At 43.7% G+C, this 119,990-nt stretch overlaps 3 protein-coding genes across 3 annotated transcripts; 2 read left to right on the top strand and 1 right to left on the bottom strand.

The window, feature by feature from the left end:
- Positions 1-4,416: 4,416 nt before the first annotated feature.
- USP39 (ubiquitin specific peptidase 39) lies at positions 4,417-51,773 on the bottom strand. The gene is made up of 13 exons (XM_077469572.1): positions 51,622-51,773; positions 45,754-45,829; positions 45,570-45,664; positions 45,345-45,481; positions 44,607-44,759; positions 41,439-41,664; positions 40,287-40,364; positions 30,969-31,036; positions 24,565-24,753; positions 8,346-8,488; positions 7,144-7,279; positions 5,993-6,079; positions 4,417-4,755 (listed from the first exon to the last, which is right to left on the bottom strand). The coding sequence occupies exons 1-13, from the start codon at positions 51,686-51,688 to the stop codon at positions 4,708-4,710; spliced, it is 1,503 nt and encodes a 500-aa protein (XP_077325698.1). The 5' UTR covers positions 51,689-51,773; the 3' UTR covers positions 4,417-4,707.
- A 159-nt stretch (positions 51,774-51,932) lies between these two features.
- Positions 51,933-83,144, top strand: CUNH2orf68 (chromosome unknown C2orf68 homolog). Its single transcript, XM_077469573.1, has 4 exons — positions 51,933-52,112; positions 68,942-69,057; positions 80,821-80,966; positions 82,352-83,144. Exons 1-4 carry the CDS (start codon positions 52,006-52,008, stop codon positions 82,472-82,474), a joined length of 492 nt encoding a protein of 163 aa, XP_077325699.1. The 5' UTR covers positions 51,933-52,005; the 3' UTR covers positions 82,475-83,144.
- An 8,137-nt stretch (positions 83,145-91,281) lies between these two features.
- Positions 91,282-119,733, top strand: TMEM150A (transmembrane protein 150A). The gene is made up of 8 exons (XM_077469571.1): positions 91,282-91,458; positions 94,515-94,696; positions 103,948-103,995; positions 108,679-108,765; positions 115,678-115,745; positions 115,971-116,098; positions 116,665-116,842; positions 118,567-119,733. The coding sequence occupies exons 2-8, from the start codon at positions 94,632-94,634 to the stop codon at positions 118,806-118,808; spliced, it is 816 nt and encodes a 271-aa protein (XP_077325697.1). The 5' UTR covers positions 91,282-91,458; positions 94,515-94,631; the 3' UTR covers positions 118,809-119,733.
- Positions 119,734-119,990: the final 257 nt, after the last annotated feature.

Below are 119,990 nucleotides of genomic sequence, written 5' to 3'. Positions count from 1 at the left end.
ACTGCCATTTTTTGAACAGATGTAAACTTAGGTAAGGTAACATAGTATATTTAACAGACCAAATTAAGAAAATAAGAGAACTGAATGGTTAGGGCTTACATTAGTGGCAAAGCTAGACAATCTTTCACCTGGGCAAAAGACTTCAGAGTTCATATTTTACAATATTATTTTTTATAATTTTTAGGAGCCCTGTTGGGGGGCTTTGGTAAAATGTTAGGGGTCTAAAAAATCCTGCGATGCCTCACTTTTGAGAGACAGATTCCCCGGCTCTCTGCAGCCTCACAGGCATCAGTCAGGAAACAATGTAACTATGTATAATATAGCCTATGCCCGGACGATCCGTTCAGGTCTGCCTGCCAGTTTTTTAGGCGGACCTGAAAGGACACTCCATAGAGGTCTATGGAGGGACGAATTTCAGCGGTGACATGTCTGCTGACATCGGACCCAAGCTGAAAAAGTGTGACGGAGGAAAAACCTACTTTTCCATCCGTCTGTGGATCGGTGACGACAGACTCTACGGTCCGTCATCATCCGATTCCCCCATAGAGGAGAGCGGCGCTCTGACAGGTCCATCCCTGCACAGTGTGCAGAGACAGACCTGTCATCTTCCTGCTCAGCGGGGATCGATGGAGAAAACCTCTGCTGAGCAGAGCGGGTGCCGTACATGGACACGTCTGTGTGAAGGAGCCCTTAAATTTCCCAGGCATGTACAGTACTGCAGCTATTCCCACGGCTTGGATTCTGTAATATAGAATAGGGCAGGATAAAGCCGCTAGACAGCCATCTAGAAAACGGTACTGTCCAAGTAGTTCAGGGACACTTGCCAACTATGGGGGTAGCATTCCTAGGCTTTGAAATTTACTAAGCCCCTTTCACACAAAGGGTGCAATCAGTTCCGTCTATCAGTTTTTCAGGCAGACCTGATCGGACCCTTCATTCACCCCATGGACTGGCAGGTGTAAACGAACTTGTGTCCTTTTACACACACCTATCTCCAAACCAGTGTGCTAAAAAAGTGGAGGTAGACATGTGCCCCTTCTGTTTAGGTGGATGGGATTGGAGGGCAGTTGAGTGAAAAACTGACAGCCGGTGTTCTGCCGTATAGTGTCCGGCCATCAAATAGTGTCCGGACCGTACTGCGCATGCGCAGTACGGAGCAGACGAAGCTTCGGAAAATCTCCGAAGCTGAATGGCGCCTGCGCCGTGAGTGGAGGTGGTGGCCGCACCATCCAAGCGGACATAGGGTTGTGAATATTAGAGGGCCCAGCGGAGTACACAGCGGACACTATCCGATGGAGGACGTTATTTGACAAGACACCGGCCCATTTACTCCCAGCTGCCCATAGAGCAGAGTAGGCTGTCTCTGTGTCCACTCTGCATAAACGGAGCAGATACAGACCTGCAATATTCCTGCTCTGGCTCGATGAGCAAGGGGATCAGCGAATCGATCCCCTACTGTGCAAAGTGGATTCCACCCCATGTGGAAGGGGCCTGTCGAGGTGGCAAGCGGCCAGGTGAGAGTCTGCTGTGGTGTTGATTGTAGCACCAGGGACCTTGGGCAACCACCAGGGTTTTAGGGCTTGCTACTGCACATATCTATTATTGTCAGTAGGTTGCTATTGTCGATATCATATTGTGTATGGAGATGTGGAAAGCTGCTATAGTGACCATATGTACGGTGAATGTGCTTTTATAGTTATTTAATGGTAAAGATGTATATGTTTGGATTGTTATAGCTATTATAAACTATATTAAACCCAATTAAATATCCACATTTACGGAGCATATAGTCACTTTAGCAACTTTCCACATCTTCATACACATCATAATGACAGTATGACATCTCTAGTAACAATCCTAATGTCCAACTGACAATGATAATCATGAATATCAGCAACTTTTATCACTGCAATACCATTTACAAAACAGATGTTGACAAGAAATCAAACTTGTAGAGATGTCTGTGACCACACTGGATTCTTCAGCACTACATTGTTCTCCAGACAGCAGCTACTCACTCAGCTGTCCTTCCATGCAGGCTCCTGCCTCTCTCTGGCAGGGAAAGATGCCCTGACCCTCTCCCCAGCCATGTCCTCCATGCAGAGCTCTCACTGCAAGCACGAGGTGAAGCGGTAAGAAGGGGAAACGAAGCCGACGGCTGTATCAGCCTGTATATTTCAGTAAGAGAGACTCACAAGAGGGGCTGTTGACAGCTATGCACAGTTCACACTTCCTCTCGGCTCTCTCCTCCTCACTCCCAGTAGTGATGCCGCTGTCACTACTCCTGACAGCAGCAGTGCCCCTCACAGCTGCTGTCAGCCGGGGCAGATGTCCCCCCCCCCCCCCCCCTTCCCTGGTTTACATAAACTTTAGTTTATGTAAAACTTCTAGAAACTAGAACAAACTAGAGTAAGGGCTGCCAAACACATTAAAGGGTTTGTCATTCATGGCCATTTTTACCTGGGTTTACAAAGCTTTCTACACCTGTGCATCACAGGACTCACATTTGTTTGCGAGTAGGTGCTGGGCAGCCTGCAGCCCTCTTATCCTTTTTCGGCTTTACAAAGCTAAATTAGAGTAAACCTGTCGAGACAAACCCATAGGCTGCCATTGCTGAATATCCAGTGAACATTCTAGCAACCTACAAACCCACTGGCTTCAATACGTTGATATCACTGACCTGGAACTAGTATACCACGGGGTAAATTTACTAAAGGCAAATACACTGTGAAGTTACACTCTACAAGAGCAGTTGCTCCAGAGCTTAGGAAGGCCACTTTCATACTAAAGCGGCGGGTGCGTTAGTGGTAAAGCACCACTTGTTTTAGCGGCGCTTTACTGCTTTTAAAGGGGTGCTTTTCGGCCGCTAGCAGGGTGCTTTTAATCCCTGCTAGCGGAGGAGAAAAGGGTTAATAGTGCCCATTTTGCGACGCTGCAGCACGCCCATTCATTTCACCGGGCAGGGGCGGTGGAGGAGCAGTGTATACACCACCCCCGCAAAGATGCTGCTTGCAGAACTTTTTTTTCCCGTCCCACAAGCGCACTGCCCCAGTGTGAAAGCACTCTGCTTTCACACTTGGGCTGCAGAAGAGGAAGTTTACAGGCGCTTTTTTTAGCGCTAAAACGCCTCAGTGTGAAAAGGGGCTAAATGAGCAGAATCTCTGTTGACGTCCATCATCCAATCACGCGCAAGCAAAACTGTTTTTTTTTTTTTTTGGGTATTCTTGTTGTCAGGCTCCTATTCCATATGTTCATGAGTTATGCAGGTATGCACGATGCATTATCGGACACATGATCATCCGTTTTTTGCATGCTAATCTCAGATCAAATCTGATGAGTTTACTAAAATCACAAAAATTTGCATATGACAGAATAAAAATTCTGAAGAGATGTCATGTGTTGTAATGCATGTGTTTTGCATTTTCGAATGACCGCTGTACTGATTAAAACAAAAATTGTCCGATCTGCCATCGCATGGAAAAACATTTTGTGCATGTCCGATCAAATAATAATCAGATGAACTGTCTTGATCTGCTCTCAAAAGCTCTGTACTAACGATCAGATTATCGTACGATCGCTCCGAAATTGGTATTTTTCGTACGATTTTCTGATCGTGTGTACCAGGCTATGAAAGGCCAGAGTGGCTGCTTTGGCAACCCTTTAGATCAGCAGTGATTGAATCACATAAAAAGGCATGGTTAACAGGCTACTTTGCTTATGGTCTATTTCTACACACATACAGTATATGATGGAATCCAACCTACTTTAACCCCTTCCCTCACAGCAGGGTTTGAACTAGGTCTTAATGCTGGGAGGCACGGCAGACGACTTCATCACTGATTGGCTGTCACTTGATAGGGAGACTGTCCTGCCAGCTCCTGATCATAAACAGAAACCTGCTTATTATGCCAGGGAGATTATCCAGTCCAAGTGGAAGCATCTGGACCTACCTTTGATTTCAGCATGGAAGTCTAATAAATGCTACTCTGCCCTTATACAAACTTACCTACATGGGTTGCAACTGCCCAGAGAAATTTGACAAAATCTGGGTTCAGGCTAGACATCGTACAGTATGAACAGCTGACAGACCTTTCTAGTGCTATGTTGTGAACCTTGTGATTTCTGACATCAATCATCCATCATCCCCCTATTAGAGGTGCATAGGTGCTTCCAGAGACTTTCTTTGACCCTCCTCGGCCCTGGTCTCCCCTTCCTCCTGCTTCTGTACTTACCAGCTGGGTTGTTATTCTGTCTCTCCCCGTTAAAATAAATCTACCATTAAAATTATAGACTGATCATTTGTCAGTGGGCAAACGTACAAAATCAGCAGAGGATGAAATACTTTTCCCCCTCATTGTATATGAGCTTTCAGTGATTGGAGTTACATGTACTTTAACAAAAATCAAAGGTAGAATGTTTAGGGAAAATTGAATTTAATGTATATTAAACAAACAGAAGCATTTAACCTTCCTTCATAGATTTAATATAAAAATATACAAATTCACAAAACTCCTGGAAATAGATGACTCGACTGTAATTTTGCAGAGAGGTTGCATCACGGCAAGAGAAGGCTGTTCATGCTCTTCAACGTGTAATGCATCTTCTACGGGCTGACCAGTCTAACTTTCCAGTAAATATTTACACTTCAACCACAACGTCTACACCTCCAGTACTCGCAAGTTCTCTTTCCAGAAGACCAAATTTTCTTCATGCGCCCTCCTGATTCTGCTCACCGTCATCACGTCTCTTCCAAATCTGTGAACAAAATAAAACAAAAATATAAAAAAATATATTAAATATACATACATACACACACAGTTGTGTTCAAAATAATAGCATTTTTTTTTTTTTTAAAGTGAGTAAAGCTCAAAATCCTTTAATAGCTTTTATTTCCACACACACAAATACATTTGCAAATATTGCAGTCTATTCGTTTTTTTTATTATTTGGAAAAACCCAAGTAAAAAATTTTGGGTATGCATTTTTCTTTACAATCTCAAACATTTAGGCCACTTTCACACTGAGGCGCATTTCAGGCATTTTAGCGCTAAAATTAGTGCCTGAATAGCACCCCTCAAGCCAACCCGGTGTGAAAGTCCAACTGCTTTCACACTAGGGCGGTACGCTTGCAGGACAGGAAAAATCTTTGGGGCGGAGCGGGAGTGGTGTATACGCTGCTCATAAACCGCCCCTGAATGGCAGCAGCGCTTTGTGGGCCCTTTTAACCCTTTTTCAGCTGCTAGTGGGGGTTAAAAGCGCCCCGCTAGTGGCTGAAAAATGCTGCTAAAACGACGGTAAAGCGCTGCTAAAACTAGTGACGCTTTACCGTCAACGCGGCCAGCGCCTCAGTGTGAAAGTAGCCTTACTGTATAAACTGAAAAATGCATGGAGATTTAGCTTTCCTGTGAATATTGAGTTGCATAACTGCTATTTCTGAGAACTGCTTCACATCTGTGGTGCAATTTGTATTTGCATAGCATATGGCCGGCCTTACTTGCATCAGTGTGGAGCAACATCTGATGGGTTGGTATTTATAACAAGACAATAACATGCTCCAAGATGAGAATGGCACAGGCCAAGAGATGAGAGAAGATGCAAGCTCACCTACCTATTGCAGATAAACACAAGTTTTACCTTCTTTCACAGAGGGCAACAACATGAACTACTTCAATGAAAAAAAAAGGGGAACATTCTCAGAAAACAGCAGATCATTCCTAGACTGAGTCAGTGAGAGGTATTACACAGTTATTTACTTTTTGTAAAGTGCATTGCCTAAAACCTTCAGAAATACATTTACAGAGTGAAGTACTGAGACTTCAGAAGCCATCCTCATTCCAAAGACATTGCTCATTCTTGGAATGGGCTCTTCAGACTTATTTCACAATTTTATCTGTGTAAATATCAGCAGATGCTTGGAATGGTCAGTATGCAGAGTGTGCTAGACAACAAGGAAATACACTGGACAGACAGAAGACAATACTGCAGAATATACCTGAATATAGGCTTCTGAGAGGGTGATCATCTGGGGTAAAATGTCTGTGACTTGCAGATCTTGCAGCTCATACCATTTTCCAGTGCCCTGTACATAAAACAAAATGAATGGAAACTGTTAAAGCACATCTTTTTCAGCATTCTATTACATACAGTATCTTACAAAAGTGAGTACACCCCTCACATTTTTGTAAACATTTTATTAGATCTTTTCTTGTGACAATACTGAAGAAATTACACTTTGCTACAATGTAGTAGTGAGTGTACAGCCTGTAAAAAAGTGTAAATTTCCTGGACTAGAAGCAATATTACTATTTGGAATAGATCACACATTGTCTAGATTGAGGGGTGGAATGCACGTCAGTCGGCCATTTTTCTAAACCGGAAATCATATTAAAAACATTGGAAACACAACAGGGATTTGGCTCTCATGTATGGGGTCACAGTCTCTATAAATATCTGGACGGCTGCAGTGGAGGGACACTCCAGACGATGTCCTTGGAGACGAAACGCATCGGGGGGGGACTCCACTGTCGCCATTTGTTTTTAAAAAGCGCCGATTTTAACCTTCTAAATGTACGTTTTCCTACTTTATTAAATGTATTGTGTACTTATAATGGAATTACGCTATGTGGCCCTTTTTTGTTCTGCCCCTCATATTCACTGCAGCTATGGACATTTGATTGTTGTCCTCTATGAGATACACTTATACAGTCATCTACCAGTTTGAAGATAGCTGGACGTTCCTGTTCTAGCCACCTGGGGATTCCAGCGTTCATATAACATAAGCCTGTTTGACTCACAGAACACATGTTCTTGTGGTTTCAAACGTTCTGGTAAGCCTCCTAGTTTTCAGTGGTGGTACCTCTCTCACTTCAACTATACATCCTGCTCACCGTTGGGATATTTACATGAAGTGTTTGAACAATATTTTATTTCACAAGGAACTTTGATTTTTTTTTTCTCTTGTGGTATTTGCTACTGGTCACAGTGTTTACCATTTTTGCACATGTTCTTTTCATTTTCAGTTCATTTAAGTATAGCACCTGTTTACTATACATCTAAAACTATAAAGTACTTATGTGCACTTATTTCCCTACTTTTTTTTATAAATTGATAGACAAACAGACGTAAAACAAGATGGACACTCACATGGTGAAGGACATGGATCCGATATGAGCCTTCATTGGGTTTCCCATCATGCACTATATTTGCAATAAGGTCATAAGTTGTGTTCTTGTGCAAAGCCTGGCTTTCCTCTGCCAAGTACTCCCGCAGATCTACATTCCTGTGTGGGTATTAAGAAAAAAAAAAAAGGGGGGGAGCATGGTTTAAGAAAAAAAAATACCACTGGCACACTCTCTTCCCTGTCTGAAGAGCATTACAATTATATTGCTGTGGACAATGCGATTGCTGTGGACAATTCAAGATGGGCATTTCTAGTATACAAGTACAGCTTACTTAAGGGGGTAACAGGTAAATCTTTCAGTTGCATCTCCTTAAAGTGGTTGTAAAGGCTCAAGGATTTCTACTGTCATACATTCTATGCATGAAGGTAAAAAACCTCTGTGCAGCAGCCCACCAATAATTACCTGAGCCTGATCTTCCTCCAACGATGTGCACAAGAACCTTGACTCTCCCTCCTCATTGGCTGAGTCAGCAGCAGGAGAATCACAGCCACTGAGCCGATGAGGAGAGAGAGGGGGTGGGGCTCAGCCACGGCTGTGTTTGCTAATGAACACGCAGAGCCATGGCTCATGAATGAGCAGAGCCTGCTTGGGTGCCCCTATTGCAAGCGGCTTGCTCTGGGAGCACCAAGAAGGAAGGAGGGGCCAAGATTGCCAAAGAGACACCAGAGAAGAGGATCAGGGTTGCTCTGTGCAAAACCACTTTTTTGTATTTTGTTTCTTTATTTGTATTAGTTATGTATATATGAACGGATACTCTGATTCTAGCCAGCTGCTACACAGCAACTCTCAGAAGCAGTTTTTTCTCCTCTGGTTATTTTATTTTAATTTGTCTACGGGTTTTTATTTTTTATTTCCCTTGTGTGATAAGCACCATACACTGTGATGGCACAGGCTGATTGTACAACTGCAAGATGTTATTACATGTCCTAATGCTCATGCCTGTAAAGATAACCACAGGTCTGCACCCATGGTTAGATTTGCCAGACTGAAACAGGAAGGGGGGCAGAGAAAAGACTGGCAGGTTCACCAGGTATTTATAACTCATACTGCAGCAAAAAAGTATACAAAAAAAAAAACACACACACACAACACGCATTTGAGAATTGTCTGGAGGAAGCTCAGACAAGTGAATTCTCTTCAGTCTGTCAGCACTGCAGTACATACGTGATAGGGAAATTCACAATAGTCGGATTCTTCTCCACGAAAAAGTTGTTCTTTGTGAAGCGTTTAATACAAAATATCAAATATGGCGGAAGCTTGGTCAGTTGGAATCGCTTCAAGAAGTTCTCTTTATAGGTCTTGTACTCCTGTAGAAAAAGGTCATTCGCGGTTAGTTTCCACAACAGTGAACAGAAAAGAAAATGCACCTTCTAGAAATACCAATAATATGAACTGAAACAGAAGCAGGAATGTAAAGTAAGCACAGTCAAAGAGCTTGTATTTAGAATGTGTGAAAATATGCAATTACCAGACTTGCTACATGACTGCCATAGTTATTTTCCACTTGGCAGCATTCTGCACTTCACATACTACAATATGAATGAGTGATCTCCCAGAATATTTTTCCTAAGGCGGATAAGTCTTTGAACATTTGTGTCAAATATACAAATTCACATCTGCAGTACAGCAAAGCAAGGAAGGTTTCCCCCTTGTGGTAACCCTGCAGTTACTTATATTTTACAGTGTGTGAAGCCGACATGAAAATAGCATACCGTAATAGGTATTGCAGTGCAGCGCATAAAATAGGATTTCTGGTTTACTGGTAAAATCTTTTTCTTGGAGTATATTACAAGATACAGAGGAGTTCATAATCATGACTACTTGGGTTATGCCGCCACCTTCAGGTGAATGGACACTGGCCACAAAAAAGTCAGGAACACCTACCAAGGCATAACCCCTTGTAGCAAGCAATGAAGAGCACAAATAAAAGAGTCTGTGTCCTGTAATATATTGTGAAAAAACGAATATTAACGCCTGCATTGCAAAATATAAGAATCAGTCGTAATATATTATTGCATACATTAAAAAAAGAAGCAGAAACAGTGGATTTCATCATATTAAATGGTCGATAATATACCATCATACCAAACATATACTTTGCGTTAACATATTTGGTACGCATAGTTACGGATATTGTTATTTTTATGGGTCAAATATAATATAAAAATTTGTAAAACTAACCATGTTAATTATTTTAGATGTATATTTTTCTGTAATAAGTTTGGAGATTTATTATGTTCTGCCTCTACTCTCTCATTATTAGTTCCCCCATTAATGGTTAAATGTGTAAACAACGCTATTATTGATACAATGTGCTTCAAATTAGTTTTAGAAATGAAGGGGTTAAGTATTTGAGAGGCGGGGATAAACACTGTGTTGCCATGCTCTCCAGCCTTCTTCCCCTCGCCAGAAGGTCAAGGGCAAGTCAGAAGGACAAACCACATGAGTGTGTGGCGGTTTGGCAAAAAGATGTGATGTTAGTGGCTTACCGGAAGAGATGTTCCGGTACTGTGGGCGAGACACCAATATTCCAGGCAGAAGCTCCAGGTCTACAAGCGCTTATGATTGCCACAGCTACTTGGCATAGATTTAATGGGCTGAACGGATGATGCATTGCGAAAAGTTTTTAACTATTTTAAGAAAAAGATTTAATTGTCGATACCACTTTACAAATACTCGCCGATAGATACTTTTTTAAAATGTCATGCAACAGTGGCGCTAATATGCAGCACTGATGGGCACTGATGTTGAGTGGACTGTCAGTTATTTTAATTTTTTACAAATGTATTTTTTTTTTTTACAATACTTTCTTTTTTTGGGGGGAGTGGACGGTGTCAGTGTTTTTTTTTTTTTACAATTTTATCTTTTAAATATTAAAATATATATTTTTTTATTATAAAAAAAATTATCAGCCCTGTTGGGGGCTTTGATGAGATATCAGGGGTCTAAACAAACCCCTGACATCCCCCCTTTGAGACAGAGAAAGGGCCTAAAGGACACAGATTCTCCAGTACCTTTCTCTGGGGCCTCAGCTGCGCTAAAGATGAGTGGACAGGAGACAGGGGCTCCTCTCTATTCATAACATGAGACATCGTAAACACAGTTTACAATGCTCAGTTATGAATGCACAGAGTCAATGATCACTGACTATGCATTCAAAAAAGAAAGGGGCCGGTAAATGACATATTTACCAGTTCAAAACAGGTATGGGAAGGAGGTCAGCAGCAATTATAAAAAGTAACGTACCAACAGCCCTAATAATAAGACACAAAGAGTTGAGGAACTGGGATTTTAAAAAGGTACACCATATACACAGACAATGATGTAAAAAAGCAATATATAAATCATTTATTAAAAACAAACAATATAAAAGTAAGGACCACAGTTACAGTCAACATCCTGGGTATAACACATCTCAACCCTAACTGCCGAGAGAACTGGGGTCACATACAGGTTTATTCTCTTGTCCTACTATTTCAACATGTTTTGTCATGTCAGCTTCATATGGAAAATGACGAGAATATCCAATAGACATAAAATGACAAGATATGCAAAGCCGCAAAAACTGATCCAACTGTGTCAGAATACCCGTAGGGAGGTATGAAACTTCTATGATCTCACTGACAAATGTAAACGCAGCAATGCCAAAGGCCCATATCTTGATTGGCAACCACACATAATCTAAATGTTGGGAGCTCCGACGGACAGGCGAACTACAAAGAGTCTTAACTAAATCTCCCTATATGGCCCAAACACCACTGTCTAAGGATCTCTATATATCCTATAGTAGTGTGGCTCCAACCTCACAAAGAATCTCTATACTGCGGGAGCGCACCTAAAAAAGGGGATCAAAAAGTCTCAATGCGGGGTAAAAAAAAAAAAAATCTAAGAAAAATCTAGGCAGCGACTCTTTGTGCCTTACATATTTACCAGCTCCAACGGAGCATGGAGGTGAAAGGACAGTCAGGGAGAGTTACAAGAACCGATCTCCCTGTACAGATTTCAATAAAGCAGCTGAAAGCCGTAGGGGGGCTTTAGGAAAATCTATACAAGGCAATCTGCGCTTGTAAATTCCCCCCACGATCATCCCAGACTGCCCAGGTATCAGGTCAAGCATCAGAGCTTTTACACTTGTAAATCGGCACAGATACTAGTATCAGTGCAACCCTAGTTATTACGAAATCACACTGTTGGAGTCTTATCTTTTTCCATATCCTATTTGGAAGAGGCATTCACATGGAGGATATTTGGAGTATGATGATTGAAATGCTCTGAGCGGTCTGCAATTTAATTTAACGTAGAGTGCAGTGTGCTGATCTGTAATAGAAGAGGCATAACCTTCTAATGGGTTTCAGCCTGTGGGGAGGAGGAGCACTGAAGCACTTGATGTAACACATGGGAAGGTTTGTCTGATTTCAAATTTTTGGGTATGAGAGGACTTTCACACTGAGCTTTGACTGTTTCCAATCACAGAAGCACTGAGGCATAACTAGAATCTTCAGGGCCCTCCCTGACCCACCCCCCCCCCCCTTTCCATCAGTCTCGGGGGCCCTTCCCTCTGGGCCTAGGGCACTTTCCACTGATCCCAGTGGCATGAAGTATGAATTATACCCCCTGCTGAACTTGACTCATTCAAGTGAATGGTGCTGCTCTGCAAGCGCCCCACAAATGCGTGCAATGCACATGGTTATGGCATGCTAGTGCAGAAATGAAAGGGTTAAAGCAGGCAGTGCAGAGGCAATACAGCACCTTCTTACTGCCTGTCAAATGATGTATGAAGAGCATTCTGGATGTGGATTGCTCTTCAGAGACCAATGCAAGCCCTTATTTTTTTACATTTTTTAAACAGAATTTTTTTATTGACTTTTTTGTACATGTTTTACAGCCATTTGATGAAATATCAGGGCTCTAAACAGACCCCGATAGCTCACTTTTGAGATAGACACACCATGTGGCTCCATATGGTTTGGTGCGTGTGAAAATGCATTGGTTAGCAGATGTGTTGGGTGTCATTAAGAATTAATGGCAGTGCTGTGTGTCTACTAAAGGCCAGTGGGTTTCTGTGTGTGTTAGGAAAGCCATAATTTTCTGCACATTCCTGACATGCAAAGGCTCACATTGGTGTGCTGCAGTTTGGCCGCAGCGGGATTGTATGTGTGCTGTACATGTAGTTATAGCTGCATTCCTACTGAATTGTAATAGGCAGCGAGTTTTCTGAAAGCACAGCAAATATGCAGCATGTAGGAATTTGATGTACCTTCCTGAAAATGCAAGTAAAATTTTCATACAATCACACTGCGCCCCAATCTGCAGCACACCGATGTGAATCCACTATTAGACCCCTTTCACATGAGTGGACTGATTGGGTCAGACTGTCAGTTTTCAGGCAAACCTGATTGGACCGTCCAGTCTCCTCTTATGGAGTGGCAGGTGTAAACAGACACGTGCCTGTTTACATCTGCCTAGATCCAATCCGATCTGCTAAAAACAGACGGATGGGGATCAGTTCCCCATGTGTCTGGTGGATAGGATTACATGACAGTCTAGTGGAAACGGACACGCGGTTCGTTTACATCCAACTACCTATCAAGAAGTGAAGGCTGTATCTGTCGTCACTCTGAATACGTTTCTGGCAGAGCCTTCCCCGTGGAAAAGGAGCCATAGTGATAAGAAAATAGTGAATAGGTGGGGGTCTAAGCAGTGGGGGCTGGTGCTCAACAAACTGAAAAAAAAAACCTCATCAATTGCAGCCTCACTGTGCTGAGGGTGAAGCAGATAGGCGAAGAGAAGGGATAAAAGGTAACAAGAAAAATAGTTCAGGAGGATCGCTGTCAACTTACTGCATGATTGTGCAGAGATGGTAGAGCAAAGAAGAAGAGCAAAGCAAATGACCAAAGAAGAAGGTGAATTGACATGGGAAGAGAACATGCTGCGGGCTGGAGGGGTCTGATTACTAGTTGCTTGAAGAAAGAGATAAGGGAAAGTTCGAGTGACTGGAACTGCAGTGCTGGGGAATCGGCACATAGTCCAAACGAATGAGAATAGCAATCTCTGCTGTCAGAAAGGAGAAGATGCAGAAGCTATGTGTGCGTCCATTGCTCCCCCCTCCTCACCTCACATGTTAAGAGCGCCGGGGGCAGGCTCTTCACTCAGCATCCATGCTGTCCCAGTGTGGCAGAATGCTGGGCCCAGTGGCAAGTGCGACTCCTACAACCTGGGTAGTTCCTCTACTGGCTGTGGCATTATTCAACTTTACCTCGACAGGGAGACCCCCGAAGGTAGCTTGATCACCCAAAGATGGTCTTTTCCCTCAACACAGTTCTTCAGAACACCTCCCCAACCCGACAGACTCACATCTGTCGTCAAGACCTTCCAATTCACCTTAACAAGGGATTTCCTGGTATCTAGCATCTGTGTGGAAATCCATCATTCTAGAGACAACCTTGTCTTGGGGGTCAAACACATTGGCATGATTGAAGGACTCCTGACATTTGCCCTATACTTAAAAGGAGATTGAGCTGCAGAGCTCTGGTGTTAAAAAGGGACACAGAGGACTGCAACAAAAGATGACTAGCATTTTCCCCAACACTTTCATACATGCCTGTATTGAGGGACCCTCCAACATCCTGAGAGATTTCACCTAGACTCAATGAAACAGGCATTTTTCCTGAAGAAGCAGCACTTCTGGCTGAGAGGCGATGTGGGCAAAGCCCAAATACTCTAGGCTTTGAGTCTAAACCAAGGCCAACTGCTAAATATTCAGTACCCAGTTGAACCATTTTCTGGATGTCAGTTTTTGAGCTTGACTGCTCCCATAGAAGCAAGACATTCAGGTATCCCACAGTGGGGATTCCTTGGGCTCTCGACAAATCTAGAGCCAGAGCCAACACCGTGGTAAACACCCAGGGCACTGTAGACAGGACAAACAAATGGCACAAAAATTGACAGTGGCAATCCTCCACTGTGTAAAACAGAATAAGGTAGGCATCCTTTATAGCCACCAACACTAAGAAGTCCCCTTAATGAAGCATAGAAGGCACCAACCAGGTAGACTCCATCCTGAATTTTAAGAAACTTGAGACCTTTGAGGTCTGGAATGGTTAAAACATCTCCATTTTGCTTGGGAATCATGAACAGGTTGGAAAAGAAGTCAAGATACCACTCCTTTGCTCATACAAGTGCAATGACCCTTTGGGACAGCAGTCTTTCCAGGCAGCAAATAAAATGTTCTTTTTTGAGGCTCCAAAGATAGCCTTAAAAGTATAAAGTGTGGCGGGGGAGCAACAAAACTCCAGCTTGAAGCCTATGGACATCACACTGCTGACCCAGTCCTCAGAGACCAAGCAGCTGCAAAGGCCCATAGATGTCCCTCACCCACGTGAATGGAGACACCCCCTTCCCTGAGATTTACCTATGGAACTGGAGAACTTGGGTGGCCAGTTCTTAAACAATTGGGATGTGGGCTTTTGCTTGGAGCCAGAGACTAGTTGTTTTCTAAAGGGACCATTTTTGGAGTCTGAAGGACCCTGACCGGCCACCTTCACCCCCCCCTCCCCTTTTTTTTATGCATCATAACCGTTTTATAATCAGCCATAGCACTGTGTGATGTGCATAAAGATAGTACCAGTAAAAAGCAATATCACTGCTCTTCACCTTCTTAAGGGGTAAGAGCGTACTTTTCCCAAGTCCCCTTATCAATATAGGCATCCAAAGATGGTCCCAAACAAGGATTTGCCCTCATTAGACAACCTCTCAATTCGCTTCTTGCAGAGAAGTTCTGCCAACCAATACGTGGCCATAAAATTCTTCTCATGTGGACAAACATTTAATGACAGGGACTACTTACACTAGGACAGGTAGGGTTTTGTTTAACCACTTGCTGACCAGCCACTGCAGTTTTACTGTGCAGAATGGCACGGCTGGGTGAAACGTCATTATGTTACGTCGCTTCGCCCTGTGGCCACCAGGGGGTGCACGCGCACCCATGCGAGTGCCTGGCAGGCGCGATGACCACCGGGCACCCAATCGCTAATGACACAGGGAGAACCGGGATGTGTGTGTGTTTCAGAGGTGAGAAGAGACTGATCGTGTATTCATACAAATTATGAACACCGATCTCTCCTCCCCTAGCAATTCCCATTCCCCTACAGTTAGAACACAGAGAGGGAACACAGTTAACCCCTTGATTGCCCCCTAGTGTGCCTGCCAGTGAAATTTTTACAGTAAATCAGTACATTTTTATAGCACTGATCGCTGTTTAATTGTCAATGGTCCAAAAAATTTGTCAAAAGTGTCCAATTTGTCCGTCGCAATATCGCAGTCCTGATAAAAATAAAAAAAACAAACAAAAAAAAAAATGCAGATAGCCGCCATTACTAGTAAAACTAAAATAATAAACATGCCATAAATCTAGCCCCTATTTTGTAGACGCTGTAACTTTTTGCGCAAACCAATCATACGCTTATTGCGATTTTTTTTTAACAAAAATATGTAGAATACATATCAGCCTAAATTGAGGAAAAAATTAGTTTTTTGAAAAAAAATGTGGGATATTTATTATAACAAAAAGTAAAAGATAGTGTTTTTTTCAAAATTGTGCCTGTTCTTTTGTCTATAGCACAAAAAATAACCACAGAAGTGATCAAATACCACCAAGAGGAAAGCTCTATTTGTGGGGAAAAAAAAGTTTGGGTACAGCGTCGCACAACCGTGCAATTGTCAGTTAAAGCGACGCAGTGTCAAATTGTAAAAAGTGCTCTGGTCAGGAAGGGGGTAAAATATTACGAGGCTGAAGTAGTTAAATAAAAAAAATGGCTGGGTCAACAGCCGGAGAGCCCCATTTGTTGTAGAAATTCTCTGTGGGGTACTGGTAAGCAAAATACTTTCCAAAAGGTGAGCTTAATTGGCACACATAACTTATTGTAAGTGGGGAGTGAACTGGGATAAACTTAATTCTAGGCAACTGCCAGAGGTAAAAACTGACTTTTGGGGGAAGATGATAATGGTAGTGGTAAGGTAACCCAAGGTTAGTTATGTACCACATCTGCCAGGAAGCCAATCCCAGTTTTCTGTGTCTGAGACACCCCTGGACCCTGATATTCCTTCTGTGAGGATCCATCTGCAGAGTAATACTGATCATTACCAGCTTCCACATCAAGAGGAACTTCCTCCGACACCTCATCTTCCCTACAAACAGGGAGAGCCCACGTTTGCCTCCCAGGCATTCCAAGATAGTGAGAACCCCTGAGAGCTGATCCAGATATGGCTGCAGAGAACCCCTCCATTGATACAAATGAAGTGGAGGACTGTGCCTGCAAATATATCAGTTAAGAATGTTGAGACAAACCATTTCCCACTGACAGGGATGCTTACAGAGATCAGGTTTTATTTATGTAAAACCTTTATTCCAAAAGAAAAAGAAAATTATGCTGTAACTGCTTGTGTTACTTCAGCGCGAGATGGGATTTGACTTCAATTTGTAAGTGTATGTAAATCTGCTAGAGCATTCCTCTACCCCAGATTATCAATGCTGCTATCCAAACATGCATCTTTGCTACTTCCAGAGTGTAGGAATTCTAATACAGAAGAGGTGTTACTGGCCAGGTTACTGGGTGAAAATGGGTGGGGGGGATTTTCAGAAGCCTAAAAAATAAAACAAATGCAGTCACCACCACATTTAAGGATTAGTAAACTGCAACACATTAAATTTTTGGTTTTGGGTTTAATATCACTTTAATCTGGAAGGGGAATCTCCCTACCTAATAAAAAGGACCCAATCCCATTGTCCCTCTCCCTACCTCTTTGCCTGCACAAGGCCATGGCTAGCTGAGTGTCAGTCAGACACACACACACACACACACACACACACACACACACACACAGAGTGTGACAGCTAATGCTTCTATTTGTATGGGAGCACATACCTTTAATAAATATTGGTGCACAATAATATTCTGTTTTATGGCACTTTGATATAGATAGAGATAAAAATGTATAATATATATATATATATATATATATATATATATATATATATATATATATATATATATATATACACATACACACACACACACACACACACACACACACACACACACGTGAAGACTTGAATAAGGAGGCTTCTGTGGTGGGGCTTCGCTTTTATTACCAACAAGTGCATGTTGACCCGTGTACAGCATATGGGTCAATAAAATCTGGGGAGTTCTTATTTCACAAGAATGGGCACGGTGGCACTTTTTGGATTGGCAGAGTTAAGTGGATCAAGCATGCGCAGATAAATTAAGCACTTGGTGTGATTATAGAGCATGGACTTTTAGTGATAGAAGTTGAAACACTTTATTATTATAGCCATCACTGTAGTCGGAGAGGGTTGGAGGCAGGATGGTGCCAATTCAGGCCTGTGCCACTGCTGTATGGCACTCTATAGTGGAAACACTGCCTACAAGCTTCGAAAAAGTGAGGGGAAACTGCCAGCTACCCACACACAGAGGCACTCACCAGTCCATGCTGCGGGGCCATTTAATACCTAAAGCACAGCAGGGCCTTCAGGGGACTTCCCTCCAGGAGACCACAGTCAGACTTATACAGCACTGTACTAGTGAGGTCACTGCCCACAAGATGCAACACTGAATGGCAGATATTACAAGCCGTCCCTGCTCTGGCACATGGGGTCTGGGTACAGTCCTCGAATTCTGTCTGTTTTAAATCATCCTGCAACTGCCAACCTCTGCCCCAGTAGGGGTGTAAAGAAAAGGCAGGAAAAAAGGGAAACCTTCAGATAGAGAACCATCCATAACCTTCAAACACTAGCACAACACTGAGGGTTATGCTTCATGCACATGAGACGCAGATGCAAACTCTGCTGGACACATGTTTTTAAAAGCTGAAACCGGCGTTTAGAAACGCGCATTTTGCCACGATTTTTTACCGCGATTTAGCGGCGTTTTACCGCGTTTGCGTCTAGAAGCGTTTAGTTAAGCTAACATCATAGACCCTCCCCAGCTCAAAAAACAGTATTATTAACTATTTCAGCAATTTTGTGAGACCAGAGTGAGTAGCAGCAGCTGTGAGAGCTGCAGTGTACATGTATTTAGCGTGTCACTTGCCACGACACCTGCCACAAGTTGTGGATTGTCCACTTGCCACATCACCTGCCACGTCACCCGCCACAAGTTTTGGATTGTCCACTTGCCACGTCACTTGCCACAAGTTGTGGATTGTTCACTTGCCACATCACCTGCCACAAGTTGTGGATTGTCCACTTGCCACATCACCTGCCACGTCACTTGCCACGAGATGTGGATTCTCCACTTGCCACGTCACTTGCCACATCACCTGCCACGTCACTTGCCACATCACCTGCCACAAGTTGTGGATTGTCTACTTGCCACGTCACATCACCTGCCACGTCACCTGCCACATCACTTGCCACAAGTTGTGGATTGTCCACTTGCCACATCACCTGCCACAAGTTGTGGATTGTCCACTTGCCACGTCACTTGCCACATCACCTGCCACGTCACTTGCCACAAGATGTGGATTGTCCACTTTCCATGTCACCTGCCACAAGTTGTGGATTGTCCACTTGCCACGTCACCAGCCACATCACCTGCAACAAGTTGTGGATTTCCACTTGCCACGTCACCTGTCACAAGTTGTGGATTGTCCACTTGCCACATCACTTGCCACCTGCCATGTCACTTGCCACAAGTTGTGGATTGTCCACTTGCCACATCACCTGCCACGTCACTTGCCACAAGTTGTGGATTGTCCACTTGCCACGTTACCTGCCACATCACTTGCCACATCACCTGCCACAAGTTTTGGATTGTCCACTTGCCACGTCACTTGCCACAAGATGTGGATTGTCCACTTTCCACGTCACCTTCAATGCCACCTGCCACAAGTTGTGGATTGTCCACTTGCCACATCACATGCCAGTCACCTGCCACAAGTTGTGGATTTTCCACTTGCCACGTCACCTGCCAGGTCACTTGTCACGTCACCTGCAACAAGTTGTGGATTGTCCACTTTCCACGTCACTTGCCACTTCACCTGCCACGTCACTTGCCACAAGTTGTGGATTGTCCACTTGCCACCTGCCATGTCACTTGCCACAAGTTGTGGATTGTCCACTTGCCACGTCACTTGCCACCTGCCATGTCACTTGCCACAAGTTGTGGATTGTCCACTTGCAATTGTTTAAAATATTTTTCTAATGGTTTTTCATCATTTGCAATCATTTTTGAGATTTTTAATGTAAAAAAAAAGGTCACCTTTAAAAACGCTTATAAACTAAAACGCGGTAGCTGCGTTTTACCGCTGAAACGTGGAAACTTTTGCGTCTGAACCCATTTTTTGCTTCTGGAAAAACTAGGTTAAACGCAACTGCATAAAAACGGCAAAAAACGAGACTGTGTGCATGGACACATAGGATAACATTGAATGAGTTCAGGAGCAGTTGAAAAAAGTGTCCAACTGCCTCTGAAAACGCGTTTAACTGCGTCTCGTGTGCATGAGGCCTTAGCTGAGCTGAAGGGATGTGCCTGGGCAGGGAGTCCAGTTTATTGTCCAGTGCCCACTCACCTAAAAGGAGCTAGCATAACCCAAGTAGTCATTAACTCCTCTGTGTCCTGTGATGTACGATTAACAAGACATTGTACTTCTGGCCAGTCAATTTATATTAGGATAGTCTTAATTTGGTAAACACAGACAGTGGTGGGCCAGGTGAGCAGGGGGGGTTACAGGCGTGGGGCAGGAGAGCAGAAGGGTACAGGCGTGGGGCAGGAGAGCAGAAGGGTACAGGCGTGGGGCAGGAGAGCAGAAGGGTACAGGCGTGGGGCAGGAGAGCAGAAGGGTACAGGCGTGGGGCAGGAGAGCAGAAGGGTACAGACGTGGGGCAGGAGAGCAGAAGGGTACAGACGTGGGGCAGGAGAGCAGAAGGGTACAGACGTGGGGCAGGAGAGCAGAAGGGTACAGACGTGGGGCAGGAGAGCAGAAGGGTACAGACGTGGGGCAGGAGAGCAGAAGGGTACAGACGTGAGACAGTTGTGCAGGAGGTACATTGATGGGGCAGATGAGAAAGCAGGTTACAGTGGTGTGGCAGATGGGTTCAGTGTTAGGACAGAAGAGAAGGCAATTCAGTAGTGAGACAGAAGAGCATGAGGATACAGAGGTGGCGCAGATGTGCAGGGAGTGGGGATACAGTAGTGGGGCAGATGTGCAGGAGGTACAGTGGTGGGAGGGATGAGAAGGGGGTTCAGCAGTGGGACAGAAATGTAGGGGGATACAATGATGGGGCAGATGAGCGGGGGGGGGGGGGGTTCAATGTTGGGCCAGATGAGAAGGGGGGTACAGTGGCGGGGCAGAGGAGCAGTGGGGTACAAAGGTGGGGCAGATGTGCGCAGAGGAGAAATGAGGTACATCAGTGGAACACATGAGCAGAGGGTTACAGTGGTGGGGCTGAAGAGCAGGGGAAAGAGGTGGGAGAGATGTGCAGGAGGTACAGTGGTGAGGCAGATGAGAAAGGGGGAACATTGGTGGGGCAGATGTACAGGGGGTTACAGTGGTGGGACAGATGAGTGAGGGGGTGGGGCAGATGTGCAGTGTAGTACAGTGGTGGGGCAGATGAGAAAGGGGGTACAGTGGGGAAAAAGATTTGCAGAGGGAACTGTGATCTGAGGTGTGGAGTTGCAGGAATTGGGGCTGATCTGGGGCGAGTGCAGGATGTTAATTTCTCACTACTAAAAGTAGTTTACAGCATTTACTTTATAAAAAATCCTTTTTGTGATTGAGAGTGTGAAGTTGACTTTTTTTGTTATAAAATCTGCACGCTCAATTTCTTTGAAAACATTTTTCGGCACACTGTGTTCAAAAGGTTGCCTACTCCTGCTCTAGAAAGTATGCACTGTTCCAAAAAGTTTATTGTGCCAAACTGGAAACTTTACGTTGTCATGTAAAAAGGTAATTATGGGAATACAGAAAAATGAGTCAGAAAACATAATACATATATTTTTTAAAGTTTTTGTAATCCCTAATGAAGGTTTCTGATTTGCTTCCCTTTTGGAATGTTAGATAAACCATTGGGAGCATTTTGTTCTGTTTGATAAGTGGGAAAATAAAACAAAAAGAAAAAAAAAATGGCGAACAGATCGGAAATTCAGAACTGTCCTCTGCACAGTGTTTTCTCTAAGAGGATATTTAGCCTACCTAGTTCTTATCTTTGACTAAAAGATTAGCCTTTACGTTGTAGAGATCAGAAAGTGGAATTTGTTTAGCAAAAGAAAATAGGCAGAGCTGACACCATTCAAGTCCATGCTATGTTTTGTGAGTCCACAACAGGACTTGGGAGTAGAGTGCAATTCTGACAGAACAACAGGTATTTTTCTGTACTAGCATTATTTAACCACTTGCACTTTCACCCCTTTCCTGCCCAGACCAATTTTCAGCTTTCAGCACCGTTGCACTTTCAATGTCATTGCAACACTGTACCAAAAAACCCATTTTTATCATTTTGTTAAAGTGGATTTTTTTTTTTTGTCTGGCATAGTATGAGATTTCAGATCAGCTGTGCCCAGTCTTTCCACAAAGTTAATCCAGCTCTGAGCAATCCTCATATCTTTTTTCAGTGAAATAAAACAGACAGTCTGTGAAATCTTTGTTCGTTCTTCCCCCTTGCTGTGATTGACAGGTGATTTACAGATCTCATGCACTAGCCTAAGACATGAATTATTTTTTAATTCCCACCCCCACTCCTTTCTTCAGCAGCTCTGCAAGGATTGGCTGTTCCACACCTCAGCATGATTTGGCATGCTGAAGTCATGTGGGGACTTTTCTGGGCTTTGACTGGATGTTAGGGATCATAGCAGAAGTTCAGTGTAAGAAATACACAGGAGAAAATGCATGTCGATAAGGGGAGTGCAGAGGTAGGCGGGAAGTCTACTAACATCACGACTCCACCCACTGAGCCCTGGAAAACTGATCCACCCACAAAATCTGCAGTTTTTCAGGTCTCATAGCAGACAGAGGGGAGACATATGACAGATAAGTATACATGCAGGAGGCATATATATCATTCTAGATATCCTTTATAAACTACTGCAATATTGGTTAAGAGTGGGTTTACATCCACTTCAAGACAGATAGTGCTCTTTTTTGGTGGTATTTAAAAACACCTTTTTTTCTTTAGCTAAACAAATTTTAAAAAAGACGGGGAAAAAAAAAAAAGAAGTAGTCTTAGTTTCTGTTATTAACCACTTCGCGCCCGCGCTATAGCCGAAAGACGGCTACAGCGTGGACGCTACCTGCCGGGAGGGCGTCCCTGGACGTCCTCCTATTTACTTCCGCAATGTGCGCTCCTGAGAGCGTGCATTGGGGAAGTTCTGTGCTGGCCGTGTCCCTTGGACACAGCCAATCACAGATCGCTGTAAATGGCCAATCACAGCGCGATCGGTGTGTCCAATGAGAGATGATCTCGTATGTAAACATACGAGATAATCTCTCAGCGCCGCTCTCCCTCCTCACACAGAGACAGCGTGTGAGGAGGGAGAGATGAACGGCTGCAGCGGCCGTAAGTTACAAAAAAAAAAAAAAGAAAGAAAAAGAAAATAAACTGCCACCTGCCCCCAGTGCCACATATAAGTGCCATCTGTCATCAGTGCCATGTGTCATTGTCCTGGTGCTCCAGGGCCTTCAAAAGTGTAATAGGTAGTCAACAATTTAGGTGTGTAATTTATGCTCCTAGAACACGTGATGGCACTCCCTGCATGTTGGGCCTCTCTAAGTGGCCAGGCTGTGAAAAAGTCCCACACATGTGGTATCGTAATACTCAGGAGGAGTAGCAGAATTTATTTTGGGGTGTTATTTGTGGTATACACATGCCATGTGAGAGAAATAACCTATTACAATGACAATTTTGTGGGAAAAAAAAAAAATCTTCATTTTGCAAAGAATTGTGGGGAAAATTTTTTTTTTTTTAAAAAAGCTCATCATGCCTCTTACTAAAATACCTTGGAATGTCTACTTTCAAAAAAGGGGTCATTTGTACATTCCTGGCTTGTTCGGGTCACAAGAAATGAGATAGGCCACCAGTACATTAGAAGTGATCAATTTTGTATGATTTGCACCACAGCTTGTAGACTCTCCAACTTTCACAAAGACCAAATAATATCCACTAATTTGGGTTATTTTTACCAAATATATGTAGCAGTATGAATTGTGGCCAAAATTTATAAAGAAAAATTTATAATTTGCATAATTTTATCACGGAAACAAAGAAAAATGCATTTTTTTTTTCAAAATTTTCATTTCTAGCTCAAAAAATAAAAAACCCAGAGGTGATCAAATACCACCAAAAGAAAGCTCTATTTGTGGGGGGGGGGAAAAAAGGACAAAAAATGTATTTGGGTACAGTGCTGCATGACATTCAAAATATGAGCACCGAAAGCTGAAAATTGGTCTGGGCAGGAGGGGGGTTTAAGTGCCCAGTAGGTAAGTGGTTAAATGTTGTAAATAAGCAAGTTTTACCTTCACTGATGGCCACTGATAGGCATCACTGGTGGGCACTGTTAGAGCTGCACTGATCATCACGGCACTGAGTGCCTCGGTTAGCGGCATAGATGCCACCTCTATGGATTGAAAGCACAAGGAGAGGAATACAGACAACTGGCAAACCCTGAATACATTGTGATCAGCTGTTATTGGACACAGCTGATCACATGGTAAAGAGCTGCTGTGATTGGCTTTTTATCCCAATCTCTAATCAGCTATGCCCAAAGGACCCAGCAAACACAGACGCTGACCTATAAACGTTCTCCCGGCAATGTGTGACCGTGCCGTAGCTGTCATTTGGCTATAGCACGGTCGTGAAGAGATTAAAGGAATAATGCATAAATGTGCATGTATTGCTGAAATGTACTGTAAGCATTGCTTTGACATATGCTTTAAGCCTAACAAACATGTTTTGCCATTTAGACTTCATCAAAAACAGGAGGAAACGTTTAGCTAAAATACACAGCTTAAAATTGATTATTTTTTACATGTAGAGTATTACTCTGATCACAATGATATAGCTTTGCACAAAAGCATTCCTCTAAACAGAGATAGGCTACTACTAACTGGCCTTGGTGTGAACTGTCAGGAACCCACACCCACTAACTAGACTTTAAATGGTGGGGAATGAAGCACTGGGCCAAAATATCTTCAGGGGACCTCAGAGACTTCCCTCAGGGACAGGAAAGCAAGGACGGCATTTTAAACTCTTCCTGTCTGTCCCTTTACAGGTGCAGCGATCTGCATCTCGTGGGGGGTTTTATGATGTGATGGACACATACTTGTCCAACGCTATGAAAAACTCTATTGTATCACGTTTATGATCTTTTACCTTTTCAGTGACACCATTGAACTTGGCAAGGATACTGAAGAGAGGCACTTGTGGAATGATCAGCTGTTCTTTCTCATCCTTGTACAGAGGAGCAGTGGGGAGATCCAGAGTCAGGTACATGAAAGGAGATTCCAGCTTGGTTTCCTGATACTCCTCATTCTGCAGGAGCTGCTCTTTCTCCTCTGCTGGCTGCAAGCACAATGACGCAATGGTTAGACCAGCTATTAATTTCATCACACACAATCAGAGAACACTTATTATGCGAACAGAGGCTGTTGTGCCTTAACACTTCCTATGCAACGTCCTTACCACAGACACAGCACACAACAGCAGAACAGGAGAGAGGTAGAAAGACAAAACATTTCTGTGATGCAGCAATATCAGTCAATGGTTTTCCAGAAAAAAAAAAAAATGTAAGCAAACATCAGAAGAATTGCTAATTTCATGCAACTTTAGCTTTAACATGGACTTTGTTTTAGTTAGTCATACACTATGGGGGTTATTTACTAAAGGCAAATACACTTTGCACTGCAAGTGCACTAAGGCTGCATTCACACCTCAGGGTAGCGTTTTTGAGCGTTTTTACCGGCGTTTTGTCGCGTGTATTTGCGCGTTTGCATACATCGTTTTTTTAACATCAGCGTTTTTTTTTCAGCCAATAGGAAAAATATTCATCTCTTTTTCATCTGCTTCTGCTTTTCATCTGTCATTTCCTTATGTAAATTATATAAATTATATTTTCTCCTGAGCAGATACAGCGACAAAACGCCCATAGAAACGCTCATTGTCACTTGAATCGAGCATTTCCATTAGTTTCTATGGAAATAAAAAACGCCCAAATCAGCCCGATTCGCGCGACAAAAAAGGGTCCGGAACTTGTTTGCGCTTCAGGCGTAGGGCTTCAGGCGACTTGGAGTGGAGATGTGAACCATCTCCATTGAGAATAATGGATTTTTTCCCCTCCAGCGTTTTGTAGCTTCAAGCGACAAAACGCTCAGGTGTGAATGGGGTAGAAGTAAAGTCACTGTAGATCCGAGGGGGACATGCAAGGAAAATAAACAGCATTTTAGCTTGCACATGATTGGATGATAAAATCAGCAGAGCTTCCATTCATTTAAAATATACTCCTTAGATTTAGAGCGACTGCACTTCTAAGTGCACTTGCATTTACCTTTCGTAAATAACCCCCTATGTGTCTGTGGACGCAGTGCATATGACTGGGAGCGAGCCCCGCAAGCTAATCCCCCTCAGGATAGAGCTTCACAGAGGGGGGTTAGCTATTGTGGGGAGGAGCCGAGACAGCCGCAGATGGACCCCAGAACAGGAGGATCGGGGCCACTCTGCGCAAAACTGCATAGTGGAAGTATAACATGTTTGTATATTAGCATATTATACAGCACAGCACAGTGCTTGTGTTGTGTAATTTGGCCCCCTGTATCACCTGAAATACCTGGCTGATCCTGCCTCGCTATGTACTTCCCCCTGTAAACTGATCACGGGTTATCATGGCTGCTGAGCCCTGACACCATGGTCAGTTTACATGCCTCTCTCACCCGCAACGCTCCTGTATGCTCTCCCTCCGTCCTTTCCCTCTGCCCATCAGCTCTTACAAGTGCCCAACCCTCTCCTCCTGCTGCTAAAGTTTTTTTTTTTTTTTTTTTTTTTTTAAATCAAAAAGGTTTTTATTGCTCACAAAATATTAATTATCCAACCTGCCATCTATGGCCACATTTGTTAACAATTAAAACTGATTTCTGCTCATGGTAACTTTGGATTCGTCACACTCCGTGCCATGCAATCACCCATTACCACCGACCTTGTGCTGCCTGCATCCGTTCTTACTTCTGAAGCTATTTCAATATCCGTCTGGGTGTCCGAGTCTTACTGTGCCTACACCCCTCTGATCAGTCTCATGTGTACCAACTCCATTGGACTTAGTCCTGATGCGTCAAGCCATGCGCCCCACAGTTTGTCATATTTACCAGGGTTCCCTCTATGCTGTACTTCTCCATTATAAGTGTTTTAGCCATGTGTTAAATCCACGTTTTAGTCTTTGGTGGTGCGGCTGATTTCCAACTCAGGATTGTTTTCTTAGCCTGAAACAATGCCCTGGCAAAGGCAGTTCTCTTCTACTCCTCTGCTATTTCCCCCTCCAGGACTCCCAGCATGCAGTTTAGTGGTTCAAGGGGGACATTGGTTTGGAACACCTGATTCAGTGTAGCCAGAACCTGCCACCTACCGCACAGTGGGTTGGGTATTCTACCCCATTTTGTATAGTTTTACAGGTGTATATTGAACTCTTAGTACGATGTATAATTGGGATACCTTTTGTGCCACATTTAGTGAACATGTATTGACTGCCTGCAGGGGCTCCTCCCACAGTTCACCTTCAATGGGCCCTAAGTCCGCCTCCCATTGTGTCCTTGCCTTTATGGGGTGTCCCTCCAAGAACGATGACAATAACAAGTTGTAACATTGGGAGAGTATGCCTTTTGTGTCAGATGCGGCTTGTAACATGTGAAAGACCGCAGTGGGGGGACTGGTTCCACTCCATGGCCTCCCCATGTGCCCTAACGGTATGTTGAATTTGTAGATAGTAAAAAAGCATGCTATGGGGCAATACGTATTTGGATTGTAGGTCCTTAAAGGGGAGCAAAGCCCCATTGTGAAAGATGTGCCCATTGGGGTCAACCTGGGTCCCTGTTGGATCTTGGCTAGTTCTGCATAGGTTTTATTTCCCCATATTGGGCTAAATGCTTGGAACCCTGTTACCTTTTGAAGTTGTTTAGTTTTGTTCCACACCTTCTGAAGGAGTGCATACGTGGGCATTGATTTGTTAGGCTTTTGGAATTGTTGGTCCTCTAGTCCCTCAGGTATAGATTCCACCCACAAGCCGAGCAGCATGGGTTTGGCAGATGAGACTCCTGATGAGGGAGTTATGGCCCCTATCAGATGCTGCAGCTGTGCTGCTAGATAGTATATCCAAGGACTGGGCAGAGCAGGGCAAGCCGTATCGAAATCCCCTGATCTGTGGACAGTTCCTCTCCTGAGCCACAAGGGGCTCAACGGCTAGAGCAAAGAGCAGGGGGGACCCCTGCCTGGTCCCCCTGCCCAGTGCAAAACCTTGTGACAATCTATCCGACATGTGTATGGCAGCCTGTGGTGTGTCATACAGTAGTCTCACCCATCTAATAAACCTGGGACCAAACCCAAAACTTGGCCAGCACAGACCACAGATACTGCCAGCCCACACTGTTGAATGCCTTATTGGCCTGCTGCTAAAGTTACTCTAAAGTCCCAGTGTCTATGCCTTATAAATTTTAATGCCTACTATACTTGATTTCAGAGCATCGCCCAGAGCTCACGTGACCGGCCACCTCCCTCCTCCTGACTGACGTCAACGGGGGGGGGATTCTCGGCCCCTCCTACTGTAGCTGTCAGATCGGGAGAGGAGAGAGCTGGCCGATCACGCGAGCGACGAATGGCGCTCTGAAATCAGGTATAGAACGGCTTTTTATTGATAAAGTACAGAAACTGGGACAATTTTCATTAGCAAACAGGGAAGGTTGTGTAAAGATAACAACTTTAGAGCTAAAGGCAAAAAACAATTCCCCCATTTTTGGATATAGAGGAAAGGAGGGTTATAACACCAGTAATGTCTTTTTTTGCAATCCCTTGGGGAGATTTCCCTTCTTGACCCATAGCCATAACAGGACAAAATCCCTATAAAAGTGAGGGGATCCTTTTTGGCGCCAGACTTGAAGATTTCCCCTCTAATACCGTTCTGGGGACAGCCCAAAATTTTGGATTTTCTTCTACTTTCAATGATGGCTGTAAACAAGACAAATGGAAAGGGTGAATCTCCCTAATAGGGGGCACAGATAGCAATAAAAACCCAAGAGGTGTTCTAATCCCTCTTCACTCTATACAGTGAAGGGAAAAATAAATATTTGATCCTGCTGATTTTGTAAGTTTGCCCACTGACAAAGAAATTGTTGGCCTAGAATTTTAATGGTAGGTTTATTTTAAACAGTGAGAGACAGAAGAACAAAAATATCCAGAAAAACACATTTCAAAAAAAGTTATAAATTGACTTGCATTTTAATGAGTGAAATAAGCATTTGATCCCCTATCAAAATCAAGATTTCTGGCTCTCAGGTGTCTTCTATACAGGTAACAAGCTGAGATTAGGAGCACTCTTAAAGGGAGTGTGCCTAATCTCAGCTTGTTACCCGTATAAAAGACACCTGTCCACAGAAGCAATCAGATTTCAATCTCTCCACCATTACCAATATCAAAGAGTGGTCAAAGGATGTCAGGGACAAGATTGTAGACCTACACAAGGCTGGAATGGGCTACAAGACCATCGCCAAGCAGCTTGGTGAGAGGGCGACAACAGTTGCGATTATTCGCAAATGAAAGAAACACAAAATAACTGTCAAACTCACTCACGTCTGGGGCTCCATGCAAGATCTCCCTTCGTGGAGTTTCAATAATCATGAGATCAGTGAGGAATCAGCCCAGAACTACATGGAAGAATCTTGTAAATGATCTCAAGGCAGCTGGGACCATAGTCACCAAGAAAACAATTGGTAACACACTACGCCGTGAAGGACTGAAAACGTCCCCCTGCTCAAGGAAGCACATGTACAGGCCTATCTGAAGATTGGTAATGAACATATAAATGATGCAGAGCAGAACTGGGTGAAAGTATTGTGGTCAGTTGAGACAAAAATCAAGTGCTTTGGCATCAACTCAACTTGCCGTGTTTTAAAGAGGAGGAATGCTGCCTATGACCAAGAAGACCACCCCACCATCAAACATGGAGGTGGAAACATTATGCTTTGGGGGTGGTGTTCTGCTAAGGGGACAGGACAACTTCACTGCGTCAAAAGGGACGATAGACAGGGCTATGTACCGTCAAATCTTGGGCGAGAACCTCCTAGCATCAGCTAGGGCATTGAATGGGTCATGGATGGGTATTCCAGCATGACAAAGACCCTCAAGAAGCACATTAAGGTCCTTGAGTGGCCCAGCCAGCCTCCAGACCTTAATCCCATAGAAAATATGTGGAGAGGGCTGAAGGTTTGCGTTACCAAGTTAAAACCTCTGGTCATCCATTGCAAAGTGCTCCTTCAACATGGCTACCCTAGAAATGGCGTATAAGGTTCTTCTATGATAGTACTGGCTTCCAGCCCAGATAGCGAGTTCAACCCCATCCTGTAGTGACACGTGCCTTCAGGGGTCTGTAGGCAACAAGGGGATGTCATACACGTTTGGTGGTTCTGTCCCGATCTCTTGGGGTTCTGGCTCCTCTATTCCTTGTTCCATATAACCTGTGTTTCGTTTGCCATGGTGAAGAGCATTCTAGCCGATGGTTCTTGAAAAAATGTCTAGCATCTTAATGATCCCCACTCTAAATGTCTTAAAATATGGTCACACTGGTGGGATTATGCTCTCCCCACCTTGCATCCAAACAGCCTGGGTCTTGCCCAATAACCGCCTTGTAACTCTTCCACTCCGCAGGACTTATACTTTTTTCTCCCCCCAACTCTATTCCTTTTTAGTCTCTCTTTCTTTTTCTCTCTGTTATGGACACTGGGCTTACGGAGGCCCTGGATCTTTTTTGTTTGCCGACTTGCAGCTACACTGTAAAATACCCATTTTGCACTCTTTTACCAACTATCCACCCCAACTGGGGGCATCCTGTGGAACTGTACACATTTTATCCTTTGATGCAAACTAGTGCACCTGCAACGCAGACTCTCCTTGTTGGCCCTTGAACCTGGGAGACACACGTGGACCTTCGGTTTGTTTCCCTAGGTCGCATAGTGGACATTCATTACCTATAAAAGTTATCTGTTCATGTTCTCTCAGCCCATGCCTTTTCATTAGGTTTGATATAGTATACACCTGCGTGGGCAAATGGTTGTCATGCTCATTACAATAAATTATTGTACCAGAAACCTTAATGACTTGGAGAGGATCTGCAAAGAGGAGCGTGCAAACCTGGTGGCCAACTACAAGAAACCTCTGACCTCAGATTGCCAACAAGGGTTTTGAGACCAAGTACTAAGTCATGTTTTGCGAAGGGGTCAAATTACTTATTTCACTCATTAAAATGAAAATCAATTCATAACTTTTTGAAATGCATTTTTCAGGATATTTTGGTTGTTCTGTCCCTCGCTGTTAAAATCAACCTACCATTAAAATTATTGGCTTATAATTTGTCAGTGGTCAAATGTATAAAATCAGCAGGGGGGAATCAAATTTTTTATTTTTAGTTTTTTTTTGTACAGTGAGGGGAAAGAGAAAAAAAAAAAAAGTAAGAAGGTTTTTGCCTTTATCTTAACACAGAAATTGTTTGCCTATACATCTAATAAAATTCTGTGGTTTCAGCTTACCAGATCAGGGTGGGGCAACTTCTTGGTGAAAATCCTCATCTGTCCCTGAAACACTTCAGTCACAATTGCTGAAAGACACAGGAACATTCAGCTGAAAACGGTGAAACATATTATAAAAAGAAAGTTGTACAACCAGTGAGCAGATGGAAAAATGACCCCCGTTATAACAAACTCTTATTGAAAGGTTATGAAACAAACAAAAATAAAGTTGTATTTGGAGGGATTGCCAGGTGTTTAAATCTCAATTTGAGAGATGTACAAAATAAAAACACCTTAAAGTGGTAGTAGACTCAACTTTTATTTTAACCTGAATGTGTGAACATCACTCTAGGTCTCCCCATCTCCGCCTTCGCTAACACATTATCCAGGCGCTGGCCAATCCATAGCTATGCATACTAGCACGTTATATGCCTTTGCCTTGCAGGGAGAATTTTTTCTTCTCAAATAATCTTTCAGGACAACCTTGAAGAGCGCAGCTCCGCCCATTTTCAAGGAAACACGTGCCGTCTTTAAATACCTCCTCTTCCACCATGGCCTCAGTTGAGTTTCCGCCGCCATGTAGCTCATGCTGGAACCAGGGAACTGCTCTCTCTCCAAGGTGGAGGGAGAAGGCTTACCTCTTAAGTGTGTCTGCCTGGAGTGCAGTGACCATCCCAGCATCCCCCCAGTATGGGCGGGGGGTGTTCGAGTCCCCAGCCTCTCCAGCTCAGGGGAAGCAATGGCCCACAAGAGGCCTCAGTGTCTGAGTGCCTGGGGTCCGCAGGTATGGTGCTGCTGGCGGCGGCGTGTCCAGGTCCTGGCTGGCGGATGATGTCATGTCCAGTGATACAGCTTCCTGTGGGTTTGTGGCTGCAAGTGGTGCCCTTCGCCTGGAATGCAGAGGCCAAGGGGGCGGGTCTGTTAACCAGCACTTCCGGCCCTCGATGACGCTGGGACCAAGTAATAAAAAAAAATAAAAAAAGATATACTCTCTGCTGGAATGGAATAGAGACCGACAGCTATGGTGGAAGAAGGCGCCCCAGGCACTGGTCAGGCCCAGGTAAGAAGGGTACAGTGGTACCTTAATTCTTTTCCATATGGGCTTATGCATTGGTTATTTGTGTGATCCTCCTTGCAGGGAGCCTGTGGCTGCATGGTCAGAGGCAAATTCGCTCAGACCCTGCAGTCTGGACATGGTGGTTGCTGCTAGCTGGGGGCTTGTACTGCTCAGGGCACTTTTCCATTCTGTCTGGTAGTGGTCTAATTTTGCATTAAGGGTAGGAAAGTATTCAGGGACCTGTAGGTGAATGTTATTTATTCACAATGCAGGAAAAAGCGTTAGGAAAAACCAAGCATTCAAACCCACCAGGTCAGAGGAAATGCCCATCCTGCAAGAATCTCCTCAGATTCATAGCAAAAGGCAATGTGCAGGACCTGTATTAAGGAAATGGTTGAAGAGGAAACGTCCCAACAATATAAGGACCTTTTTCCCTTCAGTATGAGAGCTTACGAAGTCGTTGAGTTTGGTCAAATCTAAGCTGGCCCAGAGCCTGGCAGGTCAGGTTGAGAGCAGAGGTCACTGACTCAGGGGATGAGGGGACAAGTACTCTTCCCTCCCTTATGGATTCAGATGAGGAGGAAGATAAGCTATCACTGGAGGAAGCAGATTATCTCTTAAGAGCAATCTACACTACCCTCTAGATCCAGGAGCAAAAAAGGTACAACTATCAGTTAATGATAAAATGTACCAAGGGCTAGATGACACTAAACAGTGTTTCCTGTCCATAGAATCCTCTTGGTCGCAGTGAAGAAAGAATGGAAGGACCCGAGAGAGGCCCTTTTCCAAAGCCCTTAAGAGAAGGTTCCCCTTCGAAGATAAGGAGACAGAGGTATGTAATAAGAAATCCTGAGTAGATTACATATTCTTGCAGGATTCCCGTTGCACTGACCTAGCATTCGAGGACATGGGGGTGCTGAAGGATGTGATGGATAAAGAGCGGACTCCCTCTTGAAAAAAGCATGGGATTCCACATCAGCCAACCTCACACCCGCTATGGCTTTCACGGTAGTCGCAAGGAACCTAGAATGCTGGTTAGAGAAGCTGAAGAGCCACGTAGAGGCAGGTACGTCACTGAAAGAACTACTGGAGTCCTTTCCATTGATACTGAAGGCAGTAAAATACATGGCTGATGCATCAGCTGAATCAGTAAAGATGTCAGCAAGATGGTCAGTGCTGGTGAACCCAGCCAGATGTGCTGTCTGGCTAAAGACTTAGACTGGTGACACAGCTTCCAAGATAAAATGAAGTGGCCTACCCTTTTCAGGTTATCTTTTTGGTCCAGAACTTGAAACGGTCTTGGACAGGACAGCTGACAAGAAAATGGCGTTTCCTTCCAAAAAAGAAATAACCAATCAAGAAGTTTTTTTGTGCTGTTCAACAGCCCCACAAAAATAGGGATCAGGACCAGAAGCACCACTGGGTCTCCCAAAGGGGTAAGGGAAGAGTAGGAGTTCTTTTCAGATTCCCCCCCCCCCCCCCGACCATCCCCCTAAGAACAAATGACAATCTCACTGCATTGGGGGGGGGGTTGGGATTGTCTGCCTTTCACCTACAGCGGGAAAAAAACACAAGCCTGTATGTGAAAATAAAAGTCATCCCCCCCAGGGATACAGTCTGGAGTTCTCAGAAGCCCTTCAAATCTTCAGGTGTCTCAGGCTCATCTCAAAAACGTAGGGTGGCTCCTGGATCTATAAAAATCCAATTTAGAGCCAGCGCAGGAGACGACATTCCTGGGCTATACGATAAACTCAGTGCTTTAAAACGTTTTGCTGCCAAGATAGAAGATGAAGAAGATCCAATCTGAGGTGAGAGAGATTCAAACTAATCTCTCAGTTTCAGTCCGATCGACCAAGGCAGTTTTGGGACTTCTCACGGCATCAATCCCAGCCATACAGTGGGCCAGACTACACTCTAGGCCTCTCCAGATGAATATTCTACAAAGATGGTCACACCAGGAGATGTTAGAAAAACAGACAAGGGCTCACCTCAAAACATGAAACGGGCGCACTGGTGGTGGAGGGCTTCAACCAACCTGGCCAGAGGTCTATCCTGGGTTTTTCCCCCTAGACAAGTGTCTCACAACAGACACAAGTTCTTGGGGTTGGGGAGCCCACCTGGAAGGCCAAACCTCTCAGGGGGCCTGGTCCAAGGCAGAAGCCCGAAAGTCAAATTGGTGGCAACTGAAGGCCGTTTTTCTCTGACTCCTAGCCTTTCAACAGGCAGTCAAGGGACAACATGTGCAGGTTCTCTTGGACAATACAACTGCAGTAGCTTATGTATTGAAACAAGGAGGAACCAGGAGCAAAGGACCGCCAGGGTCTGAAGCTCGATGACTCTCCTTGCCAACGTGATGGCTACCAGAAAAATTGTTTTAAGAACTACGTTTTTTTTTTTTTTTTAAGGATTCTTCCTGTAAGCTTTTAAACGGAGCTCCCGTGAGACACTGTAAAACAGACAAATCCCAACTGGGGAAAAACGCTAAGGCCTACCGGCCTATTCAGTGCAAGTGCCCTAAAAAAATGGAAACTAAGATCTTTTTGGACAGTCTTCTAAAAAAAAAAAACTGATAGAGCTGCCACCTTGGTTTTCAGGGTGCTGGCTACCAGCCCCTTCTCCATTATGTCATGGAGAAATTCTAAGACTGACACTACACTTTTGACCTTGGAGGCCTTTAGAAGTGCACCAGGAATTTAACTTTTTCAAAACTTTCAGGTATATGGCCTGAGTTACCTCCTACCTACTGGAGAGTAGGGTCTTCACTAATTTATCAGATAGTCCGTTGGCTTTTAGGAGGTCTTTTTCAGAAACCAAGCAGTTGTAACCAGTCTGCTTCCGGATGGTTAAGGAACCCCTGTGTTAGCAGGTCCTTTCTGGGCGGCAGCTTCCATGGAGGTTTTGCGGCCAGGTTTAGTAATGTCGCAAACCAGGGTCTTTTTGGCCATAAGGGAGTGACCAGGATCAGTTTGGTATTTTCTTCCCTGAATTTCCTTAGGACCAGCGGAATCGGTGGGAGGGGGAGGGGGGGGGGAGCGTAGCACAGCTGGTAATGCCATGGATGGGCGAAAGCATCTATGCCTACGGCCCTGTCGTCACGGTGGAGTGAGAGAGTCTGTTCTTTCGAGTTCTGTTGGTTCGCGAACAGATCTATTTGAGGTTGCTCCCAGAGATCATCAAGAAGACTTCTTGGTTTAGACTCCACTCTGCTTCCAACACTCTCCTTCTGCTTAGTAGGTCTGCTAGCAGATTCTGGGATCCCTTTAGGGGGACTGCTGACAATGAGGCCACATTTTGTTCTGCCCAGGTAAGGAGCTGACTGGCCAGCTCCAGGAGTCCTGGCGGTAACAGAACCAGGAGTCCTGGCGGTAACAGAACCCTTTTCAAAGGTTTTTTTCAGACCGGATAATCCTTCAAACAGAACCAGCATTTCTACCTAAGGTTTCTTCAACTTTTCACCGTTCACAGGAAATAGTCTTGCCAACTTTCTCCTCAGCTCCTGCCAATCCAGGAGTAGAAGCTTTCCACACACTGGATGTGAGGAGATCCCTGCTACACTTTCTAACAGTCACCAAAGAATTTAGAAAATCAAATGCTCTCTTTGTGATATTCTCAGGTTCACGTAGGGGAGAAAACTTCCAAAAGCACTCTGGGCAGGTGGCTTAAATGGGCAATCACAGAGGGCTACAAAGCTAAGGGAGAAACACCCCCCTCAGGATTTGCTGCTCATTCTACTAAATCAACGGTGCTGTGCCTGAACAAATATGCAAGGCTGCCACATGGTCTAACTTCGACATTTCAGGTTGGACCTGCTGGCCGCCGCAGATCAAGCCTTTGACATGGAAAGGTACTTACTGCAGGCAGTGGTCCCACCCTAGGTGTAAGTTTCTCGGTTATCCACTCAAAAGGTTGTCCTGAAAGGCGATTTCAGAAAGACTTTGTTAGACTTACCGGTGACTGTATTTCTAAGAGCCTTTCAGGACAAACGTTACAGTTTAAATCTTGTCATGGTTGTTTGGTGGTTTTCTGTACTTTGTTTTACAATACGTCAGAGACCACTAAATAACTGAGGCCAGGGTGGAAGAGGAGGGATTTAAAGATGGCATGTGTTTCCTGGAAAATGGACAGCTGCGCTCTCTCCAAGGTTGTCCTGAAAGTCTCTTAGAAATACCGTCACTGGTAAGTCTAAGTCTTTTTCCCCTTTCAATACTTACTACTGCTTTAAAGCTGACCTTCAGTAATTTTGTCAACTTTCCATCTATTAAATCCTCTGTCCTAGTTGGTTTAACTTTGGATATTAAAACATTTGGCCACAGGGCGAAGTGACATTACATAACGTTGTTTCGCCCAGCTGTGCCATTCTGCCGCAGTACAACTGTGGCGGCTGGTTGGCAAGTGGTTAAAAAGTGCACATCGTGTTAGAATTCTCCCTTCTTGTTCAGCACTGGGAGTGTATTCTTGGCATACAGCCAAGACAGCCGATTAGCCAATTACTCTCTGCTAATCTATTTATAGCAACCTCGACACAAATTGCAGGCTGGTTTTATCTTGGTTGACAGAGAACTTGTCAGAAGTTATGCTGATAACAGAGCAACGAAACAGCAGAAAGACACTGTACTAAGTGCTTTGGAGAGAGATAAGAAAACACTACAAATATATGTGCTTAGCTAAAATTTCATGAATCAGGTTTACATCCACTTTAAGACAAGTGTTTTTAGTTTTTTTCCTGTTTTAGAATAAAGGTTTTACATAAATTAATACAATTGTGATCCTTGTAAGCACAGCTGTCAATGTTAAATGGTTTATCTCCATCCACAGACTGCTTTGTCTGAGCAGGCTGGTCTGTTACAGGAAGTTAAATAAAACAACAGACTAAAGCTGGCCATAGACGGTTTGTATCTCGGCCAGTTCAGCAGAGACCGCCCGACATTTGAACCACGTATGGGCAAGCTGAATGTATCCAAAGTTATTCGATCAACTTGGGTACAACCAACCTTTCAGAATCTACATGCAATTATTGCTAGTGGCTGTTATAGCCGCTAGCAATAATCACTGTGTTCTCGCGGCGGGGGTGGCTTCTCCCGCCAGGAGAACACAATAGCTTCACGGGAGGTATTGCCTCATCAACACTGACTGCTCTGATGGGAGAATCTAGCGATTTTCTTGCATGCAGCAGGAAAGAAAAACGATCCATCTATGACCGGCTTTACAGGATGGATCACCAGGTGAAAATAAATGGAAGAGAGACTATAAAAGAAAAACAATGTGGCCACCACATCATTGGTAAGCTGCAATTTAATACATTTTTGTTTTTATACTGCTTTAACCACTTTAAGACTGGGCCTCTTTTTTAGATGTGGTGCTTACAAGTTAAAAACATTTTTTTTTTTTTTGCTAGAAAATGACTTAGAACCCCCAAACATTATGCATTTATTTTCCTAACATCCTAGAGAATAAAATGGCGGTTATTGTAATACTTTCTGTCACACCATATTTGCGCAGCGATCTTACAAGCGCACTTTAAAAAAAAATAAAAAATACACTTTTTTGTATTAAAAAATAAAACAGTAAAGTTAGCCCATTGTTTTTTATATTGTGAAAGATAATGTTACGCAGAGTAAATTGATACCCAACATGTCATGCTTCAAAATTGTGCCCGCTCGTGGAATGGCGACAAACTTTTACCCTTAAAAATCTCCATAGGCGACATTCAAAAAATTCTAAATGACGTCTTGAATAACGAAATGCGTAGGGAAGAGTTACAGTATGTCTTTGCGTCACTTCCAGTCAAGGCCACGATTGTTTTTTTCTACCCGGCGCCTGCTCCATATTCATTCATGCTTGCTTATTTTAACAAAAAGTATACTATTTTACCTTACCCATAAAGTAAAATTTTAAAGCAATATTACGCTATGGGCACCCCTCTCTTTTGTATGTAAAAACTCAGATGAATGCCAGTAAGTGATATACAGATTGCACAGCTGGTTCCAGAGAGCTACACAGTGGCTTATACTGTGCACCCCTGGGGGGGGTTTAGGTCAGGTGAGTTTGCTGGCCAGTCAAGCACAGTTATACCATGATCTTTAAACCAGGTATTGGTACTTTTGGCAGTGTAAGCAGGTGTCAAGTCCTGCTGGAAAATGAAATCAGCATCTCCATTAAGTTGGTCAGCAGAGGGAAGCATGAAGTGCTCTAGGACTTCCTGGTAGAGGGCTGCGCTGACTTTGGACTTGATGAAACAGAGGACCAACACCAGCAGATGACATGGCTCCCCAAATTATCACAGAAAGTGGAACATTTTGCATTGCATTAAGAAGTCAAGGTCCCAGAGTCTGGAAGAAGAGTGGTGAGGCACAGAATCCAAGTGTCATGAGGTCCAGTGTGAAGTTTCCACAGTTAGTTGGGGGGGGGGGGGGGGGGGGGGGGGTGTAAGGTCATCTGGTGAATGCAAATCTATTACCAGCATGGATAACATCACCGGCACCATTGTCACCTAAAAAGGACTAATAATATTATTTTGATCAAGCACTGGACACTGAATTTGAGCACAAGTCACTTTATTGAATTAATGGACTAATTTCACCATTTGCCTTTTAATATTGTTTTGAATTTGTATTTTAAATCGCAGTTTTACACAGTGGCACATTATGCATTTTATTTATTTTCTGTTTTCTATTTAGTTGGTCATATTTCTGCTAAGGATTGCATGGCCATGCAGTAAGCCTTTGTAGCAGAGGGTCAAACACACGTGAGCACTTACCATTATTGTATTGTGTATCTGCACCCTCATACTTATTAACACTCTATAGACTACACATGATATTTTTGACACCCCATAGCAGAGGGTGTAACACATTGTAGCACGTATTTATTCTGGTTTTGTTTATAATATTTTTTTATCAAGACCTAATTGTATTAGGTGAAACACTTAGTATTTAAACACACCCTTCTTTATTGCAACCCCACAACAGGCAGAGGGTGCAACACAGCAGCATTTGAATCAGCAATTTTCCATTTTAAAAGTTTTTTTTTCCATGAGATCTTTTTTTTTGCAGGCACAGGTTTTTATTTCTGGTCTCCATCACCTGTTTTTCTATTATTAGAAAAGAGGATTAGCACCATATCTACACCTTTCTACTAATTCTCATTGCTCCACCTAGGTGGTAGTAATATGTAGAGGCAGCAATGCCTCCTTGATCACCAAACATTCTCTATACAATTTCCTGTTGTGTACACTCTGTGGTGCAGTATCACAAAACATTTTTAAAAAAGTTCAATTGGTTGCATGTTTTCATTACAGAGGAGGTCTAGGGCTAGAATTATAGCTCTCGCTGTATTGATCACGGTGAGAACTCATATGTGTGGTTTGGACACCGTTTTCACATGCTGTGGCTACTCAAGTTCGCTTCTGCACACGAGCTCGGCGGGACAGTCTCGTTTAAAAAATGTTTTATTTTTTTTATTATTTATTTTACCTTTTATTTTTACACTGTTTTTAATAAAAAATAAAAATAAAATTGTGTCACTTTTATTCCTATTACAAGGAACGTAAACATCCCTTGTAATAGAAAAAAGCATGACAGGACCTCTTATATATGAGATCTGGTGTCAAAAAGACCTCAGATCTCATATTTGGACTTAAAAGAAAAAAAATGTTGTCATTTTGAAAAAAAAAAAAAAAAAAAAAAAAAAGTGCCTTTAAGACGTATGGGCAGAAGTGATGTTTTGACATCACCTCCGCCCTGCTATGGTATGGAGACGGGTGGGGGGCCATCTTCCCCTCACTCATCTCCATACCTAGCAAGGAGACAGATGCGATCGCCTCAGTCGACGACACCGATAAGCGGCGGAAGGCACCACCTCGCGGGGGGGGGAACCACCTCGCAGTGTGGGGAGGCCCCCCTCTCCAGCCACCGATAAAAGTGATCTTGCTGCGAATCCGCCACAGAGACCACATTTACCTTGTAGTCGACCGCCAGCTACAGCACAGGGATACCGGGATTATGGTAGCTCGCTGCTGCTATAACAATGATATCTGTCCCCAAAGTAGGGACGTACATTGGCGTGCGTCGGTCAGCAAGTAGTTAATAATGTTCTTGGGATACCCTTTAGAGCCACCAAACTGAGTAGTCTGCATCCATCAATTCTGATATTAAGGTTTTCTCTGTCATGTAAATGTAATAAATCAAAAAATATTCAGAAATGATGTTAAACGAAAGTGAACCAATAAGAATTGCAAATGTTTACTACAGACGACAATATGTATTGGAAAAGTGGTGACTTACTTATCTTATTCTTCTTAGTACCCCCAAGAGCAGAGGTCAAGGCATTTAAGAACCAGGAAAGAAAGTCCACACCATCACCTGTAACAGATTAGGACGACACTTAAAACACAACATACAAATCTTGGAAAAACAATGCCAGATACAGGTATAAAAGGATAGTTGTTATATACTGTACGTGGTTGGCAAAGTAAAAAATGTTTTGACCAAAAAAAAATAAAAAATTTAAAAATAAACTTATCTGCATTAGTCAACTGCTGTTTTTCCAACAATAAACCCTGTATGCTCACCGATGCGAGTAATGTAGAGGGAGACCTATGGAGAGCATTTTCAGCCTCCCTCACTTGCTGCTTGGCACTGTGCAAGTGACAGACAAGTAGACGAATGTTCTTATAAAGGAATTTCAGCCCAGCTCTTGGCACAGCTAGGTGTCTAATTTGGAAGCAGCAAGCCAATGAGGGTGCAAACACTGTGGTGATTTACTAAGTCCTGGTTCACACTTGTGCTCTCTGCAATATTGCATTGTGATTCAGACCGCACTGCAGAGCAAATCACATGCAATGCTTTTTCAGCCATACAGTTAGTATGGCTGATATCGCATTCGGATAAAACTCACATAAGACCCTTTTTCGTTCCGCACCAGAATCGGAACGCATGGGTGTTCACACCCATGCATTCCGATTCATGTCGGAACTGTCAGTTTGCAGTGCGATATGCAAGCTAAAATGGTGGTGTCATTAACAATGTATTGACACTTCCAGTAGTTCACATATGGCAGTGTAAACTGCCGTTGGGTGCGATGAAGGAACCCATAATGGATTTGCAGGGTTCCCACATCGCACAAGTGTGAACCGAGCCTTAAAACTGGACAGTGGAAAATCTGGTGCAGCTGTGCATGGCAGCCAATCAACTTCTAACCTCAGCTTCTTTAAGTTTTTTTTTTGTCAAAAAACACCCTTGAAGCTGATTGGTTTCTAGGCAGAGCTGCACCAGATTTTGCACTCTCCAGTTTTAGTAAATCGACCCCTATGTGGGTGAGTTTGTTATTGTGAAAAACACCACAGGGACACAAAAAAAATAAAAAAAAATAAAAAGTATTATCCTTGAAAATTGCAGGTATCACAATATAAAAGCCTTGTAACACATTGGTCTCACCTTGTTTTGTGATTTGGAATTTCTTCTTGCTGCACAGAACCACAGCTTGCAGCATTTCATGAGGGGAAACATGGGCTTTAAAATTTCTGGGGTTCCACAGCTTTCTCATCAGCTCTCCAAACCTCTGAACCAGCAAGAACATTATATCTCCTGGGGGGCGCTTGATGTCTTTATAATTCTCTTCTTCCTGGAAGTAGTTCCTTAATGGGGGCACGTTGGATAATGCCTAGAAAATAAACAATATATATCCTAAGCGCTCTGGTTACCACAAAGCCTTCAGTGGTCTGCAGGGAACAGGGAAACAAAATCAAAATTCTCAGCTTATTCCCACTATCTGTAGAGTGAGCAGTAATGCTGACCATAGCTAAGCAATTTTCTTGGGTTTTAATAATGAACATTTTCTGCTACAGAAAAAGGGCAACTGATGGCTCACAGGATGCTGATGCACTGTGTCCATGTGTATTGGAGACATGTTCTAATTTCCCAAACATGCTGCAGATTTAATTTTGTGGCTTTTAAGTTGTCTTTCATCCCCAACATTCCTATTTTCCAGTAGTCAAATAACCAAAATTTGGTGAAATGTTAACTAAAACCACATCGGAGTCCTTCTAATTTGTATTGTCTGGTGACTTGAAAGTTAACGTGAACAAAAAAGATAAAGTACCGCTCTAATGCCATCACTGATATCAGCCAACATGACATGTAATGAACTGGTGAAGATCGTATAAAACTGGTTGTCCAGCTACAATATGCTACAGAAAAATGGCAACTGACGGCGCACAGGACGCATACTCACTGTGACCAAAACTAAAGCAGTAACGCAAGACGGCTTCAACTCTGCTTTGCATGTGCCGGAGAAGTCCCCTGAGACGAATTCCACCCCTTAGTGGGCTTAATCATTGAGGTAGCTCAACAATGCACACCTTCCCTGGCCTTTCAGTTATACGATCAATGTGAGTGCATTTTATGTTGTGTGGTTATGTCAGACAAATAAAAAGTTTTATGGCGGTAGTTTGGGCTTTTGTTTTTTGTTACAAAATTAAACCTGAAATACAACTTTCTTTTTTATGATTTTTTATGATTCTCGTATGTAACGATAGAATCCCTTAAATAAATCAATGCCCCTGGGGGAGAAAACATCAGTGAAGCCAGCATGGGATGATATAGCACCCCTTATTGCAGGATAGGACACTCTACTCCTTATGCACTATTCTATGGGCCCTCTTTGCCCTGTTATACAATTACATATCTGGGTTTGATGACATCAATTTTGGAGCGTTGTATACATCTATCAAAGAGTCTCATCTGACTCGTAGGCGTTTTTGCAATGTATTATTCAAATGATCCATGTAAGGCTGTCTGCTTGGGTTGACAGAAGTATAACTGGAGCCAGAAGGTGGTGATAGAGTGGCTTCCCTGAAGAAGATAATTTTTTGTTTCAATCGAAACGCGTTGGAAAAGCCACTCTTTGTTGTTCTATTTTTGTACATAATGTATGGTGTATTGTGTTAAATATTTATGTATCATTTTTGTATGTATTTTGAAAAAATGGTTTGTTTTGTATCAATAAATATATTGTTTTTATATAACTTCCAATGACATTGCCTTTAAAATCCCACTCTCTTGAGGTATTCCAATATTATGTATATTTTGGGATGATGGCAATAACATGCTGCTCTAAATGAGTCTATATCCAAGTTGTGGCTTTGTATCACGTGACATTCTGTATATCCTGCTGATAGACTCTATTCTTTCCACAGCCACTTCCTGCAGCAGCTAGACCCTAAAACACAACCCTTTCAGACTCTGCAAACAATGTAACTTCCTTCACGGCTCCAATGGTGGGTGGGATTAAATACACCCTAATTAGCATTCAATCCTGCCCAGTCACACCTACAGGAAGACTCCAAACCTCCAAAGTCCTGCTTACAGATCACAGCACTATCCTTTCATACACAGCCTGTTCAAAAAGTTAGCTGTGCTGCTGGGCATAATTGAATGGTTAACAGTTATAATGCAAGCCTGCCCAGTTAAATATGCTGACCAGCGTGAACAGGGAGAGTCTCACCCCTCAGATCCTGTCTTGCTCTCTGTGAACTGATTTATTTACATAAAGGAAATACCTTCATATTAACCTCCCATAGCCCTTCCCTCTGTAGTCTTGCTGTAAGCCATTATTCTTGGTCATGCTGCAAGACAGGAATGACAGAGGAAGTATGAAATTTACACCTTTTACCACTTGCATAAAGGCCCAGAAACACCTACAATAACTCTAGGACCTATCCACATCAACTCCCAGAACTGCTACAAGTGACTCTCCTATCCCACCCAGAAGCTACAGAGGCTCAACAGATTGTGGGACATGTAGTATCAGGACTGGAAAAGGAGTGAAAAACGAAGTCAGAGAACTTTGAAATACAGTCAGATGGAGGAGTGACATCACAGACACAGAAACCTGCTGTATACAGCTAAAAGGAGGCAAGTTACACATACGGACAGTGGGGTTGAGATTACCGTATTTATTGGCGTATAACACGCACCCCAAGTTTAGGAGGGAATTTAAAAGAAAAAACCTTTTAGGAGGGAAGTTTAAGGAAAAAAAAAAAAACTTACATTTAAATGTCCATCAATGCAGCCTTATCAGTGTCATTTGCAGCTTTGCATTGCAGCCTTGTCAGGCATTTGCAGCCTTGCATTGCAGGCTTGTCAGGCATTTGCAGCCTTGCATTGCAGGCTTGTCAGTGTCATTTTAAAAATGGCGCCGCCGAGATACACAGGACATCCGCTCTGTATCTAGGCGGCGCTCGTTCTCGGCGGCTTTCGGGTATTTTCGACCGCACTCGGGTGTTCTAGGCCGCACTCGGCCATTCTCTGCGGCTTTCGGCTTCCGAAAGCTGCCGAGAATGGCCGAAAATACCTGAAAGCTGCTGAGAGCAGCACAGAAAGTTAGGAAAGGAGGTGGATCGGCGTATAACACGCACCCCCGATTTCCCCCTGATTTTAGGGGGAAAAAAGTTTGTGTTATACGCCGATAAATACGGTACTTTACATGCATGATGCATCTGTTCTGTGGAGGAAAAGCTGAAGTTCTTCTTTAATGAGCATATAAATCAACAAAGAATAAGTGCGGTGGAGTCCCATAAAAAACATTTTCTTTAAAATGCTTACCTGCAGAACAGCATTAGCATAGTCATTAGCTTTGATGTTATTGAGCCCCACAATGCCTGGCAAATAGGTAGTTCCATCATATGCTCTTGATAACTTGGCCTGTTTATCCAGATTACTGATCTGGGCTTTGGTAAATGTTGGTTTCAAAACATACTGCAGAAAAACAAGAGAAATGTGAGGAAAAGACAGGGTTAACAAGCAATGAAAGAAATAAAGTGCATTTAAACTAATGGTGTACTTATGTAGGTAGGTACTAGAGAGACACCAAAATTTTGGCTGCCCAGAAAAATGGTGTTAATCAGCATGTGATTTTGCTGTGCTTATGGTGTGTTTTTTATAGGTCATGTAACTCAAAACGCATCAAAAACATAAAACGGGAGCATCATTGATGCTTTCTTGCTGTGTTTTCAATGCATTTCAACAAGAAGGTGTGTTTTTTTTTACATAGACCTAAAATGCAGCAAGTAGGACTTTTAACACCACATCAGAAGCTCGATGGACCAGTGTGAAGAGAAACATAGAATTTAATGGGATACATGTTTCTTGCACTAAAAAGGTGCCAATAATGGCTGACAAATTCATATTCATGATATTAGTTAAAAAATGTTACATATATATATATATATATATATATATATATATATATATATATACACACACACACACATATAATATATATATATATATAGTTACCACATTGAAGGCTACAAAGGCCAATATCACCACTGTTCTACTTACTGTGATATCCTCCAATGATGAGTCTATGATCTTATAATTATCAGGCAAACAATAAAACATCAATGTGTGCAGGTTCAGAAAAACGTGGTGGCTGAACTGTACACTGTGTATGTAGGCATGAGACTTCAACCCCCGACCTAAAAACAAGAAATAATCATAAATGACACACTTGTCTTTACATCTGCCAATGCACATGCTCAGTAACACTCCATCCATGTCACTCACCCTGAAAGTATTTGCCACACACCAGACAAGCGTATACATTGATGTGAGACAGTGAAATAGAACATAACTTTTCAAAGTCAAAATCCAGCAAACTCCTGAAAAAAAAAAGCAGACAAGGATTCATTAGATGAGAGTTGATGAGGCAAACAGCGCTTGAAAGAAGCCACTCTCATAGTATACAAACCTGTTAATAGTGTCTAGGTATGGGCAATGGCGGCTACGTCTGTCTTCGTGTTCACTGCGACTATATTTTCCTGAAACTGAAAAAAAAAAAAAAAAAAATATATATATATATATATATATATATATACACATTTGGGCCAATGGATTATTACTCTATATAGACATCAGTGCAGGCTCCAAGATGTTAAGATTAGAACCTTTAGTAAAACACAACACAGGGGCTTGAGAATCACAGACGCATGTCAAAATCAAAAAAAGATGGTGAAACCCTTAAATTACAAAGTGTATAGCTGCTGACAGTATGAAGAGAAAAAACATTTTTTTCTTTTTATTCAATTTTGTAAACTTTTTTTTTTTAAGATATTTTTTTTTACATACTCTCAACAGGGAAGTTCAGCTTAACCATAGTGGCCCTCTACTACTCTGGGGGGAGGAGGGGCGATCAGGATTTTTCTTTCAAACTGTTACTGCTTACAACAGTGGTAATCACTGTTCTAAGCAATTTATTTATTTTTCTATCTTTTATTTTCAAAGATTATAATACAAAACAGAGTCTATCAGGCATACCCAGACTCACACACACATTATATATATATAACATGAGCAATCCAGGTACCTTGTCTAATGACATTGCGGCAGTGACCTACTCTGCCTGACCAATTTTAATAGTTGGTTTACCTATGTTCTATCTTTACATAAGGATTCCATATGTGTATATGGGCCCGCTGCGGGAGGCGAGCCCCCAGTCTATGGGGTCACACAAGCTAGGCAGCACGTCCGCACCCCCACCCCCCTTTGGGGCCAGGTGTGGAGCATTTTTCTTTACCCGATTTACCTTCCCCCACTCTTCCATATGACAGGGCCGAAGGTATGCATGTTTACTTCTTCCCTTTGCATTCCCCCTCCTCCCCTTCTGCAAAAAGTGTATTTCTTTGCAGTTATTCCTTTGCTATATAGAAGAAAGAGTTAGAAGAGGGGCCACACATGTTTGTGGGTCAGATGTTCCTGATGACAAGGGTAAACCTGCGTACATCGGGAGATCTGGATGGAGGGCAGATCCTGTGTGGAAAAGCTGCTCACTGTGGCTGAACAGCAAGGAAGCACAGGTCACCCGGAAACAGCGTGGCTGGAACCATGCTGTTTCCAGTGACCTATGCTTCCTTGGTGTTGGGCTGTGGTGGGTGGCTTTCCCACATGGGCTCTGCCCTCCATCCAGATCGCCTGGTATAGGCAGGTTTACCCTTATCAGGGCCCTCCGGCAAACCTCTGCTGCTGCAGGACGGAATCGGATCCACCCCTGGTAATGCTGTTACACATTGAGCTCTGACTGCTTGCCGCTTTTATTGCCGCTTCATTTTTGGAATAAACTGTGTTTTATCTGACTCTCTACGTTACTGGGCTCTGGACTTCCAATCATCACTATCATTAGCCCCACACATGGCCCATGGACAGTTTACATTATGGTGCATTATAGCTCGAGCACCTGGCAGTGGTTTGGTGTATAAATGTCATTCCCCATCATCCCTGGGGACACTTTTTGGCTACCCTACTTTTTTTGTGCCCCTTACTAACTCTAGTGCTTCAGCTGTGATCATGACACTAGGATGAGGAGGCGATCTTTTAGCGCTCTGCTTGTGTTGTGTAAAAGAAACATTTGGGGTCACAAAAAAAAAAAAACAGACTCATCTCTATACTACAGCATTGCTGCTGCTGTCCCTCATTGGCTTTAAGCTGAGTGATCACATGATCTTTGACTGCTCAGTTATCGGTCAGCTTGGAGTGGCGGGAGTGACTGTTGGTAACCAGCCTTCTGCTCTCTCTAGCACTCACTGCAGCATCAGGCTGGAGAGGGGATGGGTGGAGCTGGCTTCAGCTCTTAGCTGTATGCTGGGATCTGGAGCCATTCACCAATCAGGCAGCTTGGTGGATCCCAACAACATGGTTGGGATTCTCCCAGAACCTGGATCAGTTCTGACATCAGCCAGCTGATTCTGGATCACTGGAGAGCAATAATTGCAATCCTCTGATCCCCATTAGAAGTATGGAGAAAACAAGTTTTATAGTGTAGGGGTGTGTGTGTGTTGGAGTGCCATTTAGTTAATGTGTAAAGTAAAAAAAAAAGAAAAAATATGTATAATTAATATATATAACACACACACTCTTGAGTATCTATATGTAGTGGTAAATATAAATAACTAGCTATAAGCAAAGAAAGACATTTTTTGTTTAGAAAACACCTAACACGCTGTTTTGCAGATTTTCAGATGGGACTTTAATATGATAATATACTGTATTTTAACTTGGAGTCAGACATGAAGCTAGAAGAAAGGGGGGGGGGGGGGAAGAATACATTTGTTTATTTTAAAGCAATAGCATTTTTAAATATAACGCACAATACTGGTAAACGTTTAAGCCTCATGCACACGAGACGCAGTTAAACGCGCGTTCAGATGCAGTTGGACAGTTTTTTCAACTGCACCTGAACTCATTCAATGTTATCCTATGTGTCCATGCACACAGTCTCGTTTTTTTCCGTTTATATGCAGTTGCGTTTAATCTCGTTTTTCCAGAAGCAAAAAAATGCGTTCAGAAACAAAAATTTCTGCGTTTCAGACGCAAAACGCGGTAAAACGCCGCTACCGCGTTTAGCCGCGTTTGCGTTTATATGCGTTTTTAAAGGTGACCTTTTTTTTTACATTAAAAATCTCAAAAATGATTGCAAATGATGAAAAACCATTAGAAAAATATTTTAAACAATTGCAATTGCAAGTGGACAATCCACAACTTGTGGCAAGTGACGTGGCAAGTGGACAATCCACAACTTGTGGCAAGTGACATGGCAGGTGGCAAGTGATGTGGCAAGTGGACAATCCATAACTTGTGGCAGGTGACGTGGCAAGTGACGTGGCAGGTGGACAATCCACTTGTGGCAGGGGACGTGGCAAGTGACGTGGCAAGTGGACAATCCACTTGTGGAAGGTGATGTGGCAAGTGACGTGGCGAGTGGACAATCCACAACTTGTGTCAGGTGACGTGGCAAGTGGACAATCCACAACTTGTGGCAGGTGATGGGGCAAGTGATGTGGCAAGTGGACAATCCACTTGTGGCAGGGGATGTGGCAAGTGACGTGGCGAGTGGACAATCCACAACTTGTGGCAGGTGATGTGGCAAGTGATGTGGCAAGTGGACAATCCACTTGTGGCAGGTGACGTGGCAGGGGACGTGGCAAGGGACGTGGCAAGTGGACAATCCACAACTTGTGGCAGGTGATGTGGCTGGTGACGTGGCAAGTGGACAATCCACATCTTGTGGCAGGTGACGTGGCAGGTGACGTGGAAAGTGGTGTGGCAAGTGGACAATCCACAACTTGTGGCAGGTGATGTGGCTGGTGACGTGGTAAGTGGACAATCCACAACTTGTGGCAGATGGCATGGCAGGTGACGTGGAAAGTGGACAATCCACATCTTGTGGCAAGTGACGTGGCAGGTGATGTGGCAAGTGACGTGGCAAGTGGACAATCCACAACTTGTGGCAGGTGATGTGGCAAGTGATGTGGCAGGTGATGTGACAAGTGGACAATCCACATCTTGTGGCAAGTGACGTGGCAGCTGACGTGGCAAGTGACGTGGCAGGTGACGTGGCAAGTGACATGGCAAGTGGACAATCCACATCTCGTGGCAAGTGACGTGGCAGGTGATGTGGCAAGTGACGTGGCAAGTGGACAATCCACAACTTGTGGCAGGTGACTTGGCAGGTGATGTGGCAAGTGACGTGGCAGCTGACATGGCAAGTGGACAATCCAAAACTTGTGGCAGGTGACGTGGCAAGTGACGTGGCAGGTGACGTGGCAAGTGATGTGGCAAGTGGACAATCCACAGCTTGTGGCAAGTGACGTGGCAAGTGGACAATCCACAACTTGTGGCAGGTGACGTGGCAAGTGACGTGGCAGGTGAAGTGGCAAGTGACGCGGCAAGTAGACAATCCACAACTTGTGGCAGGTGATGTGGCAAGTGACGTGGCAGGTGATGTGGCAAGTCACGTGGCAAGTGGACAATCCACAACTTGTGGCAGGTGATGTGGCTGGTGACGTGTCAAGTGGACAATCCACATCTCGTGGCAAGTGACGTGGCAGCTGACGTGGCAAGTGACGTGGCAAGTGGACAATCCAAAACTTGTGGCAGGTGACGTGGCAAGTGATGTGGCAGGTGACGTGGCAAGTGATGTGGCAAGTGGACAATCCACAGCTTGTGGCAAGTGACGTGGCGAGTGGACAATCCACAACTTGTGGCAGGTGACGTGGCAGGTGACGTGGCAAGTGAACAATCCACAACTTGTGGCAGGTGACGTGGCAAGTGACGTGGCAGGTGATGTGGCAAGTGATGCGGCAAGTAGACAATCCACAACTTGTGGCAGGTGATGTGGCTGGTGACGTGGCAAGTGGACAATCCACAGCTTGTGGCAGGTGGCATGGCAGATGACGTGGAAAGTGGACAATCCACATCTCGTGGCAAGTGACGTGGCAGGTGATGTGGCAAGTGACGTGGCAAGTGGACAATCCACAATTTGTGGCAGGTGACGTGGCAGGTGATGTGGCAAGTGGACAATCCCCAACTTGTGGCAAGTGACGTGGCAAGTGGACAATCCACAACTTGTGGCAGGTGCCGTGGCAAGTGACACGGCAAATGCAAGTGTACAACTGCTCTCTATGCTGCTGCTGCTCACTCTGATCAAAATAGCAGAAATAGTTAAAAAAAATGCTTTGAGAGCTTGGGGAGGGTCTACATGATGTTATCTTTATAAACGCGTCTAAACGCAAACGCGTCTAAACGCGTCTAAACGCGACATGCAAACGCGGCAAAACGCGCGTTTCTAAACGCGCGTTTCAGCTTTTTTTTAACAGAGGTTTCATCTGCGTCTCGTGTGCATGAGGCCTTACTCTGCAACTTTAAGTGTAATGCATTAAATTTACCACCAGTCTATTAGCCTTTAGCTTCTCTGGGTTCAGATGCTGATCTTTCCTACACAGAACCCTTAAAGTGATTGTAAATAGATCAAACAGCGGCGACCAGGATCTAAAAATAGATCCAGGGTCTAAAAATAGATCAAACAGTTGAGACCAGGGTCTAAAAATAGATCAAACAGTTGAGACCAGGGTCTAAAAATAGATCAAACAGTTGAGACCAGGGTCTAAAAATAGACCAAACAGTTGAGACCAGGATCTAAAAATAGACCAAACAGTTGAGACCAGGATCTAAAAATAGACCAAACAGTTGAGACCAGGATCTAAAAATAGATCCAGGGTTTAAAAATAGACCAAACAGTTGAGACCAGGATCTAAATATAGATCAAGGGTCTAAAAATAGATCAAACTGTTGAGACCAGGATCTAAAAATAGATCAAACTGTTGAGACCAGGATCTAAAAATAAATCAAACTGTGGAGACCAGGATCTAAATAGCTTGGCTATCATTTCTAAGGATAAAATTGTCTAAAAATCTAAAATTGTTAACCCCTCTAGCAATCCCCTCCCCCCAGACTGACAATGCTACTGTCCAGAGGTGCCCCCTGTGGTCATTCATACAGACTGGGGACACTAATATAGGAGATGTGTTACTAGTCATACTAAGGGCCTACAATGCAGGATTCTGGGAGGAATAATCTAGAAGGATCCTGGACAGGAGCACAGTGCGTGTAGGAGCCTCCATACAGCATTGAGGCCCGTACAAACAACATGCTCCAGTCCTTCATGTACACAACATACCCCGTTGTATAGCGTACACTGCAGGCCGCCCCCCATGGTAAGGAGCACACTGCAGGCCAGGCCGCGCCGCCCCATGCTAAGTAGTAGTACACTGCAGGCCGCCCTCACCTCTCCTATCCTCCCGCGGCTCCTCCACCTCCTCTGCCTCCCGCTTTATCCTCTTCGCCGCACTCATCCTTCTCTACACACCGGTACTGCGTACCGAGCCTCGCTATGGCTAGAACCCCTCCCCTTCCGGGACACAGATACTGATTGGAGGCCGCGTCGCAAAAACGAGGCTTCACTTAAAAACATGACTGTGATTGGGGAGCGCTCTGTGAAAGGCTTGGGACACAAGTAACCAATCACCAGGAAGACTAGTGACCGCAACCAATCAATGCTAGGTGTGTGTGCTGCCTCGTAGCCAATTAACAGATGCGGTATGGGACACCGGAGCGAATCACGAAGGCGGACTCTTGGAGCCGCCGCCGGTGGAGGGGTGGGAGTGGTAGAATGGAAGAGGAAGCGGAGCTGCGGGCCAAGTTTGGGCCCGGGCCCGTGGGACGACTGGATATGAGCCATGGCTTCGTCCATCACATCCGCCGGAACCAGATAGCGCGGTGAGAGGGCAGCGGACATCATTCATTGCAGCTCAGAATAGTGGGGCAGTGTGCGATTTTGGTGGGGGGTTGAGAATGGGGTTTCGTTGGAGTGGGGGTGGTGGGGTGTCAGTGGTGTAGAGTGAGGGGGGAATGGGGTGTCGGTGTAGAGTGAGGGGGAGAATGGGGTGTCGCTGGTGCCACTGGGGGACACAATTACAGTAGATGTAGTGATTATACCAGGTGGGGTCAGTAGTACACAGTGCCCGGAGAACGTTCCACCCACTTGGCACCCATGTGAATGTAGATTTTAGTGGAACTAAACCCATTGATTTAGCTGTTTCCCAAAGTCATTACATTCAAACAATGCCATAAATAACTGTGACAGTTGCTTGTGCTTTCAACCTAACAGTCAAGCTGCTGTCATAACTGATATGTGAAGATCAAATTTGCAGATCAAACAGAGGCTAAGGTGGCAGCTTCCCTGGCTGTAAGACCCATTTCACACTGAAGGTGTTTTAGCGATAAAAATGGCACCTCTCAGGTCTCCCCGGTGTGAAAGCCCGAGTGCTTTGACACTGGGGCGGTGTGCTTGTGGGGCCGAAAAAAGTCCTGCTAGCAGCGTCTTTGGGGCGGTGTATACAGCGCTCCTAAACCACCCCTGCTGTTGAAATCGGTGGGCAGTGCTGCCGAAGCGCCTGCAAAGTGCTTCAGTGGTGGGAATTTGCGAGTGCTTTTAACCCTTTCCTCGGCTGCTTGAATGGTTAAAAGCACTGCTAAAACTAGTGGGGCTTTAGCGCTAACGCGACCCGCACACCAGTGGGAAAGGGTACTAAAGGATAGGAGGGGTTGGATCCGCTTTAAGGTTTATCTAAAGCCAAAACATTTTTTTTTTTTTTTTCATTTTGGATAAATAGGGGAAGGATACTGCTGTCACTACTTTGGTAATCTGTGTCCCATTATGGAGATTTCCCTCCACTTCCTGTCCTGTGGACTCAGCAGGAAGTGAGAGAATATCTTTCCAATGTGAGGGGAGATCCCCCACGGGTACAAAAGTCCCAGTGGAAGATTTCCCCTCTATTCCTATGCTGGTTGCCATGCAGACTTTTGCATTTTTCCCCTCCACTCTCACTCTCGGTGTCACCGGTAATTAGTACAAATTAGGGCTGCAACTAATGATTATTTTTATAGTCAATGAGTTGGCCGATTATTGTTTTGATCTGGTAATAACATTAAAAAAAGTGTGGTGTATAATTTAGTTAATATGTAAAGTAAAAAAAAAATGGAAATTTCTTCTTAAATATGTTTACAGTGGTAAATATAAATAACCAAATATCTGGTTGATTATAATAATCTTGAATCCACTCTGAGAATATCAGGCAGAAGAGATATACTTTGTATACTATAAGAGGTTGAATCTGGTAAATATCATCAGACTCCGAGATCAAATTTGTCATTTAAGGGGAAAAAAATGAAAGCCTGTTTTGCCCATTTTCAGACAGAACTGTCATCTATTATATGACAGACTACCTTGTCAGAGGCAGGTGGATGATAAAAGCTCCCTGCACCTGCTGTCACTTATGCTGGCCATGCTAAAACACTAAGAAGTGCAGCACAATAAAAAAAAAAAAAAGTCCAATATGCTGGTGAACAACAAATCCCAGAAAGATGACTCCACCGGTGAAGATCAGCAATATCAAAATGAATGGCTACAGACCCTCCACCTTAAAGTCTACCCTCACTTCATGGACCCCTGAGATAACAGGTAGTCATGCACACAGGTCCCACACAAAAAATAGGCAGCAATGCAGGCCAGTTAAACTTCTCCGTTAAGATCAATAACGTCAGAAGGAGCACCAAACCATGTACAGACTATATATATATATATATATATATATATATATATATATATATATATATATATATATATATATATATATATATATATATATATATATATATATATATATATACACACATGTATTTTTTATTTTATTTTTGTTAAGAGATTTACGTGCTCGCTGTGCAACAGGTTACATTTTTATAAAGGTCCAATACGGACTTCACATATGGAATGAAGAAATGCAAGCGTGTAGCACAAAATTGTGCTGCATGTTCCAAAGATGGCAGCTGGCGATGTCATCCGTGTGTGGCTCCTCCCCGGACGCGTTTAGTTCGACAAAACTTCCTTCGGGGCCACGGCGTCACCCAGCAGCTTATTTAAGACCCTACATTGTCATGCCAACGGATGACGCATACGAGTGGCGATTACCGCGGCTCACAATTATCCCCTTGCTGCCGAGTGTATGCAGATGTGCATACTCGGCTTTCGGGGGCCATACCGAGATGATGCCCGCAGCTGCAGGCATCATCCCGGTACCGTTTTTTAGGGCCGGCGATCGGCTTTCCAGCGATAACAACAGATGCGGCTAAAAGCCGCTCGGCTGTTATGCTAGAGGAGCGGGAGGGGATGCCCCCCCTCCCGCCACTCTTACCTGGGCTCCCGTTCAATTGGGACCCGCGATCAACAAACTGCCGCTTCTGGCGGCTAGGGACAGACTGTATGCGGCTTCATTCCAGTGTCCTGATCGTGAACATGGAAGCGACGTCATGACGTCACTTCCCATTTACTCGGCTGCCAATGGCGCCGGTTTGAAAAAAATATACAGTATTCAGAATCGCCGAAAACGGCGATCTGAATACTTTGAAGTGCAAAGGAGGAATTGGAGGTCATAAAGAGTACCTGTCACCACTTATTACTGTCTCAAGGAATGTGTACATTCCTTGTGACAGCAATAAGTGATCAAACATTTTTTTTTTTTAAACAATTTATTTTAAAATAAGAAAAATTTTTGAAGCGTCGCCGCAAGCTCCCGCAGCAAAGAAAACGCATACTGAAGTCGCGCCCGCATATGTAAACGGTATTCAAACCACACGTGAGGTATCGCCGCGATTGTCAGAGCGAGAGCAATAATTCTAGCACTAGACCTCCTCTGTTGCTCTAACCTGGTAACCATATGTTTTTTTTTTTTTTTTTTTTTTTTAAGTGTTGCCTATGGAGATTTTTAGGTACCGTAGTTTGTCGTCATTCCACGAGTGCGTGCAATTATAAAGCATGACATGTTTGGTATCTGTTTACTCGGCGTAACATCATCCTTCACATTATACAAAAGAATTGGGCTAACTTTACTGTTTAGTTTTTTTAAAATTCATGAAAGTGTCCCTTTCCCCAAAAGGTTGCGTTTAAAACACCGCTGCACAAATACCATGTAACATAAAATATTGCAACAATCACTATTTTATTCTCTAGATACTCTGCTAAAAAAAAAAAATGTGTAATGTTTGGGGGTTCTACATAATTTTCTTGCAAAAAAATACAGATTTTAACTTGTAAACACCAAATGTCAAAAATAGGCTTAGTCATGAAAGGGTTAAACATGGACCAGCAGCCAGTCAGTACTTTAGGTGTATATATATATATATATATATATATATATATATATAGTGTGTGTGTATATATATATATATATATATATATATATATATATATATATATAGTGTGTGTGTGTATATATATATATATATATATATATATATATATATATATTGTGTATATGAAAATTTATAATGAACAAGACCTATTAAAAATTACAGTAGTTTAAAAAGAAAAGGTTATGCTGCTGCCCCCTAATGGGTGATTAGCATATCTAACCTAACTATTTTAAATATTATATATAAAAATAAATGAACAAATCAGTATCGGCATGTTTAGGACAGTATATTGACTATTTTCCCAAACCCATCGTCTCGGGAATCCAAGGCTTACCTCAGAGACACTAAACAGTTTATTCAGATATTGGAGGAAGTTCCTTGTAGGAGTAATAGTATAATGATTACTGACAATATCAGTTCTTTATATACTATTATTAGTCATTCTAATGCTATCCTTTCTGTTAAATGGGCTTTGTTTAAAGTCTGATCTTACCAGTAGACATAGAAATATTTTACTACAACGTTTGGATTTCTGTCTAACCAAACATGTACTTCTGGTACAACAGAAATTTCTACCTCCAAATCATGGTTATTGCCATGGGGGCTAGACGTGCCCCCAGTGTGGCAAATCTGTTCATGGCCTTATGGGAAGAGGAAAGTATCTTTCAGGAACGCCTCAGCCAATTTAAAGTGCTATAAACCAGGGGTTGACAAATTTGCTTTGAATTTAGGAGCCAGTTGAAAAAGTTAGGAGCCAGTTTTTATTTTTTATTTTTTAAAGAGAGGTATGGATTGTCAGCTCCCGGGATAAGGCCAGTCATTTTCACCCCCTATCCCTAACTCACAACAGAGCACCCAGTCAATAACTCCAATGTAACGCTGTTACATCAGGGTTATGGGCTGACCAGAAAGAGTAAGGCTGGCAACAGATGAAACTGATTGGCTTAGGCAGGTGGCACTGGTTTGGGACTGACAGATGGTACTGGTTGCCACTGGCAGGCACGTGGAACTGCCAGATGGCACTAGCAGGTGACACTGGTTGACGTTGGCATTGGCAGGTGGCACTGGTTTGGAACTAGCAGATGGCCCTGGTTGGTGATGGCAGGTGGCCCTGGTTGGCTGTGGCACTAGTTGTCACTGGCAGGTGGCACTGATTGTCATTAACGGGTGGCACTGGTTGGTGTTGGCGGGTGGCACTGGTTTGGTGGTGGCACTAGTTGGCACTGGTAGGTGGTGGCAGGTGGCATTGGTTGGCGGTGGCACTGGTTGTCACTGGCAGGTGGCACTGGTTGGTGGTAGGTGGCACTGATTGGTGGTGGCACTGATTGTCACTGCTAGGTGGTTGTCAGTGGCAGGTGGCACTGATTGGTGGTGGCACTGGTTGGTTGCAGGTGGCACTGGTTGGTGGCAGGTGGCACTGATTAGCGGTGACACTCGGCACTGGCAGGTGGTGCTGATTGGCAGTGGCACTGGTTGGTGGTGGCAGGTGGCATTGATTGACGGTGGCACTGGTTGGCGGTGGCACTGGCAGGTGGCACACTGAGCACTCTGTTACTGAAAAGTAACAGAGGAGCTGTCAGAATTGAGCTTCATGTCGGGGGTGGGCGGGACCCAGCCAGGGTGTGAAACTGACAAGTGACAGAGAGGCAGATCTGTCAGATTTGAGCTTGATGTCGGGGGGGGGGGGCGGACTCAGCAGCTATCAAACATCAGCCAACGATTGGGCTGCTTAAGAAAAGGGGTGGGGCCACATACAAGTAGCGGCCCGCCCAGATCCCATTGGCTGGTGTTTGATAGCTGCTGGGTCCCACCTACCCCCGACATCAAGCAGAAATCCGACAGATCCTCCCCTCTCCTCTCTGTTTCACACACTTGGCGCAGCGCTTGATGCTTGCCAGAGCCGCTGAGTGTGGAGGAGGGAGGAGGATGGCAGTCAGTGTTAATGCGCTGCATGTCTGGGGCATCAATAGTGAGTGGGCTGGTGGCAGCTTAGGCGCCAAGTTGCGATTTCTGGTTGCATTGGTGACCTGGCGCCTGGGGTTTGTCGAGCCCTGCTATAAACGATAGATCGCTGATCTTATCATGATTTGGGAGGGTGACACGGTTAGCCTTGAAGCATTTATGCTGAAATTGAATGACAACACCAAAAATATATCTCTCATGGTACATGGATATCCAGAGGTTGGTGTTTCTTGATTTAGAGCAAGGCTTGACAAATTTGCTTGGAATCTAGGAGCCAGCTAAAAAAGTTAGGAGCCGGGTCGGTAACGGCGATCCGGACCTGTCCCTGGCCTGACATGGAGACGAGTGAGGGGAAGATAGCGCAGCCCCCCCCCCCCCCCACCTGTCTCCAAGTCATTGCCCATAGCTCTTAGAGGGACATTTTATTTATTTTTATTTTATTTTTAAATTGCATTTTTGTGTAAATATGAGATCTGAGGTCTCTCTGACCCCACATCTCATATTTAAGAGGACCTGTCATGCTTTTTTCTATTACAGGGGATTTTTACATTCCTTCTAATAGGAACAAAAGTGACACAAATATTTTTTTTTTAAAAGAACAGCGAAAAAAATAAAATTTTAAATGCGCCCTGTTCCGCACCGGAAACTGACTGCATGGTGTGAACTAAAGCCATTGGAATACATAGAAAACATTGTGCATGTATTTTTATCAGGCAGGCTGCATCTGAGGGGAACTGGTGAGGCTGCTTTGATCTCCTGTACCATGCCTGCAGTCTCTGACCATCTCCTGTACCATGCCTGCAGTCTCTGACCATCTCCTGTACCATGCCTGCAGTCTCTGACCATCTCCTGTACCATGCCTGCAGTCTCTGACCATCTCCTGTACCATGCCTGCAGTCTCTGACCATCTCCTGTACCATGCCTGCAGTCTCTGACCATCTCCTGTACCATGCCTGCAGTCTCTGACCATCTCCTGTACCATGCCTGCAGTCTCTGACCATCTGCTGTATGAAAATATTTTTTAAAAACAGTCATTTTCGGTATCGGTGCTGTTTCGGTATCGGTTTTGGTTTTCGGCCTAGTGTATTTTTCATTTTCGGTATCTGTTTCGGCACCAAAAAACCCATTCGGTGCACCCCTACTTCTGACATTATTGATCTTAACCACTTCCCTCCGTTCAGGAACGTCCTTCAGAAGGAGCGTGCTCGTGTCACCTGGACATGGCACATCTCAGATCGGCAGGAGGGCTCTGTGATTGGCCCTCTTGATCACATGACGGCCGTGTCCAATCACGGCCGTCATGTGATGTAAACAAACAGCCGGTTGCTAGGCAATCGGCTCCTCCTCTCCTCACACAGAAGTCATCGCTGAGGAGAGGAGAGCAGATCGCTGCAGCCGGCTGGTGATCAGTGAGTATGAGCTGTTTTTTACAGCTTTTTACTCACTGATCATCAGTCTAGTGAAAACACACAACGCACCACACAGTATAAACACAGTCCCCACATATGTCCCCATAACACGCATGTCCCCAAATAATAAAAACACGTCCCTAATAATAAAAACATGTCCCCCACATATGTCCCACTAAAATCACATGTCCCAATGATTATTTGCACACATGTACATGATCATTTGCGTACATATATCCGTGATCACACAAACCAATTATTATACACTTAACGGAATTTTTTTACCAAAAACATGTAGCAGAATACATTTTGGCTTAAATTTATGACAAAATTAGATTTTATTGGATTTCTTTTAAAATAGAGAAAAGAAAATATAGTTTTTTTTTCCAAATTTCCGCTTTTTTGCGCTTATATCGCAAAAAATAAAAAACGGAGTCGTGAATAAATACCACCAAAATAAAGCTCTATTTGTGCAAACAAAATTATAAAAATTTAATTTGGGTACAGTGTAGCATGACTGCACAATTGTCACTGAAAGCGCTAGAGCGATGAAAGCTGAAAATTGGGCTGGGAAGGAAGGGGGCGAAAGTGCCCTGTGTTGAAGTGGTTAAAGGAGAGGTTTAACTGGTCTATATTGCTGCCTACTTTTTGTGTGGGACCTGCGCTGATTGCATACTTTATTTTACATATAAAAACAATGTCTTCCTAAAAAAAAAAAAAAAAATTATATATATTTCGTTGTAAGAACATTTGTTCGTTTTGATTTTCTAACCGTTATTGGGGTCAAATCGACGTTCATTTTCAACCACAGTGATGGGAAAATTTTAAGGAGCAGAATAGAAAACTTCTTGGTCATAGAAATTTCTCAGACAGTGTATGTGGTTTTCGTACAGAAATTTACGGTCATTTTAAAACCTGAATGTTAAAAACAAGTGAAATTTCCAAACGACATTCTTTCAATCAACAAAAGTGCAAAGATTTTTCTTATTAATATTCCTGTCTGAAAATCGATGTGTGTGGCCAGCATAAGGCTCGGTTCACTCCTATACAGTTTGCTTTTGCTCAATTTCTGCAGTGTTTTTTGCATATGCAATTTGCATATTTTTGTTTTTTGCCAATTTGTTGGGTAGAGTTAAAAAAAAAAAAATTTGTCAAAAACTACATGTTTTTTCTGCAGCTTTTCCATTAGTCTATTGAACCAAACAAGCAAAAAAGCAGTTTTGTGTTGGGGGGAAAAAATAAAATAAATCCTTTTCCCTTTCCAAATATGCAGTAGCTGGGAAAAAAAGCATACATGTGAACGTTTCCCATAGGAAATCATGTTAAATGAACTGTAGTGCGTGTCTGCAAAAAACGCATAGACGTGAACTAGGCCTAAAATGTTTAGTATGCTTTTTTTTTTTTTTGTATCGCCTGTCATAATGGGGTAAAAAAACGAAAATTGTGTGTGTGTGTGTGTGTGTGTGTGTGTGTGTGTGTGTGTGTGTGTATATATATATATATATATATATATATATATATATATATATATATATATATATATATATATATATATATATATATATATATATATATATATATATATATATATATATATATATATATATATATTAGGGATGCACCGAATGTGTTTTTTGGTGCCGAAACCGATACCGAAAATGAAAAATACACTAGGCCGAAAACCGATACCGAAACAGCACCGATACCGAAAATGACTGTTTTTTAAAAAAAAATTTATACAGGAGGTGGTCAGACTGGGGACATGGTACAGAAGATGGTCAGAGACTGGGGACATGGTGCAGGAGATGGTCAGAGACTGGGGACATGGTGCAGGAGATGGTCAGAGACTGGGGACGTGGTGCAGGAGATGGTCAGAGACTGGGGACGTGGTGCAGGAGATGGTCAGAGACTGGGGACGTGGTGCAGGAGATGGTCAGAGACTGGGGACGTGGTGCAGGAGATGGTCAGAGACTGGGGACGTGGTACAGGAGATGGTCAGAGACTGGGGACGTGGTACAGGAGATGGTCAGAGACTGGGGACGTGGTACAGGAGATGGTCAGAGACTGGGGACGTGGTACAGGAGATGGTCAGAGACTGGGGACGTGGTACAGGAGATGGTCAGAGACTGGGGACGTGGTACAGGAGATGGTCAGAGACTGGGGACGTGGTACAGGAGATGGTCAGAGACTGGGGACGTGGTACAGGAGATGGTCAGAGACTGGGGACGTGGTACAGGAGAGGGTCAGAGACTGGGGACGTGGTACAGGAGAGGGTCAGAGACTGGGGACGTGGTACAGGAGAGGGTCAGAGACTGGGGACGTGGTACAGGAGAGGGTCAGAGACTGGGGACGTGGTACAGGAGAGGGTCAGAGACTGGGGACGTGGTACAGGAGAGGGTCAGAGACTGGGGACGTGGTACAGGAGAGGGTCAGAGACTGGGGACGTGGTACAGGAGAGGGTCAGAGACTGGGGACGTGGTACAGGAGAGGGTCAGAGACTGGGGACGTGGTACAGGAGAGGGTCAGAGACTGGGGACGTGGTACAGGAGAGGGTCAGAGACTGGGGACGTGGTACAGGAGAGGGTCAGAGACTGGGGACGTGGTACAGGAGAGGGTCAGAGACTGGGGACGTGGTACAGGAGAGGGTCAGAGACTGGGGACGTGGTACAGGAGAGGGTCAGAGACTGGGGACGTGGTACAGGAGAGGGTCAGAGACTGGGGACGTGGTACAGGAGAGGGTCAGAGACTGGGGACGTGGTACAGGAGAGGGTCAGAGACTGCGGACGTGGTACAGGAGATGGTCAGAGACTGCGGACGTGGTACAGGAGAGGGTCAGAAATTGCACACATGATACAATTGATACAATGCAGCCAGTGTGTGTCTCCCCTCATAGCAGTCAGTGTGTGTCTCCCCTCATAGCAGTCAGTGTGTGTCTCCCCTCATAGCAGTCAGTGTGTGTCTCCCCTCATAGCAGCCAGTGTGTGTGTCTCCCCTCATAGCAGCCAGTGTGTGTGTCTCCCCTCATAGCAGCCAGTGTGTGTGTGTCTCCCCTCATAGCAGCCAGTGTGTGTGTGTCCCCTCATAGCAGCCAGTGTGTGTGTGTCCCCTCATAGCAGCCAGTGTGTGTGTGTCCCCTCATAGCAGCCAGTGTGTGTGTGTCCCCTCATAGCAGCCAGTGTGTGTGTGTCCCCTCATAGCAGCCAGTGTGTGTGTGTCCCCTCATAGCAGCCAGTGTGTGTGTGTCCCCTCATAGCAGCCAGTGTGTGTGTGTCCCCTCATAGCAGCCAGTGTGTGTGTGTCCCCTCATAGCAGCCAGTGTGTGTGTGTCCCCTCATAGCAGCCAGTGTGTGTGTGTCCCCTCATAGCAGCCAGTGTGTGTGTGTCCCCTCATAGCAGCCAGTGTGTGTGTGTCCCCTCATAGCAGCCAGTGTGTGTGTGTCCCCTCATAGCAGCCAGTGTGTGTGTGTCCCCTCATAGCAGCCAGTGTGTGTGTGTCCCCTCATAGCAGCCAGTGTGTGTGTGTCCCCTCATAGCAGCCAGTGTGTGTGTGTCCCCTCATAGCAGCCAGTGTGTGTGTGTCCCCTCATAGCAGCCAGTGTGTGTGTGTCCCCTCATAGCAGCCAGTGTGTGTGTGTCCCCTCATAGCAGCCAGTGTGTGTGTGTCCCCTCATAGCAGCCAGTGTGTGTGTGTCCCCTCATAGCAGCCAGTGTGTGTGTGTGTCCCCTCATAGCAGCCAGTGTGTGTGTGTGTCCCCTCATAGCAGCCAGCGTGTGTGTGTGTCCCCTCATAGCAGCCAGCGTGTGTGTGTGTCCCCTCATAGCAGCCAGCGTGTGTGTGTGTCCCCTCATAGCAGCCAGCGTGTGTGTGTGTCCCCTCATAGCAGCCAGTGTGTGTGTGTGTCCCCTCATAGCAGCCAGTGTGTGTGTGTCCCCTCATAGCAGCCAGTGTGTGTGTGTCCCCTCATAGCAGCCAGTGTGTGTGTGTGTCCCCTCATAGCAGCCAGTGTGTGTGTGTGTCCCCTCATAGCAGCCAGCGTGTGTGTGTGTCCCCTCATAGCAGCCAGCGTGTGTGTGTGTCCCCTCATAGCAGCCAGCGTGTGTGTGTGTCCCCTCATAGCAGCCAGTGTGTGTGTGTGTCCCCTCATAGCAGCCAGTGTGTGTGTGTGTCCCCTCATCGCAGCCAACCTGTGAAGAGAAAACAGAAGAGAGAAGAGGAGAGTCGCCTCCGTCGCCTGTTTGATCACAGCAGGGGAACATCACAGCTTTCAGTTCAATAGGTGTGTGTTCCCGGCCGCGCGCCGTCACGTACAGCCCCTCCCCCTTGTCAGGGCACTTTGATAGACAGATCATCCGTCCAATCCTACGGGTGATCTGTCTATCAAAGTGCCCTGACAAGGGGGAGGGGCTGTACATGATGGCGCGCGGCCGGGAACACACAGCTATTGAACTGAAAGCTGTGATGTTCCCGCGCTGTGATCAAACAGGCGGCGGAGACGGCTTGCCTGCACTATAGCGTGATATAGCTCTTCATGATGGGCGCACCAGGGGCGGGGGGCGGAGCCCCGCCCCCTACCCTGGCCCCGCCCCATTTTCGGCTCCATTATCGGCCGTTTTTCTCTTTCGGCAAATTGCCGAAAAGGGCATTTTCGGCCGATATGTTTCGGCGGCCGAAATTTCGGTGCATCCCTAATATATATATATATATATATATTATGTGTGTGTGTGGCACTAAAAGTTAAGTGAGGTGCTTTTTTATTTATTCCCCCCCCCCCCTCATTTTATATGACCATTTTAAATGTACAATACTAGTAAGTTTACTTTAACACAAGGCACCCCCCCCCCCCCTCCTTTCTGCCCAGGCACATTTTCAGCGCTGTTGCTTTTAAAATCACAATTGAACGGTTATGAAACTTTGTACCTAAACAAATTTTAAAAAAGACAAACGGTTTGAAACTTTTTTTTTTTTTTTTTTCTTATACAATTTTGTAAATTTTCTCCTGCACTGATGGGCATCGTTTATGGGCACTTATTGGCATCCTTGGTGCTCATTTGTGGGCATCCTCAGGAGGGGGGGGGGCTTCACTCATAATCAGCACAGACACCACCCCACCCTGTCAGGAGAGCAGCCATTACGTGGCTTTTGCTGTTTACACTATGATCAGCTGTGATTGGGACACAGCTGATCATGTGGTAAAGATCCTCTGTGACCGGTTGTTGCGCATCCCTGCAGGCACACGCGCTGGCTTGCTATCCTGCTGGATGTCATGACGCCCGGTCAGGATAGCTGAACCACTTTCCGGCCATCCTTCTGCTATAGGCTGGGCAAGAAGTGGCTAAAGGTAATTTTGTAATGTCTTTTATATTATCTCCAGTCTATCAGTATCCACCTTCTCTAGGTTCAGATGCTAATCTTCCCTGCATAGTCTTTTAAAGTGTTTGTTGTTTTAAAAAAAAATAATAATCATGTTCTACTTACCCGCTCTGTGTAATGGTTTTGCACAGAGCAGCCCCGATTCTCCTCTTCTGGAGTTCCCCACCAACACTTCTGGCTTCTGCCCTTAGTGTGCCCCAATAGCAAGGTAATAAATCTTCTGCCTTTAGAACCACGCAGTTCCTGCTCAGAACTACATGTCCCATGAGGCATTGCTCCTCACACATTCACAAGTTCTCAGGCACTTACTGACATGTATGGACGGTGTACTGAGCTGTATATATATGCTGCGCTGTATTTCCGAATATGTAAACAAATAATGCATTCTGTATAGGGCTGAAACAACTAATCAATTAATCAACAACTAATCGTTTATAAAAATAGTAATTGATTAATTTCATAAATTATCGGCCAGTAACATAATGGGGTTAAAAAAATTCAAATGAGCCCTTTACAGTAGTGATTATATTTTTGTACTGTAAATATTATTTTCACGGTTCTACGGTAAAATGAAGCCCTTACAGTAGTGATTATCTGCTTTTTTTTTTTTTTTTTGTACTATAAAGGGCTCATTTTAGTCTTTTTAACCCCCATTATGTTACTAAACGTCATAGGCCTGGTTCAAATCTATATGTTTTTGGTGCTTTTTGCAGAAACGCATTACAGTTCATTTACATGGTTTCCTATGGGACACATTCACATCTGTGCTTTTTTCAGCCGCTGCATATTTGGAAAGGGTCAGGGACTTTTAATGCAAAACGGTGCTTTATTGGTTCAATATACTTCAATGGAGAAGCTGCAGAAAAGCATGCAATGCGTTTTTGCAGTAATTTTGTGTTTTTTTAATCTGCCCCAAAAAAAATGCAAAAAAAACGCAAGTTGCAGAAAAATCAAAAGCACAGCAAAAAGCACTGTAGGAACAGATCAAAAGCAAAAACTGCATAGGTGTGTACCGAGCCTTATGCTGGTCACACGGATCAATTTTCAGGTGAGAATATTCAGATGAAAAATCTTTGTACGTTCGCTGAATGAAAGAATTTTGTTTGAAACGTTCACTTCATTTCTGAACAAAAACCACATACACTGTCTGAAAATTCCTTTGACCGAGAAGTTTTCTATTATTTCCAAATTTTCCCGTCACTGTGGTTGAAAATGTACGTCAATTTAACCCACTTTTTTTTTTTATTTTTTTTTTTTTTTAAGGTTATTAATCAAAACAATAATCAATAATCGATATGAAAATAATCGTTAGTTGCAGCCCTAATTCTGTATACAGTCCAACTAATCGGCTAACTGATAGATTAAGAAAATACTCGTCAACCATTTTCATAATCGATTACTTGTTTCGGTCCTGGTACAAATAGAGAAGATCCAATCTTCCTAACAGGTGATGGAGACAACAATAAAAACTTGAGGGGGGTGGCTGGCAGCATGTCACTCCCACCAAGCACTGCATTGTGGGACAAAAAGTGGAGTATTTTTGGAAGGAAAGCTGTCACACTGGTGATATTATCTGGAGCTGGCTAGAGCTTGGTGTCTCCATGCAGTGTTTTACTCTAGTTTGCTTTAAAGGTCATATCACTAGCGATCCTGTAGATGGCAGCATCTCACCTGCAACTAATCACCAGAAAGAAAACTGATCTGTTGCTGTCACTCCCTCGCTGGCCGAAACACTGCAGGATCACCAGTGAGGAAAAGACCTAACGGGTCAGATCTCTCTAGTCTCGTGGTAAACTACCTCCAGCAAGGAGAACTCACAGCATTGTCAGGGCACCATTAGATCATTGCTCGCTCACTCCCCCCCCAATCAGCCATAACTATAAAAGAACAGTAGACAGTGGATATAGGGCGTTGGGTGGTAACCTCCAGACAAGTTAAAATAAAGCAATTTAACAAATGTATGATTTTTGTTTATGATCAATTATTTTGGGTGTAGTAACATCTTCAATGATGGCCCTCTCAATCTAAGATTTATTTTTCACTTTGTACGCAAAGTTCACCTTTTACAGTGAAAGACTACAGCAGTTGTATACATCAGGTTTGTCGTTCTTTTGTGTGTGGATTCCACGTTTGGCGCGTTCCTTGGTCTCCCCTCAGTTCAGATACCCCTGATTGCCCTGAGATTTTGATAAAAAAAAAAAAAGCAATTCAACCTTGAAGAAGCGAATAGAACTGCGAAACATGTCAGCTTTGACTGTGTGTGTGTGTGTGTATATGTGTATATATATATATATATATATATATATATATATATATATATATATATATATATATATATATATATATATATATAATATTATTATTTAAAAAAAATTATTTTATTTGTATGGAGGTGACTGTTGCCCTATATCCACTGTTCTTGTAGCTCATTACCAGGGTTGGCACTCCATGACAATTTATTACTTCTAATGATCGGTTCTACCTTTAAATTATAATATTGCGTAGATCCTCATTTCGCCACTAAAACGGCCCTGACCCATCGAGGCATGGATACCATTAGACTTCTGAAAGCATGTTGTGACACCTGGCCTTTCCATAGGGGATCTCCTGACACCCCCAGGCTCTTCCAGTCTCTAGGTTCCCTCAGTCCTCTGGACTTGCTTAGGGCTTTTTCACTGACTCAGTTTGCTCATCGGGGATCACTCTGCTGATCCCCGCTGAGCCGGTGGATGACAGGTTCGTCTCTGCTCACTGTGGAGGGATGGACCTGTCAGATCTCCGCTATGGGGGATTGGATGAAAACTGATCCACCTGTCTGTCTTTCATCCAATCCACCAGATGAATGGAAAATAGGGTTTCCATTCTTCTGACTATCGGATCAGATGTCAGCCGACATGTTACTGCTGACATCCGTTGCTCCATATGACTGTAAGGAGCGTTCCTTCAGGGCCACCTAAAAAACTGACAGGCAGACCTGAACAGCCTGCATGTGTGAAAGGGGACATAGTCATTTCTGGTCTCTATCCTTCAGACTTGCTTAGCCATCTCTACTCAGCCCCCTGGACAAGGAATCTCCAGTATAGGAGTACTGTCTCGAGTACAGCACACCAGTCTCCGAACGGATTCATGTACTACGGCCAGATTCTTCGTTATCAGAACTGCACTCACATCTTGCTAGTCTCCTGCAAGACCTGGACACTGGGTTGGAGACTTCCTCCAACCAAAATCTCTCCAAAGTCTCTACTCTCTGGAACCCAATCTGGCAATACCAAAACTGATGTTTCTATGTCCCACACTTTGCAGGCGTGTGAACCCTGATTCATTCTACTCCGCTCTGTCACAAAATATACACATTGCAATGGCTGTAAGCTGCCATTCTTCTGTAAATGGCAATGCTTTTTTGTATAATTTGCCCAAGCGTATGCATATTTTCACAACATGGTAGTTTCTCATTTAGGATATATGTCATACAGGGATGTGCCAATATAAAGAAGCATAGGTGTTTAGTACAGCCATTCACTTGTGGCAGGGTGTACATGGCACATGCAGCTCCCTGGGCATGGGAAATGTATGCTATGTATAACAAATGCCCATAAGTCTGTACATGAGCTATGCAGCTTCTTTATATTTTAATCCTTGCCTATATTCCAGTTTCAGCTGGTGCTATGATTCCTGCCCCAGGTTTCCTGTTTAGGGCGCCTCCTTTCTCCTATCCTTGCACGCAGGAACTAGAGGTGTCTCCCTACACTGTGAGAATCAATAGAAACACACAGCCATGTAGCCTAGGAGGGCAAGACATTCCCTTGATTCTGACATCCTACACCTTCCTCAGACTGCAGTGTCCACTGGTAACTTCTTCCTGTGAAGGCAGTAAGTTCTGGGAAGCAGTAGGGATCGATCGATATTGTTTTTTTCGGGGCCAATGCAATATCGATTTTGCAATGCCAATAGCCGATATTGTGTGCTGATATTCTGCAAATTTTTTCTTTTTTTTGTTATTTTTACTTTTACACTTTTTTTACTTATCACTTTGTTTATTGCTGTATTATTGCAGTAATAAGCAGTGACAGTACTATTTATGGAGGGATCTGCGTTTTTGAATACTTTATTTTTTTCTCCGGTGCTATTGGGGTGCCAGTAATCCGGCCATGACGTCACTTCCAGATTACAAGATCCAAGACCCCAAACAAAGCAATCGGGGCGGCGCATCAGTAGGTGGCATGAGGGGGGGCTTGTGATAATGGGTGAGCGGCTCCTTAGCCTCATCGGTTGTTGTTATAAGAATGCTGACCATTGGCTCTAAAGAACGATACCAGGGTGTTGTCTGCAGCTGCATGAATCACCCCGGTACAACCACTTGAAGCAATATCTGTAAGTTTGTTACCGATACAGATTCCTTGAAAAAAGTGAATATCAACCGCACCGATAATCGGTCAACGCGCTAGGAAGCAGCACTGAAATTTGAAACCTGCGAGTGCTGGCATAGAAGTTTAACAAATAGTTTATTGGGGAAAGTTTATTTTATTGTGCTTGGTGTGTAAGGCTAAAAAATGCTGAGTTTTATTTTTATGCTACTTTTATTTTTCAGTTAAAAACATTTTTTATTTTGTAACTAGAGATGATTATGACAAGGAAGTGAAACAAGCTAAAGAGAAGCAAAAGAAGAGATATACCCCAAGGCCTTCACGCCCCAAGAAACCGGACTTACAGGTTTACCACCCTCGTCAGAAAGGTAAATCTATAGGCGCAGATTTATATGTATGCCAATTGGGTTCCCTATGTGCTTTTGTTCAAGTGATGTGAACAATTGTTATGTCAGGCTTGTGTGGCTAATGGCACAGCTTACCTTTTGTGTATCTTTTGTTGTGTAGCTGCAAACCTGATATTGCTTCATTAGCCAAAAAAAGTTCTTCTGGGCCCCCCCGAAGGGGGTTTTATTTTTTATTTTTTTTTCCTCCCCATGTTCTTGGGGCCTGACCACCTTTTTGATTTGTAAGTTCCACCAATCGGTGGTGATTTACTGCGCTGCTTTCCAATTGGAATCCACACAAGGGTTAGGGTTTCAAGCTGGCAACAACCAACTTTATTGCATTTGCAGCATTAAAGTACATATTCACCTTTTTTGAAACCGCCCCCCCCCCCCCCCCCACCACAAACTGTGTAGTATGTGCCAAACATGCTAAGATGTATTTTTGTGTTCTTTTTCTGTGGAGAGACTAGACGTTGCCCGATGCTGAAAATCTTGCCTGTCTTTAAAGTGTTTGTTACCCTAGAAAAATGAAAAGCATGAATAAAACAGACCATAGTTTATCATGGCTGCTGAGCCCTAAAACTCCTGTCCCTACTCCCTCCCTGCCTGCTTATACAAGCGCAGCTCTTCTCCCCTTCCCGATGCTATAAAACTATGTTCTGATCATACAATCCTGTGTTAAATAAGGACATGAGTGTGTTTTTTATAAAAAGTATGCCGATCTCTACCTTATTTAAGAGCACATCCAGGCACTCATGTGGCTGCTCGCCTCTCTTCTCATCTCCTTCCCTTCTCCTGGGTGGCGTTGGCAGGAGTTCTCAACCCCTCCCGCTGTAGCTATCGGTGGAGGGGAGAGGTGAGCAGGCACGTGAGCGCCTGGATGCGCTGTGAAATAAGGTAGTTATCTGCATATTTTCTATAAAAACACATGCAGTGCGGCACATGTCCTTATTTAACACGAGATTGTATGATCATACGATAGAGGCTCTACAACCACTTTTAAGTAATGTACAAGTTCACCTCTATGCAAAAAGAGCCCCAGCCCCTCTCAATATGGTCCTCAATGCCAGGCTGCCCCGACCTGTGCCCTAACACTCAACAGATTTTGTGGAACATTGCTCCTGCAGTACAGGTACATTCCATTCAAATCCCCAGGACATTGGTGTGTAAAATACCCAGTGCCAGAATTTTGCAGAGATGCAGACAGTGTGGGGAAGCCTCAGCCATCGGAGAATGAAAGTGCCTGATTAACACCAGCTTCTAAGTAGCATACAGCGGGGTAAATAATTATTTGCTCCCCTGCAGATTTTGTAAGTTTGCCCACTTACAGAGAAACGGGTCTATAAATTTTTTTTTTTTTTTTAACCATAGGTGTATTTTAAATGATAGAGACAGAATATCCAAAAAAAAAACCATATGATACAAATGTTATCCATTAAGTTGCAGTTCAGTGAGAAAGTATTTGATCACCAAGCAAAACATGACTTAGTACTTGGTGGAGAAACCCTTGTTGCCAAGCACAGAGGTAAGAAGTTTCTTGTAGTTGGTTACCAGGTTTACACACATCTCAGGAGGGATTTTGTTCCGCTCTTCTTTACAGATTGTCTCTAAATCCTTAAAGAGGACCTTCAGTAATTTTTTCTTTCATCTTTCTATCAATACAGCCCACTTTTTCTTGTCTGTTAATTCCCCTAGGCCAGTGATGGCGAACCTTGGCACCCCAGATGTTTTGGAACTACATTTCCCATGATGCTCCACTACACTGCAGAGTGCATGAGCATCATGGGAAATGTAGTTCCAAAACATCTGGAGTGCCAAGGTTCGCCATCACTGCCCTAGGCTAATGACATCCTCTCCCCTTTTCCTCCAAGAGTTTGCCTGCACACCAGGCAACAGCTTAACCCCTTGCTGACCAGCGGCCGTCATTTTACTGCGTCAGGTTGGCATGATCCCGCGAACCATCGAAGCTATACGTCAGCTCGCGGGATCAGGTTAGCAGGTGTGTGCAAGTGCCCGCTGCGCTGCGGGGGTGCCGATGCTCGTGGCCGATGGTCATGATGGCCACGAGCGATCGCGAGCATACGAAGCAGAACAAGGTGTGTGTGTGTGTGTGTGTGTAAACACACAAATCTCTGTTCTGAGAGGAGTGACAGATTGTGTGTTCCTATTAGCTAGGAACCACGATCCGTCAGTCCACTCCCCCTTCAGTTAAAAATACACAGAGAGCACAGTTAACCCCTTGATCACCCCCTAGTGTTAACTAGACATGTGCAGACTGAAATATTTCGTTTTCGGAATTTTGTTTTCATCCGAAAAATACATTTATTTACTCCCGAAATTCGTTTTTATTTATTTAGTTTTTCGTTAAATTGCAGTCGTCCGAAAATCCAAATGAATTAAGGTTGAATCTGTCATTGAGGCTTATGGTGTCTGTCGAATGTTTAACCACTTGGTTCCCACACTACATCTATTGACGTCATGGGCTTTCAGTGGTTATATCTAAATGATGCCTGAGGCCACAGACATCATTCAGATATTGCAGTTTTCAGCCGGCGATTCCCTGCACCATAAGAATGATCATAGCGGCTGTTCCGCCGCTTGATCGTTCTTCCCGCCGCCCTCCGGTGCTTCTACCGACTCACTGTTTCCATCGGTGAGTCGGTCACAGGATCCGCCGGCCCTAGCAAGTAATCGTAGAGATTTCCGGCGGATTAGATTGTCTCTATGATCGTTCGGAGGCTGGGCGCGATGTTATGACGTCACGCCCGGCCTCGGTATTCAAATTAACAGCGCCGATCTGGCTAGGAAGCCAGGATCGTTTTTTTTTTATTTTTTTTTATTTTATTTTTTTAATTCTTCCCAGCCTAGAGGTGAGATATGGGGTCTTATTGACCCCATATTTCACTGTAAATAGGTCCGATCGTGCCATATTCCTATTACAAGGGATGTTTACATTCCTTGTAATAGGAATAGAAGTCATAAATTTTTTTTTTTTTAAGTGTAAAACTAAAAAAATAAAATTAACAATAAAAAAAAAAAAATGTAAAGAGCCCCTGTCCCCGTGAGCTTGCACACAGAAGCGAACGCATACGTAAGTCCCGCCCACATATGAAAACGGTGTTCAAACCACACATGTGAGGTATCGCCGTGAACTTTCGAGCAAGAGCAATAATTCTAGCCCTAGACCTCCTCTGTAACCCAAAATATGTAACTAGTAAAAAAATTGAAAGCGTCGCCTATGGGGATTTTTAAATACCAAAGTTGGGCGCCATTCCACGAGCGAGTGCAATTTTGAAGCGTGACATCTTGGACATCTATTTACTCGGCGTATCCCCCTCTTTCAAATTATGCAAAAAAATTGGGTTAACTTTACTGTTTTTTTTTTTAAGCCTGAAACTGTTTTTTTTCTGAAAAAAAACGTGTTCGAAAAATTGCTGCGCAAATACCGTGCGAGATAAAAAGTTGCTACGAGCGCCATTGTATTCTCTAGGGTCTTTGCTAAAAAAACATATATAATGTTTGGTGGTTCTATGTATTTTTCTAGCAAAAAAATTTGGAATTTTACATGTAGGAAAGAAATGTCAGAATTGGCCTGGGTGCGAAGTGGTTAACCACTTAACAACCGCCCTATAGCCAAATGACGGCTACAGGGCGGTTTCTTATCTCTGGGAGGCCGCCATATGACGTCCTCCCAGAATTCCGCTCTCGCGCGCCCCCTGGGGCGCGCACTCGAGAGCATCCGTGACCGCCGAGTCCACAGGACCCGGCGCATCACGGTAAACGGCCGCTCATAGCGGCCGTTTACCACGTGATCGCTCCGTCAAATGACGGAGTGATCACTTGTAAACAAACCGGCGTCATGTTATGACGCCGGTTCCTCCCTCCCCCTCTCTGTACCGATCGGAACAGCGGAGGGGGAAGAGATCGGTGTCAGCAGCAATGTGGGCTGCATCTGCAGTGCCCACATCGCTGCTCACCGAAAAATTAACCCCTCAATTCCCTGCAAATACTCTGCATTACTCTGCAATACCCTGCCATTACTCTGCAACACCCTGCAACACCCTGCAACACTCTGCAATACCCTGCAATACCCTGCAACACTCTGCAACACTCTGCAACACCCTGCAACACTCTGCAATACCCTGCAACACCCGCCAACGCTCTGCAACACCACCCGCCAACGCTCTGCAACACCCGCCAATACCCTGCAACGCTCTGCAACACCCGCCAATACCCTGCAACGCTCTGCAACACCCGCCAATACCCTGCAACGCTCTGCAACACCCGCCAATACCCTGCAACGCTCTGCAACACCCGCCAATACCCTGCAACGCTCTGCAACACCCACCAATACCGTGCAACGCTCTGCAACACCCTCCAATATCCTGCAATGCTCTGCAACGCAATACTCTGCAACGCCATACTCTGAGATACCCAGCCATAGTCGGTGATACCCTGCAATACCCAGCCATAGACACCCCCCCTCCCGCTGCCCTCCGGTGCTTCTACCGACTCGCCAATACGATCAAATCCAGAATCTTTTTTTTTTTTTTTTTCCAGGCTTCCCAGCTTAGAGGTGAGATGCAGGGTCTTATTGACCCCATATCTCACTGTAAAGAGGACCTGCCATGCCATATTCCTATTACAAGGGATGTTTACATTCCTTGTAATAGGAATAAAAGTGATCAAAAAATTAATTTTTGGGGAAAAAAATGTCAAACTAAAATAAAGTAAAATGAACAATAAAATGTTTTTTTTTTTTTTTTAAAGCGCCCCTGTCCCCATGTGCTCGCATGCAGATGCGAACGCATACGTAAGTCCCGCCCACATATGAAAACGGTGCTCAAACCACACATGTGAGGTATCGCTGCGAACGTTAGAGCGAGAGCAATAATTCTAGCCCTAGACCTCCTCTGTAACTCAAAACATATAACCAGTAAAAAAAAATTAAATTGTCGCCTATGGGGATTTTTAAATAGCGACGTTTGGCGCCATTCTACGAGCCTGTGCAATTTTGAAGAGTGACATGTTAGGTATTGATTTACTCGGTGTAACTTCATCTTTCACATTATGCAAAAATTGGGCTAACTTTGTTGTTTTTTTTTTTTTGTTTTTTTTTAGCACAAAACTGTTTTTTTTCCAAAAAAAAGCATTCGAAAAATTGCTGCCCAAATACCGTGCGAGATAAAAAGTTGCAACGACCACCATTGTATTCTCCAGGGTGTTTGCTAAAAAAACATATATAATGTTTTGGGATTCTATGTAATTTTCTAGCAAATAAATGATGATTTTTACATGTAGGAGAGAAATGTCAGAATTGTCCTGGGTGCTCCAGAACGCCTGATGGTGCTCCATGCATGTTGGGCCTCTGTATGTGGCCACACTGTGTAAAAGTCTCACACATGTGGTATCGCCATACTCGGGAGTAATAGCAGTTTTGGGGTGTAATTTGTGGTATGCATATGCTGTGTGAGAAATAAACTGATATGACAATTTTGTGAAAAAGTAAAAAAAATCTTGATTTTGCAAAGAATTGTGGGAAAAAATGACAACTTCAAAAAACTCATCATGCCTCTTACTAAATACATTGGAATATCTTCTTTCCAAAAAGGGGTCATTTGGGGGGTATTTGTACTTTTCTGGCATGTTAGGGTCTCAAGAATTGAAATAGGCCGTCAGTACTTCAGGTGTGATCAATTTTCAGATATTGGCACCATAGCTTGTGGACTCTATAACTTTCACAAAGACCAAATAATATCCACCAATTTGTACTTATTTTTACCAAAGATATGTAGTAGTATAAATTTTGGCCAAAATTTATGAAGAAAAAATTACTAATCTGCTAAATTTTATAACAGAAACATTCATTTTTTTACAGAATTTTCTGTATTTTTTCTTTTATAGCACAAAAAAATAAAAAACCCAGCGGTGATTAAATACCACCAAAAGAAAGCTCCATTTGTGTGGAAAAAAAGGACAACAATTTCATATAGGTCCAGTGTTGCATGACTGAGTAATTGTCATTCAAAATGTGAGGGCACCGAAAGCTGAAAATTGGTCTGGTTATTAAGGGTGTTTAAGTGCCCAGTGGTCAAGTGGTTAAAGAAGGTTCAACGGAGCAGCGACACTCAGGATGCTGTAATCATACATTCCCGGTCGAATATTTCGACTACAAGCTATAGTAGGATTCTAATGTATGTCTTCTATGGGTTTATTTTTATTTTTTTTTTTTTTTTTTTTTTAAGGCTATTTGCATTGCACACAGGTGATTAGCATTAAGGAAAAAAAATGCGTGGAGGTCCCCCTCAAAATCCATACCAGACCCTTATCTGAGCACGCAACCTGGCAGGCCGCAGGAAAAGGGGGGGGGGGGCGCAAGAGAGCACCCCCCCCTCCTGAACCGTACCAGGCCACATGCCCTCAACATTGGGAGGATGCTTTTGGGGGTAGCCCCTCAAAGCACCTTGTCCCCATGTTGATGAGGACAAGGGCCTCAACCCCACACTCCTGGCCGGTGGTTGTGGGGGTCTGCGGGCGGGAGACTTATTGGAATCTGGAATCCCCCAGATCCCAGCCCCCCCCATGTGAAAGGGTAAGGGAGTACCCCTACCATTTCACCAAAAAAGGGACAAAAAAAAGTGTTAAAAATTACAGGAGAAGGTCTTTGACAAGTTCTTTATTAAAGTCGTATTGTAAGTCGCGCTGTGATTCACATTCAAGTCGTGTCCAAGTTGCCTCCCAAAGTCGTGTTGCCCCTGTGTGAATGAATGGACTGTTATGATACATGTTCAATAGACACAGATTGTTATTGTCAGTCACGTCGAATCTCCTATCTGTATCGAACTGTGTCAAAACGAAAATCAAGTATTTATTTATGTCGGATCTTTCGTTCTTCGGATTCTGTGCTTTTGTTATCGTTTGTCAAAACAATAACAAAAAATACCTGAAATTCGGCCGAAAATGGATTTGGACGAAAACTAATGCACGTGTCTAGTGTTAACCCCTTCCCTTTAATTACATTTTTACAGTAATCTGTGCATTTTTATAGCACTGATCGCTGTCTAAATGCCAATAGTCCCAAAAAAGTATCCGATGTGTTCGCAATAATGTCGCAGTCCAGATAAAAATCACAGATCGCCGACATTAATAGTAAAAAAAAAAAAAATTAAAAATGCTATAAATCCTATATTTTGTATAACTTTTGCACAAACCAATCAATTTACACTTATTGCGATTTTTACCAAACATATGTAGAATACATATTGGCCTAAACTGAGTAGTAAAAAATAAAAAAAAAATAAAAATTTTGTGGGGTTTTTTTTTTATTTTTTTATTTTTTTTTTATAGTGCAAAATCGAATACCACCAAAAGAAAGCTCTATTTGTGGGGGTGAAAAAAGGATGTCGATTTAATTTTGGGTGCAGCATTGCATGACCACACAATTGTCAGTTAAAGCGACGCAGTGCCGAATCGCAAAATATGGCCTGGTCATTCAGCAGCCAAATCTTCCAGGGCTGAAGTGGTTAAAGGAGTTTGTAAAGTCTCAAGGTTTTTCACCTTAAAGCATTTCTATGCATTGAGGTGAAAAACCTTCTGTGGTCCAGAACCTGATCGTTCCAGCGACAAGCACAAGCCCAGCAGCTTCAGCCAATGTCTCGGGTCCTCATTGGATAGATGGATAGCAGCAGGAGTCATTGGCTCTCGCTGCTGTTGATCAAATCCAGTGACACGGGAGGTGGGGACGGGGTGGGCTGAGTCCTGCTGTCTGTGTCAATGGACGCAGCAGCAGGACTCGGGAGAGCACCTGCACGAGTACCCCCATGGAAAGAGGCTCTCCGTGGGGGCACTCGAGGAGGGGAAGCAGTCAGGAGTGCCACCGGGGGGACCCCGGAAGAGGATCGGGCCACTCTGTACAAAAACCATGTTTTTTATTTTTTATAAAAATTAAAAAAACAAACAAACCTTTTACAATGACTTTCAGCTGCCCACAGTTGAAATGGATGCAGCCACACTTGGTGGAGAGAGATTTCTGCAGCATATTTGGCAAGTACAGAATCGCAGTATATATAAAATATGTAAAGTGGTTGGAGGGAAGCTTCGGAATGGCAAAAATGTTTTATTACAAATTACGTGAGCAAACAGCAGTGCTTCTTTAAAGCAGAACTCCAGGCAAATTTTTTTTTTTCCATGTTCTTGTTGCTAATCTCCTACCTTCACAAACTATGTCAGCCTTGTTCTTCTAAGCTCTGTAGTTCCTCTGCAATAGCCTGCTGATCTTGCTGAAAAAACGTTTTTCCCTGGTGATTTCCTGTATCAAAGACAGCTGGCTGCTATCCCTTCAGTAACCTCAGCCAGAGCGGTCTGACATGCCCCCTCGTAGTCCTCTGAAAGTGGGCTGGCACTTGTACTTCCGCTTGGCTTGCTGTAGTGGGCGGAGGGGTCTTGCAGCCCCCGGTCTGTGCTGTGGCATCCTCCTCCTTGCCGCGACCACCCGCCACCTCTCTCTCCAGTGTGGTGATGGTTACAGATAATCGGGACAGATCTATATGCAAGGACGCCGCTTGTGGTACAGCCCTGCCTCCCTGCACATTAGAACAGCGGTCTCTGTGCTTTCACCATTTCAGTGCGGGGAGGCGGGGCTGTACCACAAGCGGTGTTCTCGCATACAGATCTGTCAGCCCAAGACACTCTGTCTCTGGAGGATCTGTAACTCCCTGCACCACAATGATGGGCACTAGTGACACAGCAATGATGGACACAGGGCGCTAGTGACACAGCAATGATGGACACAGGGCACTAGTGACACAGCAATGATGGGCACAGTTGTGACACAGCAGTAATGGGCGCTGATAATCTGCGTGGCGTCACGGTCCCTGACATGCGTCACTGGTTTGCATTTATATTAAATTAATATGCATTTTTATATTAAAATGCTTTGCATTTATAAAGCTGTAAGAATGAAGGGTGGGATTTATGTTTAAAGTGGGCGAGTTCACATTTACATGTACAAGCCTAGTGTACATCCCACATTCACTCCCATCCCAAGGATTCATGGGAAATGTAGGCTGATTAGTTAGAGAGAGAAGAGGATATGATGCAATCACTGTTCTAAGAGATCCTCCCTGCTAGAAAAGATGAAGCATTTTTTGAATCGCAAAGCTGACTTCCTGAAAATTCAATCACACATCTCTTAAACAGTAAGAAATTTCACAAATGTAATAACTGTTTTGTGGGGGGGGGGGGGTGTACTAATGGGCGATTTTTGAAAATTCCGGAGTTCTGCTTTAAGGTTTCTTGGCTGTCAACTGGCAACTCAAAGTTTCAGCTCTCTCCATACATTTTCTATAGGATTAAAGTATAACTAAAGACAAAACTTTAATTTTTTTTTTGGATGGAGTGGAGAGGGATTAGAACAGTTTTATTGCTAGTTTTTATTGCTGTCTGGGCCCCCGGTAGAGAGATTTATCCTCTCTATTTGTCCTGTTTACAATTATCTGTAAAAGAAAACCCCAAATATCAGGCTGTCCCCAAAAGAGAAAGAGGGAAATCTTCCTATAGGGACACTAGTTCTGATTACCCGGGGGTCCCTAAGGAATTATATATATTTGCAGGAATTTCCCCTCACTTCCTGTTTGGCTATGGGACAGGATGCAGGGAAATCTCCGCATTGGGACACAGATTGCGAGGGGGGAATCTGACAGTTATGACCCTTCCTTGCTCTATCCAAAATGGGGGAGCTTTGCCTATTCTGCTTTAAGGTCTGGAGACTGGCTAGGCCACTCTTCTTCTTCCTCTTCCTCTTCCTCTTCCTCTTCCTCTTCCTCTTCCTCCTCTTCTTCTTCTTCTTCTTCTTCTTCTTCTTCTTCTTCTTCTTCTTCTTCTTCTTCTTCCTCTTCTTCCTCTTCCATGACCCATTTTCAGTGTTCTGGCATAGTGAAGAAGCTCTCGCCCAAGTTTTTACAATACATGGCCCCTCAATGCGGCAAAGTCGGCCTCTACCTTTAGCATAGAAATGGCCCCAAAGCATGGTTTCCCATTTATTTTTTATTTTTTTCTTCAAACACGGCAAGTCGAGTTAATGCCAAAGAGCTCAATTTTGGTCTCATCTGACCACAGCACTTTATCCCAATCCTTCTAATTTAGATGTTCATTGGGAAACTTCAGACAGGCCTGTATATGTCTCTTAAGGAAGGGGACCTTGCGGTTGCTGCAGGATTTCAATCCATGGTTTGTTTGGTACTGTGGTCCCAACTGCCTCGAGAACATTCACAAGCTCCTCCCATGTAGTTCTGGACTGATCCCTTTACTTTTCTCATGATCATCCTTATCCCATGAGGCGAACTCTTGCGTGGAGCTCCACACTGAGGGCGATTGATGGTTATTTCCCACTTCTTTCATTAGAAAATAATCACTCCAACAGTTGTCTCCTTCTCACCAAGCTTCTTGCTGATGGTCTTGTAGCCTATTACAGACTTGTGCTGGTCTACAATCTTGTCCCTGATGTCCTTTGACAGCGCTTTGGTCTTGCCCATGATGATGAGGTTTGAATGGAAGAAAGTTTCTGTGGACAGGTGTCTTTTTATACACATACGAGTTGACATTAGGAGCACTTTCTTAAATTGGCAGGGCTAATCTGTATACCACATGAGCACATACTGTAGCCAGTCTGTGGGATACAGAATTATTGTTGGTTGGGGATAAAATACTTATTTTACTTACTGAACTGCAACTCAATTTATAACGTGTATCGTGCTTTTTTACAAAGCTACCTAAATGTGATCATTTTTGGATGCTATTCTGTCTCTATCATATACCATCAATACACCTAATGATAATGATAACCATTTTAGACCATTTCTTTGCAAGTGGGCAAACTTACAAAATCTGGAGGGGTTTTAAAAAATTTACTTTGTCACACTTTTTCATAGTCAATTTTCTTTGCTTTGTTTTTTTGTAGTGCTTCTCACTATCTCCACACTGAATCTGTCAATATAGTTAGTAAGGTTGAATAAAGACACCGGTCCATCCAGTTGAACCTGAGTGAGTGTGGGTGCATGTCTACAATAATCTAATTTATTTAAGGTACCCATATAGCTCCATCAATTTACGCAGCGCTCGAAACATACATCGCACACTCACATTGGTCCCTACCCTAAAGGAGCCCACAATCCAAGGTCCCCAACTCACATTCATATACTAGGTCCAATTTTGAACAAAAGCCAACTAACCTACCAGCATGTTTTTGTTGTGTAGGAGTACCTACACTCCTGTTGTGTAGAGTACCTGGAGGAAACCCACGCAGGCACAGGGAGAACATGCAAACTCCAGGCAGGTAGTGTCGTGGTTGGGATTCAAACCAGCAACCGTTTTTTACTGCTAGGCGAGCGTGCTACCCACTGTTGTTCTAAATTAACACTAAGGTATACCCAGAAAAGGACTAAATTCAGTATATTAAGATTGCCCTTGTAGCCTTTCACACCGTTGGGAGGCATTCAAACTGCATATGGACCGAGTCTATTCATGAGTGAAAATATCTCTGAACTAAATTGCTGACGCTATTGTTCACAACAGTGACTTTTTTTTATATATATATATATATATATATATATATATATATATATATATATATATATATATATATATATATATATATATATATATATATATATATATATATATAAAAAAATTTAACTAAAGGTTGTGTGTGCAGATTTTCTGAGGTTTGTATCTTGTGTCTCTCCTTAGAAAGCTTCCACCCCGGTGCAGGTTTGGCTGAAGACGACATTAGTGAGAGCAGTTCCAGTACGGACCCTGAGCAGCTTGGAAATCAGCTCTTCTGTTTGGAGTTTGAGGCAGATGATGGCGAGGTCACATCCATCATTGTATATGAGGTGTGTGCGTCTTGCGACTCGCAGTGGAGAATTTTATGTGATCATGGAATCCAACCTTCTCTACTAATCCCATCTTAAGTGCCCAGTTTTTATACATGTTAGGACATGAAAATTGAAAATCACAAAATGTACTTTTTAGACCAAGCCAGTAAAGTTGACATCCGCTCAGTGAATTATTGTCTCTGAAGGATTTCATTAAATCAGGTCATGGTATATCTTAGTAGTTAGGCACATTTAAGTGGGACTTGTTCTTTTAAAGTTGAAGACATTTTGTAGCTTATTCAAACCACTTTTCTAATGAATGTTGGGAAAATACCCCAACGTTTACATCCACACAGGTAGTACTGTCACCTTGATCTAGTTACCATTGAAACCTGTAGCAGAATCTCCCTCTCCCTCTCCCTCTCCCTCTCCCTCTCCCTCTCCCTCTCCCTCTCCCTCTCCCTCTCCCTCTCCCTCTCCCTCTCCCTCTCCCTCTCCCTCTCCCTCTCCCTCTCCCTCTCCCTCTCCCTCTCCCTCTCCCTCTCCCTCTCCCTCTCCCTCTCCCTCACCACACAAATTTTGTTTGGGTACAGCGTCGCACAACCGTGCAATTGTCAGTTAATATGGTGCAGTGCCGTATTGCAAAAAATGGCCTGGTCATTAAGGGGGCAAATCCTTCTGGGGCTGTGATTCAGCTTTGACAAAAAAAAAAAAATCTGGAAGCTGATTTTGTTTCTCTACAGAACTGCACTAGATTTGGCACTCTCCAGTTTTAGTAACTCAACCCCATAAAGTCGAAGGCCACCACTCCTGTCCAGTGTTGAACAGCCATCGCTGAACGGGATGGGGAACTTCGACACCATCTGCCTTCAACATATAATAATAATTTTGATATCTATACCCCAGTGTTTTATCAACAATTTACACCTTCAGCCATGTAAATCGAATGATTAATACCTTTTTTGAAGCCTTCCTGGCACCAAGGATGGGGTTATGTAACTAGAACAAGGTGGTTCCACAATTTTGACACCTCCCATTCTTAATCCATAACATCTGCCTTTGCATGTTATTTGGATCAAGATGCCAGTGCTACCTGATAAATCTTTAAGTATTTTCCCGACACTCTTTAGAACTGAAGAAGTGGCTTGGATAAGCTACAACACGTCTTCAATATTTCAGAAGTCGAGATGAATGTGACTAACACTAGATTGCTCAGTGAATAATTTTCTCCTGTCAAATGAGGTGGGTATTGGGGTTCATATACAAAGCTACCTTAATATGTCTGTTTCATCAACATTTAGGAAATTATATCTTTTATTGAAAAATCCTAGGGACACAAAACCTTGTCTATGCATGGCATTCTTCACAAACCAATGTACTACTTAGTTTTTCTGTTCTTGCAGGATGATGATGCTGAGCAGATTGCAGCAAAGATATCAGTTCAGAACCAGCTGGAGGCCAGGATGAAAGAAGCCCTTAAAAGAAGAATCCAGGAAGAAATCGCTAAGAGAAGGGTGCACCGCTGAGTTCCGTTTTTAATAGAAGAGTGTGCAAATGAACAAATATTTGCTCTGGTTATACGCTGCTGGACTTTGTCTCTTTCTGAGTTGTGTAGGGTTGATGGTCCCGAGGGTAGACTTCAGAATGTGTGCTGATCAGAATGCAGAAATCGTGTATTATCGGAGAGTTTTGCAGAATTTGGCTTCAGAGAGGGCTATCTACAGCTTTGGAGTTTTTTGCTGTGAGTATATAAGGAACATGAGCTCCTTCCTCTCCTGGTGGTCAGGTGGAGCTTTGGCAAATGAGGAATGTGGAGTGCCAGTGCCTTTAATTGTTACCCAGAATTGTCTCGGTTTGAATTTGGAGTCTTTTTTTGTTTTGTTTTTTGTTTTATTCTTGTGTAGTCTGGCAATAGAGGTTGTGTTGGAGCTAGATCTCATATGTAATTCTGGGAACATGTGATTTCTCAGCTGAGCTGGAACTGCTACTAAAGGGAATTGCATTTTTTCCCTGACTGGAGAGTCACGTGATGCTCTCATAACCAGACCAGAATGCAGCTTGGGTAAAAAAAACAAAAGTATTAATATAATGTACTTTAAAACGCACTGTTTTGTTTTTTAAAGAATGTTTGGATTTGTTAAAAAAAAATAAAATAAAAAAAAAATGCTGGTAAATAAAAACATTGCAATGTAAGTATTTTCTGGTTTCTGCTGTCATTTAAACTCGGTTCACACTGGAGCTGGCTGTGGATCGCAAAGGAACATTGTGCTGCCCCATTCTCCAGTTTAGGAACAAATTTGGCCCTGAAATGGAGCCAAAGACGCACAGCGTTTCTGTGCAGCGCACTCCACAGCTGCCCTGGAGATATGTGAACCGGCTCCATAGACAGCCGGTCATATTCTCATGCTATGCGAATTGGATGTGCATAGGGGTGATCCCAGCCTTAGTTGTTGGTAGGGAAGGGCAGCTTAGAGTGGTGCTGTTGGTAAGGGTAGCAAGGTGGAGTTGTTGTCCTCACCACCTTCCAGTTGCCCTTATCCACCCACAATTCCCTCATCTGGCAATTTTATGCCATAATCGCAGTTATCCTCATCTGCTGTCATGCATCTGTGGTCACACTAAGTTGGACACAGATGAATTGATTGATCTATGGCGTTCTTGCTCATCAGAAGTTGATGTTGATGCTCCTTACTTTGAGGGGAAGAGAATGTCCAACCTTTACACTTGAGGTCAAGGGGAAGAATGCCCACCTTTTGCAGGTGGCTAAAAGTTCAGTGGTGTCAGCAGTAACTTCTCTGAGAGGCAGTAATCCCTAGCAATTTGTGGAGAAACCTGGTGTGACAGATATGGTGTCAGCCCCTCGCCACCTTCACCCACTTACAACATATCAGTGGTCAACTTTCCAAAGTGCTGTTGCTGTTATTTGACAATGTCACTTCCAGTTTAACTCTGCACAAAGATTTTCCAGCTCATTGGACTGTGGGGAAACCCGCATCCGATTCTACCTATGTGTGAACCCGGCCTTACAGAGTTGAAGTGGCCATACATTATACAATTTTTTTTTTTTTTTTTTCAATTTTCTTTAGATTTACCTTCAACCATGTAGTGCAAGGGCCTGCCTGATTGCACACAAATTCAGAGTTTAGGTTTGACCTCGTATGATATGGTTTTGGTAAATCTAAAGGAAAATTGCATGCCCAGCCTAAGGCATCAATTACAGTCAGGTCCATAAATATTGGGACATCGACACAATTCTAATCCTTTTTGGCTCTATAAATCACCACAATGGATTTGAAATTAAATAAACAAGATGTCCTTTAACTGCAGACTTCCAGCTTTAATTTGAGGGTATTTACATCCAAATCAGGTGAATAGTGTAGGAATTACAACAGTTTGTATATGTGCCTCCCACTTTTTAAGAGACCATCAGTAATGGGACAGATTTAGCAATCATCCAGCAAACGTTCACTTTTTAATACTTGGTTGCAAATCCTTTGCAGTCCATTACAGCCTGAAGTCTGGAATGCATAGACATCACCAGACGCTGGGTTTCATCTCTGGATCATCAGCTCTGCCAGGCCTCTACTGCAACTGTCTCTTCTTTTTCCCTTAAGTGTTTTGCATGCTGAATCGGATTCAGGTCGGGTGATTGACTTGGCCATTGCATAACATTCCACTTCTTCTTTCCCTTAAAAAAAACTCTTTGGTTGCTTTCACAGTATGCTTTGGGTCATTGTCCATCTGCACTGTGAAGCACCATCCAATGAGTTCTGAAGCATTTTGCTGAATATGAGCAGATAATAATGCCCAAAACATTTTAGAATTCATCCTGCTGCTTTTGTCAGCAGTCACATCATCCATAAATACAAAAGAACCAGTTCCATTGGCACCCATACATGCCTGCGCCTGACACTACCACCACCATGCTTCACGTATGAGGTGGTATTCTTTGGATCATGAGCAGTTCCTTTGCATTTCCATACTCTTCTTCTCTTCCCATCAATCTGGTACAAGTTGATCTTGGTCTCATCTGTCCATAGGATGTTGTTCCAGAACTGTGAAGGCTTTTTTAGATGTTTGGCAAACTCTAATCTGGCCTTCCTGTTTTTGAGGCTCACCAATGGTTTACATCTTGTGGTGAACCCTCTGTATTCACTCTGGTGAAGTCTTCTCTTGATTGTTGACTTTGACGCACATACACCTACCTCCTTTTAGAGTGTTCTTGATCTGGCCAACTGTTAAGAAGGGTGTTTTCTTCTCCAGTGAAAGAATTCTTCGGTCATCCACCATAGTTGTTTTCTGTGGTCTTCTGGGTCTTTTGGTGTTGCTGAGCTCCCCGGGGCATTCTTTCTTTTTAAGGATGGTCCAAACAGTTGATTTGGCCACACCTAATGTTTTTGCTATCTCTCTGATGGGTTTGTTTTGTTTTTTCCGCCTAATGATGGCTTGCTTTACTGATAGTGACAGCTCTTTGGATCTCATATTGAGAGTTGACAGCAACAGATTCCAATGAAAATGGCACACTTGAAATTAACTCTGGACCTTTTATCTGCTCCTTGTAAATGGGATAACAGGAGAATAACACACACCTGGACAAGGAACAGCTAAGCAGCCAATTGTCCCATTACTTTTGGTCCCTTTTAAAAAAGTGGGAGGCACATATACAAACTGTTGTAATTCCTACACCGTTCACCTGATTTGGATGTAAATACCCTCAAATTAAAGCTGCAAGTCTGCAGTTAAAGGACATCTTGTTTGTTTCATTCCAAAGTCATTGTGGTGGTGTATAGAGCCAAAAAGATTAGAATTGTGTCGCTGTTCCAATATTTATGGACCTGACTGTAGATGGTTACAGATTTAGCAAATCCCTGATTATTAGCTATCTGCTAAGTAATGGTCATCAGAATGGTTTCTGTTATGCCAATGTTCTTTTGAAGTGTCCTGGCCCTAAGCACACTGTTTAATCCCCTGAAAGTAAAGTCCACTTTTTTTTTTACTTGTACCTACAGGTAAGCCTATAAGAAAGTAAAACTTGCCATGCTACATAAGTGATGATCCAAAAATTGCTTAGTGAAACCAATAGTCCATATAGTGTTAAAACAATTAAGTGAATGAAAACGAGCAAACAAAGTGAATCTTTGGATGAATATCCACCAAGTGCACCTCCACCATGATATTTGGTAAGCTGTATGCATTACCTGATCTATACACTCCACGTTATAAGAATCTAGATAGGCATTCGCTTATGATCCCACACTCAGAATGAATACCTCAGTAGTTGGACTGGGGAGGATGGAATCATGGCTGACCATACAGACTGCCTAATGATCCTCAGGTGTGACCAATAACCAAGAGAAAAGGGTTCCACATAGTGTAAAACCATAAAACCCTTTATTTTGAGAGAAGGTTGCTAAACAATTACATCAATCCAGTAAAAATAAAAAATAAAATCAGCATTAAAACAGTAATATCCTGGGATGAAATCCACTTGTATACAAGCTCGGGTAGCGTAGCCAATTCAGACATAAACTCTATGCCTAGACTCTCTAAGCCTATATTAAGGTTTACCTGTAGGTACAGTGAATATCTCCTAAACTTGCCCTATTTAGGAGATCTTCACACAGCATGCAGCTGATGGTTTCACGGGCTAGTTCGCTCTGAAGGGAGGGCATACCCACGTTGTCCCTTCAGAGCTGTGCCGTGACATTGCGGCCCTGGCCGTTCATACAGCCGGAGTCTGCGAACCAGGAAGGAAGACCGGCTGAAGATGGAAGCAGTGGGGAGCTGTGACAGTGATGTGCCTGGAGGGCTCAGTGTGCAGGTAAGTCTGTCATAATATGTGGTCCATGCTAGCACATTATAGCTTAAATCTGCAGGAGGCCTGATTGTGTTTTGTGATGTTTTTCCCTCTTTAGTCTTTCAGGACAGCACACTTGAGACCTCGGCTCCTCCCTTCTCAGGAAACACCGCCTCCACCAAATCTTTAAAACCATTCCTTCCCTCCAGCCCTTCAGTTTTGGTGTTTCCTCCGGCGAGGAGACATCGCTAGGAACCTGGGTTTAATTCAGCTGGGGAGGCTGAGTCCAGTGTTATCCTGAAGGCGAATCGATCGTTCGGGCCGAAGGGATGTCCAGAGAGATTGAGGTCTCTCATACATTTGCAGCTGGGCTGGGGAGTCCGTTACCTGCAGTATCTGGCACGTCCCAACCTTCCTTGGGGAAAGCGGAGGCCTGGGATGTTCGTTTTGGCGCTGCCTGAGGAAGGTGTTTACTGGAGTGTCCGTGTCTCCCTCTTGTTAGTGTGGCCAGCATGGAGCGCAAGGCTGGGTCGGATGACGGGGACATCTTTTCCGACGGGAGAGGTCACGTCCGGTTCACCCACGACTTCTGGTTCCGGTTGTGGGATGCCAAAACGAAGGGCGCGGAGGCTGGTGTTTGCCCCATTCACGCTGTAGTGACAGCTAAGAGGAGCAGTTTGTGGCGAATCGACCGGGCCAAAGGGATGTCTGAAACTGATGGTTCCCGTTCGGTTCCGGTGATGCCAGCACCAGCCATTCTAAGGTAAGTGGAACCCTGGGGTGGTTTTCCCTTACTATTTCCCACTTGGCTCCACGGGTGAACTCCCCTCCTTGGTGGGAGGGGAGGAGTTGCACGTCTGGGACCCTGGTGGTGGTTGGTCCTGGGAGGGTGCACTCCTGGTGTCGTTCTGGTGTTGATTTTTTGCTGGCAGGGGCTGACGCTGGTGGGGTTTTTTTGTCGTTGCATTGAGGGCTTAGTTAGGGATCATGCTGAGGAACAAAGTTCTGGTCTGGTCGGCTTCGGTTAAAGAGCTTTTCAGTCTTTTTTTTATTTTTATTTTTTTTTATTTAAGGCTTTGAGAATTTTCAGCCTATACAAACCCCAGCTAGTCCTCTGCCAGTACAGCAAGATGTCACACCTGGCCCCTTGGCAGGTCCCTACTAATGAAGGGTTACCTGGGGGTAGTAGAACAACACTAGAGGATGATCCTGGCAGTGAATCCTCAGACTCTTCAGAGTCCGAGGGAGAGAAGGTGGATGGTGAGTCCTCCAGATCTCCCGTTGCAAGCTCTCCTTGGAGGAAGTGGAAGTGCTCCTGGGAGCTATTCACACTACACTAGGTATCCAAGAGGAGAAAAAAATCCCGGTCTCTCTATGACCAGATGTATGAAGGTCTCGGAGAAACAAAGAAAAGGGTCTTCCTGGTCCATGAGGTTCTGGTAGACACCATTAGGAAGGAATGGCGAGACCCAGAGAGGAAGCCTCCTTCTTCCTTTTTTTTTTTTTTTTTTTTTTTTTCCCTAAAGCATTGAAACGCAATGCCCTTTTTCAGAGGATGAATCTGCTGTGTGGAACAAATCTCCTGGACTGGATGCAGCCTTCCCTCAGGTATCCAGAAAGACAGATTTGGCCTTTGAAGATATGGGTATACTAGCAGACCCTATTGACAAGAGGATGGATTCTCTCCTCAAGAAATCTTGGGATTCTTCTTTAAGCAATCTTAAGCTTGCCATGGCTGTCACATTGGTGGCACGTAACATGGAGCATTGGTTGACTCGTATAAAAGCTCATATTGAGGCGGGGACCGCAGAGAAACTATTCTTTCCTCCTTCCCAATGCTTTTAAAAGGAGTCGCATACATAGCGGATGCTTCAGCAGCGTTGGTCCGCATGTCTGCTAGATCCTCTGCCTTGGCTAATTCAGCCAGAAGGGCGCTTTGGTTAAAAACATGGCAAGGGGACAATGCTTCAAAGATCAAGCTTTGTGGTATTCCCTTTACGGGGGATTTGCTGTTCGGGCCAGACCTGGTCCTTGACCGAACAGCGTATAAAAAGAAGGCTTTTCCCTTAAAGAAAGTGGGAGAAAAGTCTAAAAAGAAGACTCGCCCACAAAGGAAGTTTAACTTTCCGAGGATAGAGTCCCAGAAATTTTTCGCCCTCCTGAGCAGACCCAACGACAGACAGGCTAACCCCGGTTGGGAGGAAGACTGGGTGCTTTTCTCTCACAGTGGGAGTCGGTTACCTCCAATCCATTTATACTAGGGATTATAAGGAGGGGTACAGACTGCAGTTCTCAAGTCCCCAATCCCCCCCCACACAGATTGTTAATCACAGATCTAATGAGCTGTGCAGAGAAGGCGGCAGCCCTTCTGACTTCTCTGGAGGATTTGGAACAGCAGGATGTAGTGTCACGGGTTCCTCCTGGGGAGATGGGCAGAGGTTTCTATTCCCACGTTTTTGTGGTCAGAAAGCCTTCAGGGAAGTTCAGGCTTATCCTAAACCTGAAACCTCTGACCCTATTACAAAAGGTTCCGGATGGATTCCATTTTTTCTGTGAAAACACTGCTGCCTCCAAATTGCTTCATGGCGTCCATAGATCTGAGGAACGCCTATCTGCACATTCCAATTGCAGAGGACAGACAGAGATTTCTCAGGTTGGCAGTAAGGCCAGGGTCAGAAGTGGTACATCTTCAGTTTCGAGCCCTCCCCTTTGGGCTATCCTCCTCCCCCCCCGGATATTCACCAAAGTTATGGTGGAGCACACTTGATACATTATAATCATCACGCCCTGAGTAAGGCTGTTGTAGAAATTTCCTCTCGCTTCCTTTTTTCTCTCCAGGACAGGAAGTGACTGGAAATCTCTGCAACAAAACGCAGATAGCAAAAATAAAACTAAATTCTTTGCTGCTCCATATTTAGGCACTGCTGAGTTTGTAGAGGCTGATCTGGCAGAATTAAAACCTACTATCCTTTTACCACCAAGAAAGATGCTTCTGTTTTGATCTGCAACTGCCACGATGCTGCACATGTGATCAGTTATGACACCAGCTATTTCATGGTTTGACCATTTGGTTGAGTGCACAAGCAAATGTATCCATTGGCAATCCTGGCATTCCAAAAATTTACTTTTTTTTTTCCTTCTATTAAATTGATGTGTTAAGTTCTGCTTTATTATTTTTTGTTTTTCAGGGGCTTTGGTCTTCAGCAACATGGCTGCCTCCAGCATGAAGAAACAAGAGCAATGCTGGTGTTTCGTCAGATTTTTGTAACAGAAGTGACGTCATGGCCATCTTCCTACCCCCCACACTCAGCCACAGTAAGGATACAGTGAGACGGTGGCAAGCAGACATCTTGTTACACCCAGCGGTGTGAAATGCAAAACCATAAACTCAGCGTTATCTAGTGGAATTCGTCTGACTGTTTTGATATTGAATTTGCAAAGCAGCTGTGTTCTGTGAGATTAGCAGGCTTGCTGCTACTTTTTAAAATTCAGCATCCCGTTTGTCAGACTAATTTAAAAATACTGTATTTCACTATATAATCTCTGTTTACTGGTAAACATAAGTGTGAAATGGAAGACTCTGGTGGGTGTAACAAGATGTCTGCTTGCCCCCTTCTCACTATATCCTTACTGTGGATGAGTGCAGGGTGTAGCAAGATGGCTATGATGGAATGACACTTCCGTTCAAAAATCTGATGCAATACTGGAGCCAATTTCCAGCACATGCTAAATTTGGTAGTATAATTATGCAGAATGCATTTTCTTTCTAAAATCTTATTATGGGTAAAGTTCACTTTAAGTGTTTAGGAAGTTTCTTCATCCAGTTTTAAAGAGGAATTGCAGTCTGCTCACATAATTTATAATAAAAACAGCTTTGCCCTACTGAAATTTCCCTTCAACCACTTTGCAACCTATACGCTCACACTCTGTACTTGCCAAATAGGCTGCAAAAATCTCCCTGCACTAAGTTTGACTGCAACTATTGTAAATGTGGCCATCTAAAGCTGCTGGCTGTCCACCTCCTGAATTTACACAGAGGCATGCCTCCAGCTCTGCAGCTCTCATTGTCCCTCTTATAACTCCTCCCTCCTGGCAAACTCTCACTAGAGTAAGAGAATGCGGTACATGATGTCATAAGCCTAGGCTTTTTACCAGACAAGAAACCGCAAGTGGGCTGTTTAAGATATTTAGTGGCAGAAAAGTTAAAAATAAAATGTTTTACTATCCAAAGTTCAAACAACAAGGGCAGAAGATTTAATAGATTAAAAAAAATAACTCAAGTTCCGCTTTAACTAATAAAGTGACAGTGTCTTTAGTCACCGCTATCTATCATGTAACCAACCACTTTCTATTGACACGGTATGGGATTACCATGGTAACACGCCCCTCCTCTCCCCCTATAGGGCTTGTTACTAGACGATGTTTACATCTCAGTCTCCACCCCCCCATGACGCCACGGGCTCCTACGGCCCAAAATAATCCACGGAACGTCGCGACGCTCCGGCGTATCTCACTTCCAGTCACGTGACGGCGCTCTCAGAAGGCACGCCGGGTAGTGTAGTCCTGGGAGCCTCTCACCTCCGCTCCGCTGTGGCACCCTAACCCCTTTCCGCACCACAATTCCCGTGAGCCACCGCGGCCACCAGCAGTTTAATGAGTTGAAGGACGGGGTTCGGTGGAGGCTGCGGGGGACTCGGGGGCAGCGGGGAGCGGGTGTGTATAACGGGGTCACCCTGGCCTCTGTCGGAGCTATTGTGTGTGTGGAGGAAGGAAGGAGTGTCATGGTAACAAGTGAAATGCAGCAGCAGGAGGCAGTGTGCCCGCTGTCAAGATGGAAGACAGTCCCCGTCCTAGATTGGAGGCTGCTCTTCTGAGCTCCGTGTGTGTGTGTGTGGGGGGGAGGCCTGTGTGATTGTCGGGGTGTGTTCCCCCCTCAGGCTGTCTATTGGGGATCCCCAGTCACCTCATTGTGTAGGCTTAGGCAGGCCCCATACTAGTAATATCTGTACGTTGATGCTCCATCTTCCACGTTTTGTGTGTTGCATTAAGGCTTAGAATTCATTTGCATTGACTGTCTATCGCACAAAAACCATGCATGTGCTTTTTTTTTTTTATAACACAGATCGCCACGCAATCGTGTCTTACTGTAAGTCATGTGTGTGTGGTGATCAAGGTGCATTGGGCTTCCGGATGATCTCAGGAGTGTTGCGATCCTAGTCTTATCCCGCCAGGATGCCGTCGCTGCACACCACCAATCATAAGTGGCCAATGCATTCCCCACCCCCTGCGCAGCTCCACGTGTACAAGGTGTGTGTATATATGTACAGTTGCAGGGTTGCCCCCGCCATTTATGATTGGCGATGCGCATTCACAGCTTCCTGGTGGGATCGCTCAGGTGGATCTGTACTAGGGTGCACCAGCCCTAGTACGTTATCCAAAGCTCCATTTATTAAAAACAATACGGATAGGTGATCATACAAGTGTGAATGCATAAAAGGCTCATCGCAAAGACGAGGGACATCAATAGGAACTCCCTTACATACCCCAGGTTGGCTTATATTGATATCCAACAGGCTGACGCGTTTCGATGGTGTTCCCCCTAGCTCAGGGCATGTTGCTGAGAGAACACTTGCCTGTTTCTGTGGTGTCGCTCTTTCACTGGTGTGCTGGAATCTGCAACATTTGGGCCAGTCAGGATGTGACACGGTCAATGCTAGCATATCCCTGTGTTTACGATGAAGAAGTAAACTCTCATCTTGAAACATAAAAAGTGCTAGCGTTTTGTGGCTTGCACAACGTTGGGCAGCAAGTTGCTGCCAGTGAAGGGATCTTAAAAATGAACTCCGGGAAATAGATTGTGGTCCCCCTATTGCACTGCAAGGGCTAAATGCTAATTTAGTGTAGGGGTACATAGATAAGGTGCGATACTTTATTTCTGGATCTAGCAGGCTTCTTTCCGTGCAATCAGTCCAGTCCAGTATACTCTCTAAGGCAAGCCATAGATGTCTCAATTTTCTTTCTTGCAGGAAAGAAAATCGATTGATTCCTCCATCAACACTGTGGAATGTCTCCTGCAGCGCTATTGTGTTCTGCTGGCAGGGGGCGCAGGCAGCCTTCCTTGTTGGCAGAACACAATGATTATTGTTGGCAGCTATAGCCCCAGTAGTAGTCACATGCCGACAGGCTAATTGTACTGAAGTCAATCGATGGAGTACAACCAACCTGCCCATAGATGGATTGAATCTAGGCTGGTCCTTACTGAACCAGCTGAGATTCGATCCATCTATGGCCATCTTAAGCTCACCTTCTCTTCATTAACCCTACGTGATGGTGATTCTGAGGGACCACGCGCAGCCTTGCGCTTCAGATGGAAAACCATGCATGGGCCTGCCGGACTGAGGGATAGTGTAAGTCAGGAGTGTCAAACTCAATTTCATCGTGGGCCACATCAGCATTATGATGTGTGGGGGCTGACAGAGACCAGCCTCTTCACACCTGCATGGAGAAGCACAGGACCTGGAGGATGAGTTTTGTCCTCCTTTCTGCTGCCCCCTGCTGAGAGTCGGTGGGGGAAGAAGCAAGAGGATTGCTGCAGCTGTGAGAGAGATGCACGGGCCACATGAAATGGCCTGGAGGGCCGTGTGTTCCTTCTGTATTGTAATCGCACTGTCCCCCTTATATTGTAATGTGCTGCTCAAACTGTTGGTGCAATATAAATCCTGTATAATAATAAAGTCAACTTTTTTTTCCTTTTGGATACAGTAAGGAAGGAATATAACCCCTATCAGATTTTTTTTGTCATCTGTGTCCTATTGGGCAGATTTCTTGTCACTTTCTGTCCCATAGCCAAACAGGATTAAATGATCCTTATTGTTCTGGTTATTATATTTTTTTACCTTTATCTGCTGCAACTGAAATGCTATTGATAATCCTGTTGGCAGATTGTTCTTATTGAAAGCTGATTGAAAAAAGTGTGTTGCTTCTCTGAATGTGCTGTGTGAGAGATGAGTGCAAAGCACCAGATTTGCTCAGCAGAATTACAAATCCTTTGGCAAGTATAAAACATAAGTGTGTACTTAAATCCTTTCCCGCCAGTCCTGTAACTGGGTCTTTAAGTGTGATGAAAATCCTGATGTGAGCAGACAGGCTTTTATTGCAGTAGAGACACACACTGTCTCTTCTGCAATAAAATACCCCTACCTGCCTGCTCGCCGTCTCCTTCAGCATTGTAAACTGAGCTGCACATGCGCAGCTCAGCTTACAGTGCCGAGCTTTTCTTCTAAGGCGCCGGTGCTGTACCATTGGACAGGTAAGTATGGAGACTTTAGTTCTGCTTTAAGGCTGGGAGATGGGACAGACTTCCTAATAACATGATCACTGAGATTGGTGGTCACATGATCAAGAGCCCATCCTGCTGGCTTCTGGTCATATATAGAGAGTGTTAGCACAGACTTTGTGTTTGGAAGCGTGCTCTTACCACAGAAAACTTGTGGACTCATGTGCGGCTGGTTGGCGTTAATACCCATCCTATTTGTTGCCACACATGTTGCGTAGTCGGCGAGAGGGTCAGTTCTGTATTTAGCTGTTTCTGCAGGTAAACGTCCATGTTACCCACTTGCATGGATTTCGATTTTTGTTTTTCTTTGACTGTCATCTGCAACAATATTGCACTAACGTTATGTCAACAATTTCAGTCGGTGAATTGTGGATCCAGTTATGAATTGATCTGTCCATCATTAGTACTGTCATTAATTATGTTTTCCACCTAGGAGGTTGTTGGTGAAATGCCCTTTGCTCTGGCTGGTAGCGTCTGCTGATGGTTTGCCCTGGAGTTTCCTGTACGGCCTGCTCATCCCCCTCCCTTGACCCCTGGACCTTCCTTACTAATGACTGGCTGGATTGTCCTGCCCATCAGCCTGAGTGCATTCTCCATCCCCGGGATATGGATTGTGTGAGTAGCTACCGTACCGAACCTGTTTTATTTAATTGGAGCACGATTGGAAAATCTCACCCACAACCTGCATACGATTATATTTTAAGATGAAAAATACATGCAACAGTTAAAAAATAAATAAATATGTGCTGGTTAATTTTGAGCAGACTTTGTTTTAACAAATGAATATAAAAATGCAGAACAGACTATTCAGTAGAACAACTTTGAACCATTAATAATTTAAAAAAAAACTGTTCCAAAAATTGCTTGCCTGCATTGTAGTAACTGAGCCTATCTCTGTGTAGAAAATTCATAGTCCTAGATGGCAGCTTGAGAAGGGGGAGGGAGAATTGGGGATTTTCCCCTTGGTGCTGATATTGCTATTGTTGGTGGTGAGGCAGGCGCAGAAATGCCAGGATTAGCGTTAGATAAAGCTGGCACTGCATGAGAATGCATTAGCTAATGTGGCTGTATTGACAGCGAGTATTGCATGAGACAGACTGAAATGGGTTTGATTTTCTCACACGCCAGCAGGACTTGGCTCAGTCTGTCTTTTGCTATGCCAACTGCGTTTTTTTTTTTTTCCATCGCCATGACGACTGACCGAAATGGTTCAGCCCTAGCTTGGGGTTGTGTATATAGACCAGTCAGACATAGTTATGTTGTTCGTGTGATTGGAGAAAAACACACAGGTCCATCCAGTTCAACCAACATGTTTAAGAGGAAAGGAGATATTTTAGGAAAATGCTCCTTGTATGTATAGTACCCAAGCCATTGTAAACCAGAATGAAGTTTGGTAGCATGGAAAATGAGTCACATGAGTATAAACTGTTATTTGGTCTTTGCTTTTTTTATAAGTGATTGTCTTATGTGAAGGTGCAGCATTGGTCACATCTATCACTGGGCCATGAAGCACCTGACCTGGCCTAAAATGTTTTTAAAGTAGTAACAGAACAGAAGTGTAGAAACCTTCTGATTGTTACAGTAGACTTCAACATGTTGGTCCCTGTGCAAGTAGCTTTTGACGTAGAGAATCCTGGCACAGAGCAAACAAATTGGGTTAAAGCGGAACTCAAGGCAGATATTTCACAGCTGCGTTTAGTAATTATTTAATACTTCGTTGCACCAAATGGAAACTCAGGAGGATGCACTTGGCCGAAACCGGAAATTACAGCTAAAAAAAAGTAATTTTTTATATATGTTTTATATTCGACTTTTTAATTAATATCATGATGTTAAATCAGGGGTTGACAAATTTGCTTTGAATTTAGGAGCCAGTTAAAAAAGTTAGGAGCCAGTTTTTTTTTTCAGCTCCCGGGGTAAGGCCACTCATTTTCACCCCCTATCCCTAACTCACAATGGAGCACCCAGTCAATAACTCCATTGAAACGCTGTTACATCAGGGGTATGGGCTGACCAGAAAGAGTAAGGCTGGCAACAGATGGAACTGGCTGGCACTGCCAGGTGGCACTGGTTGCCACTGGAAGGCACGTGGAACTGCCAGATGGCACTGACAGGTGACACTAGTTGGCATTGGCAGGTGACACTGGTTTGGAACTGGCAGGTGACACTGGTTTGGAACTGGCAGGTGACACTGGTTTGGAACTGGCAGGTGACACTGGTTTGGAACTGGCAAGTGGCACTATTGGCACTGGCAGGTGGCCCTGGTTGGCGATGGCAGGTGGCCCTGGTTGGCGATGGCACTAGTTGTCACTGGCAGATGTCACTGATTGGCGGTGGCACTGGTTGGTGTTGGCAGGTGGCACTGATTGGCGGTGGCACTGGTTGGTGGTGGTGGCAGGTGGCACTGGTAGGTGGCACTGATTAGCGGTGGCAGGTGGCACTGACTGGCGGTGGCACTGGTAGGTGGCACTGGCACTGGGTGGTGGCAGGTGGCACTGGGTGGTGGTTGCAGGTGGTATTGGCGGTGGCACTGGTTGGCACTAGCAGGTGGCACTGATTTGTGGTGGCAGGTGGCACTGATTGGCGGTGGCAGATAATTGGTTGCCACTGGCAGGTGGCACTGATTGGTGGTGGCACTGGCAGGTGCCACTGGTTGGCACTGGCACTGATTGGCAGTGGCAGGTGGCACTGATTGGCGGTGGCACTGGTTGGTGGCAGGTGGCACTGGTTGGTGGTGGCAAGTGGTATTGATTGGCGGTGGCACTGGTTGGTGGCAGGTGGCACTGGTTGGTGGTGGCAGGTGGTATTGATTGGCGGCACTGGTTGGCGCTGGCACTGGTTGGCGCTGGCAGGTGGCACTGGTTGGTTGCAGGTGGTATTGATTGGAGGTGGCACTGGTTGGCACTGGCAGGTTTCACACGGAGCAGTCTGTTACTGAAATGTAACAGAGGAGCTGGCGGGACCCTGCCGGGGTGTGAAACTGACAAGTAACAGAGAGTTGGATATGTCAGATTTCAGCCTGATGTCGGGGTGGGCGGGACCCAGCCGGGGTGGGCGGGACTCAGCAGCTATCAAACACCAGCCAACGATTGGGCTGCTTAAGAAAAGGGGCGGGCCACATACACGTAGCGGCCCGCCCAGATCCCATTGGCTGGTGTTTGATAGCTTGCTGGATCCCGCCCCCACCCCGGCCGGGTCCCGCCCACCCCGACATCAGGCTGACAGATCCTCCTCTCTCCATTGCGTGTCAGTTTCACACACAGCGCGGTGCTGCAGAGTGTGAAGGAGAGAGGAGGACGGCAGTCAGTGTTAATGCTGCTGCATGTCTGGGGCATCGATAGTGAGTCGGCTGGTGGCAGCTTAGGCGCCAGGTCGCGATTTCTGGTCGCATTGGCGACCCGGCGCCTGGGGTTTGTCGATCCCTGTGTTAAATGAATATGAATTTGTTAGCCATTATCAGCTTTTAGCTTAAGTAAAATGCACCCCCTTAAATTCTATGTATGTCTTCACACTGGTCCCTTACACTTCTGTTGTGGTGTTAAAAATCTGGCTTGCTGCATCTTTGGGCAGTTAAGAAAAAAAAAAACCTCATCAAAAAAGCACCTCCCCATTGAAATGCATTGAAAACGCAGCAAGAACTCAAAACCTGCATCAAAATATAACACAGGTGCGTTATTGATGTGGCTTTTGAGTCACATGACCTATGAAAAACACACCATAAGCACAGTAAAATGGTGGTAAAATCACTTGCGTTTTTTGGCGCCATTATCAGTACTTTTTTCTCTTTCGGCAAAATGGCAAAAAATTTTTTTTTAATGCAACTAGTGTAAAAATATGAATTGACTTGCTATCAGCCTCTTGCAATCCTATATACAGCATTATGTATACTAAGAGGGGAAGGGGCAACATCAGGAGCCAGTTAGATGTATTGCAATGCTCATGATGAAGGAACATGATGAGTGAAAAAAAAGGGCAGAGGATTAATCTCATCAGGCTGTTGCTGTTCTTGCTTTGTCCAGTCAGCAGCCTTGGAGAAAGGAAAGGACATTAATGCATCTCTTCTACAGTTAATAAGTGTAACAGAGGATGTGGTGTTACCTGCCTTGTAGTGCTGTGTGGCTGGGTTGTGTACATTTCAGTATTGGGTGGACAAAAAATAAATGAATAGTTACAGCATGTATTATATGTAGGAGAGTTAATCATTATGGCAGGTAGCTAGTTATTTTTTTAGGTTCACCGCCAGGTTTTTATAGCGTTAGGTACCCCCATATACTACCTAATAAAGATTTGCCCCCTGATTGCCCCTAGAGTTAACCCTTTCACCAGCAATCACTGTATAAGTGTCACTGGTGACGCTGGTTAGCCAGTTCGTTATTTAGGTTCCCCGTCAGGTTTTTATATAGCGTCGGGGACCCCCATATACTACCTAATAAAGATTTTAACCCCCTGATTGCCCCTAGTTAACCCTTTCACCAGTGATCACCGTATAAGTGTTAAGGGTGACGCTGGTTAGTTAGTTTGCTTTTTATAGAATCAGGGCACCCACCATTTATTACCCAATAAAGGTTTAACCCCCTGATCACCCGGCGGATGATATCAATTAGGTTTTAGGGTCAGGGTCTGAGTCGCCCCAGGCAGCGCTAGGTTAGTGCCAATACCGCTAACACCCACGCGCAAAGCATACACCTCCCGTAGTGGTATAGACTCTGAACAGATCAATATCTGATCTGATCAGATCTATACTAGCGTCCCCAGCAGTTTAGGTTTCCAAAAAAAACGCATTGTTAGCGGGATCAGCCCAGATACCTGCTAGCACCTGCATTTTGCCCCTCCGCCCAGCTCACCCAAGTGCAGTATCGATCGATCACTGTCACTTACAAAACACTAAACACATAACTGCAGCAATCACAGAGTCAGGCCTGATCCCTGTGATCGCTAACAGTTTTTTTTTTGGTAGCGTTTTATATTTAAATCCTGAAGGCAGTGCTTGGTTTTCGGGGCCCCGTACGCGGCTAGGCTCCCAAAAAGTCCCCCACATGTGGTATCCCCGTACTCGGGAGAAGCAGCAGAATTTATTTTGGGGTGTAATTTCACTTATGCCCATAGCATGTGTGAGCAATATATCATTTAGTGACAACTTTGTGCAAAAAATAAAAATAAATTTGTAATATTCCTGCAACTTGTGGCAAAATATAAAATATTTCATGGACTCAACATGCCTCTCAGTAAATAGCTTGGGGTGTCTACTTTCCAAAATGGGGTCATTGGGGGGGGGGTTTGTGCTATTTTGACATTTTATGGCCTTCGAAACTGTGATAGGTAGTGAGGAGTGAAATCAAATATTTACACCCTTAGAAATCCTGAAGGCAGTGATTGGTTTTCGGGGTCCTGTACGCGGCTAGACTCCCAAAAAGTCCCACATATGTGGTATCCCTGTACTCAGGAGAAGCAGCAGAATATATTTTGGGGTGCAATTCCACATATAACTATGGCATGTGTGAGCAATATATCATTAAGTGACAACTTTTTGTAAACTTCTTTTTTTTTTTTTTTGTCATTATTCAATCACTTGGGACAAAAAAAAAATATTCAATGGGCTCAACATGCCCCTCAGCAATTTCCTTGGGGTGTCTACTTTCCAAAATGGGGTCATTGGGGGGGGGGGGGGGTTTGTACTGCCCTGCCATTTTAGCACCTCAAGAAATGAGATAGGCAGTCGTAAATTAAAAGCTGTGTAAATTCCAGAAAATGTACTCTAGTTTGTAGACTATAACTTTTGCGCAAACCAATAAATATACGCTTATTGACATTTTTTTTTTTTTTTACTAAAGACATGTGGCTGAATACATTTTGGCCTAAATGTATGACTAAAATTTCGTTTATTCGATTTTTCTTATAACAAAAAGTAGAAAATATATATATATATATATATATATATATATATATATATATATATATATATATATATATATATATATATATATATATATATATATATATATATATATATATATATATATATATATATATATATATATATATATATATATATATATATATATATATTTTTTTTTTTTTTTTTTAATTTTCAGTCTTTTTCCTTTTTATATCGTAAAAAATAAATATCGCAGAGGCAATCAAATGACATCAAAAGAAAGCTCTATTTGTGGGAAGAAAAGGACGCAAATTTCGTTTGGGTACAACATTGCATGACCGCGCAATTACCAGTTAAAGCAGTGCAGTGCCAAATTGTAAAGACCTCTGGTCCTTAGGCTGACAATTGGGTCGGGGGCTTAAGTGGTTAAGTAACACTTACAGAGTATTGTTTCTAAGTGGTAATACCCTGATACCAGATTTTGTTGTTTAGGCAGAACGCAATGTCAGAGCTGCATGTTTATTTTCCTTGCAGACAGTAAAAAGTATTGGGGAGGGAGAAGGAATAGAGATTTGTACAAGCTGGTCCAAACAAACTATTTACGTCACTAAGATTTGCAGCGGCTGTGTGCGCTACTGCATAAGCTGTATTTAACTTCAGCTACCTACAGTATACAGCGCTGGGTTCCAGCAGTGGGATGAGACTGAGCACTGATCAGGCATTCTCGAGAAGCATTGTATTTTGAATGAATACAAAGCTTTCTCTGATTGGCTGAGGTGGGCAGATGATGTCATGATTTCCTCTTCATCCAATCGGAGGAAGCCTTATATTCATTAAGAAAATAAAACGTTTCCTGTGAATGGCTGAGCAGCACTCATCCCAACTCGATTTTGTTCCAGGAAATGCTCGTCCCGCTGCAGGAACACATCACTGTATACTGTAGGTAGCTGAGGCTACCTACAGTTTATATCAAGCACACAGCCGCTGCAACTCTTGGTGAAGTAAAAAGTTTGCACCAGCTTGGTCCAAAGCAACTTTTTTAAACTTCAGTAAAAGATGTACTTTTCATGTGGGGGCTGCAGTTTTGGACCTCAATCTGGAAAGACTAATCACGTGGCTGTTATGCTGATCCATTTGGCTTCGGTGCTCTCTGATTTGTAACATGTACCGTATTTTTCGGACGATAAGGCGCACCGGATTATAAGGCGCACTAGCAACGACCGGCTAATATAATGGATATTTCCATATATAAGGCGCATCGGACTATAAGGCGCACTGGATTATAAGGCGCATTTAATGAAACACAACTCGGATGCGGTACTGTAAGTCAAATTTTATTCAACTCTAGCAATAACCATAAAATGGTCTATAACAATAACTCTTAACACTGTTCAATTAAATACAAAACCAGACAATTATTTTTTCACTTTATTCTTCAATAACTATTAACACTGTTCAGTTACCGGTGAATACCGTACAAAACCAGACACTCACTTTTTCACTTTATTCTTCTCCCGCAAATCCATCAAATTCTTCATCTTCAGTGTCTGAGTTTAACAATTGGGCGATTTCGGCATCAAGCACGCCCGTATCCCTCTCATCATTCTCATCAGTATCCGAGTCAGGCTCGTTGCTGTCATCGGTACCAGTACTTAGCTGTTCAGTGATAATTCCGGACTTCTTGAAAGCTCGGATTACACTGGTGACTGATACCTTCGCCCAGGCATCCACGATCCACTGGCAGATAGTGGCGTAACTCGCCCGGCGTTGCCTCCCTGTGTTGGTGAATGTGTGTTCGCCTTCTGTCATCCAATGCTCCCACGCAGCTCGCAGTTTAACTTTAAACGACCTGTTGACACCTATATCTAGTGGCTGCAGTTCTTTGATTAATCCACCTGGAATGATGGCAAGCACCGAATTAGTTTTCTTCACTTGGGCTTTGACAGTATCTGTCAGATGGGCGCGCATGGAGTCACAGACCAATAGGGATGGAGATTCGTGGAAAAAGCCGCCCGGTCTCTTGACGTAAACCTCTCTCAGCCACTCACTCATCTTCTCCTCGTCCATCCAGCCCTTCGGGTTAGCCTTGATGATGATGCCAACCGGAAACTTTTCTTTTGGCAGAGTCTTCCTCTTGAAAATTACCATGGGTGGTAGTTTCTGGCCATTAGCCTGGCAACCGAGAACTACAGTGAAGGATGACTTTTCGTTTCCTGTAGTGCGTATAGATACCGTACTGGTCCCTGTTCTCTCGACAGTACGGTTTACAGGGATATCAAAGGTAAGGGGGACCTCGTCCATGTTGGTGATGTGCTCTGGTCGGATTTTCTGTTCATTGATCTTGTTCTTGCAGTAGGTATGGAAAATGGCCAGCTTTTCTTCGTAATCCTTTGGCAGTTGCTGTGACATAGTGGTTCTTGTGCGGATAGAGAGATTCCGCCTTTTCATGAAACGGAAGCACCAAGAGGGACCTCCTCGAAAGTCGTTGATCTCCATGTCGCGTGCGATCGCTGTTGCTTTGAGTCGAATAGAGACAGTAGAGACGCTTCTACCTGCGGTTCTCTGTTCAATAACCCACTGTTCAATTTTGTCCTCCAACCGTGGCCATCTTGCTTTGTTTCCTCGGAAACTCAGTTTGGTCTTCTTTACCTGGCGCAGGGCATCTTCTTGCTTCCTCCACTTTCGTACCATTGATTCATTAATGTTGAATTCTCTCGCAGCTACTCTATTTCCATGCTCTACTGCATGACTGATAGCCTTCAGTTTGAAATCCGCTTCGTAAGCATGTCTCTTAACAGGAGCCATTTTTGGGGCAGCGGGTATACCGTAGAAAATGAACGAATGAATGCGCACACCTCCTGACTAAGATGGCCGTAATGCTCACGAAGCTGCACTGTTTGGATTGGGCATTACGGCCATCTTAGTCAGGAGGTGTGCGCATTCATTCGTTCATTTTCTACGGTATACCCGCTGCCCCAAAAATGGCTCCTGTTAAGAGACATGCTTACGAAGCGGATTTCAAACTCATCGCTATCAGTCACGTAGTAGAACAACCTGAGAGAGGTTTACGGTACGTCAGTTTACGGTAAGAGACCGGGTGGCTTTTTCCACGAAGGTCATATATAAGGCGCACCGGATTATAAGGCGCACGGTCGATTTTATGAGAAAATTTAGGCTTTTACGTGCGCCTTATAGTCCGAAAAATACGGTATGTGGAAAGTGAAGCCAAAGCAAAGTTTGAGGTCCTAATCTGCAGGGTTTTTTTCTGGGTCAAGTTACTCAGTGTTGAAAGGTCAATCAGTTTTGCACTCCTGTGACCTGTTTTCAGCAGAGAGCAGTCTGAAATCCGCTCTCTGCTGACGTCACCAATGTCAGTCCAGGCACTGGTACCCATCTCAGCGAGCCATTCTCTGCCCCTCCGCAGCTCAGTGCTCCGGGGGGGGTGCAGAGCAGAGAGCTGCTGATGGACTAGAGCATTGATGGCGAACCTTGGCACCCCAGATGTTTTGGAACTACATTTCCCATGATGCTCACCTATGCTGTAGAGTACATGAGCATCATGGGAAATGTAGTTCCAAAACATCTGGGGTGCCAAGGTTCGCCATCAATGGACTAGAGGAGCTGAGAGGACCGAGCCATTGCTCTCAGTGCAGAGGTGGCGGGGGACCGATGCTGCATCCACCTAGGTAAGTATGATGGTTAAAAAAACAAAACAAAAAAAAACACATCTCTTTTAAATCAGCATGGCAGGCTTTTTGGTTTGTCTAAGCACAGGTTTGCTTAGACAAAACAGTGATGTACCTGCCCCAGAACTGGCACTACTTCCAGTGGAATCTCCCAGGACTGGATAAGATCCTGAACTGGTCAGATAATAACTGTCTTGATTGGGTCCCTTTTAAGCAGGCCATATTTCAGGTTAGAAAAGCATAGTGATAAGCTGTGATCATTGTAAATGGCAGCTTGGTCATTTTTAATCTTGTTTCCCTTCCAGGTACGCCATGGCTGTGATGAACCATCATGTTTGTCCTGTGGAAAACTGGTAAATACCATCTGTACAGTCTTTGTACATTTTACACTACCAATTTATTGATGCTAGAACACATAGTCCACGTTACGCAAAGCATGCACAACTTGCTCAGTGTGAATGTGCTTTTGAATCCATGGGTATTTGTGCAGATGCTAGAAACATATATTTTAGCTTTTGTTATAAGGCTTTTCAAAGTCCTATGCTGATGTACAGTGCCTTGAAAAAGTATTTATACCCCTTGAAAATTCCCACATTTTGTCATGTTGCAACCAAAAACGTAAATGTATTTTATTGGGATTGTATGTGATAGACCAACTCAAAGTGGCACATAATTGTGAATTGGAAGGAAAAGGATAAAATGATTTTCAACATTTTTTTACAAATAAATGTGAAAAATGTGGCATGGATTTGTATTCTACTTTTGTAGAACCCCCCTTTCGCTGCAATTACAGCTGCAAGTCTTTTTGGGGATGTCTCTACCAGCTTTGCACATCTAGAGAGTGACATTTTTGCCCATTCTTCTTTGCAAAATAGCTCAAGCTCTGTCGGATTGAATGGAAGAGTGTTTGTGAACAACAATTTTCAAGTCTCGCCCCAGATTCTCAATTGGATTTAGGTCTGGACGTTGACTAGGCCATTCTAACACATGAATAGGCTTTGATATAAACCATTCCAATTCCATTGTAGCTCTGGCTCTATGTTTAGGATCAGTGTCCTGCTGGAAGGTGAACCTCCGCCCCAGTCTCAAGTCTTGCAGACTGACTTGAAACAGGTTTTCATCTAAGATTGCCCTGTATTTGGCTCCATTGATCTCCCCATCAACTCTGACCAGGTTCCCTGTCCCTGCTGAAGAAAAGCATCCCCACAACATGATGCTGCCACCACCACGTTTCACAGTGGGGATGGTGTGTTCAGAGTGACGTGCAATGTTAGTCTTCCGCCACACATAGCGTTTTGCTTTTAGGGAAAAAAGTTAAATTTTGGTCTCATCTGACCAGAGCACATATTTGCTGTGTCCCCCACATGGCTTCTCGAAAAACGTACAAACAGAACTTCTTATGGCTTTCTTTCAACAATGGCTTTCTTCTTGCCACTCTTCCATAAAGGCCAGATTTGTGGAGTACACGTCTAATGGTGTCCTGTTGACAGATTCTCCCACATGAGCTGTGGATCTCTGCAGCTCCTCTATAGTTACCATGGGCCTCTTGGCTGCTTCTCTGATTAATGATCTCTTTGCCCGGCCTGGCAGTTTAGGTGGACGGCCATGTCTTGGTAGGTTTGCAGTTGTGCCATACTCTTTCTATTTTTGGATGATGGATTGAACAGTGTCTGTGAGATGTTTAAAGCTTGGGACATTTTTGTTATAACCTAACCGTGCTTTAAACTTCTTCACAACTTTATCCCTGACCTGTCTGGTGTGCTCCTTGGTTTTCATGATGCTGTTTGTTCACTAAGGTTCTTTGCGGGCAATTTGTCAGGGCAATGGCTGGTCTTGGTGCTTCATTCATCACGGCACCGTGGCTGATATGGTGTCAGGATGATTGAAGCGCATTATTTCTATTATTACATTGTAATATAAAATGAAATGGTTCAACTCATCATGCAGAATCGGTGGGAGCCCTGAATGTGTCAGATGCCACTGTCGCCTGCCACCAGACGCAGCTTTTCACGTCGCCTGCCACCAGATGCAGCTTGCCTCTTGTGACATCGCCTGCCACCAGATTGTGGATTGTCACGTCACCTGCTTACAGATGCATCTTGTCACTTGCCATGTCACCTGCCCGCTCTCCCGCCAGCCCCTTTACTTGCCGGCTTGCCTGCCTGTCCACTCACTGGCTTGCCTGTCCGCTTACTGGCCTGCCAGCCCGCTGCTCTTGCAGCCTGGCTTCAGAGAGGCCATGGCCTGGTGGTTGGAGACCCCTGCAGTGCAGTACAGCGCACCTTTCGATCCGGGACGCCTTCCCTCTGCCACACACTGCAGCGAAACTAAGGGAGAAGGCTTCTACAGCGCACCTCTCCATCTGGGATTAATGCCCCTACAGCCTTCCCTCTTAGTTTCGCCACAATGAGGTGGCGGAGGGAGGGAGCATTGATAGTAGAGCAGGCAAGATACAGGATCTTGTGTGTTAGTATGTATAGAGGCTGTGTGTAAAGTTCATCACATCTTTCTGTATTGCTTCTGTGCAAAATTTATTTTGCTTTTCTATGGCATTATGTGTGTGTGTGCGCGTGTGTGCGCGTGTGTGTGCGCGTGTGTATGTGGTCATGGCCAAAAATATCGGCACCCCTGCATTTCTGTCAGATAATGCACCACTTCACTGAGAAAATTGTTGCAATTTCAAATGTTTAGGCATTCTCATTTTTATTTCTTCTGTTTGTATTGGTATGACACAAAATACTTGATAAACAAAAAGCCTAATCTGACTTGTTCTATGCAAAACACTGAAAATGCACTGGACAAAATTATTTGCACCTTCTCAAAATTGTAAGAAATCATTGCATTCACAGTTTGTGATGCTCCTGTAATTTTGGAATTAAACTCACCTGTATCAATTAACAGGTGCTGACTATATAGAAATCACACCGGCAACCAGTTAAAATGTTGAAAAATTGGCTTAACCTTTCTGCTGTGTGTGTCTTTGTGCCACACAGAGCACGGAGAAGAGAAAGAGTAGCAAAGGATTTGGGAACAAAAATTGTGGAAAAGCATGGGCAATCTCAAGCTTACAAGTCCATCTCCCGAGGTCTTAATGTGTCCACTGTGCACAACAGTGTCAAGAAGTTTACAGCCCATGGCACTGTAGCTAATCTCCCTGGACGAGCACGAAAGAGAAAACTTGAGCAAAGAATGTGACAAAACTTACCTGAGGAAGCCAAAATCCTTTTGGGAGAATGTGCTGAGGACAGACAAAGGAAAATTGCAGCTTTATGGTCAAGCCCATCATTCTACTGTTTTTAGAAAAAGAAATGAGGCCTTAAACCGCTTTATGACCGCGCATATACTTCGGCCTGGCAGCCGCTGTGAGCCGAATCACGTACCTAGTATCACATCCATGTCCCGGGGTAGGGAGCGTTCCTGCCGCCCCAGCTGTGCTGCAATTGGCTGCAACTCCAATCAGTGGCTGCCGGCTAGACATTACCGAAGAGAGCCCTGTGTAGATAAATAAAGACAGGACTCTCTTCTGACAGCCACAATGTGCTATATTTTTCTTCCTGCAAAGCAGGAAGTAAAAAAAAAAAATAGCACATTGCTTAGTAAAAACATCACACAGCACAAACCGTAACACGTTTAACCCCTTGATCACCCTAGATGTTAACCCCTTCCCTGCCAGTGTCATTAGTACAGTGACGGTGCAAATTTTTAACACAGATCACTGTATTAGTGTTGCTGGTTCCTAAAAAAAAAAATATATATATCCCATAGTTTGTAGACACTATAACTTTTGTGCAAACCAATCAATATATGCTTTTTGGGATTTTTTTTTCGTTAACAGAATACATTTTGGCTTAAATTGATGAAGAAATTTGGTCTTTGTTTTTTGCGCCCTAAAAAATAAAAAATAAAAAAAAAGCTCTTGTGGGGAAAAAGGACATCTGAAAACTACCAAAGAATTCTTGGTTGCAATGTAGGGCCTGGTGTCAGAAAGTTGGGTCTCTGTCAGCGGTCATTGGTCTTGCAGCAGGACAGTGACCCAAAGCACCTAGAAAATGTTTAAGACACATCGCTGGAGAGTACAGAATTGGCCAGCAAGAGTCCAGATCTAAAGTCCATAGAGCACCTGTAGAGAAGTCTCAGAACAGTAGTTGGGAAAAGGAACCCTTCCAATCTGAGAGACCTGAGTAGTTGGCAAAAGTAGAGAGGTCCAAAATTCCAGTAGAGGTGTAAGAAACTCATTGATGGTTACAGGAAGTAATTGATTTCAGTAATTTTTTCTAAGGGGTGTGCTACCAAATATTACATTGAGGGTGCCAATCATTTTGTCCAGTCCATTTTTGGAGTTTTGCATAGAATGTGTCAGATTTGGCTTTTTGTTTCTCCACTTTTTTGTCATACCAATACAAACAAAAGACAAAAAACATGAGTGCCTATAGATTTGTAATTGCAACAATTTTCTCGGGACGAAGCGGTGCATTATCTGACAGAAATGCAGGGGTGACAATATTTTTGGCCATGACTGTATGTCTCTCCACATTTTCTGGCATCACTGAGTACTGCTAGTCTCTAATATATACTTGTCTATGAACTCGCTTGCTTCTGTGTGCGTCTCTCTTCCTACTTACATACTTTTCTATGACATCACTTGCGTATGTCTGTGTCTCTTTCTATTATTTATTTTTCTTTAGAAAGTTTGAAGTTCATATGAATTTTTTTATTGGACAATTTTCAGTTATTAAAGATGCAAGCTTTGAGAATGACTTTGATCTCTCCTTCAGGCTTTATAGTATAAAATGTGAAAAGGGGATCCAAGTCACCCAATAAAACGTGCATCTAAAGAGTATCACTCCAAACTTTGTGAATTCATTGACAGATAATACGATATTATACACTTGTCTCTGACATCACCCTCTATTGTCTCTCTTTACACATTTTCTTGATTTTACATTTTAATATGCAAAGTAAAAATGTATAATACTTTTATTTTTTTAATGTTGCTGGTGATCCTTCTTTTTTTTAATTTTTTTTTATTTTTTCAGGACGTACAATGTGACGTGCTCCGATGACACTGCCAAGCAGGGTACACCGAAGTCTTGCTGCACTCTGGAGGATGTTCCTCTCATCAGGTGACCTACCCTCGGCATCTTTGCAGAAACTCTACAGGATACCTTTAGGTGTCCCTCACCAATCCTACTGATGTGTGATCATCTGTTCCTCCTGATCATTACACCTTTAAATGTCCCCAGACTCCCTTGCCAGGCTTTAAAGGTTACCGGTACTCCTTGCTCCTATGTAAAAAGAATGTTTGTGCGTTCACAACATCAACTTCCACTAGGAAGTCCCCACCTTCTCTTGTGTCTTATGATTGGTCAGTGAGGTCACTCATCGCTTTATGGGCAAGTTATTAAATGGAAGGGTTGGGGGTCAAGCACCAGCTTTCTAGTGGAAGGCAGTCCCTATTTATAAAAGAGTGCCCAGGGGTTTGTAAAAGGTAACTGAGATGTTTACATGCCAGTTGAAGCCTCTACCACATACTGATGCAACCTTGCATAAGGGGCAATGAGTGCAGAGTCTGTATAGTGTGCCTCGGTAACTTACATGCACTTGAAACAACTATTTTGTTTGTAGCACTAATGTAAACTTTCCCTAAGACAAAGGGGCTGCAATTGTTGATATTTTTTTTTTTTTCTAAAAGATTCTGGTTATTTTACAGTCCCTCTAGCCTAAATACTTGAGTCACTACCTGGAACAAGTATGCATATAAATGATGTCTTAGTAAAGTCATAAAACCTTATCTGGATATTGGTTTTTGGTTAGTTGCTCTGTCTATTGAAAAATTAGAGTCAGTTTGACAGGCAGGGAACTTCATTTATAGAATGAGAAGTCGGCCTTTATTATTCTCTCAGAAAGGTTTCCTGTATTATTCAGTGTTGTCATTATTACCTACAGAAAAATTACTATATAGATATCTGCTTCGGGTTAGAATATAAGCAATACCTTAAAGCATTTTGTTACCCCAACACTTCATAATCTTGATATGTTCCTGCTGTACCATGTACTTGTATGAGAGAGTATCCTGTTCTCTTTGTAATGCTTCCTTTATGTAAAATCCCTGGTGTTCCTGCCAGTCCCAGTCCTTGCTTTCCTACTAAAAACTGACCACACTAAGCAGAAGAGTACACGATGGTCAGTTCTCTAGCTATGCTGGAAACTCGGTGTACTCTCTTCTAATGATCAGACTTGTCCTGACACACTCCCACTGCACAGCCATTCACTGGGGAGCTCAGTGTGCCTCTGCTTTTTCTCCCTTAGCTCCTATGCAGCTGAGAACAAGGTATTTATGTGGAAAGATAGCTACTCTCTCTCTTGCTCAATCCTGAGATGGACAAGAGACTATGGACTGGGATTTTTGGTGTGCATAGAGCAGTGCACACAACTGCAAACAGAAGGGGGGGGGGGGTGTCGCAAGGAGAGGTCATGGTATGACTCTATTTAGTGAAAAATGGATTACAGGACCAGTAAGTAGTGGATGTGTATGGATTATTTTTAACCATTTGACCACTGGGCACTTAACCCCTTCCCGCGAGCGTACGCAGATATGCGTACTCGGCTTCCGGGGGGTATACCGGGATGATGCCCGCACCTGCAGGCATCATCCCGGTACCGTTTTGTTCAGCTGGCGATTGGCTATCCAGTCATAACAACCGAAGCGGCTAAAAGCCGCTCGGCTGTTATGCCAGAGGAGCGGGAGGGGACGTCCCCCCCTCGCGCCGCCTCCCGCCGCTGTTACCGGTGCTCCCGCTCGATCGGGAGCACCGATTCAAGATCCGGCGCCTCCGGCTGCTGGGGAGGAACTGGAACGAAGCCGTAATCGGCTTCGTTCCAGTATCCTAATCGTAAACACGGAAACTACGTCATGACGTCACTTCCCGTTTACTCGGCTGCCAATGGCGCCGGTTTTAAAAATATATACGGTATTCAGAATCGCCGTTTTCGGCGATCTGAATACATTGAAGTGTAAAGGAGGGGTGGGGGGTCTTTTAGACCCCCCGATCCCTCCATAAAGAGTACCTGTCACCACCTATTACTGTCACAAGGGATGTTTACATTCCTTGTCACAGCAATAAAAGTGATCAAATTTTTTATTTATTTTTTAAAACAATTTATTAATTTTCAAATAAATAAAATAAAAATAAAAAATAAATGTTTACAGCGCCCGCCGCCCCCGCGAGCTCGCAAAGCAAAGAAAACGCATACGGAAGTCGCGCCCGCATATGTAAACAGTGTTCAAATCACACATGTGAGGTATCGCCGCGATCGTCAGAGCGAGAGTAATAATTCTAACACTAGACCTCCTCTGCAACGCTAACCTGGTAACCGTAAAAAAAAAAATTAAAGCTTCGCCTATTGAGATTTTTAGGTACCGTACTTTGTCGTCAATCCACGAGTGCGTGCAATTATAAAGTGTGACATGTTTGGTATCTATTTACTCGGCGTAACATTATCTTTCACATTATGCAAAAAAATTTGACTAATTTTACTGTTTCGTTTTTTTTTAATTCATGAAAGTGTCCCTTTTCCCAAAAAATTGCGTTTAAAACACCGCTGCGCAAATACCGTGTGACATAAAATATTGCAACAATCGCCGTTTTGTTCTCTAGAGTCTCTGCTAAAAAAATATATATAATGTTTGGGAGTTCCAAGTAATTTTCTAGCAAAAAATATGGATTTTAACTTGTAAACACCAAATTCCAAAAATAGGCTTAGTCATGAAAGGGTTAAACACCCTTAAAGCGGAGGTCCACCCTAAAGTGGACCTTCCGCTCATTGGAACCCTCCCCCCCTCCGGTGCCACAATCGGCACCTTTCAGGGGGGAGGGGGGTGCAGTTACCTGGATAATCCAGGTAACTGCACCCACTTCCGGGACAGCTCTCTGCGGAAAGGGGCGTAACTTACGCCCCTTTCCGCAAGTGCCCGCCCCTTCCCGCAAGTGCCCCGCTGCCTGCTGGGAAACGCACAGCTCCCAGAGGCAGCGGGGAGCGTCCTTATTGCGCAGCGCAATTCGCGCATGCGCAGTAGGGAACCGGGAAATGAAGCCGAAAGGCTCCATTTCCTGATTCCCATACCCAAGATGGTGGCGGCAGGACCCGACAGACGACCTAGCGATCGGCTTCGGGTGCCGACATCGCGGGCACGCTGGACAAGTAAGTGTCACTATTTTAAAAGTCAGCAGCTGCAGTATTTGTAGCTGCTGGCTTTTAAAAAAAAAAAAAAACGCGGAGTCCCGGTGGACTCCCGCTTTAATAACCAGACCAATTTTCAGCTTTGGTGGTCTCACATTTTGAATGACAATTACTCACTCATGCAACACTGTACCCATATGAAATTTTTGTCCTTTTTTTCACACAAATAGAGCTTTCTTTTGGTGGTATTTAATCACCTCTCGTTTTTTTGTTTTTTTTGTGCTATAAAAGAAAAAAGACCGAAAATTCTGTAAAAAAGTTAAATTTTCTTCATTTCTGTTTTAAAATTTAGCAGATTAGTAATTTTTCTTCATAAATTTTGCCCAAAATTTATACCACTACATATCTTTGGTAAAAATAAGTACAAATTGGTCTTTGTGAAAGTTATAGAGTCCACAAGCTATGGTGCCAATATCTGAAAATTGATCACACCTGAAGTATTGACAGCCTATTTAAATTCTTGAGACCCTAACATGCCAGAAAATTACAACTACCCCCCAAATGACCACTTTTTGGAAAGAAGACATTCCAAGGTATTTAGTAAGAGGCATGATGAGTTTTTTGAAGTTGTCATTTTTTCCCGCAATTCTTTGCAAAATCAAGATTTTTTTTCCTTTCCTTTTATTTTTTTCCACAAAATTGTCATATTATCAGTTTATTTCTCACACACAGCATTAGCATACCACAAATTACACCCCAAAACACATTCTGCTATTACTCCCGAGTACGGCGATACCACATGTGTGAGACTTTTACACAGTGTGGCCACATACAGAGGCCCAAAATGCAGGGAGCGCCATCAGGTGTTCTGGAGCACCCAGGACAATTCTGACATTTCTCTCCTACATGTAAAAATCATCATTTATTTGCTAGAAAATTACACAGAACCCCAAAACATTATATATTTTTTTTCAGCAAAGACCCTAGAGAATACAATGGTGGTCGTTGCAAATTTTTATCTCACACGGTATTTGCGCAGCAATTTTTCGAACTAGTTTTTTTGGGAAAAAAACAGTTTTGTGCTTAAAAAAAAAACATTAAAGTTAGCCTAATTTTTCATAAAGTGAAAGATGAAGTTATGCTGAGTAAATGGATACCCAACATGTCACTCTTCAAAATTGCACACGCTCGTGGAATGGCGCCAAACTTCGCTACTTAAAAATCCCCATAAGCGACGCTTTAATTTTTTTTTACTGGTTACATGTTTTGAGTTACAGAGGAGGTCTAGGGTTAGAATTATTGCTCTCACTCTAACGTTCGCAGCGATACCTCACATTTGTGGTTTGAACACCGTTTTCATATGTGGGCGGGGCTTACGTATGCGTTCGCTTCTGCATGCGAACACATGGGGGCAGGGGCGCTTGAAATTTTTTTTTTTTTTTTTTATTGTTCATTTTACTTTATTTATTTTAGTTAGACATTTTTTTTCCCCAAAAATTAATTTCTGATCACTTTTATTCCTATTACAAGGAATGTAAACATTCCTTGTAATAGGAATATGGGATGACCGGTCCTCTTTACAGTGAGATCTGGGGTCAATAAGACCCCACATCTCACCTCTAGGCTGGGAAGCCTGAAATGTGGCTTTGATTGTATTGGCAAGTTGGTAGAAGCACCGGAGGGGGGGGGGGGGGGGGGGGTCCATCTATGGCTGGGTATCTCAGAGTATGGCTGGGTATTGCAGGGTATCTCCAGGTATGGCAATTTATGGCAGGGTATTGCGGAGTATTGGCGGGGTATTGCAGACTATTGCCAGGGTATAGAGGGGTTAAATTCGGTGAGCAGCGATGTGGGCACTGGAGATGCAGCCCACAGCGCTGCTGACACCGATCTCTTTCCCCTCCGCTGTACCGAGGTTTGTTTACAAGTGATCACTCCGTCATTTGACGGAGCGATCACGTGGTAAACGGCCGCGATGAGCGGCCGTTTACTGTGATCCGTGATGCGCCGGGTTCACTGGACCTGGCGGTCACGGATGCTCTCGTGTGCGTGCCTCAGGGGGCGTGCGAGAGCAGAATTCTGGGAGGCCGTTAATTAACGGCCTCTCAGAGTTGAACAGCCGTTAATCGGCTATGGGTGGTTGTTAAGTGGTTAAAGAGTAAAGTTGCTTAGTGTACCTTTAACCACTTCAGTACCTGGCCATAGTAAAATTACATCCTCTAGTTTTTGCAGTGATATCTGAATGATGCCTATAGCTACAGGCACCATACAGATATCAATCTTTCCAGCCGAAGATTCTGTGCACAATAAGAACGATCATATTGGCAGTTCCACCACTTGATCATTCCTATAGGCAAGGGGAGGGCTCTCCTGTGCCATCGGGGGCCCAGGGAAAGAATCGCCCGCTGCCAGATGTCGAGCATAGAGATTTCCGGGGGACCAGATGGTCACCAGGGCACGACGTTATGACGTCACCCCTGCGTACCCGGAAATAAACGGCTGTCAGCATAAGATCGGTGAATTTTTTTTTTTTTTTTTTCCCCGATCTCATGCTTTCCAGCCTGGAGGAGAGATTATTGACCCCACATCTCTCCATGAAGGGGACCTGTCACATAGATTCCTATTACAAGGGATGTTTACATTCCTTGTAATAGGAATAAAAGTGATAACAAAAAATAACAATTTAAAACGCCCCTGTCCCCAGTAGCTCGCTCTCGTAAGTCCCGCCCACATATGTAAATGCCGCTCAAACCACACGTGAGGTATCGCCGCGTGCGTTACAGCACGTGCAACAATTCTAGCACTAGACCTTCTCTAAACTGATAACCTGTAAAAAATAAAATTAAATTTAAACCGTTCCCTATGGAGATTTTTACATACTGAAGTTTGGCACTAATTCCATGATTGTGCGCAATTTTAAAGCATGACATATTGGTTATCTATTTACTCGGCGTAACATCATCTTTCACATTATACAAAAAAATGGGCTAAGTTTACTGTTTTATTTTTTAATTCATGAAACCGTTTTTTTTCCCCAAAAAAGGCGTTTGAACAATTATTACGCAAATACCGTGTAAGATAAAAAATTGCCATTTTATTCCCTAGGGTGTCTGCTAAAAAAATATATAATGTTTGGGGGTTCTGAGTAATTTTCTAGCAAAAAAAAATATGATTTTTACATGGAGAGAAGTGCCAGAATAGGCCCGGTATTGAAGTGGTTAATGTTGCATGTTACTAGTACTAGGATTAGCCTTCATTATGATCACCTTTTATATTAAGACAATAGCATTTTAAAAAAAAAAAAAAACCTTACTCGATATGTATTCTGTTCTTTGGACGGAGCATAGTAGGGTTCAGTCCCCTGCTAAATCTGTACTGTTGTCAGTTGGGAGATTTACTCCAACTTCAGCCAATGGCAACCTGTTTAGGAATTGCCAGTCCTATCTGGGATTCCCTTGTCCCTGGCACTTATCCCCATAGACAATCTATCAGATGGTGCACTGCATATAAATACCTTATCATGTATCCTCTGAGTCTCATAGTGCTATATGGAGAATTTTCTAGCTCATCAGATGGAAAGTCATGCACAGTGACAAGGGTAAGGGTGCTGGGGTTTATGGACATTTTATAGATGGGTACCACATATGGCTTAGCTCAAAATCCAAGGTGAACCTGTGACAGCCTTACTGAGGGTTGGTAGGAGTCTCCTTGTTGGAATCCTGGTCTCCAGTGAGCTCTACCCCACTTTACCTAAATCCTAGACATACTTTGTGGATGACAATGTTCTACCTGACACTTTTAAAATGTAACTGCTTATTTGGCAATAACATTATATTTATATCTTGTCTTATCAGTAAGTGTGGGACGTACCCCCCGGAGAGCTGTCTCTTCAGTCTGATTGGAAATGTCGGTGCTTTTATGGGTGAGTGTCCCCACTAAAAACCCTCCTGTTTCTTCTCCTGACCAAACTTTCCATAGACATTCTTCCTGGCCATCTTCACTGACCTAATTTCCCTGTCCTCCACCTACCACAATTCTCACATCCTTTCCTTTCCATTTTCACCCAGACATTTACTTATCCATCCCCTGCCCCTCTCAGCCCTTTGTCCTGTGTCCCTCCCTCCTCCCTGACTCTCCTCTCTCTCAGTGGTGATGATCTGTTTGCTGAGATACAGTCAGGTCATAGAGCTCAGCCATGGCTCCTGGCTGAACACAGTCGCCCTGATCGCTGGTTGTACCAACGCAGCAGGACTTGTCATGGTGGGGAACTTCCAGGTAAGGACTCAATTCTTTTCATACTCTATGTATATATTATAGGTGTTTTTCCCATAACGTTGTTGTGTTCCTCTGTGTGGGCCCTGCAACCCTGAACCTGACCCTGATATAAGTGATAGCTGTAAAAAAAATTTTTTATATTTTTTATATATTTATTTTATCTCTTGTCGTCGCCCCCTCACCCTGATGAGCTCATCTCCTTCTCCTTCTATTGGCTTGGTTCTTGTTAGCTATCTATTTAACATTTGACCATCTAACCTACTATACAGAGGACTTCAAGAGGAATTAAAGTACTTGCATTACAAAAAGAATAACTTGTTTAATATGGAGCTATGGTAATTTGTGTGTTTTTTATATCTGCCTTAGCTTGTGTTCCATGAGATAGCAGGTTGTCACTGAGTGTTGTCACCCGCTGTCTCCTGTAAAAAGGAGATATCTCTGTGGTAAACAAAGATGGACAGGGGAGACCAGTTGGCGTACAAGTTTAAAGTTGCCCTGCGCTGTGTTAGTTTGAGTAGCTGCAAATGTATCTTGTCTTGCGTCACCATTGTGTGTTTCTTTTGCAGGTGGATTATGCCAAGTCTCTGCATTATATCGGTGCAGGAGTGGCATTCCCGGCCGGTTTGCTGTTTGTATGCCTACATTGCATCCTTACCTACCATCTGGCCACTAGCACACTAGACTATTGGGTGGGACACCTGCGCGTAAGCCTGACCGTTGTGGCCTTAGCATCCCTTGTCCTGAGTATCCTTTTGGCAATAGTAATAGCGTCTTGATTTGTAATAAAAACAATGTGTGTGTGGATTGGGTTGATGTGAGGAAGACATAGACAGAAGGTGTTGATTTACTAAAACTGAAGAATGCAAAACCTGGTGCAGCTGTGCATGGTAGCCAATCGGCTTCTAACCTCAGCTTGTTCAATTAAGTTTTGAGAAGAAAACCTGGAAGCTGATCGGTTTCTATGCAGAGCTGCACCAGATTTTGCATGCTCCAGTTTTAGTAACTCAACCCCAAAATGTTCTGGACAGGCTGAATACAGAATCCTCAGTTCTGACCAGATGTACAATATAATCGCATATATCAGCACAGGTGGGAGCACTGTGCATATGAACCATGGGTATGGAATGGCTAGATTAGATGGCACAGCGGGCTCTGTTTTATTCTTTTTCAGGAAAGATATAAACTAAAGACTTTATAAGAAACCTTTGCTATTATTAATATAATTGCAGGCTTAAAGTGTAACTCCACTTTGGGAAAAAATGGCAAATAAAGAAAACATAATATAGTGTATACAGTTGCGACACAAGTCATATTGTAATTTAATTTTTTGAAAATGCAATATGGCTACCTGGAGGTGTTCTGTCCACAGATTGTGGACATAATTTCCTACTTGTGTGATTGGCTGACTGATTTTCCCAGAAGTCTGCACTAAGATCAGTCAGATTTCAGGCATCCTCTGCAACAAAAATGTCATTTTTGGTGAGATACTTCCAATAGGAAATTGCATTTAAGGGGATGTAGGCCCAGCAGCTTTCTTTATCAGCGCCCTGCAGCTGCAGCAGCTGATTGGCAATTCTGAAACCACTCCCATTAGATTCACATTCCCACAGGGACACCGACGAACACAGGGATTTCTTCAAAATAACAAAAGGTAGGAATCTGCAGCGACGTTTGTTAAAATCCATGTAATGTACATAGATCGCCCATGGAGGAATGTTTTGTTTTTGTTTTTTTTCTCAACAAAAGTGACATTACTCTTTAAAGAAAAGCTGTTCTTAGAAAAGTATATACTCTGCCATTTCTGATATCTCTTCCTAAAAATGTTAGTTGACTGGCAGTCATGTTAGTGCAGTGACTTCAGAACCACCAACCAAAAATAAGCATGCATCTCAAGTGATTTTCTTCCACCTGCTGCACACTTGTTCTTGGTTAGTCACCCAGACTGGGATGATGCCAGAGCTGTGTATTGGGGGGATCTAAGGGAGAATGCCATAGAGGGAACTGAACGCAAAAAAAACCCATAATATTGCCCTGAGTGGGCTATCGAGAGAATGTGTCACTTTGTCCTTAAGACTATCAAGAGAAAATGTCATTACTTTGCCCAAATGGCAAAAACAAGTGTGCTAGGAGAAATAAGAAAGTTGTATTTGTTTGCCTGATTTTGAACTGCTAGTTTCTTGTCTGCCACTGATCCCAGTACTTCCTGAGTCACTGACCTGGAACAAGCATACACCTAGTAAAGTCAGAGGAAAGCATACTGGTGGATTTGCAAACTTGTTTTGGGTCAGTGACTCAGGAAATGTTGAAGTCATTGAATAAATATATTAGCCAGATGGCTAACATTTTAGAAAAATTGACAATGCTCATTACAGGTTTCCTTTTAACTCTTCCTATCCCTGTCCACATAAAATAAAGTGAATAGGTTTTAGGGTAAATGTGAAGCCTGTCTTCCTTAACATTGCACTCAGGTGGGGTCTTTTTCATCCATGAAAGCTTCCTCCTTCAGCACTTGGCTGCAATCTGCGAATGGATCTTCGTGCTGGATATCTTAGTCTTCTACGGAACATTTTCCTTTGAGTTCGGCTCGGTCTCCAGCGACACCATCATGGCCGCTCTGCAGAGCTCCGCAGCTCGCAGCTGCAAGTCTCCAGGAAGCAGCAGCACATCCACTCACCTCAACTGTAATCCTGAGAGGATTGCCATGATATGACCAGGGTGGAGCTTGCTGCTCCCCAACACTCAGGATTATTTTTAAGAATTTTTTTTTTTTTCGAGTTTTTACCAAATATTAAGAAACATAAGCCAATTTTAACTCTACAGCCAGGCAGGTATGCGAAAGACTTTACTGGCGGTATTGGAGTTACAAGAAAAGTATTCACGGAGGTTCACTTTTTCATGTGCGTATTTTCACGTCTAACACTTCTGGGGCAATATTTTTGTATTTAATTATTTTTATCTTTTTTTTTTTATTTTATTTTTTTTATTTTTTCTATAGGTGGGTGCATGTTAGTCCAACAAATGCATACTGCCAGCACAGGGTGCTTTTTTTTGCTGTCTGAAATAATAAAGTCTGTGGGTTATAATCTGAGACACAGTCACTGACCAGCTGCTCCCCACTCTCGCTCAGCCAGCAAATTTGGCTCCTTTCAGTATGGATAGTTAAAATGGAACCACAACTGTAATTTTTTCCTAGTTTTGGATAGGGCCTCTAAGAGTTAAAGGCTCAGTCAGGTCCTTAGTGCTGTATGTAACCCAGTTTGGGAGATTCAGTCTCACTTTTATGCTGGCGTTCTGTAAATGCAGAATGTTAGAGCTGCCAGTGGAACAGGAGTAGAGAAATGGAGGCACCTGTTGATGAATGTCACAAGGTTGGATTTTCTTTGTACTTAACTTTTTGGAGACTTTCTCTTAGTTCCTGCCAGGTCTCCAGGGCAGGAAGTAAGTAGAAATCTACCCAGTGAGAACACGCATTTCAATGAAAACCTTGAAAGTTCCAAACTGTCCACACTATGCAAGACTAGAGAAAAAGTTTGGCTGGAGTCCCACTTTAAAGGCTGCACTTTATGCTTTGAAGGCATACACCATGTGGTTGTTCTGTTGAGACTGCGCACATTACAAACATATTAGAGCACCTATGTATCTGAGTCCTGATTGTCAGTATTTTATACAGTAGGGTATAAACACCATACATATACTATGTTCCTAACATTCCAAATAATGATACAGTGTCTGTATGCTGATAGAGGGTTTGTGTCGGCAGAATATACCATTTTAACTTGTGCTTTTATCTGCTAATGAATGCCAGCATATTGCCAGAACTACCTAGAATTTTTTCAAATGTTTCCTAAAGGATCTTATATGCTGCATTTTGCAGATATGAATAGTTGATCCA

The sequence above is a fragment of the Lithobates pipiens genome, unplaced genomic scaffold (assembly GCF_037356315.1).
Source record: "Lithobates pipiens isolate NorthernLeopardFrog02 unplaced genomic scaffold, aLitPip1_a1.2 Scaffold_8, whole genome shotgun sequence".
NCBI classification, from domain to species: domain Eukaryota; kingdom Metazoa; phylum Chordata; class Amphibia; order Anura; family Ranidae; genus Lithobates; species Lithobates pipiens.
Note: the sequence above shows the minus strand (reverse complement) of the source record. Positions and strands in the feature narration are given on the sequence as shown.

What these genes read in the sequence shown, in the direction of transcription:
- CUNH2orf68 (XM_077469573.1), top strand. Translation starts at nt 52,006, where the DNA reads ATGGAAGAGGAAGCGGAGCTGCGGGCCAAGTTTGGGCCCGGGCCCGTG. An exon ending in CGCCGGAACCAGATAGCGCG is followed by an intron (nt 52,113 to 68,941) that starts GTGAGAGGGCAG and finishes TTTTGTAACTAG; the next exon opens with AGATGATTATGACAAGGAAG. An exon ending in TTACCACCCTCGTCAGAAAG is followed by an intron (nt 69,058 to 80,820) that starts GTAAATCTATAG and finishes GTCTCTCCTTAG; the next exon opens with AAAGCTTCCACCCCGGTGCA.
- USP39 (XM_077469572.1), bottom strand. Translation starts at nt 51,688, where the DNA reads ATGAGTGCGGCGAAGAGGATAAAGCGGGAGGCAGAGGAGGTGGAGGAG. An exon ending in CATCATTGGAGGATATCACA is followed by an intron (nt 44,760 to 45,344) that starts GTAAGTAGAACA and finishes GTTTTTCTGCAG; the next exon opens with TATGTTTTGAAACCAACATT. An exon ending in AGTTGCCCCACCCTGATCTG is followed by an intron (nt 24,754 to 30,968) that starts GTAAGCTGAAAC and finishes TTGTGCTTGCAG; the next exon opens with CCAGCAGAGGAGAAAGAGCA.
- TMEM150A (XM_077469571.1), top strand. Translation starts at nt 94,632, where the DNA reads ATGACTGGCTGGATTGTCCTGCCCATCAGCCTGAGTGCATTCTCCATC. An exon ending in GTTTGTCCTGTGGAAAACTG is followed by an intron (nt 103,996 to 108,678) that starts GTAAATACCATC and finishes TTATTTTTTCAG; the next exon opens with GACGTACAATGTGACGTGCT. An exon ending in AAATGTCGGTGCTTTTATGG is followed by an intron (nt 115,746 to 115,970) that starts GTGAGTGTCCCC and finishes CCTCTCTCTCAG; the next exon opens with TGGTGATGATCTGTTTGCTG.